Here is a 144,179-nt window from a genome sequence, read left to right as displayed (position 1 = left end):
GCTGAGACAGTTCTGTGGAGCACAGCGGCAGGGATCCCACCGCCAGCCGGAGACACAAGGCCCAGCTCCCCTCCCATGTTGTCATCTCGTCGGGGAGTGAGGGGTCTGGTGCCGTGTCCGCGGCCGCAGCTGCCCAGGGTAGGTCCAGGAGGCAGAGGTCGGAGGTGGACTCCACGGCAGCAGAAGGGGCAGCTGAAACCCCACAGGGGCCTATGGAGGAAGATGCCGCCGAGTCATCCAGATTGGTGGAGGGTTAGGTTGAGGAGGAGGCCGTGGAAGGGCCACACACGTGCTCTGGAGGGGGGGGTTCCACTAGTGGTGCAGTCTAGGGACAGGGACAGGAGGCAGCACAGGCGGCCACGGAAGTGCCTGTGTGTAATCCTGTCCCCGATCCTGTGACTGCATCATCCCGCACCAGCAGGTATGACTTCGTCCAGACCCATTTTCAGCGAGGGGATCCACTAACAACAACAGGCCTTACTCTCCCTGCGGATGTGGCAATCCGGGACCGTGTTGAGCCTGTCCTGGCTGGGGTGGCGTTGCGTCAACTTGGCATCCGGGATATCGTGCAGGGTTCTCGTGAGAACGCAGCACGTTATTTCAGATGCCTCGTTGACCACGTCGACTGGATAGGAGGGATCACCGGTGCTGGGTTCCTCCGTGTGCTGGACCTTCTACTGACCCCCTCCTCAACTGAACCCCCTATGCGCAAGTCATCCTCCGTGCCATCTTCCTGCCCACGTATCACCTGGGCACCCTGTGGAGCTGCCCCTGATCCAGCGGCCAGGCTGGTGGAGGACACATCCCTGCCACCGTCGGGAGTTGGAGATCCAGCAGGGGTGGCCACCACAACAACTGGACCCCAGCAGGAGGAGGGTGTGCAGGCATTGACAGGCAGGGCACGTGCACAGCAGCAGCAGGTGGGAGTGATGATGGCTCGGGCCATCAACATCACAGGGGCAGGCATCGGCCAGAGGGCAGGAGGAACCTGGATTGGGAGTGTCTTCCGTGTGGCAATGGTTGGGCCGGCAAATAGATACGGAGCAGCGGCGGGCAGAAGAGGCACGGCTCACTATGGTCAGGGCGGAGAAATCCATGCGCAGGGCGTTGAGGCGGGCTGAGTGCCTCAAGGAAATTCGCAGGGAGTTGGAGTTGGACATGGCTTTATCCCTGCAAGACCTCGGGGCCAGGGAAGAGGTCCGCCTCCAGAACGTTGAAGAGGAGTTCGATGATGCCCTTGCCCAGGACATCAACATGTGAACTGTTGGACTTGCCTGCCGCCATTGTATATATTTCATTAGTGTAAGTTTCCTTTCTATTTTTTTTCATTTGGGGCACATGGACTATGCTTTTTTGTATATAGTTATTTATTAGCTAGGGTTTTTTGTAGGTTTCCTTTGGATTGTTGGGCTCATGGACCCTTGCATGTTCTTTTGTAAATAGTTTTTGATGTGGATTTCATTTTCTTGGACCCATGGTGGAATATTTTGCTTTTTTTAACTCTTATTTTTTTTTAATGGACAGACCCATAGGAGCCATTTTACTTTGGATTTTATTGGTTGCAGCATTTTTTTAAAATCAGTTTTGGAGTTCCGGACTTGGATTCTTTCTTTTGATTATTGTGTGATTTTGTTTTATTCATTTTGTTGATTCTTCAATACACTTTTTTTCTATACTTTACTTGTGTGGTCTTCTATCATTTGTTTTGTGCATGTCACAATGTTGTTTTTCACAGTCATGTGTCACCATTGTGTGGGTCTGAGGGACATGTATTCATGGGCATGCTGGTTATGTATTTTCTATCATGACTTTGAGAATTCAATGTGGGGTGTTTGGACTGGGTGGCCTGGGTGGGATTTGGGTGGCCATAAGACCCATGGGTCTGGAGTTTGATGACGTGTCGGTTGGGGGTACATGATTCGGGGCCTGCTGGCAGGTGCCCGTCACTGCTGGGTGGGTGCAGGTGCAGGGGGACATGAGTCGGGGCCTGCTGGCAGGTGCCCATCACTGCTGGGTGGGTGGGGGTGCAGGGGGACATGAATCGGGGCCTGCTTGCAGGTGCCCCTCAATGGTGGGTGGGGGGTGCGGTGGGGGGACATGAGTCAGAGCCTGCTGGCAGGTGCCCCTCAATGGTGGGTGGGAGGTGGGGAGACCTGAGTCGGGGCCTGCTGGCAGATGCCTGTCAATGGTGGGTGGGTGGGTGGGGGACATGAGTCGGGGCCTACTGGGAGGTGCCCCTCAATGGTGGGTGGGTGTGTGAGGGACATGAGTCAGGGCCTGCTGGCAGGTGCCCGTCTTAGATGGGGTCATGAGTCAGGGCTCACAAGTGTGCTCACAAGTGCAAGGTGCCATGTGGGCTGCCTGCAGGGCATAGTGAGGGTTGTAGGGTAGTCCCCTGTGGTGTGGGCTGCCTGCAGGGCATGGAGAGGGGGAAACCACATACCCGGGAGGGACCAAGATGCCAAATCGCATGTGTAACTCCCCGCGCACCCCCCAAATACACGTACCCCACTCTCACCTGGAGTATCGCGTGCATAACTTCCTGTGCACCCCCGAAATACATGTACCTCGCACGCCGATGGCCTGTCGCGTGTGAAACTCCCTGCGCACCCCCGAAATACACGTAACCCACTCGCCCAAGACCTATCGCATGTGAAACTCCCCGCGTACCCCCGAAATACACGTACTCCGCTCTCGCCTGGAGTATCGCATGTGAAACTTCCCACGCACTGCCGTAATACACGTACCCCGCTCTCGCCTGGAGTATCACGTGGGAAACTTCCCGCACAGCCCCATAATACACGTACCCCGCTCTCGCCTGGAGTATCGCGTGTGAAACTTCCCACACACCCCCGTAATACATGTACCCCGCTCGCCCAAGGCCTATCGCGTGTGAAACTTCCCGCACACCCCCAAAATACATGTACCCCGCTCGCCCAAGGCCTGTCACGTGTGAAACTTCCTGTGCACCCCCGTAATACACGTACCCCGCTCTTGCCTGGAGTATCGTGTGGGAAACTTCCTGCACACCCCCGTAAATACACGTACCCCGCTCGCCCAAGTCCTGTCGCGTGTGAAACTCTCTGCGCACCCCCAAAATACACGTACCCCACTCGCCCTATGCCTATCGTGTGTGAAACTCCCTGCATAACCCCGAAATACACGTACCCCGCTCTCGCCTGGAGTATCATGTGTGAAACTTCCCGTGCACCTCCGTAATACATGTACCCCGCTCGCCCAAGGTCTATCACGTGAGAAAATCCATGCGTACACCGAAATACACATACCCCGCTCTCGCCTGGAGTATCGCATGTGAAACTTCCCACGCACCCCCGTAATACACGTACCCCGCTCACCCAAGGCCTATCGCGTGAGAAACTCCCTGCGTACCCCTGAAATACACGTACCCCGCTCTCGCCTAGAGTATTGGGTGTGAAACTTCCAGCGCACCCCCGAAATACATGTATACTGCTGGCCCAAGGCCTATCGCGTGTGACACTTCCCGCACACCCCGAAAATACACGCAGGCACCCCATCCACCCTGGGCATGCCCCACAGGCAGCCCACGCCACAGGGGGATGCTTTTTCTATGCTATTTACCTGGCGCGAGCGGGGTACGTGTATTCCAAGGGGTGCATCAGTACATTTTCACACTTTTGGCTGCCGTGAGTGGGGTACGTCTATTATTTTCACGCGATTACAGTGTACCGGCCCTGTAAACTGGTGCAGGGTTGGCGCGGCCCTTTGCAATGCATTGGGGATTTCAATGCCTTTTCCTTGCACAAGGGGCGTTCTTGGGGGGCGTAACTGGCACTACGGGATGTTCTCTGCGCCAGCGCTTAAAATGGCTTGGAAATTCCATTAATATGCGGTGCGCCAGAATGCTGTTTAGCGCACACGGCTGGCGCACGCTGGTGCATGCTCCCTCTCTGCGCTGCTCGCGTGCGCTGCATCTGTGCTGAAATCTATGAATCACCCCCAAAATGTTGTCGACTCAGTTTTTCACATTTACCTCAACTCGCCGCTCTCAACCCAGGGCCTATTATCCTAATGCTCTGAATCCCATTCCTACTTATAAATGGCTTCTCAACAATCCTTTTAAGTGGTCCCATCTGCATTAGATGCTATGGCGATTTTAACAAACTTATATCATATTCGTTACCGCCCTCTACATTGGCTCAGTGACATTACTATACACGCAAGCGGCTTCCCAGTAATCTTTATTCACAAGTGCAGCCCGCATTGGATGATGTAACGGTCTTAGCACACCTTTCATCTTTTTTTTCTTTTGTATTCAGCCCTACATATCAGTGTAATGACGCCACTGCACGATTGGAGAGATCCTTCTTAACTGCTCGCCGTGAATGCTATTCACCCCATCATTTCGCAACCGGTACATCGAACAATGGCGGAACCACGCCTATTTAGCACATGACCTACTCGCCTTAATGGGCGACATAGAAACAGGAATGCCTCGGTGTATTACTGCACGGAAATCCGTACTTCTTCAACAAGCAAATTTGTGTGCATACATGCCTATTGTATTTCTTGCTATTCATTGTTTGAGTCTTGGCCAGCAGTTGGATCAAAGACCATTAATAAATGACACATAAACAGTCAAAATTCACTCGAGTCTCTTGACTCCAGAGAAATTCTTTTTAATAAGTTTTGCAAAATGCATGCTTATTTGATTTTACACTGACGTCATCTGTCACTCCGGAAACACCTTATTAGCCCTATTCATTCCCATGTGGGCTCAAGAGGTGCTAAAAAACAAAGATGTTTACATATTCCACAGGTTACATACTTATCCTGTTCGGCCCTACCTGGGCCAGAGATGTTATCAAGTGTGGAGATGTTCGGGTGTTCCTGCCAGTTGCAACAGCATACAGCACAGGAGGGAATACGTTTGTATTAGACCTCTAGTGTTCCAATAAAATACCTAGTCACGGCTGAAAGCACATCTTAATCGGTGTTAGGCCATATTGGCCCATGTCGAAGACATAGTGGGTAATGCACTATGCTGGCCATGTCTCCTCCCCTCCTTGATGGATTTATGGTTTGGAGAACAAACCACTGTAGATCAGTGTTTAAGGCGTGTGAAATGTTCCACTAATGGTTTATCCACTACTTTGTTGTCGATACAACTCCTGTGTTCCCCAATGTGCTTCCTTACTTCTTGTGTCGTTTTCCCTGCATAAAGGAGATTACACGGACAGATGATAATATAAATGGCATTTTTTTGTTCAACAATTTGTATGATATTTTAGTTGCCATTTAATTTTTCCGTGATTGAATTCTGTTGTGGTCTCCGTCAAAGGACAGGACACGCAGCTACCACATTTGTGATGGCCTACAATGGGTGTAGCCCCCACTGATTCAACACTGTTGGATCTTTCTTCTTTTCCTGATAATTATGTACCAATTGTTGGTTTAGGTTTTTGCTTTTCTTAAAAGCAAACATAGGTTTTTTACTCAAAACACCTGGTCCTTTTACTCAATCCCAATTAAGGTTAATAATTCTTTGTATATCATTGCTGACCGATAACACACACTAACCTATCTAGTTTTTGCTTGTTCCGAGGGATCAGACAAATTTATCGATCGGTATTGGATGCCCTCTTTAGATTGTCTCTTACAAGTTTTCTGGGATATCCCCTCATGGTTAAATAATACTGCATGTTTGTCAAACTCTCACTTCTCTGAACAATTGCGGCGAACCCGCAAAAACTGATCATATGGGAGATTCTGCCGGAGCACCGCTGTGTGATAACTTGAATAATGGAGTAAAGTATTTCTATTGGTGGGCTTCCGGTAGAGAGTGGTGACCATGGTGATCATTAAGTCCAAAAAACTGACTTCGGTATTATTCCATTCCGATGTAAAGTTGATCTCTTGATTAAAAGCATTTAACCAATCTTTAAATACTAACTGAGAATCACTAGTTCCTCTCCATATGAATAAAATATCATCAATGTACCTTTACCATGCAACCAGGCTGTGGCACAGGTCTCCTTGTTGTTTCAAGAGGCTATTGGATCCCGTTACAAAGTTTTCTTCATAGTCAGCCATAGACAGATTGGCGACATCTGGGGCAAAAGTCGCCCCCATGCTCACCTCACATTTTTGTTCGTATAGATTTTGTTTATATAGAAAGACATTTTTGGTCATGGCGAGCCGTGCGCACTCCAGAATGAACCCTGTAGGTGGAGAATGAGGTTCAGCCTGCCTATCTAAGAATTTCGCCAAGACAGCCGCCAGACTTTGCATTTGTGGGATTGAGGTACATAGGGATTCAACATCCATGGTTGTCAAAATGTCACGGGTCTGATGTCTATCTGTTCAATAATCCGTATCATATCATCCGAGTCTTTCACATATGATGGCATTTGTTCTACATATGGTTTTAAGAAAAATTTAACGTAGACAGAAAGGGGTTCTAGCAAAGAATCAATAGCCGCCACAATTGGGCACCCCCAGCGGGTGTTCTTTACTTTTATGGATCTTTGGTAAGATATAGAACACTGGCCTCTTGGATTTCATCTTTCTGAGGAAAAAGCCTTCTTCTTCACTAATCCATTCTTGGGGCCTCATTACGACCCAGACGTTAAGGGGTTAACGGTACCGTAAAAGGTGTCGGCGCCGTTAAACCCTTAACGCCTGATTACGAGGTCCCTTTGCGGGTTGCACTTTAATGTCTGCTTTTAGCAGGCGTTAAAAAACCAACCAGCAAAGGGACCTAGGAGCTAATTATGTCACCGTAATTTACCGTGCCGTAATTAGCGCCTTCCCCATTCCCATTGAGCCCTATGGGGCAAAAATGGGAATGGGGAAGGGCCATGGCGGCATGGGGAATTACCGCCCCGCCAACCTCGGAATGGGGTGGTAATTCCCCATTCCGCCATGGCGGACACCGGCATGGACCATGAGGCTGATAGCACCATGGTCCTCCGCCTGGGTCGTAATGAGGCCCTTGATCTTCAGCATGTGCTGTGAGGCTTTGGATCTCCTCTTCTAGCCTCTTTGTGGGGTCAATATCTAATTTGATATATGATTTTTCGTCACCAAGAAGACAAAGGCATTCCTTGTCATAATCTGTTGTTTGCCAGATAATGATACCCCCTCCCTTGTCTGCCGGCTTAATGATAATGCCTTCCATATCGCACAATTTTTTGAGATTTTCTCTTTCTGCTCTAGTGAAATTATCATGGGCAAAGTTTTTCTTGTCAATCACTTTCAAGACTTCTTGTGTTACCCTGTTTTCGAAAGTTACTATTTCAGGTGAACAGGAGTGCGGCCTGAATTAGGCAATCTGATCCACCCTACTAGATCTAAAGGGATGTTATTGTTGTTCCCGTTTATGTCCTAAAGATGGTTGGCGTACATAGTGGACTGATTAAAGTCTACAACCTGAAACACGTGTCGACCTACTGCTTGATTAGGGATAGGCAGTCAATCAGACTTAAGACTGTATTAAGAGGATCTAAATTATGTATTGATGTATAAAATTGTTAGAGTGTGACCTAAAAGTTTAGGTTGTAGAATATTTGTGTGACTGATGCTATGATAATGTGAAATGAATGGAATGTAGGGATGAATGGTTTTGTGGATCTTAAATAAGCACAAATTGTGTTTTATTTTTCAAATAATGTTGCACCGTGATGGTGATACTTTATAAAAAATATTAAACATTTTTGAACTTAACGTATTGAATCATTTGTCAATATTTATAAAAGAAGATAAATGGGCATGTTGTCGTTCTTGACCAACCCCACAAAGCCTTGTGGACTATGCAGAGGGTCTTGACTTTGATCCTTGCAGCCACGGGGAGCCAGTGGAGGGATTTCAGCACCACAGTGATATGGTCCCTGGGATTGAGGCTAAGGACAATTCTTGCGGTTCTGTTCTGAATGAGTTGTAGAGGTCAAAGAGTAGAAGTAGACAGCTTGAGAAAGAAACTGTTGTAGTAATCCAGTCTAGAGAGGACCAGGGCTCTGGAGACGGTAAGCCTCATGGAGAAGGTGAGAAAAGGTAGTATACATCTGGGAAGGTGCATCTGGTAGTGGGACTTTTTAGAGATGTCCGAGATGTGAGAGGTGAAGGAGAGAGTGGAGTCAAAGATGACTGAAAGAGAGCTGTGTGTCATCTGCATAACACTGAAAAATGGAGGTGAAGGCAGAGATCCTGCAGGCCAGAGGTGCCATGTAGACATTGAAGAACTAGGGGGATAGGTTGGATCCCTGGGGACACCACAAGTAGAGAGAGTGGTAGAAGAGGAAAGACAGCGCTGAAGTAAAAGTGACGGTCCTGTACTAAAAGGACCCAGTATCCCTTTGTCATTAAGTGAAAAGGATGTGAGGAGGGTTGAATTCGCTCATCTTGGGTGCAGGAGATAGAAGAAGGGTCTACACAATTGTTTAAATAGATGTGTTTTTATTATTGGCCTTGTTTTTAATAGCTGTCGATATAGAAGTGATTGGTGTGGGACATTAGTAGCCCATTGTGTGCATAGGGATATTGTGTGGTTGTTGTATTAGTAGTGGGTTAAGTGGGGGTGAGGGTTTTTGGAGTGGGTGGTATACTGGTTTTGCAGGGGTGTTGCGGGTGTGGAGGTGAGGCGCTGCTGGATCGGCACATTTTTTGTTTTAGATAAGGTTGGATTTGAGGAGTTTGTATACTTTTTTGGAACATATGTGTGAGGCGCTCCGCAGTATAGAGAGAAAAACCTGAATTGCCACCATGAGTGGGTTCAGGGGACTGAAGGCAGAATGTTTCAATCTTGGCCCGTGGAAGGCACACATGATAAGGCTGTATGGGAACATATGTATACCTATTTGTCATCCACTTATAAAGTGAAAAAATGAAAGACAAGGACGAGTGTACTTGAATTGTGGAACATCTTTGAGGATGAAGAGAATGCCCCTGATGACAGCACAGAGGGAACCAATCAGACATACACACACACTGCCACCCCCACCACCCTGTTTCCTGATGGGTGCTTTCCTTTACATCCTGCCGCAGGATACACCAATCGCCAATATTTGGCCCCACCAAGCCCAAGCAGGGTGATGCAGTGGAACCTAACACTACAACACAAGACCCATTGGTTATGGAAAAAGAGAATAGAGCACATAGAGAGCTAGAAGTAGTGTTAAAGAGAGTTGAGAAGGAGCTAGCACAAGGGATGCAGGGACAAGGGGAGGGGAAGAATGTGGCAATAGGCACCAATCACGAAAAGGCAGGAAAGATTATTTTTACAATTGATAGTAGGAATATCAGGGACATCCAAGTAGACTCAAGCTTGCATGATCCGAATGTCAAAAGGCAAAGAAGGACCGTTATTGTTTTCTCTACTGGCCATCCCCCCTTTTTTGTCTCGTGGCACCTGGAAACACTTCCTGCTGTATGGGAGACATACAAACGTGCCATAAATAAAATGAAAAAAAATAAATAAAGCGAGGAATAACCCAATTCAGGGGGAGCCCCAGAGGTTGTGCTGCATTGGGTCCAATGTCACAATCACATAGATTATGACTCGGTAGGCACCAAAAGGGAAGCAGAGGGTGCATAAGAAGAGTGGGAGATGGATTAGGAACAAAGGAAAATGTCACCATGGGGCCTGAGCCTTAGAGTGCTCCCCAGCCAAATGGCCCCAGCCAAAGGCAAGAAGGGAGGGAGGGAGGATGTACAAGAGTAAGAAGAGAGGAATGCATTTCCCATTGTTGCAAAAGGAACAAGAGAGAACACACTATCTGCCCTGAACCCATACGGATAAGGACAACTTAATGATGGCACTACCCTCACTTACAGCAGAAGCAGACACATGGATCTATGCCATAGAAAAACAGACAACAGGAATCATGTTAGCTGTAGGGGATATGAAGAGTTTGTTCACTGCACTGCTGGGGGAGCAGGCAGATGAAATATGGAAAAAGCAAGAGTATCCAGGGGTACAGCTGAACAGTGATGATCATAATGGATTGCCATTTAACAACTGTCGAGCACACACATGGAAAGCTTTTAGGAACCCATACCTAGACACACCTGATATGAATTCAATTATGGCCTGCACAATGAAGGCGGATGAAAACCCTGCATTGTACCTTCATCAGATTCAGGAGATGTGGCGAGCAGAGACAGGGGAAATGTGGGACAAGAACATAGCTAGATTTAATCACATGTTACGCAAGGATCTCTCCAAGGAAATACACAATGATTTGGACAAAAAAGGTTAGTATTGAGGCAAAGGGATGGGCCGAAATACTGGCACACATAGTGCATCATTGTAGAATGAGGCAAGAGAAGGAGAATGAGATAGCGGATCAAACGCAAAAGGCCAACGCAAAGCTGGTACAGAACATTTTAGTAAAATTGAGCATAGAAGGAGGAGTAATTACAAGCACTACAGAAGGTCAACTTGCAAAGACCATCCCACAAAGATGGTCAGAGGAGCAAGGATATGGCAGGAGGGAGATGGGAAGTATCCAGAAGGGAAGAGGAGGTGGATTTGGCGGGTGAGTCTTAGGCTTGTAGGGCAGTGTTGGTCTGTGGCAAGATAGGACATTTTGGCAGAGAATACAGAAGAAGGCCACCTTTTCACATAACAACCCTAGCGGTCCAGCGTTTGTGCTCACCTACCATCCACCGTCTCAAAATGCAACCCCCAGTTATCCCATATGCCCCAGGTCCCATGCACGCCCAAAGCCTAACATAAACAGAGCAAATAGCACCAAATGTCACACATATTTGTGCATAGCCCCCACACACCCAGACACCTACACAGCCATGGGATAAAAATCCCCTGCCTCAAGGAGTCACAGTGACACATTACACTGGAGCAATCACTTCCCACTTCCAGGTACACATGCTTATCCCCAATAAAACAGCCCACAGGGAGCTCTGATGTGCCCAGTCCTGTCAGTTACTTCTGATCCGGAAGAGGAACACAAGGTAGGAGTGAAGATAGGTGATCGAACATTCATTTTTATGGTGGACATATGAGCTGCAAAGTCCGGTATTAGGGAAGGAAGGTTTCACTTGTCAGACAAAATAATGGACATACAGGGATTCTTTGGGGTAATTGTATCGGTTCCATTCACTGAAGACGTACTCATCACTGTAGGTGCACAGGAGTTGTCAGCACCCTTATTGTATTCAAAAGACACCCAGGTTAACCTTCTGGGCAGGGATCTCCTGAGCAAACTGAATATGACCATTACGTAAACTGAGGAAGGTGTAGTGTGTCCAACACCAGGCATATACCATGCTAGGGTTGCAGCAATAACACAGGCACTTTGCAGCAACAGTACTGCACAAGGAGTGCCCCTACATCCAGATTTGATTCTTATGGGTTAACAGTTTTGCTAAAATGGGTACCGTGGGTAAAGGATAAGATCTGTGTTGAGTTTCTGTTAAGAGCACGTGTTGCCCAGGCAAAGGCACCAGGAACTATCATTACATTAGATTTGGAAACAGTGATAACTAAAAGGGACACGTTTGTCTGCTACAGACAAGGAAGGGCAGGAATGGCACACAAATGTGTGCAGAGACCCAACACAGACACTGAGAGGGCTGTCTGATAAACAGCTGTTCAAAGACACAGAAGACACAAGAGACATTGGGCCTCATTACGAGGCTGCCGCTGGTATCCATTTTTTTCCAGCACCCACGAATGGGCAATTACCGGCGAGTTTGGCGGACCTGGTAATTGCCCATTTGCTGGTGACGGTAATAAGGGACTCCCAATCCCCATTCTGCCGCATAGGGCTGAATGGGAATGGGGAGGGTGGTAGCACCAGTACCGGTGCTACCATCCTGTTCTGCTCGCGGGTGACGGTATGGCTGCCAGGTCAGACCTGGCGGCTGCAAGGGCACACGCAAGCAGAACTCCTAGTATGGCGGTACGGTAGCAACGGTGCCAGTAGCAATACCGTTGCAGTTGTTGCCTTACCGCCATACTTGTAATGAGGCCAATTGTGTTTGAAATGTACATACTATGTCAGACAATGATACAACACAGAGAAGTACCTCACATTATTCTCATTTCTAAGGCATTACCATCACATGTGCAGGAAGATATAATGAAAGTACCCAATCACCTACGGACTAGCAATCATAGGTGCATATGAAGAGCATAAGTGCAGTTTGCATCAAGCTGAAACAAGGAGCAGTGTTACCCTGAGTGAGACAGTACCCCATGTCAATGGACGCAGATGAAGGGATATATCCTACCATTGTAGCATTATGGCAACAAGGCATAATACAGCCATCACAATCCCCATGTTACATGGCTGTATAACCTTTGAAAAAAGCAAAGGGTCAAGTTGGAGGATGGTGCAGGGTTTACGCATATTAAACAATGTTGTAGAAGCAGAGTTACCATTAGTGCCCAATTCTGCCACCATCCTGTGAAATGTTCCCACAGAAGCACCACACTTTATGCTGATTGACCTTAAGAATGCATCTTTCTACATTCCATTGCATCTTGACTGCCAATATCTCACAGCGTCTACATACTGTGGCCAGAGATTTCAACACACAAGATTACCTCAGGGTTACTGTGAGACCCTCAGTGTTTTTAACAGAGTACTACAAATGGATTTAGGAAACATACAAGTACAGAGCACAGTCATTCAATATGTAGACAACATTTTGGTTTGGAGCCCAACAGAAGACCAATGTTGGAAAGACTCAGTAACACTTTTAACATTATTCACAGAGAAGGGTTACAAGGTAGACAAAGACAAACTGCATTATTGCCTGAAAGACATAGTATACCTTGGGCAAATAATATCTTCAGCAGGAAGGAGAGTAGTGCCAAACAGAGCAGCAGCAGTGCAATGCACATCACAGCCAACCACAGTAAAGCAAATGCAACTGTTTTTAGGTCTAGGTAACTACTGTAGGTCTTGGATATTTGACTATTCGATCCACGCCAAACCCCAGTTGCAGCGGCTAAAGGAAGCACAGATAGTAAAGGGACCCATTGACTGGACAGATGAGAGGACCGCATGATTTCAGGAACTCAAGAATGCAATCAGTAAAGCACCAGTGTTATATAATTATATAATTGTTCATTAATAACATTCTTAATACCCAGAGGTTTCTAAGCGTGGACCTGGGGATCGAACCTGTGTTGCTCTGCGTTGTCTTGCCCCTCAAATATCCTCCTGGTAGCAACATCAGATTACAAAAACAACTTTTTATGTTCTCACACTCTAATGGACAAGTGGAAATGGCTGTCCTCAGCAGCAGACATCTATGGGACACAAACCCCAGGCTAACTACGGTGGACTTATAGATCCAGTCATGATGGGTCAATTTCCCTGCAATCAAGCTCTAGCAGCAGCAGCAGCTTTCCCTCTACAGAAGTCCTCCACAATAACAGTGGGACACAGAGTTGTTGCCATTCCAGAGAAATCCAAATCCACCCTCACTACATAGAGAGCATCAGGCTATGAGGTCCTACTGTCTAACTCCTTCATTGACACACTTAGATGTCACACAGTCAATCCAGCAACATTCATTGCGGAACAAATACAGCCAGATGATTCAGTACACAACTGTGCAACATACAAAGGCACCACAGATGAGGGTTCAAATGTTAGGGAGGTTGCCCTTAAGGATGGGGACGTGCTTTTTATTAATGGTTCATCAATAATTGATCAGAACACGGGACCTAGGCACACTGGCTCAGCATAGTGAGTTTTGTAGATGGTTATTACAAGGTTATGGTAGTAAGAGATTGCCTCTACATTATTCTGCACAAACAGCAGAACGCATAGCCCGCATAGAGGCATTGGAAAAGTCTAAAGAAGTCTAGTTGCCATTTACTCAAATTCAGCACATGTCACATCCACAGTGCATTCAGTTTTGTTGAGTTGGCATAGGAGAGGGTTTGAAACAAAATCAGATGGTACACTAGTTCAACATGCAGCACTGCTCTCCAGGTTGATCAATAGCCAAGTGTGAAGCTCATATGAACAATACATAGACAATTGCTTATGGCAATGATGCAGCAGACAGAGCAGTCAAAGAAGCAGCATATCTGGAAGTACCAGAGGCCACAAGGGCCCCTGACATAGCACTGCAGCGGGCGTAGTTGGCAGCCCCATACAATACAGTACCCCTGACACAGATTATTGAATGGCAGGGACGAGCACCACAACAAGAGAATTATTGATGAATCAAAAGAGGATGCTCTCTATCCCCCACCAATTTAATTTTGAACCAATATATTACATGGACAGCAGTAATGACCCAGCAATTGGTTACAGTTGCCCTCGTCCAATTGCACTACCATATACATGCATTTAAGCCATACATTGCAGCGGACATACAAGAAGACTGGTTTGTTCTGAATTTCCAATTACACATAGATCATTTTGTGGCTAATAGTACCACGTATTACTTGTATAGTACAGGCCACACCCTGAAGACATTAAAAAGAACACTGCCTTCAAAGCCAATTTGCTGTAGAGGCACATTATTAATATCCTATAAATAACTAAAATATATAAACATTGCCCCACCCCTCTGGGCTCTTTCATGAGCTCCATATCTATTTTGTCGACAGTTGCAGTAATATTTGCTATTTAATTGTTGTAGTGTGACCATTCTCTCATTGGCTTGAAGTAGAACCCGGTGCCCACCCTGACACCAAATCATCAGCTACATTTTTGGTGTGCAAGGCATTTCCTCGTTGGGGAATATGTGATATCCTGAAATCTGACAATGGGACACACTTTTTTAATGAACTGTTCAAAATAATTACCTCCCTATAAGGCATAAAGCACAAGCTGTGCTCAGTTTAGTAGATACAAGCCAACAGGATTGTAGAGTGCCTGAACAGACTGTTGAAGCAACTTTTAGCTGAAATGTGCAACTCGTTGCAGAAAAATTGGTTATACTGTCTCTCCATAGCTTTGTTTAGCGTCATGAATCATCCACCACTTGACCCCATATGAAAAAGTGATGGGCAGGAGGCTGCACACACCACTCACATCTGCATGCACAGTCTTCAACGCCCACAAAACAGCTGAAGTATTAGGGGATGAGTTTCAGGGATATCTTAGAGACGTAACTAAAATGTGTTAAAGTTAAATCTCAACAGCTTGGATAACACCCACGACAGCCAGCTGCATTGCACATCAATGATCCAGCATCTCTACAGCAACAACAGCTCTTCCAAGGTGAACACATTTTTGTTCAAATGTTTGTCCGAAAGTGGAATGAAAGAAGATTACAATGGCCTTATAAGGACAGCCACACCATCTACTGTAAAAGTTGAATGCCATAAGGCTTGAATCCACCTCACAGATGTTTGAAAGGACACCAGCAAAATCCCCCTTCTCAGGAGTAAGACACAGGAAGAGGGGTGCCCTAAATATGATTTTCCTTATTTTTTTTTTATTTTTTTAATTTGTATATTAATCCTTAGGATTTATAAGAAATAAAATCTGAAGAAAAAAATTCTTGTAGATCTTGATCTAAAGCTGGCAATGCGAGATATTAAATGGCGGGTGTTGACGAGACGCAGGACGCCGACTCTGATGGAGTTGGAAAGGCCTCTTGTATACGGCGTAAGATGTTGTAAGTTGCTAACAGCCACAAGGTCTTGTCACCTGCCATTACAGCAAAGGACTTCGTCCTGCTGCACGTAGTCCGAAAAGATGTGCTTCAAGTACAGTGATCTTAACAAATGGCGAATTGATTCCACCACTTCCAGTTGCCCATGGAATCTGCAGCCCTTTGTTGTCGCCAGCCCCTGTATTGACAAGATTTCATTAGTGTGTAACAAATTCAGTCTTGCTCTCAGTAACAGGGACCTTGCTTGCTTGGATGGAAATTGTTTTATGTATGGCTGAAGCTCGTTCAGTTTTCACTGGCACACAGGTAAGTGTCTCATTAGTTTGCTAGAGGCGGCCTTCTCCCCAGTTTTGATCCAGTCGAGCTCCTTCACTCTGTTCAGTGCTTTCACTGGATTGTTGTTGAGGGTTTCCATATCGGATGAGACCTCTTGTAAGGTTTCCTTGATCTGGGTTGACCAACTGTTTAGCATTTTACAACTTGAGTCATTTATTTCTTGTAGAATCAAGGCGTATACTGACGGTTTTTCTGCAAGCTGGCATTTGCGATGAAGCATCATAGAGTTGCATCTTACTGTTCCGTCAAGGGAAAGCAAGCTAAGTTTTTTCCTTATGCAGGCTATTGGGACACACTTCGGGAGTCCTAGGATTTCTCGCCAGAAAATTCCCTCAAGGTTGGCCAGAGAGATGCTGGGATATTGGGCATGGCGTCTGCACCGTAGACTAGGGTTGGTACCACCTTCATTTTATAAAAGTTGATCACAGGCGTCAAAGGAAATCGACCGAATTTCCTGTTGATAGCTTTGCCTTGTGCTGTAAGTTTTCTACTTTTTTCTTTTAGGATGTTTTGCAAGCCTGTCTCGTTCTTTGAGTTGTCCAGAATGACGCCCAGGTATCTGAATTCTTCTACGTTTTCGATCGGGTTTTTATTCAGCACTAGTAACGTTTTTGCGTTGTTTCTTGTATTTTTAGACAGGGACATAAGTTTAGTTTTCTTTTCGTTAATCTCCAAGTTGTTTCTTTCCATGTATGACTGCAGGTTACTCATCTGCCTTTGCAGTCCTATGGGCGTGTAATCAAGGAGTACTACATCGTCTGCGTTCAAGAGTCTTCCTACTTTTGTTTTCCCTATTTTTGGTGGGAAACTACGAACACTCATTTTGCTGTTTTTAATGTCGCCCAGGAATGCTAGAAACAGGGCCGGAGCCAAAGGACATCCCTGTTTGATGCCCCTTTGTGTTGAAATTGGGGCGGAGAGGAGTCCTTGTTGGTCTAGCCGCACCCTCATGTTGGTTTGCGAGTACATGGCTTTGATGGGTTCAAGGAGGGAAGACGGGCAGTCCCATGCCACTAGTTTGTCCCAAAGCAACGACCTATCTACATGGTCAAATGCTTGGGTAAGGTCCACAAAGACGATGAATATTCTCGGGCCCCCTTCTAGGACTTTATGTTTCAGAGTGTTCATTATCAAGATGTTTGCACTTGTTACCGAGTTCTTCTTAAACCCTGTTTGTAGATAGTCCTCACAAGGTGCCGATTTTGCCCATGTTTTGAATTTGTTTAGAAGGAGGGACCTGAACACTTTGCCTATGCAGTCTAACAGGGCGATTGGACGATAATTCGCCGGGTCACTCTTGTTTCCTTTTTTAAAAAGTAGGCCCCACAGTTGCTGACTTCCAGGATGGCGGGATTGATTTCAAAGTGGCACATCTGCGGAAGATGTCACGCAAGAGCGCTGCCCACACTTCAGGGTGTGCTTTGAGCTCCACATTCGTAATCCCATGAGGGCCCGGTGCTCTAGAATTTTTGAGGCACTTAATCTGCCGGATTATGTCTTTGCGGTTGTCCAAGGTGATCCATTTTGCTGTTTCTGGGTTCTTCTTTGTGGTCCCAGTTTTCTCAGGCGGGGCAAAAAGAGTTCTGAAAAAGTTTACCCATGTGGATTCCCCTACGTTGTTGGTTATAGCTGATTTTTCTTGTGGTGTGGTTGAGTTTAGGAGCGACCAGAACTCCCGGCTTTTGTTTCCTTGTATGGCTGATTGAATTTCTTCAGCATCCTGCTGGTATAAAGTCAACCGGTGATGTTTGAGCCATGTTTTGTATAGCCTGGTGGCCTTTTGTGGGGCCAAGGACCTGTGCTGACCTCTTCACTTTCCTTAACGCTTTTCTTTTTTTAACCAAGAGTTTGTCAAACACGTGTTTCCTTAATACTATGTTGTTTTTTCGGCCCTCTCTTCTTTTTGTAGGCCTCTAGAAGAGGTAGGTAATCAATCTGATTCACCGTTGGGCTAGGTTTTTGGGCATGACACTTGAGTTTGAGGTCATTGATTGCTTTCGCTGACAGTTTTATTTTTGATCCTCTAGTGTTTGTTTCCAGCGACGCGGTTGACTTTAAAGCTGCGCACTGTTTTGCTGGCCGGGTAATGTACGACAGGTTATGGTCACTCCTGATGGTCCGCACCACCTCATAGTGGTGATTAAACGTGCCAAACTGCCAGAGACAAATATGTAATCAATCGTTGCGCTGGCTAGGCCCTTTTCCCATGCGGGCAGGAAAGTTTCTTTAGGCAAAACCTCACTCGTGTTGTGTAGCTCGCGCGATGACATCAAGCTTGCCCAAGCTTTCCCTCTTGAGACGCCGGCTGAGGTGTTACAGCCTAAGTGTGCTTTTTGGTTTTCCTGGTGACAAGAAGCGTTGATGTCTCCACACAGCAATAAGTGTGAAGCTCCGTGAAGAGCGGAGGCTTTGTCGATCGCTTGCTTGATCAGATTTAGAAAGTTTCTGGCGTCTGCAGAGGATGAGTTCCAGTAAATGTTCAGAATTACTATTACCGACTTTACGTTCTTAGTTTTGTAGGTGTTTATCTCAGTCAACTCTGCGCTAATCATAAGTAGGGCTTGGTTTCTTCTCAGTACTTTTGCATGTGTCAAGCCACAGTTGTGCCGAATAGCTGTCAGGATTTCCGACGAGGGGCGTCCCAGTGGGCCCTTTTTTGCAGGGGCTAAAAAGACTTCATAGCCATCCAGAGAGGGCAATTCTGTTAGCCATGTCTCCTGGAAACAGAGGACGTCGAATTCTGTCAATTTTATATCACTAGGTGCCGTAAGGTGACTGTGGCCTCTTGTGTTCCAGGAGCAAAGCTTTATTTCTCCTGTGGGTGGCTTTAGATCTAGTTGCAGTTGGTCGTCGTACTCCGGAATCGAGGGTTGCTAGCTTTTATGTTGTTTTTGTAGTGCTTTTGGCAGACAAGCCCACAAGTTTTTTACAGACGGGTTCTCCGAAGGGACTCCTGTCTTTGCTGATTTTTCATCTTGTCCGCTGGAATTTGGCCTGGGTGTTTCCTGGTGTGACTGGGTGGACGATCTCTTTAAGGATGAAGTCTCCGGACCTCTGTTTTTGTAAACCCCCTGTATTTTCCTCAAGTCACGCTCGCTCGATCCTTGCTTTGAAGACTTCTCCATTCTGTGATTATAAAGTCGACTATTGTCCCTTGTTTCCCTGGAATGGTCCTTAGATTTTCCCCTTTTGTCTTGAGGGTGGTTTATGGCCTCCATGTCACACTCTTGATGCTGGACAAGTTTGTGCGAAAAGTCTGTAACCGGTCCTGCAGTGATTTCTCTCGATGACTCTGTTAGGTCATAACCCATTTTTAGCAATTTTTTGGAGTCTTTTCTCAGTTGGCTTTTGACGTTCGAGGACGCGATGTATAGATGAGCCAAGGCCTTTCCTCGTTTATGACTCGGATCAACAATTAGTAAGTCCTCGGATCTGATGCAATGTAATGACGGAATACAACTGAACAGGGCGAGGACTGAGCCATGATTTAACGTGATCTCGTCGTCGTTTCCCAAGATGTGTTTTAGTTTCAAAATCTATCTTGTGGCTGCTTTTTTTGTGTGCACTTTGTTGTACTTTTCTGTTCTCGAGATGTAATGGAGTTTAGAATGATCAGTCGAGGTTTTACGAGACACTGATGATGTTTTATCCGAGTTTCTAAATCTTTTATTAGCTCGTTGGGGAGAGGGTGATCTTTCGTTTTGTCTTGTGATGTTTCCGACGAGGGCCGTCGCAGTTTCCGGATTTCATGATGTTGGTAGGGTATTTTGAATATTCATGCCTGCTGTTAGTGTTGCCACTCTCCCCTCTATAAGGTTTTCTTTCTTCTTTGGAGCAATGGTCTAGGTTTTCTGATTGTTGCAGAGTCACGGTTCTAGGCTCCTTCCTTGGTTTCTCCAACCTTAGTTCTGGGAGGGCTTCTTCACTAGAGTAGGTGCTCAGGTTCACCAAGTCATCCCACTATAAAAATTCTTCTATGGTCTTTGGTGAATCATTTGTGTCCGAAGCTTCCGTTGTCCTTGTGATTTCCACTGGTGTTACCAAGGGTACTTTTCTTCCCGACTGCTTTGTCAGTTTAACTTTTTCTTTAGGTGTCGCCTTGGTAAACTTGTTTAACACAAACACTGGCTCTAGTGTTTTTGTAATTTTACTCCTTTCGGACTTTGGTGCGTCGTTTTCTTTGTCCTTTACTACTAGCAGCGACTCTTTTGAACTCCTAGTTAAATCGATGATAGGGGTTGGTTGTGTGCCTGCTTCTTTATTAGGTGGTCTTTTTAGCTGCAGGTCGTAGCTGTTCATCAAGGCACTAGAGTCTCTCTCTTTGGCTTGGTTTGTTTTGCTGCTTTCCTGTGACATGATGTAAGCTTCCAGGAAAGTCAATTTTGTCAATAGTGACCCTTGTACTGATGTGTAGTCCTTCAGCGTATCGCTTACCCCTTCATACAGCTTCATGAAGGGTGAAAGTGCGATCGTCACTTTCGACATGATTGAGAGCATGTCGGGTTTTGTTGGTGTCGAGGTTCCTGAGTTATGCTCTATAGGTAACGATGTTCTTCCTTTCGCTGAAGATTCGAGCCAGTGAAGTGTAGAACTCGCGCCAGACGAGGGGTGTGATTTGCCAAAATCTAGTGAGTTTCTACGTGCATTTGCCATGTTTAGTGGGTCCCATAGATCTTGGTTGCTATTTGGTTTTTGTAGGTTAATTTTGATGCGTGGTGGTGTGCTGGTTTTCTGTTGTTTGTTTTTTTGAGCCAGGTCGCTTTGAGATGATTCGAGAGGTTCTTTACCAATATTTTGGGTTTGGTTTTCCTTTTCATCGCTTTGAGAGAGCACCGGCTCCTGCCCGGCCACTGGTGCCAACAGCTTTTCCTATATGGATGCTGATTTTCCGTAGACTTCGAGGATGTAAACGCTAGAGCTAAATTTACACCTCCATCTGCACCAGCCTTTGTAGTTGAGTCTGGGCTCACCTCCGGCGTCTGGGATTTAAGTTCCAAATGCGTTGTAGTGGTGTTCAAAGCAGCCATATTTTCTGCCAGATTGGAGTCACTGATCTCAGGTACGAGAGAAGGAAGCAAGGTGTTTTCTTCTGAGGGTGGAGTTAGGATTGGAGTCGCTTGAGTTGTGTTAAGACTCCCAGTGGACTTAACAGGCTCTGAATCCAGAAGTAGGCCCGCAGGAGGCGGTGTTTGGTGTACCAACTGTTTCTCGGGGCTGGGGCCACCGACATTAGGGGACGGTTGCTTGATACTGCCCCCTACTTGACCCCGTCCTCCTTAGGTGCATGGAGTAAGCCCTGCAGTGAGGTATGATCAATCCGCCTCTGCTTAGATGCTGGCATACAGTCATTTAGGGCTAAGATTTCAAGGTCTGACAGTTCGCCCCTTCTAACATTGTTCGTGGCAAACATAGGCAAACATAGTGGATCTTGAACGTTTTCTGCCATTCCAGTGCTGGTCCTCGCTTGCTTCTGTTCCGACCATCACCGGGGGCGGTAGAGTTGAATCTATCGGCTCCACGTGGATCTGTGCCTGAACGTCCCTGCTGCTTCCTGGGGGAGGAGCTGAGACCACCTTCCGAGTTGAGTCCGGACTCTGGACTTCATCCAACATGGGAACTGACCACGGGGAAGATTCTACTCCCCCCCTGGCCCACGCGGTACTGTTCGTCGAGGCCCTCACTCTCCCACTGCTCTGGAGCCAGGCCCCCGACTACCTGCTCGGCCCCCACCTCTGTGACCCTCGACGGTATCCCCGAAGGGGCCAATTTGAGTGATTTGGAAGGTGGCGGGCCGGGACCAGGGGCGCCAAGGCTGTCCGGGGTACCTCCATCGGTGCACGCCTCTCGCATTTCTTCCTCGCCGTGCTTGTCCAGGGATGTCTTCCTCCCCGGTCCGGCCCCTCCTGCCATGTTCCGCGACAACACCCCTCCGGGGGCCGGTGCTGGAGGACGAGGAGGTGGCAGACCAAGGGTGGGTGCATCCGCGCCCTCTGTTGACACCCGTGTTTCAGGCACGGTCTCCGCTGTTACTGCTGCAGCCTCGAGCCCGACGCTGGATCTCCCCGTCACGCTACTCGATGCCTCCAGGTTAGTTGCATCGGCGTGATTGATGTGATTGATGTTTATCAGGGGTGTGTGGACTGATTTAGTGTTCTTCAATTTTCCTTTTGATTTTGGGCACAATGATAAGTCCAATCTGATCCTCCTTGGGGTTGGTTAAGTCTTTCAGACTTGTTATTTTCTTTGTTGGTGTGGAGACTGATGTAGGGGCTCTGAGTCGCGAGCTACGGAAACACCGGCCTTCATCCTCATCGGAGAGAGGAGAGCTCATGGCGGCCCTGGCTGCTCGGCCGGCCAGGACTGCAGGACTGTATCTCCCCATCACTCTGAGGCCGCTCTGCGGTTCAAGGCAGGTTATGTACTGTGGGTCCTCCCACCAGTACCGCAGTGGAAAAAAGACTCTGGAAATTGGAGGGAAGGAGTGCAGTCCTCTCAAGCTTTTCCTTAATATGTTATTGACATTTCTGAATTCAGTGCATCCTTTTGGATGAGCAAACACTTTCTCTTCCTACCAGACTCTGGGAGGAACAAATAGGATTAGAAGAAATATATTGTCTATCGGTTTTCTGTTTCTCTCTCTTTTTCTTTCCTTTTTTATGACAAGGATCATAGGCTTGGGGGACTGGAAAGGGGGGATATAATGTTACTGAAATATCATCTGTATTAGCAAGTGGTGGTGTATCAGTGCCTTGAAGCAGAAAGGACACTGTGGATCAGGAGGTTCTTTTAGGAAAGTTTATAGATGTCCATCACCCTGAAACAGAAAATGTATGGTATGACCATATGAGGGAGGTGCGAAGAGGGAAGTCAAATGATTCCTCTTATATATGCTCCCTAATTCCCCATTCAACTGGCACACCCAGACTGTTCTTTACCCAAGAAATGTCACCTCTGATAGAACAATGGTTGGTGAACTTGGCCCTATGTAGGGGGCCTGATTTGTTTCAGGGGCACAAAGTTCAAGAAACCACAGTATAAAAAGGCAACAGTGATTGTTCAGATAATAACGAGTTGGAGTGGTTACGGTGCAGAATAAGACCTCAATTACAGCTGGAAGGCACCACTCTTCACAACAATTAGTGGGTCAAGGAATATTGGGGTGCAGAGCAGGAGGACTAGTGGGGTTTTTGGAGGAAGTAGGGCCACATATCAATGAGACATGTTATGATGTGTGGGTTATGATATGTGGAAGAACTGACCTGGATAAAGCAATGGGGTGACCCAATAAAGTAACAGTACTTACATAATTCTCCTTGTGTTTGAGGGGCAATGGCAGTGTGCCTGTTGGCATGAATGGACGATGTAGCAGAACACTTGAAATTGAAGACCTCAATGGAGGAACTGCTGCACTTATGGACATTCTCTGGACTTGTGGGAGCTCTGCATACATCTGCTCCCTAACAACTTTACATTCCCCTGTCTTCTTTGTGCCAGATGCCCATATCACTGTTATAAATGTGCCCTCCAGTTGCGCCTGTGCCTCCTACCCACCAGCAAGCCTGCCGATCAATGGGCCTCTGTCACTATAAGCGCGCAAAACTATTTTTCACAGGATTCAACTGAAAAGCTTGAGGCCGTACCCAAGCAATACCATCTGTTTAGCAATATGAAGACCGTTTATACATCCCTGCTCATTCCAGGAATACAGACAGCTGTCAATTTGAAATGGCTACAGGTTACATGCGGGGAGCTAATGCAGATAACAAATGACACAGAACATGGCTTCAACACGATCCAAGAGGAATAGTGGGCCATTCATTGAATTACACTGCAGAACCACTACATACTCGATCTCCTCACCGCCATGGAAGGTGTATTTTTGCTCCAAGATAGGGAGTTCATGTTGTTCATATATTCCGCCCCATGATTTCGATAATGGTCCACTGAGGCTCACCATTGGGGCCATAAACAATGTATGTGTTGTGATGGAGAATGAAGGTGGATGGTGGAGTGGTGGAGCAAGACTGGTTGGACGCATTGTTTTCATGGTTTCCTTCCGGGATGAGCATTGCCGTGAAAGTGCTAGTTCCCAACTTTGCCCTGTTGCATTTTGTCTTTTGCTGCTGTCAGCTGGTTGTATGGTGCTGCGCAAAGTCACTGTCTAAGGGAACAACTAGGATGGCCCTAACCCTTTAAGTATGTGTGGACACGCCCCTCTTGAAACATGCACACACACAGACAGGCAAATGGAATGGTGAAAAACAGCATTGTATGGTAAGGATAGGGAATCCAATTGGTCGCCCAGGTACACTTTCATATCCCTCGCCTGATCACGAAAATTACACTGAACATTGGGTTGCTTGCGCTGGAGATGGGGGTTGTTGCTTTTTAACGTGCACCCCATGGAATATGCTCAGAGAGTAGAGAGCCTGCATTATGGTTGTATGGAGCAGTTACGGATGGCACCCACTATCACGCAGTCATGAGCACCAACATTCCGGATCATTTGTGGATGGCAACTGCTATCACGCAACAATTTGTGTCAAAATGTCCAGTCACCAGTACAACATCCTGGCCTCCTGCTCAAACTGTGAACATAGATATGACATAATTCTATCGGCAAGCAAACGGCAGTTACCTTGACAACGTACTAAACAACAGACGTGATCATGCGTCATCCCGTCAGCAGCCTCAATGTGACTTATCCCTGCATTTATTGAGGATGCCATAAAGACAGTTTAGACTCCAACCACGTTCCTTCTAGAAAGAAATTACTGAGAGACAGTAGAAATTAGATGAAGCTCTGACGTTAGAACTAAGGTACACTTCTAGGCCTTGTTTCACTCTACGCCCTAGTCAGTCCTTCACCCTACACGCTATTACAAAAAGTAATTCTGCTTTCAGGATGCATACCCACCTGCATAGCTGAGGCTGCGCGTTATCCAACCAGGACACTCCCATAGACTGCACAACTTATTAACGAAAGCACAACAACTGAAGTATTCCCACTACCTCCGTTTTTTAAAGATTTAGTAATTTACGTGCGCACACACACACACACACACACACAACTTTAACTGGGAGCCCTGTGAGCAAAGACAGGTCTACCCACTACTTGTGTTACATTTCACTTGAGTCCTTTGTAATCAAGCACTAATGGACCCATACTTATACTTCATGTCCCTATTTTACAGGATCCAAATCTAATCTATCAAGAAGCTGAGCCTCGCACTGTGATGCCGCCACAAATTGGAGGTGTGAAATTTGGATCTCCCCCACAAACACACCACAGGGTAAGTTTGCTCCTGGGAATCTATTAAAGAATAGGCAGATGTAACCAAATAGGGAACACCAGACAGGTTCTAGCTACACTAACACACTCCCCTCTGCTGTCTGCTTCCCCCAAGGGTGTTCCGTTCTGCCCTGAGGAAAGGCTTTGCTGACTGCCAACTGGCTTTCACCTGCCGAAACGTGAGGTTGGACCCCAGTACTATTACTGCGGTTCAATAAACTTAGCTACGATAAGCACATCCACACAGGCAGACTTTTAAATGGACATTCAGACTTGATGAAAATGAACCGAATAGTCATAGGCTCCAATCATGTTAGGCCATTCATTAAGAACTTTGAAACACATTGTGTATAGGTGCTATACAAATAAAATATCAATCGATCAATCAATCAACCAAATAGACTATGAATCGGGCAACCAATGAATTATTGAGACTTAGCTCTGTAATTGGTGTCTGCGATAATGACCTAATTAATTGTAAATACATTTTTCCTATTACCCATCTATGAAAAGTAAATACTGTTTTTCTCAGTACCCATCTATAATATGTGTATGTTCATCTATGCTGATATGAATGTCTTATTATAAGTTATATTTCCTCCTGTCACTTTTGAGGTTGAATTACATTAATTTTATGTCACAACACTGGTTTGTGTTCTAACTTTTCATTAGTGAATGAATAAACTACCTAACAACAGATTTTAACAGGTAAAGGTTTTTTCCATCCCCCGACCCCTTTTTCTTTTGAACACTTGTTTGTCAGCATCTTTACAACACTATTGGCTCAACTTGAAACAACCCAAAGCATTAGACTTTCCTGTTTTTCGTATTACCCAGCGTGATATCCTTGATGACACATGCAATCACCATGAGTTAATTGTATTTTATAATTTAGAAGAATTGCAACACACCGGGACTAATTACTTGATGATCAATGGGCCTCATCACAATAAATGCTGAAACTTTTTTTCACAGGACTTGACCGAAAAGCTTAATGCCATACCCAAGCAATAGCATCTGTTTAGCAAGATGGAGACCTTTTTTACATTGCTGCTCATTCCAGGAATACACACAGCTGTCAATTCGAAATGGCTACAGGTTACATGCTAAGAGCTATTGCAGATCCTCAATGACAGAGAACATTGCCTCAGCGCAATCAGAGAGGAGTTGTGGGCCATTCATTTAATGACATTGCAGAACCACTAAATACTCAATCTCCTCACCACCATGGGAGGCTTATTTTTGCACCAGATAGGGAGTTCATGTTGTACCTATTCCCGCCCCATGATTCTGATAATGGTCCACAGACGCACACCATTGGGGCCCTAAACAATGTATGTGTTGCGATGGAGAATGAAGGTGGATGGTGGAGCAACACGGGTTGGACACACTGTTTTCATGGCTTCCTTCCTGGATGAGCATTGCCGTAAAAGTGCTAGTTCCCATCTTTGCCCTGTTCCATTTTGTTGTTTGCTCCTGTCAGCTGTTTATAAGGCGCTGCATGAAGTTGCTTTCTAAAGGAACAACTAGGATAGTCCTAACCATTATAACAGGTGTGGACACGCCCCTCTTGAAACATGCGCATACACAGACAGACAAATGGAATGGTGAAATAGAGCATCGTATGGTAAGAGTAGGAAATTCAATTAGTCACCCAGGTACACTTTCATATCCCTCACCTGATATCGAAAATTACAATGAACATTGGGTTGATTGTGCTGGAGATGGGGGTTGTTGCTTTTTAACGTGCACAAGCTAGGAATATGCTCATAGAGCAGAGAGCCTTGTAAGGATATATATATGGGGTTTTATTGCAAGCATGCAACATGCAGCATGGAAATGCAGCCAGGCCCAGTTTTTCAAATTGCAGACATTCTTTCAGTAACAGCCAGCAGGCAAAGTTGTCAGAACACATAAAACAAAAACAAAAAACGTTTTAGCACAGTGTACTGCCATTTCAAAATAAAGAGGTGCACGTTTTTATAAATTGGATGTTTTCATGTGTGCAAACTGCATTACAAATACATAAATGATTAACCTTGTATGAACTCCATTAACTAATATACTAATTTCAACCCATAACATTATAATGCAGTTTTTGGCACAATTAAATGCACTCTATGTTTTACGTGCACAGTTTGAAATTAATTTAAAGAGATGCATACTCAGTTTATGTGAACATTTTTTTTTGTCTTGTGGAGAGCAGAAATATGCACCAGCAGGAAAAGGAAAACAGAAACAGTTGCTTTGCAAATGAATTCTTCATTGTCTTGAAAAACGAAGGCTGGTACAGGGCACATTCTTGGTGTTCTGATTGGTAGGGGTTGTAGGTGGATAAGCCACATCAACAGAGGGCTGACTTAAAGTTTTCCTAATGAATGAACAGGAGGGAGGATTCAGTTTGTGATGGGCAGAGAGACAGATAGTGCTACATCTGATGAACCATCTCGGTGGGTGCGAGCGCTAGCTACAAATCTAGACAGCTGGCAGCTCCCCACACATGCGAAGGAGTTTGGCACTGGGTCTGCAAAAACAGCGAGGTCATACTGGGACTTCAGATTTCACTGACCTTGGTGAGTTAGTGTCAAGTGAGAAAAGAGGAACGAATGTGAGTTGATACAATTTATTGGTAGCGCAGGGAGTTTAGGAAAAAGAAAAATAATGTATGTTTATTTCTCTCTATGTTCAAAGTGCTTAAAACTAAATTAGTTTTTGCCTGTTTGTTTCTGTTCTCTTTTATATTTTGCAGGTGATGCTGTAATAATCATGTGGTAAAATGTATTGCTAATTATAATGGTCATTTAATACAGAGTGTACCAAAAACATAGACTGAGACTTTGGTGTCATTCATGCATCTGTGAATCATTTCTTATATGGGAATCATATAGGTGATGTTTATACCAGAGTGGTAGCGCATTTCCCAATTTACCACTGTATGTAAAATAGCAAGTAAGGGAAAGTGAATACATATCTGCAAGGTAGGAAGGTGTGTAAGTGTTGTGAGTGATTCCTTCTTTGCATGCTGAAAAGAAGGAGTGTCGGATTAGACACATAGGGCCTCATTACACGGTAGGCGGTAGGGATTTACCGGTACCGGTAAAATACCGGTACCGGTAAATCCCTGCCGCCTTACTACGAGGTCCCTTAGCGGGTTGGAGTTTTAACGCCTGCTTTTTGCAGGCGTTAAATACCAACCCGCTAAGGGACCTCGGAGCTAATTACGGCACCGCTAAATTGCGGTGCCGTAATTAGCGCCTTCCCCATTCCCATTGAGCCCTATGGGGCAGAAATGGGAATGGGGAAGGGCAATGGCGGAAGGGGGATTTACCGCCCCTCCAACCTTGGGATGGGGCGGTAAATCCCCTTTCCGCCAAGGCGGTGCCGGTATTTTACCGGCATGAGCCATGGCGCTAATAGCGCCCGGCTCACCGCCTACCGTGTAATGAGGCCCATAGATTACCAAATGTACATAAGCCAGTAATACCAGCCACAAACCATAGGTGGCGTTCTGAATAAACTCATTGGGTTCTCTGAAGTGTCACAAGTCTGGGGGCTCTCTACAGGTGAGTAAAATACATTCTAATAGAAAGGAAAGGTTTGTTTTATGATGGAGTTGCAGTATAAAAAACACGCTCACCACTATACCACAGAAATAAGGTAATTCTGAAAATACTGCAAAGTAAGATACCACTAAAATGACCACCAACACAAGCTAACAATATATAATCACCAATATGGAGTAATACCAAACCCACTCTAAATGTAAGGCCAGTTTACTGCCAATTTACCACCAAAATAGTACAGTAAAGAAAATACCGCCAAATCCTGAATTTACCCCAATAAGACAAAATCTCCCACAGTCTGCACTATGCTTGTAAAGTATGGGTGCCCAAACTATTTGACAGGGAAAGGGAAAAAAGGAGATTAGTTAATGGTTGAACTAAAGGGGGAAAGTTGGGATGCAAGTACAATGGGCCTCATTATAAGTTTGGCGGTAGCCATGCCCTTATTAGGGGCATGACTACCGCCAAACTCGCTACCGGCCCGGGCACCCATGAATGGGCCATTACTGGCCCATTATGAGATGACTAACCGTGCCGGTGCAATCACGAGTTCTACTCGTGGGTGCCGGTCTGCAGACCTGGTCACTACTGGCATCGTTGTTTCCTTTCTGCCACATTCGTAATGAGGCCCATCTTATATATGAAAGGAAGTATAGATTGAGGAAATTCTATTAGCATAGAGAGCTGGGCATTTATTGTCAGCATTTTTGTCATCTGGTTTAGCATTTCTGTGTACATGCTATTTTGTAGTTAACTTTAGCACACTTTAGATAGCACTACACTGTGAAGGGAGGAGTAGCAACAATATTGCTCATTCTGTTTAGAGTTATGCCACAATATATATTGTGCTTTGTTTGTATTTAGGAGGACTCAGTATATGTTGCTTTGTTAGTTGGTGAAGGTGTGGCTGAAATGCCTCGTAGTGCTAACATTTAGTAGGGTACATTTTTATGTTTAGTAACATAAGGGCTGTCCACCACGGAAGACAGAGTCCTTCAATTTTGAATTAGGGCCCATTAGAGGATATGCCTTTTTGCGACTTAGAACATTAGGACACATCTTTGAGCTTTTTTTTTTCATTTAATTAGAATTTGTTCTTGCTTCCCCACCACTAGTGTTCAGACAGCCAAGGTCTGTGGAGGAAGGGGGAAGCGCCATGCAGATAGTAGATAGTAGTTAATGGTGCAAGGCTAAGTAGTCCGAAGGAGCTATGAACAGAATGCAGTATAATCGTTTTGTTCCTGATGATTAGATTAGTGCAGATGCGTAATGAAGATCTAGTGAGAACAAGACATGCAGGCTCATTACAAGTTTGCTGGTATCCCGCCGGTAAGACCAGCGGGATACCAGTAAACTGTAGTACCTTTTCTGCCACTTCGTCTACCAGAGTTTTTGCCGTGGTGTGACGGATATACCTCAAGCTCTGAGATTACCAGCACTTCCTTCTCGAGCCCTTCGCTCATCTGCCTCCAACTCCCTCGGAGTCAGTCACTTCTCCAAGCAACAAGTTGGTGGTAGATCTCTTTCTGTGGCCGGGGCCTCCCTCTGGAACAGCTTCCCACCCTCCCTTGAACTTGAGGAGAACCATCACCATCAACCACAGTTCCAGAATCACCTCAAGACCTTACTCTTTGCTTCTGCTTTATCTCCTCTCCCTCGATGAACTCCTGCACTGGTCATCTGGTTACCCTCTGATCTCAGGCCCATGTCCCCTCCCCCACAAGGTGCACACCTGCACTGCATCCCGGGCAACACCTGCAATTGGGGGTTGTCTCTGTATCCCTACAGTCCCCTAGCAGCTCTTAACTCGTGATGTTTGCACTTCCCCCTGCACTTACCACTTGCTGGCTGAACTTTTGGTCAATTGTTCTTATTTATTTTATTTATTTTAATTTTATTTTATTTATTTTACTGTTGATCCTATGTATTGCACTGCCCCTTTGCCCCTTTGCCCCACACTTTTCCCTTTCCCCCCTCCACACCCCTTGCGTGATCTCAATGTCACCTGGCCTAGTAAGATTGTTGTCTTTGGGGGTCATTACGACTTTGGAGGTAGCCATGGTGCTATTAGCACAATGGCTACCTCCAAAGTCGTGTCCGGGTCCGGGTTCTCAGAATGGGGATTTACCGGGTCATTCCAACCTGGGAGGACCCGGTAAATCCCCATTGTGAAAACCATTCTCCATTCCCATTCCCATTTGAGCCCCCATAGGCCTCAATGGGAATGGGGAAGGAGCTTATAACGGGCCTGCAAACAGCGGGCCCGTTATTAGCTCCCTGGTCCATTAGCGGCTCCCGCTAAGGGCGGCTGGTAAAACCAGCTGACCTTAGTGGGACCTGCTAAGGGACCTCAGAATGCGGCGCTAAGGGGTTAACGGCACCGGCATCCATACCTGTGACGTTAACCCCTTACCGCCTGCCTCGTAATGAGGCCCTTTGGCTTCCCTCTGTTCCCCCCCCTTTTGCCTCATCGTGCCTTGAAACACCTGTGTATAGGCATGTTATAAATGCCATATCAAATCATATTACTTTATTTCAGGTCTGGCCAACTAATAATGAGGCCCATGGTGTTGAGATATTGCCAGAATATTGATCTACTGTGCTTACACCATTCCCATTGAGAAAAGGTAAGTTCATTAGAACTACATGTGTCAAGCTAAACAGAGCAATTCAATCCGAGAAATTATGCCCCAAGAGCAGTGTTTCAACTGTGTTTTTTATAAAGCTCGCTGTTTCCCAGGAGAGATAGAGAAGGATTTTGCACTAGGAACGCAATATATTTCAAGATGGGATTCAGAAGAAGCGTTGCCAAAGAATACAGTGATAAGGTTTAGGAGCTGTTTGGGATTGCCAAGTTTTCTGGTCTCTTGAGAAAGTAGTACTGTGTCCATTTTTGTTATCACAGGGTATTGACTGCACTGTTCACATCAGTTCCTTGATTGGTCCATTTCGGGGGATATGCACATCGCAAGTTATCAGAATACAATTGGCCAATAAGAACAAAGAATATTCCACTGACTGCATAATTAGATCATTTTCAGGGGGTTGCATTCATGGCATCACGGATAGTTTATTAACCAATGGGATAGTAACATATAGGTGATGTTTAGATTTCTGTATAGAGGCTAGCCAATAGGAAATGCGGGTTTCACCCGTATTTGATCAATGTGGCATATGTAGATTTTGCGGTTTTCAGCTATAGAATTTGTAACTGAAATGGGCATGTCAAGTGTTTCAGTTCTCCATTTCTACAGAGCTGGCTGACTCTCCTGGCCTCTTTGCATGTAGTAAAACATGTTTTTCTTGCAAAACGTGCACTCCTTATTGACCCCTTGGATCTTGGATTATTTTTATCGATCGGTTTTTGGGCCTGCCTTACACTTTCCACAGAGGAAAGTAGCGATGTGTCAAGGGCAGGATGGTGCAACAGTACATCTACAAGGCGTTGTGAAAGGTGGGGTGACTGTTGTGCAATTAGCGGTGAGTTGACAGTAATATCAGTAATTAGGACAGACAGAGCCTGCAAGCTCTGACATTATATACGTTTGGACGAGTGCAGTCAGACAAGCCAGATTTGATATGAAAAATGCCTAGTCATTTGGACAAAACATGCCAGGGTGCTTGCTTATCACGTGAGAAACTCTTCATTTTCCAGTAAAAAGCTATGGTTTGTTATCAGTCGACTGGTACTGGAACCCAAGTAATTTGACTACTATCTCAAAAAATACACTCAATTGACTCTTCTATCTAAACTGTAACAGCCAGATGGAAGGTTTTGGGGGTCATTACAAGGTTGGAGGTAAGGTATTACCGGCACCGGTAAGGGTGCCGATGCCGGTAATCCCTTACCTCTGTATTCCAAGTTCCCTTTGAGGGTCCTTCCTTACCTCCTGCTTTTAGCAGGAGTTAAGTACGGGACCCGCAAAGGTACCTCGGAGGTAATTACGGTACCGTAATTTAAGGTGCCGTAATTACCTCCTTACCCATTCCCATTGAGCACTATGGGGCAGAAATGGGAATGGGGAAGGGCAAAAGGTGAATGGGGAATTACCGGTCCCTCCAACCCTGGAATGGACCGATAATTACTCCATTCACCATGCCGGATTTGGGACGGTTTTGGAGGCAACCATGGAGCTAATTACTCCATGGTTAGCTCCAAACCCGGAATGAGGCCCTTTGAGTTTGCGAAGGTAAGGATGAGAATCCATGCATCTCAGCTCTTAAGTAGACTGGGTTCTGTGAGCCTTATCTATCTTCAGGCACGCTCGTTCTGTCATAGTTAAACTCACATTAAATATTTAACATTGAAGCGCGTAACCAGTACATGCAGTGGGGTTAAGAGCAGTCCCGGTGCAAGTGTGATCGAAGGGTAGCTGAAGATGGTGAACATGTAATGCTCTTTTGCTCAAACCTCAAGGATCCTTTTTAATGATCTGTAACAATCCAAATGAGATGTATCTAATGGATTAACTTTTATGGGATGTTTTCTCACTTTGAAATAAAGAAATAACAAAAGGAAAGAAAAAGTGGTGGGTTACCACCTTCAAGAGAAACTCTTCATCTTCCATCAAAAGGTAATGGGTTGTTGTTAACATCATTCCCAGTGACAGAATTTACCAGCTAGGAACCTCCATTTCATCATGAAGTTGCCAGCATGAGGACATGGAGGTGCCTGACTTGTAATTTTTTTTAATTGAGGAAGGAGCACATTTAAATTTTGATGATCAGGGATTAGGTCTATGATTGAAATTTTGTGTGCTATCAACAGGCGTTCAATATCATGTAAGCAATACTGTAGTACACTTAGACATTCATCGCTTTTTAACTTTTGAGCATAAAGGCTCAAGCTAGTTTATAGTGCAGAACACCATTGACCAACCTTTTTTATTAGAACACTAGCTGATATACCTGGCATTGCCCGGACTTTCATTCCCTCATAGGTACAGGTGACTGTGCAGCATTTGGTGAAAATTAGTGAAACGGTGTGGAATTGTATAATGAACATTGCTTTGCCAAGCCACAAACACACACACAGATTTTGACATTTGCTGAAATCTGGAGAAAGAGGTGAGGTGTCCAAATGTCATGTAGCCAGTAAAGTCTGGAGGCTTCTAACAGATGACTGTGCAAAATTTGGTGCATATTGGTTACACAGTGTGGAATTGTATAGGGAACATACGTGAAACCCCAAACCCACACCCATATATGCACTTTTGCTGAAATCCGGGGAGAGGGGTGGGGTTTCCAGATGTCATGTAGCCAGTAATGTCCAGAGGGTCCTAACAAGTGACTGTGCAAAATGCGGTGCATATTGGTTAAACAGTGTGGAATAGGCAACATATGCATAGCCACAAACCCACACATCCACAAATGTTCCATTTTATAGATACATAGATAGATAGATAGATAGATAGATAGACAGACAGACAGACAGACAGACAGACAGATAGATAGATAGATAGATAGATAGATAGATAGATAGATAGATAGATAGATAGATAGATAGATAGATAGATAGATAGATAGATAGATAGACTGGGGAGATCAGATGCACTAAGTACAGCATAACAATCATTCAAAAGCATAGCAAGCTGTGTATATATCCATTTGTATGACATCAGGATGAGAAACACAGAGTGAGAAACCATGCGCCCACACTTTGAAAGCAGTGGGAGAGTACAGAATGTCTTGCATTCCTTCCTGCCTGTACCACAGAACGTTCTGTGCTCCCCTTCCCAAACCTTCATCTCTGAACTTGCTGTCAAAGGCAGCTTGACTGGAAACGTGGAACAGCACAGAGATAGCTGGAAGATAACATTACAACACACACTCTCAGGGGTAACTAATCCTGCACTCACAGCCATATGATTAAGTATGTGTCCCCACACCTATGAGACAGGAGAAATGTACAAGTGCAAATTAATTGTGTGCCCCACACCTGCAAGAGAGAAGAGACATACACATTCAGTGTGTGCCCTGCCCCTGCGAGAGCAGAGATAAATAAACATTTAGTATTTACAACCACGCCTGTGAAAGAGAGACATACAAATTCAGTGTGTGCCACCACCACTCTAGGGTAGGTGGGATGTAAATATTCAGTGTGTGTCCCCGCCGCTAGAAACAGGAGAGCTGTAAAAATCTGTGTGCCCCCACTTCTGTGAGACACTAGAGATATACAAAGTCACTGGGCCTCCTTACGACCTAGGCGCTAAGTGGTTAACGGCGCCGAAAAAGGCTGCGACGCCGTTACCACTTAGCGCCTTACTACGAGGTCCCTTTGCGGGACCCGACCTGAACGGCTGGTGTGGACCAGCTGTTAAAGTAGGGACCCGCAAAGGGACCTCACAGGCAATTACGGTACCGCAATTTGCGGTACCGTAATTGCCGCCTTCCCCATTCCCATTGAGCCCTATGGGGAAAAAATGGGAATGGGGAAGGGCCCTGTGTATATGGGGAAATACCGCCCGCCAACCTTGGAATGTGGCGGTATTTCCCCATTTCACCATGGCGGACACGTTACAACACCAGCACCAACCATGGTGCTAATAGCGCCATGGTTTAGCGCCAGTGTTGTAATGAGGGCCACTGTGTGCCCCTGCCCTGCAAGCGGCCAGATATGTCAAAATTGAGTGCATGTCCCCATCCATGAAAAACAGAGATGTGTACAAATTAAGTGTGTGCCCAAATCCTAGTGTGAGAGTAAAGACATACACATTTAGTTTGTGTCGCTACCCCTGTGAGAAAGGAGTGATGTACACATTTAATGTGTGAACCCATTGCTGCGAGACAAAAGAGACAGAACAATGAATTGTGTGATCCCACCCATGCTAGAGAGGAGAGAGAAAAACAATGCATTGTGTGGCCCCCTTCCTCTGAGAGAGAAAAGATGTAAAGGTTTTCTATGGGAGACAGGAGAATGTAACGTGTGCACACTTTCCTGCGAGAGAGTAAAGATGTCACAATTTTGTGTATGCACCCATGCCTGCAAGAGTAGATGTAAAATTCAGTGTGTTCCTCAACTGTATGACAGGAGAGATATACAAATTCAGTGTGTGCCCCCATCCTTTGAGACAGGAGAGATGTATACATGAAATGTGTGCCACTTGCCTTGCAACACAGGAGAGATGCAAAAGTGTGCGCCCCATCCCCTCCATGCGAGACAGGAATATTGTGTGCCCACAATAATGTGAGATAGGAAAGACATAAACATGAGTGTGTGTGTGCCGATACCTTTGAGAGAGAGGAGACATTTTATTTGTATTTATTTTATTTATTTATTTATTTATTTATTTATTTATTTACATTTGTAAAGCACCCAAGCCGAAAGGCCCAAAGGCATCAGGGCGCTGTTGCAAAACCAGTTACACTGAAACAATTCACATACATAGGCAGGGGTGTCACACACAGACAGCAGGAGGCTAAGAAGCCTGCAGTCATATTAAAGTTCATAGTCTCAGTGAGAACTGTAGAGCTGTAGGCACCTTATTGCTCTGAATCAGTGAAGCAGCCTGTTAGGGCGAATTCTCCAGAATGGCTCATTTTCCTTACCTACTGAGTTGAGGGGCTTTGCTGGATTTCTAGGATTTATTTTTTTCACCACTCTTACATGTGTTTTGCTGTGTGTTTTACATTTTTGTGTTCATAGACTGTGGAGCCTCACCTACTCCACAGGCATCATCTTTTTACTGTGTGTCACAAAGCACCTTTAGTGCAGTGACACAGGGTTGTCTTTTTCAGACTTCCCACTTTAAACTCCATTTTCTGGGACTGACTACTGTCTCCCTGAACATGTAAAGTTGCCATTGACTTTATTAGTCTTTTTAAATCCACAGACCTAGTACAAACTATCTTTAATAGGGTACTGGAACGGGTTAATAGTTATCCCGTTTTTTCCGTTCCTCATGGAACAATATTTCGTTCCCCTTTCTTAAAGATTTGGCTGGTGGCAGTGGTATCTACCTTTTTTTCCAAACCGCGGACTATGAAAATAGCCTTGGTATTGTTTTAGGCTTAGTTAGTAGCCTCAAACTTTAATCCACTGGAACCCTTTTAATTTTATTTGGTTCCAGCTGGATTTATTCGCCATTTTTTTTGTAAAGGTCTTTCTCAGGTTTTACTCTGCGCGCCAAACCAGGTTTGGTTCCTTTGTTCACCGTCCTTTGGCGGGCTTTTGCACAGAAGCCCTCCTTAGGCACCTGAGACTCTACGTAGACAAGATGTGATGGACGGGTTTTAGGCCCCCTGCACAGGGTCTCCTTGGAGACCCAAATCGCACTCTTGTTTGATTGACCAGGTGGCTGTCCCACCAGGACAGCCACCCTGCTGTGTGATTGACAGCCAGGCTGTGTGAATGGGGGAAACCTGCATAAAAAGCAGGTCCCTGAGACTTGGAAGGCAGAGTCGCCACTGGATCGAGAGAACCGAAGAGAAGCTGAAGGAAGAGGACGACTGCAACTACTGAACCTCCCGGTAAAGGTCTGCTGCGGGTCCGAATATCCTAAACTTCAACGACATAGAAGATCTGCAAGGAATCTTCTTCCCTTGAACTGGTGGGACCAACCAGTTTGTCAAACACCAAGCAAGGCTTCCCTCGCCTGGTTGAATTTTCTGCGCATCGCTTCAGTGAACCGGATAGCCAGGAGGACCGGACCCTGTTTGGGTTTTAAGAAGCGCACCTTTAATTTGTTGCTTTGCTCTGCTGCTGGTTTCTTCCCTGGGCAGTGCAGGACCCTCCAGTCTTCCTCCTTTGTGTCAGTCCGACAGTCGCTTCAGGAATTTTGAGCCTGCAGGATCTGCCAGGAACATCTGCCTCAGCTACAGCATTCTTCTTCTACTAAGGTACTGTTCAAATCCGGTCATTCGTTCAGTCCAACCGCGGTGAAAGTGTTTGAAATCTTTAGCTAATCCGAGGGCTTGTCCTTCTGTACTCTTTTGAATAACTTTTCTTCCGACCAACTTTGTTTTGAACTCTTGGCAAAGACTTAACCATGAACTTCCCTGAACTGTGTGATCCTCCGCAAAGACTCTGAACCATTAACATTGGCCCAGGTCTATTGATTTGAATCCTAGTTGTAGTAAGCTTTTTCTAGATTGCCCTGCCTACTTACTTGTTGGTGCTGCTTGATTTTAAATAACCTTCTCTTTTCCTCCCTCCCTTTTTAAATTGCTGGAGTGCCATTTTGCTTACACTTCATTTTAAGCTTAACTTGTCCAGAACTCATTGGGTGGTGTGTATTATATTAAGATTGTGATTGTCTGCTTCTTTTCTTTAGTGAACTGTTTTACAAATTATTGTGTAAATAAATGTATATTCTTTTACTCAAAAACCTTTAGTCAGTGTTTGTTTGAACCATAGTAATTTCTGTCCTTTGTGTAACTTCTGATACTGCTCATTTACTCTTGGGATAAGTCTGGCTGCTCAGCCATCGCTACCACTTTACTGTGTAGTACAGGCTTTTACCAAAGGTGAATTTATACTGTCACTTGTAGTCTTAATTGTGTGTGGTGTTCCCAAAGGGTACTGCATATGATTCTGCCTAACACAGCCTATGGGAACACCTAGACAAAAAGCCATGTTTTTAGAGTTTTCCAGAAAGGCCAGTAAAAGGTTTCAGTTCTTAGCTTCGGAGGGAGGGCGTTCCAATGGATTGCAGCAACTGAGGGGAGGCTGGTCCCTCCTCCTTTTATTTGTTTCACCTTTGGTAAGGATAGGCAGTGTGCATGGGCAGATCTCACTGGTCTGGTGGATTTGGATCTCTCAGTTCTCTGGGTTATGTATTGGGGGGCTGAGTTGGAGAGACACTTGTGCATGATGTATAAGGTTTTGAAGATGATCCTTTCTTGAATGGGGAGCAAGTGGACTTTTTTTCTGCCGGCTGAAATGTGGTCTCTTTTAGAGATGTTCAAAGCTGCTCGCAGGGCATTGTTTTGAATTACCTGTAGATTAGCAAGGTTCTGTTTCGACGTTCCTGCAAAGAGAACATTACAGTAGTCCAGTCTTGCTCCAATGATTTGCTTTTGCGATGTTTAGGCATCTGGTAATTGAGAGGAAATGTCTTGCCGCATTGATAAGTTTTGTTTTGTTGCCGAGGAGGAGGTGATTGAATGTATTTTTTTGGTGAGTGAAAGGGTGGCATCCAGATGGACACGTGTTTTTACTGTAGAGGAGACGGGTATCTGGATTGCGTCTATGGTAAACGACGGAAGATTTCAGCACTGAGTTTCTAGAGCATAGCAGTAGATCCCACTAGTAAAATCTCAGTTTTATCATCGTTCAGGCGTAAGTGGTTAGAAGCCATACAGGTCTGGATGGTGGAATATATTTTGGTGATGGTGAGGGAGTCTTCCAGGAAGGAGCTGTTTAGTGGGAGGAGAATTTGGTTGTCGTCAGCGTAATTGGTGTAGGAGATGCCAATTGTATCCAGGTGGTCGAATAAGGTATTGGTGAAGATATTGTAGAGTGAGGAAGAGACACAGGAACCTTGGAGGACACAGCAGGGTATGGGGATGGGTGGGGCACTGGGAGAGTCTGAGAACACTCTCATGGACCTGTTTTCCAAGAAGGAAGGAAGCAATCTACAAGGTGGCTTTGTGGGAGAAGTTGGTTGAGGTTGTGAGGTGGTGACATAATTTATTGTGGTCTAGCAGGTAAAATGCAGCAGACAGGTCCAAGAGGAGGATGAGTGCTGGTTCGCCCCCATCTTTAAATGCATCAAGTTGGATTTTCAGATATAAACATGCTGATTCTGTCCCATCGCTAGGGAGAAAACCAGATTGATGCTTCCCTAGTATGTGATTAGTTTCTAGATAGGACTGTATTTGGATGTATGCTGCTCTGTCCAGAATCTTTAAGAGGAACTGTACTATGGTAATAGGCCTATAGTTGTTGGGCACAAGTATGTCCAAAGAATGTTTTTTTTAACAGTGGGAGAACCCATGATTCTTTTAGACTGGCTGGGACCTGGTTGGATGAAAAGGATGCGTTGGTGTAACTTGTTATAAAAGGGACTACTGTTTCAGTGCATTCTTTGATTATCATAGATGGGCATATGTCCCCTTTGCATCTGGAGGGTTTTAGGTTTTTGAGAATATTAGCTGTTTCTAATTTCTGATACTGCTCTGAAGTTGAAGGCTGGAGTGGAATGAGTTATCATTTAGTTGTCAGGCAAATTGGAGGGGCTGACTTCTGCACGTTTCTTAGTAATTTTCTGCGGCAGGGAGATTATTTTTGTTCTCATTGCATTCTGAATGCTAATACACAAAGACTCGTCCTTAGTGAAGGTGCTCAGTGTCGGGGATGGGGTCTCTAGTTCTCTGAGAATTTTGAATAACTCTTGCAAGTTGGATTTGGTCTTGGCTATCCTTGAGTTGTAGACAACTGCTTTAGCATCAATGATGGACTGTTTGTATTTTTTAGCTATGATGGTGAAGGTAGATTTGGTGAGGCGTGTGAGGTCTTACTTCCATATGGTTTCAGTCTGCCTTTTTTTTGGATTGCAGGGTTGAGCGGTCTGGGGTAAACCATGAGATGATATGACTCATAGGTATGGTCTTTCTAGCGAGGAGGCGTGCTACCAGGTTTACTGCATTGGTGAGCATACTTGAGTAGAGGTCTGCTAGAATCTTTGTGTCGGATGAACCAAGGTGCTCTCTGCCAGCGGTAAGAGTAGAGGGGAGATGGATTCTTTAGAAATGTTCCTGGAGCTGAGGACAAGTGTGGGAGGTAGGCTTGGGGTGGCCGATGGTAGTTGCTTCTTGAGGGGGAAATTGAAGCATAGGATGTAGTGGGCCGACCAAGGGCAGGGGTCATTGGACTTGATGGTTATCTGACTGTTCAGGTCTGCTACCCAGTCCAAGGATCTTCCGTTGAGGTGGGTGGGATCTGTGACACGGTGTATGAAGCCTAGGTCTGTAAGGGTATTTGCTGCTGCCGTTACTGTTGTGTCCAGCGGGTCATGGAGGCCTAGATTGAGATCTTCTAGTAGTATGACTCTGGAGGAGGTTTGATATTGTCAGTGATCAAGTGAGTGATCTCTTCCACAAAGGTCGTAGGTGGGTCTGGCTGCCTGTAGATAATATATACAGTGATGGAGTCAGTGGGGGAGGATGTGAGCTTCGGCGACAGGAGTTTGCAGTTAGCTGGTATGGGTCCTGGCCCCGAGATGGTGGTGGTGGTCCCTCATTGTGGAGGGGGCAGGAAGGTGATACTCATACCTGATTCTGCGTGGTTTTATACCTAGTCTGTTGTTCCTGGACGTATTTGTTTCTGGTGCCGGTGCATGTGGCTTCCCCATTCCCATTGTGACCTATGGGGCTCAAATGGGAATCGGGACTGACAGGAACCGGCACCCGGCAATGCAGGAATTACCGGGTCCGGCAATGTCGGAATTACCCAGTAATTCCTCATTGATGGGTGCCGGAAAAAATGCAACTCCAGCGGCAGCCATGCCTGTAGCACAGGCACTGCTCCCGCCAGGGTTATAATGAGGCCCATACACTTGGCTCGTAGAAGAAATCCCATCTATTAGCAAGGTGGCAATTAAGACAGAAGCACAATTAAAGACATCCTAAAAACATTAAACATATAAAAAACGCATATGATGCAGGACACATAAGATGCAGAAATGATGCCGTTTTTTAGCACTCTATTCCTTAATTAACTCTATAAGTTCTAAGTGAATCTAAGTTTGTCCTGAATTCCCAGAAGGAATCATTGCAGGCTCCACCCACTCCTGCACTTTTAATGACCAAGCAGTCCCCATGTAACACGTTTCATGACATCCATTGCTCAATGTTTCACACGGAGATTTGTAATATTTATGGTGGTATTCCTTCTGCATAGTTATTAGAGACTTTTCCATATGAATCAACAATATACATCAGTTGTATTATTATTATGATGATGATTATTATTATCATTAAGCTATAAGAAGTTTCATGCCATCTATTGGTCAATGTGTCACAGGTGGACTTGTAATTCTGGTGGTGGTGTTTTGCTAAGATCTTGTACTCCAAATGTTCTGTGCATCTTCTGAATAGTTATAAGAGACTAGGCTAAATGAATCAATACTATTAATCTAATGTACCATATACATGTGAATGTGCAATGGTGATAAGGCAGACCCATGCAGGTCACCAGAGTGGAGTGGGTGTGATAATGAGGAAAAGGAGGATCTAAAACTGATATGGATCTATGTGACAGAAGGGAATGATACTAGGTCAAGATGTTGTACCCATTTCCACCCTTTTGCCTTTTATAGAATGGCATGCATGCCCCACAGTGTAAAACACTGATGATAGAATCAGGACAGACATTCTTCTTTTGTGTAATTCCAGTCTAGTGCCATTTGGGGCACCCCGCACCACCATTTCATTGACATCGCCTGGAGGTGATCCAGAATGATTTTCGAAGCTCGCGCTGAACGACCTGTTTTATTCATTTTGCTGTGATTCAAACTAGTACTGCGCTACTCTGTATATTTGTCTACCACACTCATCCACTAACAGGTAGCCTTGATTGCTCAGGAACAGCAACCACTAGAATAGACAAGAACAACTTAACTATAGCCTGTTTACCTAGGGTAAGGATCTTAATGCCCCACCCTAAACATAGCACTCTGTGACTCCTCCTAACAGCATATTATGTAAACGTATGGCCAATGCATGTTCGAAAGCCAACAATATCCGCTTTTTCCAGTGCATGTTGTTCCTTTCAAGGGCGCAAGATAGCGAAAGACGTTTGTGGGGAACAACTTCCCCCCAATGATGATTTTTTCTTATCACACTGATAGCTCTGCATTTCCACATATAAGCTCATAATTTCACTTGCACCTACTTAAAGGCTTAGACTAAGATGTACCTCTTCTATTTACAGTCCACTGACAGTTCCAGGAAGTAGCTTATATAGTTGCTTTACTGCCGTGTCATCTTGAACAACTAACTAATGTAATACAGCCTACACCTAGTTAAGATTTTTTATATGTGAAAAGTGTGTCCATTTTTAGTCCACACAAAAAACAACTTTCGGCTAGTGTCATCGACATATATCGCATTGCCTGATGCGATGCCCTTTTGAGAACATTGAATACATTCTGAAACGTATGCGTTACTTGCCTGTTGTTTGCAAATCTTATTCCACATGTGTATTTCCAGGAATTCTATGAATAATAAAAATGCATGATCATTTGCCAGTTGTTACGCTTTGGCCAATGAAACCATGCACCATTAGGGACATGGGGTTTAGAAAGGTATTATTCCACTCTCTGTCAATCAACACACTTTAAATGGGCCCTGCTGGAGGAGACAGGCTGACTGAAGCCACACAACAGCATTCTTCTACGGCGCCTATGGAGACATCAACCGGTCTTCTGTCTGACAGGCGCAGTGAATGGCAGTGTTTTAAACAAAGTTGAGACCTTTGAGAAAATCAAATTAATGAGGGGCAGCAGCAGAAACAGTGTCAGTCAGCGCACAAAATAACTTTAGTGAACCCTTATTTGAGGAGACTAGTCAAATCACTGGAAAAGAGTTCACACTCCAGGGGGCAGCATTGTTTACTTTAATAGCACCAAATTAGCCTGACCCGATGTGCTGGCCTCGTTCACTAACGATGGATGACCTTGCTCGCATCTCTCCTGGTTGGCAGGGGCATCACGACGCTGGCAATTAGTATGGGAAAATATTTTGTGGACGCCCCACGGTGGGTCAATGTGAGTTCCCTGAATCAAAAAAGGGCAGGAAGGAGAATGGTGCTGCTGGGCCAGTGCAGACATCTGGCACTGTGTGAAATATGGCATCAGTTTGGGAAAGAGTGATGCATGGGATCAAGTACCCGCTACTATAGGTTGTAAAGATATTAAAGTGCCCGCTACTATAGGATGTGAAGATATTAAAGTACCCGCTACAAGAGGCTGTGAAGATATTGCAAGTCAACAAGGAGTTGCATGACCAAAGTGAGAAACATGACCAAGTTTCTTTCCATGCACTTTACATGCACTTTCCCTTTTGCGGACAGTAGTACTGATGGGTATTGGTAGGTATTTTATTCCCTATGATATATGGCCTCACCACCATCCCCTTGCCCTCTTGATTACTTTAAAGAAAGAGATCGTTCAGCTGTTGTTGCATTTAATCAATAGCGTATCTTCTTGGATGAAACAAAATATATTTGAAGTCATATTAGGCAATAGATTAAAAAGGATTGTTTGCATTCACATAGATTCTTGAAGTTGTGTGTTAATTGTGTACAATATGTTTGGAAAAAGCACACATATATCCAATTTATACATTGTAGCAAAGAAACATTTTAAGCCGTTTAATAAAAATGCATTTGATAACCAACATTGGGGGGCATTTTAAAGTGGGCAGAGCAGTGGCACAGGGCAAATGTGTATGCCTTGCTTTACTGCTCCAACCCATTTTCATCCTCTTACAAGGTGGAGAAGGTGCAAAAGGCGGGGTTTGCTTGCTAGTCTCCTTGGTCTTCGAAGGCAACAGAATGTTATGTCTGCATGAGATTTCCATGCAGGCATAAAATAAATAGATTTCAATGCAATCTGACTCACATTTAAAGCTGTAAATGTCAAGGCAGATTTTGTATTGAGAAATCAGGAGCAAAATTTAAGAGCAGAGACGATTTTGCCATGTCAATACACAAGTAGTATTATTCATCATTTCTTTGATGGAATCTATTTTTCTCACATTTTTGCACTGGAATTCCACCCCAAAAATGTAAATGGTAAGCTGGGGTTAGACAATATTGGTGGGGGTGTAGTTAGGAGGCATGTAGTGCAGTGGAGAGGGTGCAGGGTGTCTCCCCACTTTCCATAAAAAATAAAAAAAAATTAATGAAAATCAACTTGAAAACCCCCAATTATTAGACATACCATTAACATGCTTTACTTTTGAGCTAGGTTAATTGCATGCTGGGGACCCAACAGCAATTAAAGGCAACATCGATGGTCTCATACATGCAATGTACATTTCATTTAAAGGAGCTAATTATCGAGTCCCCAGGAGCAGAAATTAAGACATTAAAGACAAGTGTTACAATGGTACGGTAAACTTGTCTCAACGCCTCCATTCACGCTCCAGGGAATTTACATTGTTTGTGGAGGCGGAAAGGGGGAACGGAATTGGAGTTCCGTTTCCGCCTCCCTTTTACTCTCTTCCTTGAAAGGCGACTTGTTTTCACGCCAGCATGGTATTTTTATGCTAGTATAAAACCAATCATTTTCTATGGTGTACACCTGCTCTTTGCCCCACCAAAAAGCAAGCGGATTAGCATGGTAAACGCTGCATGCCATGTGTACATGGCAGGCGGCATTTACTCTGTACTACTGAGTGCAAAAGAGAGGTGTGAGGAAGCTTCCACATCTCTTTACTCTTCTCGTTTGCTCTCTGCCCTGCAAATGACAAAAATTGCTTGGAAGCGGCCGTTTGCACATAAATACGAATGTAAGCCGTTCCCACCAGGCAATTTACGTCAGGCAGCAAAATGATCTCCAAAATTACTTCAATTATAATAAAGGGTAACATGCAGCTATAGCCCTGCTCTCTGGTACACTAAATACACTTTTTACAATACATGGCTCCCAATTAATCAAATAATAACTGCCATTGGACCAAGAAAATGACTTCAGAAAATAATAATCTGAAAAACTAGACATATTGGGTTTCATTCTGGCCCTGCCGGTCTGCAAACAAGGGTGCCGATACGCTTACCGGCACTGTTGTTTCCCGACTGGCATATTACAGGTCTGCCTGCCGGAGCCGCCGTACCCGACAGGTCTGACCCTGCCGGGCACAGCGGCCACAGTAGGCAGACTGGTCACAGAAGCACATTCACTGTTAGCAATGGTGCCAGTGCTTCCATGGTCCCGCTCCATATCGGAACGGGGACTTACAATTTGCCAGCGCCTGACTTTCCCGTCTGCAAGGGTTGTTATCTCCTGTTGGCACCGGGAAGTCAGGCGCTGGTAAATATTTACGGGTCCGGCGGCAACCCGCCAGTAGCACCGGCACGGTTACTGCTGGACCCGTAATGAGGCCCATTGTTTGCTAAGTGTTTTAGTGGCAGATGAAACTTGCTGAGAGAGATGATTTTCACACATCATGCTGACAGGTATTGTGAAATCATGAATCAACTGTGACATAATCAGAATAGGGATGCAAAGATGTATGCATAATAGTTCTACCAAGCCCCTCATAAACTGATCCAGCAGTGTGTCTCTTTCTCACTCTATTTGGCCGTCTAGCTATCTGTTTATTTATTTAATTGTATCGCGCCGGTCGCCCGCAGCCATCAGGGCACCACATGAAGACACATCAGACAACAAGTAGACTAACATGAAGACGGGACAATATAAAGACGGAAGTGCAAGAGTCTGTCTCTAAGAGTGTTGCTGTCAAGTGCAAGTTTGCCAGAGTCAACTCAGCCGTTTCTGACAGCAGCAAAACTTGAGGAATGCACAGGTGCTGTGTTTGTTTTCATTAAAGGTAGAATGATAGCAGCCTTGATAGAGGCATCCCCTAATGTCGGGCTAAATGCAGTATTTTGAGGCATACGTTGACATTCCATGTGTCCTTCGGTAATGTCAACATCACACTGAGGGAATGTTAACCGTTTGGGGGGAGGTACTTTGATGTGGGTAGGCTCTGAAGGGGTGTTAGAGTGCTGACAGATATTGTAATGAACCATACCACCACATATAAATGAATGTTTCTTATTGTTTGTTATTTTCTATTATTTGTAAATTATGAGTCTTTACTCGTACTGAAAGAAAGGTTCGGATACCAAAGCACTTCGGATCAATCTGTAGCCAGCATGTAAAATGTTATTTCAGGCCTCATCACGAGTTTGGCGATAGCCCTTAAAGATTTAAGGGTCCACCAAATTACGGCTTCGGCTGATTTCTGCCCAGCTCTAAATTGGAGGGAAATCTGCTGAGATTTTGCCGATTTCAGACGCGTTAACCTCCGGTGGGAAATCCGCCGGTGGTAAAAGCGCAACATTTCCCCATTGAGCCCAATGGGGAATGGGACATTCCCGAATGGGCTCAATGGGGAATGGGGATTTCCATTCCCTCCAAACCTGTGATCCGGCGCTAATAGAGCCGGTGGGTTTGGTGGTAGGACTAATAACACCTGCGCTATTAGCGCCGGCGTTACCGCCCAACTCGTGATGATGCCCTTTATCTTTAATCTCACAGACGAAACAGATAATTAATTTTTATTTGAGTGCTACGCTTCCCAAGAAGACAGTGGCCGCTCATCCATAGCGGACTATGGGCCGCCGACCGACTGTTGCATGGCACCCCTCCTGGGAGCATGGTAGCTCCCAGGATGTTGCAATGGGTCACGTGGCAGTAGCCAGGTGACCAACTTAATAAAAGAGACGAGCTGTTTCCGGCTCGTCAGTCAGACCAACAAAGGCTCTGGTGTGGTTATTGTCCGGCACCATGCTGGTGCGACACCGCGTGATGTGGGCCGAAGGACAGGGCCCAACACGAGGACGGTACCCCTGCTGGGCAACGCCGTCCCTGAAGGATATGCTGCCATGTGATCATGGCTGTTGGGGCGACCCCGGCCTGGGTGCCCCCACAGCCCGTGCCGCCGTGTGCTGGGTGCCCCAGCCATGTGGATCGCTCCAGTGATCTGGAGTGGGTGGGGTGATTCCCATACTTTTGGCCGCGGCGTGATCACCACACAGATGGACTGTGTCGGGTGCTCCCGACACGTGTAGGGGCCTGGCCGGTGGTCCAAGGACAGGCCCCCAACAATGGCAACAAAGGCATCCGGACCGCGAGGGGATGCGGGCTGCTGGAGGCCCATCTTCTGGTTGTTGGGTGAGGTGTCGGCCACTCTGCAGGTGTCCGAGGGCCCTGTGTCCTCTCGTGGCACGGTCCGCCTGGTGCCTGCAGGATACCATGCGGCGGTGGCCGCAAGAGGAGGCAGCGGTGGCCGCAAGAAGAATGGGAGGAGGGTGAGCTGCCCCCTAACCCCTGCCCGTGGGCCACGTAACATGAAGCGGCTGGGCCCGCGCGGCTTCAGCATCAGATGAGGCATCGGATCAGTGCTGGCCGCATGGCCTGCAGGCCCCCAAGAAAATATGGAGCCACTGTGCCACAATGAAGAGGCGCTGCACCTGCCCGTGGGGAGGATGAGATGCCGTGGCTGCAGCTGTGGGAGGAGGAGCGGCTACCCTCCCCTCTGGGGAGTGAGCTGGCCCTGCGGCATCGGCCGCATGAAAAAGGAGCAGCGCCTGCGGCGGTAGATGCTGCCCCCCCCCCCGTGGGGAGGAGAACTAACAAAGGCGGCGTTGGCCGTGGATGAGAGAGAGGCAAGGAGGATGCGGCTTCCGACGACACAGGCGGGGGGCGGGTCGTCCCCGCGATGGGAAAGAGCCCCCAGGAAGAAATGCTGGTGGCGGGAGCCGCAATAAGATACCCGGCGGCCCCCGGCCGCAACAAAGTGGAGCAGTCCCTCCCCCACAGGAGCAGCCATGCACGCGGCATCTGTGCGGGGTAGTGAGCTACCCCCCACTTTTCCCCTGAGGATAATCGCTACAGTTCAGAGCATTAAAAAAAAAATGACAAAATCGGTGGAAACGTGGCCTGCAGCAGCCCTAAAAAAGGGGCAATGAGGCGGGCCCATCACCGCCTGGGCCCGCGGCGACCAAAAAAAATGAAATTAATTATAAAAAAAAAAGCAGAAAGTAACGGAGGCCCGCAGCGGTGAGAAAGTAGAGCAGTTCACCCGCAGCAGGTGAAAGGCAAGGCTGCGGTGGGTCAACAAAGAAACTGAATGGAGGGAGGCAATGGCCTTGGGCCACTCAGCGGAGCTGCAGGCGCCCACCCCTTCCCCTCCAGACAAGAGGGCCTACAAGAACACTGACCCCCAAGCATGTCCTCGCCTGCCACCATTGGGGGGAGCTGCCATCATCAAGAGGGGGCGCAAGAAGGATAGCCCCGATCAGGCTGGACACGGAGCAGGGCGGTGGGCGCTCAGAAGAGCGGGCAAGTCCGGAGACGAAGAGGGGAGGGGGCCAGGTGACTGGCGCCGCCCATCAGCCCACTCCTCATGGAGTCCCTTGATGTCACCAGGGGCGACTAACATGACGGCTGCGGCTCTGGTGAGTGCTCGTGCACACTCTACCCTATCATCGGTATCTCCCTGTCAGCTGCCCCTGAGTGGAAGGAGTGGTTGTCAGCCCACCACCAGGAGCCTGTTGCGGTGAGCCTGCACTAGACTACGGACTAGGCCGATGTGGCCCCTGGCCCCCCCCCAGGTGCGGCTTTGCCGGGCCTTTTGGACTGTGATCTGGCTGTCCAAAATGAACAATGGTGAGGACATAAGCTGGCTTTCTGCAACTCCACAATGGCAGAAGATGAACATTGTCACCAACATACCCATGAAGACTCGGAGCCGGCAGACACGGACTTGCTTAAAATGGCCCGGTCGGTGGGAAGTGTGATGTCGTGCATATCCGTACATGCAAAAGGCTTCATGTGGTGGCAGTGGCTCTCATCAGTGTGTCGTGACAGTAGAACCACTCACCCAGGTTAATAAATGGTGTGAAAAACTAGTAGAGTGGTGACAGTAGTATTAGTGTGTGGTTGTGCTGGGGTGTTGGGGTTTTTGTTTTGAAAAAAGGAGAAGTGTTGCATGGCACCCCTCCTGGGAGCATGGTAGCTCCCAGGATGTTGTAATGGGTCACGTGACCAACTCAATAAAAGAGACGAGCCGTTTCCGGCTCGTCCGTCAGACCAACAAAGGCTCTGGTGTGGTTATTGTCCAGCACCATGCTGGTGCGACACTGCATGCTGTTGGCCCAAGGACGGGCCCAGCATGAGGATGGTGCCCCTGCTGGGCAACGCCGTCCCTGAAGGATACTGCCGCCATGTGATCATGGCTGTTGGGGCGATCCCGGCCTGGGTGCCCCCAGAGCCGGGGCCGCCATGTGCTGGGTGCCCCCAGCCACGTGGTTCGCTCCAGTGATCTGAAGCGGGTGGGGTGACCCCCAAATCTTTTGGCCGCGGCGTGATCACCACACAGATGGACAGTGTCGGGTGCTCCCGACATGTGTAGGGGCCTGCCCGGTGGTCCAAGGGCAGGCCCCCAACACCGACCACCCATTATGGAGGAGCTACTCTCGGTTGCTCCTTCATATTCATGGAATATGTTTATGCCCCTTCAATAAAAAACACAAATCACCAGCCATCGCTGAAAGAAGGAAAAATATCTTATGAGACAAAATGGTGTGAATCAGCATCAAACCAACCTAAGAGAAAAGGATATTATTTAATGGTACTAACATTGACAACTGTTGCTTATTAAAATGTGGCAAATTTCATTTATATTAATCACTTCCAGTGTGCATTGCTATAAGAGCGTGACAAGCATCTTACTTAGCAAAACACATTATCAAGACCTAGAATAAGTGTACAAACTTATTTCTGACAACAGGATTTCATAGTGAGAAGGATAGTGTGGAACACTTCTAGTATACATTGGAAATAAGTCCTTGAGAAAAGGGAAAGAGACAAATAGCAACAATGTGGCTTCCACAATACTTTCCATAAAATCAAAGAGTATTTGTATCGCTTTTCCCCACCAACCTCCACCAACAGCTTGCCTTTTCTGCTGTTCCTCCCCACTTACTCCCTGCTCTTAAAACTCACTATTTAGGGGGGCAGGGGCCTGCAACCTTTGTTTCTCCATATGTTTTGGACTACAGCTCCCATCAACCATAACCACAATGGTTAATGGTGAGGGATCATGGGAGTCGTAGTCCAAAACATCTGGTTACAGAACCCTGCCTTAGGGCCAAGGCCTAGAACCACTCTACAACATACTCCAGATAACCATATCACCATGCATTTCACTTCTCGTACACCTATGCCCAACCCTCACCTTCCCATGCAAACAGTCAGCATGCACCAAGCACCACCACAGCTCAAGCACGTACAGTCTCTTTTCTTTTGCAGTTGGTCATCTGGTGGAAGTGGATCTGGGACACATGGGATAAGCACCACACACCTGTCATTCATGCGCCTCGAAACACTTGTGCATAGGCGTGTTACAAATGCCATATCATATCATATCATATCACTGCTAATCTTGTGGTGCCTTGTTTTGCCATCTTTCTTCCCTACTTAAGCAGCACTCAGCCTATTTTCTTTTGCACTTCATGAGCTGATGCAAGTATATTTAGGTCACATGAAATACACCCCACCCACCTGCTTACCTCTGCATGTTCTTTTACTTTCTTAACTGTCACATACCTCACATGGGGGTCTGCAATGAAGGGCAGATGAGATGAAGAAAAGGGCAATTTATGTTTTACCTGTTCAGACTAGAACTACCCAGGACAAGAACCCCTGCTCCTCTAACATCAGGTAAGCTCCCTCCCTCCCAACAGTCCACCTGCACCATCACCACTGATCATCAACCACACTGATCATCAGCAGCATTATGGACACTGCATTGCAGCAATCTCACATGTGTCACCAGAAACTCCATCATCATCCATGAAGTACAGATCACTAAACTCGTCACCACACGTGACTTGGATGCCATCTTCATGACATCTAACTCCACCCACATACTAGACATCCTCATCCCCATTAGCTACAAAATTCTACAACAAGACCGTCCAAACAAGATGGGTGGAGGCCTTGCAGTCATTCACAATTCATCATGGCCATGTATCCGATTGGACCTCAGCACCATTGGAAATATCAACGACTTTCCTCCTCTCCTAAATGGGCACAGTCACTTTGCACCTCATCTACAGACCAGCCAAGCTCAACTCTTGCTTCATCAGAGATTTCAGGGAATTCGTAAACACCATATCTCTCACACACTCGAAGATCTTGATCTGCAGATACAGCATCCCAGGCAACACAGCAAACAAAGTTAGTGAAGGAAGGAATCTCCACTGTATTCTCAACACCAAATCTCACAAAGCACAGGAAAAACCCTACTCATAGAAAAGATAATATTCCCAGCTTCAGAATAATTTCTCTGCCACCCTTGATAACAGCTCACCAATCCTTCTCAACCAGTTGTACCATCTGGCAATCTACTTTGACATTTGTCGCAACTGCCCTTCCATCACACCCATTTGAAAAATAGCAAACAAACCTTCAGAGTAGAGAACCTCACAGTGGAGTCTCTCATGGAAGACCTCGCCAACCTCCAATTAACATGGGCAAGTTTACATCAGCTGATTCAAGACCATGGGGTCATTACGAGTTTGGAGGTAGCCATGGAGCTATTAGCACCATGTCTGCCTCCAAAGTCGTGTCCGGGTTCTCTGAATGGGGACTTACTGGGTCATTCCAACCTTGGAGGACCCGGTAAATCCCCATTCACAAAACCCTTCCCCATTCCCATTCGAGCCCCCATAGGGCTCAATGGGAATGGGGAGCGAGCTATTAACAGGCCTGCAAATAGCGGGCCTGTTATTAGCTCCCTGGTCCCTTGGCGCTCCCACTAAGGATGGCTGGTTTTACCAGCCGGCCTTAGTGGGACCCGCTAAGGGACCTCGGAATTTGGCAGTAAGGGGTTAACGGCACCGGCATCTTTACCGATGCCGTTAACTCCTTACCGCCATACTCGTAATGACCCCCATGACTTGCTTTTAAAATAATTCAAAACGACCCTCACAATCAACATCAACTACCATGCCCCAGTGAAACAACATACCCTCAAGCCTAAAACTCCAGAACACTACTAAATTCAAGAACTCAACTGTAATGAAAGAACCAGAAGACAACAAGAAAAGACTTGGCAAAAATCATGCAGTGCATCTAATGTTGCCCTACTGAAAGAACTTTGTGCTACACGCAGGTGACTCATCCTCACTGCCAACTCCTATCAAAACACAATAGCAAAGGCCAACAATGAAGGCAGAGAGCTCTTCAAATCCATAAACATTATGGGCCTCATTACACGGAAGGCGGTGAGCCATGGCGCTATTAGCGCCATGGCTCATGCCGGTAAAATACCGGCACCGCCTTGGCGGAAAGGGGATTTACCGCCCCATTCCAAGGTTGGTGGGGCGGTAAATCCCCCTTCCGCCATTGCCCTTCCCCATTCCCATTTCTGCCCCATAGGGCTCTATGGGAATGGGGAAGGCGCTAATTACGGCACCGCAATTTTGCGGTGCCGTAATTAGCTCCGAGGTCCCTTAGCGGGTTGGTTTTTAACGCCTGCAAAAAGCAGGCGTTAAAGCACCAACCCGCTAAGGGACCTCGTAGTAAGGCGGTAATGGTTAACGGTCACCGTTACCATTAACGGTGGCCGTTAACCATTACCGCCTTCCGTGTGATGAGGCCCTATGGGCCTCATTTCAACTTTGGAGGCAGCCATGGCGCTATTAGCGCCATGGCTGCCTCCAAAATCGTGCCCAGGTCCGGTCTGGTGGAGAGGGGACTTACTGGGACATTCCGCCCTGGGCAGACCTTGTAAGCCCCCATTCCAAATGCCATTCCCCATTCCCATTTGAGCCCCCATAGGGCTCAATGGGAAGGCGCTAATAACGGGCCTGCTAACTGCGGGCCCATTATTAGCTCCAAGGTCCCTTAACGGGTCCCGTAAAGAACGTGTTGTCAGACCACACGTCCATTACGGTTCCCGCTAAGGGACCTCGGAATTGGATGGTAAGGGATTACCAGGAGCGGTCTCCTTAAAGGTGGCCGTTATCCCTTACCGCCCACCTCGTAATGAGGCCTATATCAACCCTCTGCCACTCCCACCCCTACCTCACTCTATCAAATAATCCAGCACAACCAATTCTTTCTTCATCATCAAGATCAACATGATCAACCAGCACATAGACACCAACGCCACAATTGACATCACACTACACATCCCATCTCGCAAAACCACCACTACACAACTTTCAAGACAAAAAGTATGGAATGCTACAACCCGAACATTCATCGAGTCCACATTGTATATAGGTGACATCCTGTATGACTCTCTACTCAACATCCTTATGACTGAAGCTCTCTTCCCTTTCCAGAAAATCATCATCAGCTCCAACACTCAAGGCACTTTCTCCTCGACTCTCAAGACTGGACAAATCCTCTTAGTTTCCAAGAAACCAACTACGGAATCCCAAACCCTCATCAATGACCTCACCATCGCCATCTTCTCTTCTTAGGTAAGGTCATTTAGGAAGTAGCAGCCATGCTACTCTTCCATCACATTGAAGCTAACAACTTCCATAAGTTCTAAGTCCCTGGTTTCATACCCGGATGCAGCATTGAAACGACTACCATTAAGGTAATCAACTGTGGCCTTAGCATCCTCAATGATGGCCTTTCTTGCTTCCTGGTTCTCCTTGACCTCTCAGCAACATTCACCAAGTAGACCACCAGACACTCACTGACATTCTACATCACTGCATAGAGAACAGCAAGATAATTCTCAGCTGGTTCAAATCCTACCTTAATACCTGACACCAATTTGTCCAAATGGATTTCTTCAGTTCACCAACTCTTTCCATCAGATGTGGAGTCTCCCAACAATCCATCTTCTCCCCCACCATTGTTAACCTTTACATGCAACTGCAGACAGCGCACCACCAGAAAGCGGGACAATTGCAGACTTGAAATCCACCACTGCAAAAAGACAAAGACAAGAAAACAAGCCTTCTCTGCGTAGGCAGCAAGACTATGCAATCTCCTACCCATTAGCATCAGACTCGCCCTTATGCTCATACAAATCAGAAAAGAACTCACAGCTCACCTCTTCAAGGAGTCTCTCGTCCCCAACATATATGCCATTGTGACACTACCCAAAAAATCTGACTCGCTAAACGCCCTCTGCCACCCTTCTCTACACCACCCTGTACAGCTGTAGCCCTCTGTATCTTACCCCCGCTGTATATCTGTTATGTTGTTACCTCTGTAATCTCACAGTTAAGCATCTGTACTGTTGCTTCTGTAAAGCGTTCTGTTGTGTATCTGTATTGTTGTATACCTCTGTAAAGTGCTCAGTTGCTTCTCAAAGTTAGGTCCGCGGTCAATAGATACCATAATAAAATTTTAAAAAATGTTTGAAACCTTCTTGTTTCCACACATTATTCACATCCAACAATATGAAGATGACATGCAGCTCTACCTCAAGATATCCCCAATGGAAGACATACACAGACTCAAGGCCTGCATCACATTTATCCAGTCATGGATGGTGAGTGCTTCGTACACCAGACAAAAAACAATGAATACCCTGACATCTCAGCTAGGAACAGTTTGGGCTTTACACTCCATCTGTCCACCCGCACCAAGCCTCTTGGGTTCCACATCGACATCGACAGACACCTCCACTTCAACTCGCACATAGAAAGGAATAACTTGGAGTCAACTTTCTATCCTACAGAAAATGAATCTCTTCATCCCAGAAAACAACTTCATATTTGCTGTCCAAGTCTCAACCACACATGTGTAGAGTCTGCTTTTGTTTTTTTGCAGAAATTGCAGGTCAGTTAATCTCTTAAATGTGCTTCTCACTTGTACCAGGTCCTGGTCTGGTCTTTATGTGTATTTATTATGAAAGATAAGCTGTTTTCTCAGAGCATGCCAAAGCTTGTTTAATAATTTGACAAGTATACTTGCTCAGTTCCTCATACCTCATGATGAGTCTTTTCATGCGTGTGGTTTTATTATTAATAAAGGGGTTAAGTAGAAAAGTCCTCTCTTTAGCATCAGCTAAGAAGTAAGATATCTTGAAGACATTTGACAAATAGGATCCTACTCAACACAATCATGAAGGTAAATCAGGCACAGTTAAGCGCTATACCTCCTTTGTCTTTTGCGGTAATATGTGCATAGGAAAGGCTATGCAACACAATAATAAAGTGCAAAATAAAATAAATGTCAAATGAAGGTTCTATACAAATATGTATACTTTATCACACAATCTGTAATAGAGCTATACAGAAAACTCCGTACAATCCCCCGACCCCTCCCGTAAAACAGAACAGAGAAGATGCAACAGGTAGAAGAATGCTGCATGCGGTTGTTGAAATAGTGATCCTGCTGCTCTGATACGCAGTTCATAGAAACAGCAGTTTGAGGGGGAATCGGTTTGCGTCATGGTGTAATCCCTGGCTAGAGTTGGCAAGTGACTCTTCAGGGGTTCAAGTCGTGTCCCGACGTCGAGTAGTTGTTTTGAGTCAAACATATGACGGGTTCAGCAAGGGTACAATGCAGCATCAAGTGGGCTCAAAATCCAAGCACTTAGTCTAAGGTTCAGCAGAGTGCCAGGAAGTGTCACTGGTGGGATCCCTTGGTGTGGATGCTGTCGAGCTCGGCTTCTATGGTGTTGAAATCGGCTTCAACAGCAGTCTACTGGTTTTGAGGTGGTGGAACAAGGAGTCTTAGCAGATCTGGTCCTCCAGATGCTGTGAGACCCATTTCAGGGGCTCAGGCATACATTTTGGTCATTGTTCTCATTGTTCCAAGTACCAGGGAGGCTGGTCCGCAATGGCAGGTGTCCTACAATATAATGAGGTCCTGGGTATTATTGTGACTGGCAGAAAGGCAGGTCTTGTCTCAGTAGCAGGTCATCGCCAATGGTCCCTGGGGATGGTTAGGGTTCAGAGCTCACCTCTGCCTTGGACGTGGGAGGGGTCAACTCCTCCAACAGCGGTCCAATGAATCTTCTTGAAAGGTTCAACTACAAAAGATGATTCAAAATAAGTGGTGGTAGAGTCCATAGGTGATTGGACTAAAAGAAGCCTGCTTTAGCAGTCCAATCCCTATTCTGGAAAGAAGTGAACTTTTCCCTTGTGACATCACACCCAGAGTGCTTTGCTTTGAAGGAATTTGAGCGGACCGGAAAGAGAGATAGAGGTAGAGAGAAACAAGATAGTGGATGTCTTCTTTCACTGTACAAAGATCTTCTGTCTACACTAACCCTGTCACTTCCATTCTGACTAGGAACAAAGCCCTTTAGAAATGCAGTACCCTGGTGTGAGGCTACTCCCTTTGAATGGGTGTTCTCCGTTGATGTCTGGGCCCAGAACAGCTGCCTTTTGTGCGGATTTCTCTGGAGCAAGTTGTTACTTACCCTCACAAAGAGGTAAAAGAAAAGGCAGGCCGTTCATGTTCCTGTACAGTCATTTGGCACACTCAGCCTGTCTGGCCAGAATACACATCAGTTTCTGCAGCAAAACTGGCCCATGGGAGTTGCCACATATGTGATATCAGATTAAATGTGGCTGTAATGATAATGCATAGTGCCATGCATGATGTCTTAACCTAGGCATAGCTATCTTTACTGTTTACCCTGCCACCAGCATGGGCTACTTGAGATCATCAGAGTTTTGGTACAAGGGTGCATTTCTTAAACGCAGAACCTGCACTGCAGAGAGGCGGCTGTCACTGCAGCTTTCCGCATCTGTGACCTCTAAACCTGCTCTGTGACACTAATAGCGCGGGTGCTGCAGATCAGGACATTGATGCAGCAAGGCACAGATACACGCTATGCTTTTGTCATGGTGCTTATGAAAGGGGAATCTGATCAGGTGACCTTTCAGAGATGGAATTATATGCATCATTCATTAACCCATACTTTTTTTTACACCAGTGCTTTCACATCCTTGTCAGATGGCAATCCGTCACAGACATGTCCCAGATATTTCATTTGACCGAATCCCCTTGTTATATCATTACCTTGGGACTCACACTTCTATGACAACATTCAACATTGGCCGTGTGGAGGACTTGAGGCAGGTTGCCAGGATTGAGAAGGTTATCCTTCGCAGAAACAAAAAAATGAAATTGTTTGATGAAATGTGGGGTGGGTTTTTGGAAGGCATTTGATAAGAAGTAGGACTGTTTTGCATTTTTAATTCTGTGAAGGTGGGGGATGGTTAGGGTGGTGTGGAATCTCTGTGATGAATTCTACAATTACAATGCTGATAAGTTTGATGTTTGTATGTTTTCTGTAAACTTAAATAAAACATTAATAATTAAAAAAAAAAAACATTGGCCGTGTGTGTAATGTTACTTGGGGTGATGCTCACATTGAATGTAATATGGAATTTAGCTGATCTATTTTTACTTTCATTTTGGTCTTCATGCCCTCATTGAACACCATGATTCTCACTTCAAGGACATGTTTTTGTCTGTCACTTAAAATAAAGAAAATGTACGTTTAGTGGTGTTAACAAATGTAACAAGGACAGTTGGGTCTTTAGTGCTGCCTATCCCATTTACAAAAAGTCCTAAATATATTTGACCCAGAGCACTAGCATTTGCTGCGAGATTAGTCAGTCAACTCGCCTTATTTTAGGAATGTGCATCAAGGCCTTACCCACTACAAATAAATGTCAATCGTGATGCAGTGACTATATGGGGAATCCCCCAAAAAATATAAGCAATTATAACGAATACATAACAACGAAAATAATGAATTTCGGAATAAAACTTAAAATGGGGTTGGGAGTCGGAGTAGTGCTTTTGGGTGTGTGTGAAAAGTATTAGGAACAAAAAAAGGGAGGGGGGAAGAGGGGAACCCCCAAAAACAACCAAAAAGGAATTCATTATTTTGGTATTCGTTGTTTTGTATTCATTGTAATTGCATTAGTTATTTCGGGATTCCATGAAATCACACAATACACATATACAATCAAACATAAATTAAATCCATCTTACAATTGCAGCCTTTCTCTCAGGTACTTACTTACATCCTTAAAAACAGAGTAATATCTTCCAAATGCAAGGAGTCCTAACAATACATTTCGGTAAACATATTCATGTATCCGCCTTTTGTGTACAGCTAAGAAGCCAGAGAATTATAGCATACCTGTGATTAAGTTAAGAACAGTTACTTGTCAGCGTTTTCCTCTTCCCCTTTTATAAGCCTAATTTTCCCATTTTGGGGGATGTACTTCCCAAGGACTCAAACTGCTCCCACATAATTTTCCATCATTGCATACGAATAGGCCTCACTTACACTTCTTGAACCCAGGGAAGGTTACAGTGGGCGCATGAAGTGTTTCCTGAGTTTGTGATAAAAAGGAGAAAAGACGGACGTGACTATGGAATTCTATGTCATGACGGTCACATGGGCATAATACTGTGGCCGTGTCCCCACCTTAGAACTTAACTATATTCCTTGTAGAAGAAAGATATTGGAAGCTACACCTAATGAACTGGTTATGGGCATTGATATCTTTCATAACCTATAAACAGAGAGCCAGATCTTGAAAGGATGTATAATACATGTACTCTTTCAAAATGTGTTTATCCTCTTTGGTAATGTATCTCATGTGGTCCTGTAGAGCTGATACGGTGGTAGGAATGTGGGATCGATTGTCAAAACATATTTTCAAAACTAGTTCAGTGACATTTTGATTCAAATATTTGAGTCATGGTGGGCTTGCTTGCATGTTTTGACGTGTCACATAACATGTACCTATTTCGATAAGATTTTATGTGACCTCTATTGATAGCCACAATGATAAAGAATCCGCCCTGATGCAGAGAGATATAACAATCAAGATGACTTCCATATAAGGGTGGTGTTTTGACACAGCCTTTGACAACCCTACAACTACTTGCATGGACATGTTTTCCTCGACTGTGATGTTTTCGTTCGGCACGTGTCCACACAGCCCACTACCATATATTGGTGTGGTACTTACTTTCATCCGATACGCGACAAACTGCGGTGTACTAATGAGCTGCTATATCTGTTAAAAGAGTGTCTAATGCCACCATTTAAACTGCTAGTTTGGTGCAGGCGTACTCTACTTGTGATGTCTAGTTGAAAAGCTCTTAGAAATCAGAGTGGGGTGCCCTTTTAAATCCCATCCTATTACTGTGAAATGTAGGAGCAGATGAGTTTGGCCCTTTTACTCCACCTATACACATGAATTTAGTTATGATAACATTAATTGTTAAACCTATGAGCAAATGGATAGTGAGCAATAAGAAGTGGATTGTCTGCATACGTTATGTCATGGATGGGTCTAGATACAACTCTTGAATGTCTGTAATGCTTCAATTAGAGCATTTCCCCATCTGGATGTATGGGCAATCGGTTAATAGAGCAATAGGGCTCCGTTGGGAAACTCGACTCAGATATCTATGGAATCCAATGTTACTTCCTCTAGGCCATAGCTGACAACAATTATTAGATTAGAATGTAACTGAGTTAATACATCGAAATAACTACAGTATACAACAAGCTCTCCAATACGGTATGTGCCATACGATTGGGTAATGAAGCTTGTTGCATGCTGTCTTTGTTATTATTTTATTTTTTATTGAAATGGTTTTATACATGCAACAACAACCTTCAAATTCATAAAACAGTGAACACACGTATAAACATTTAAGATTTTTGCGAAATGATCATGGGTCAACACTAAAAAGATAGAAGGAAGAGAAAAAATAAAAAATACATAGTACAATCAATAAATTGGAGAAAAAGACCATTTCCAATTATTTGTTAGAACACATCATACATCTTCCCATGCTGTCTTTATGTCCTTTCCCCCAGGAACCATGTCTGTATAGCAAGCTATACACTGAGACACTATTGTTGTCCGACCCCATATTGTATCATAGACATAATTTTTCCCTGCTGAGTAACTTTTGTATCTGAACTAATGACATGTGCCTTTGATTTTTTCAGTTAGGGAAATTGCATTGTAAGCACCAGGGTCCTGGTGACCCTCTTTTATAAATATTAGTGCAATGGTGGCTTGCAAACATTTCAGGCCAGTAAGGTGGCTCCGCATACCATGGCTAAAAGAGAGTCCCTTACATCGATCAGATCGATAAGGGAACCAGTAGGCATGTCATCAACCATGGCATGTCATCAACCATACGGGCAACCATGGCGCCGGCCTATGCCAACTGCTATATGTATCAGTTCGAAAGCAAAAAGATATTGGGAATCACAAGATGGAAGCAATATTTGAAAACTTGGGTTCGTTATATTGACAACATTTTTGGAGTATGGTCAGGAGATAAGAAAGACTTTTTGTTTATTTGAACAGCATAGATACGCGGCTGCAATTCACCCTAGAAATTGGAAATCCCAATATACACTATCTCGATTTACAGACAGTAATCAATGGAAACAGAATAAACTCAACACTCTACACAAAGCAAACATATCGGAACAATCTCCTGCATCGCATGAGCTTTCATCCACCAAATATTCTGCATAATCTACCATTTGGACAAATGTTGGGGATCAAACGAATTGTTAGAGACCCAGAAGATTGTGAAAGACAACTACAATTACTTCAAGAGCGATTGAAAGAGAGGGGTTACCCACAAACTGATCTACAAGCAGCATGTGACAAAACAGAAGCACGGACACGTGACCAGCTTCTTACTAAAAGAACAGATCGTCAAAACCCAGAATTAGTATTCATAACACCATATGCTATACAAAGCAGGAAAATCAAAAAAATCAAAAAAGACAGGTGGAGCATACTGACAAGCGATGCACGAATAAAAGATCTCTTTCCACAACCTCCGGTCTTCACTTATAAAAGAAGCAATAACCTGTGCAACATGCTAGTCAACACAAGAGGCAAAAGTATCACCAGAGAACCAGACAAACAGCCAGGCACTTACCCCTGCATGAGCTGCAGCAATTGTAATAACGTTATGAAGGGCAACACTATAACTCACCCAAAAACAGGAGCTAAAATCAAGATCAGGTACCATGCCACATGCATGTCTGAAAACGTGATTTATGCCACCAAGTGTCCTTGTGGTATCTATTACGTAGGAGAAATGGCACGTAAAGTACCAGTGAGGATCAATGAACATAAATCATGCATTCGCAATGTCAATCCTGCCTCAGCAGTAGCAAGACATTTTAAGGCTAATGGACACTCCATTACTCAACTGAGGTTTGCAGTACTGGAAGAACAATCGACTAAAGGATCAAACAAAGACATGAAAAAATGGAGGGCGCAGCAAGAATCTTTCTGGATTGACAAAATGGACTGATTATCCCCTGAAGGAATTAACGAGGAGTTTGATTTAAGTTGTTTTCTGTAATTGAATATCTGACACCCAGCCAAGTAACTATTAACCTAAGTGATGTGAATAATGTCCACACATATTCCATCTTACATGTGCTTTATATTAACATATATAAGTCATGAACAAGAGGCATAACTGCTAATCCCATAATTGCAATTGAAATTGGTTCAGAATGTGGTGCTAATTAGTCTGTCAATTATTTGAATCTATAATTATTGACAAATAGGACTTGTTAACTCCTTCTCAACAAAGATTCATGAAGTTGGAGGTCACGAACATGCTCATTAGAGATGATTATACGCCAATCGAATCGTAATAGCATTACACTCTGTTCTTGCTATTTAGTGCCCCATACAACATGGTACCTCATACATGTTATGTTGACTACATGTTAATTGAATCGTAATAGTAAATTATACTTTACTCACAGTTACGGGCTTACTTTGTAGAGACCTTGCTTTGTGCTTTTTTGTTACTATTTTTTCCAATTGGCGCTTCACCGTTTGGGATATAAACTCACCTGAAGTTGTACTCATTACAGTTATACACGAATCACACTCAGCACGGCATCTCGTAGTGATAAGTTATATGGCCACCACGGTCACCTACTGCTTTTACGTCTCCATGGCATTACCATAGCAACTTTATAACAACATTGCCACTGCAAGTGAAGCACGCGTTAACGCTGCTTCCCGGTGTTTTTACTAAGATACGAGGTAAGATCAAGACTGCAAGATTACAGAATTCTGCAGACTCTTCATATTGATCGCGAATAGTGACTATTTATTCACTTAAAACACTTTTTAGATTCGGTCCGAGTGATCGTTTAAACACCTACGGACCACACACAGCAGCCCCTGATGCTTACATTTCTATGTGTTATACGCACAGAAGTTACTCGATTGTAACAGTAAAGGTTGGTTTCAGCTTTATCTGACATATACTTTACCTGACCCGCTACGGATCCAAGTGCTAACCGAGATGTATTATTCTTCTTTCTTTTTTATTTTTCTGCTACAATGATAACAACTATTCAATTGACCACCACAACCTGTATGTACATTTAAAATACTTTATATAAATAACTGTGATGTATGTTGTTGATACAATTTATGGCGGATTACCTGATGATATGGGATGACAACATTGAATTAATGGGGACAATCTGGCTTAAAAAATATCGATTTATGGTATGTGACTCCAATGGTTGTCACAAATGTTATATTTACGTAACAGAATGATGACATTGAATTAACATGGTTAATATTTGACTTGTGCAATCTTAATCTATGGGCTAAGATCAAAATGGTTGCTGAAATGATTGGTTTTACTTTGGTGACTACTGATTTGTGTTATGATTATGAAGACCAGATAAATAAGGCCGTGATGAAGGAAGTTTTTTCCGAAATGCATTGGCCCATTTAATGGCACATGCACTAATAGAGAATAATAATCTCAGAATTCTATGATTAAAAATTCAGAAAAATTGCATAAAACAGACTGGTCATACTCATTTTCTGAATTCCGGACATATACTTAGTATAAGTGAAGGGATACCACATAGTAGTGGTTACGGGAGTGCAGCCCACACCGCTGGCTTCGCAGCCAAGGTCTTGGAACGATTGTCAAGTACTATGGTTCCCAGAGTAAATGGTGTCATAAAGCTCTGAAAGCAACCTTCCTGTCCCAGTATAAGTAAGGAAAACAACACTAATTACAATCAACACTTTTTAGGAGTCATGGTTAAATGTCTATAAAGAAGTCAGATCAAGATGAACCCAGGCCAAGTGTCTCCCATGACCACCGGAAAAAGGCTTTACATGTCCACATACATGTTGGAATTGTAGGGCACAAAGGCATACAAACCAGCATTTATGCTTAAATGAATTGCTGCACCAGAGAGGTGGGTTATGGTGGTGTGTCTGTGTATTTGACAGCCAGCTGACATAATAGTGTTTGAGGCTGGCAAGGTCAGTTGGACTAAAAGGTCATTTGGTATGGCTTCCAGGGAGAGGGGAGACATCCCCCCTTCCTTATGTTACCAACCCAAGTCTCCACTTGACATCAGTAATTAAACTACTGCTTGTTCACATAGACTGTAAGGCTTAAAGGCAAGGATAAACAGTTCATCTTCCAGAGCAAACAAGTCCTAATCTAATCAATCAGAGCTTACTACACATTCGTGTTTCCTTGCCTATGGTTCTCATCCTCACTAAATTAATTGGCTGTCTTCCCCATCATAGTCCGATAGTCCACCCATCATGTTCCTTGCTTGTTCCTCATGCAGCACTGTATAGTGTTGTTGCCTCATTCCCCTAAACTCAAATCCATTATCCCACAAATGCCATCCCACAAAACCTGAATCTTGCTGGTTTCCTCATTCTCGGGCAGACATATATAGGCTGTGCATCTGCCTTGCTTTGAAGATGTATAGTGCTTTGATATAGGTTAGAATCATACAACATTTTAAGTCACATTTACAGTGGTTAAGTGTTTCTCCACCAGATTTGAGGTCGAATTTGCTCAAGCAGTAGCAGAGTACAACTACTTGAGTAACATTTTATAACAAGACAATGCTGGTACCTTTAAAGCACATTGGGTAAGGAACATTGGTCAGGATTTGAAACCCACTTAATTGAGAGAGTATGGTTTCTCTGGCCAAAAACGTTTGTGAAACATAGTGAAATGCGCAATGTCCTCATAGTACATCCTCTCACAACTGCAACATGTTTTCATCTGTAAACACAGTTTGCTATGTGCATTGGTTAGAACTGGTAGGACATGGGGGGGCGTGGCTTGGTGCCATAGAGGATGGCAGCCTAGCTTTCAGGCTCCACTCCGGTGGACAATTAATTATTAACCAACCTGTCTTCAATACTCCTGGATCCCGCATGCCCTCCGCTTTGATTCCAGACGTCAAAGGAGCTTCCAGGAGTCCTGGCGGCCGTTTTCTGTTGGAGTATTCTTCCGGGAGGCTGGGCCTTTTTTGAGCTGTGTCGTCCCATGTGCTGCGTAGCTGATTCTTCCTGTCAACTGTGCGGCAGCGTTGAGAGACGCGGCTTGCTTCTTGCTGCAAAGTCCTTCGGCTCACACAACACAGTGAGGGGAGAGAAGGAGAAAAAGAGAACGTTTTTTTCTTTTCTTTTGTTTTTTTAATCTCATACTTTACCCTAACAACTAACTTTGCTTACCACTCTGAAATTTGCACTCATTTCCTGCTGACATTTAATTTAATAATTTGAAAAGGAAAAAGATAGGAAAATAAAAGAAAAAGAAAAAAAGAGGAACAAGGAAACAAGGGGACAAGAGAAAGAAGGAAAGAAGAGGAGAAGGAGGAAAACGAGGAGGGAGGAGAAAAGGGAAGAGGAGGAAGAGGAAAAGAGAGGAGGAAATAGAGAAAGAGGAAGGAATAAAGAGAAAAGGAGGAAGAGAGAGGGGCAAGAAGAGAAAGCAACAGAGAAGAGAAGGAACATATAAGGGAAGAGATGAGAGGAAGGACAAAGGAAGGAAAAGAAGGGAGAAACAAACTTATCTAATCAAACAGCAAATTAAAAGGTTAAAATAATAAAAACCAAGTAGGAGAAAAAGGAAACCTGCATAAAGAATTAACAGATAAGATGTTGAGGAGAGAAGTGAGGAAGAGAGGAAGGGAGGAGAAGAATACTCTATTAAACTACACTATGACAACAAAGAAAGGGCAATCTAAAGACAGGCCACATTCAAACTCTGCCACGCTCAAAAGGCAAAAAAAATGAATTTCCTCCACCTATGGAGAACTCAACTGACCTGGTTATGCACATGATATTGCTAGAAATCAAAGCTCTCAAACCATTTATGGAGGACACCAATGCTAGGTTACAGCAACTTGATAGTAAATGGTCTGTTTTTGAGGCCAGGATAAATGAGGTTGAGAGGCGGGTCGCGAATACAGAGGATATCTCCAACAAAGTCACCTCACTGGAAGCCACAGTATTAACTCTACAACAACAGACCAAAAATCTTGAAAATCGCAAAAAGAAATAATCTTTCCGTTATCGGTCTTCCTGAAGGAATTGAAAAAGACAATCCCGCAGCCTCTCTATATATGTTCTTACTTCGAGTTCTGAACCTCTCGGCCTCAGTACAACTTAAAATTCAAAGAGCACACCGAATTGGCCCTCTTAGATCCTCACAGAATTCCAAGAACCTACCCAGGACAATGATACTAGCTGTTCGTCCTGATTTTACACATGTCACTCTTATTATGGAAAAAGTTAGGCAAATCAAAAATTTTACATGGGAAGGCAAAACATTTTTTATAACACAAGATGTAGCCAAAGTAATGGCAGCAAGAAGAAAAAAGCTCTTCACCTTTAGGCCAGTACTTAGGCAAATAAATGCAAGATATGGCATTGTTCATCCTGCAACCTTTAAAGTTAAACGGACAGAACTCAACTTTTCAAAATTCAGCGGATCTACGTAGATATATCCAATCTCAGAAAAGGAATGATATGGATATGTCACCCTCTACCACCTGAAGACGTTAATACCCACCTTTCTGTTCTTTCCAATGGAGCAGTGTTTTGGCGGGCCTAGTTCTTTTCTGCCCCCCCATCATATTTTTCTTTTACATTAACATGGAATGTTGTGTTTTTTTTTCTTTAGCCTCCTTTCCATCCATAATCTTTTATGAGGACTTACTGTTACTTATGTCCATGTTGTACCTTTTTGTTGTGTTCCCCTCCTTGTGTCTCTCGCTTTTTATATTCTCATATGTTTCACTAGATACATTACTATTACACGTATTAAAATGCCATATCATTCCAATCTATTGGTACCGAAATGTTTGCAACTTTTCTTGTATCACTTTTGTTTTTCTACATCATGTGGTTTATAGATTCAATATCGCATTTTCATGTCTGGCAACATAGTCTCTTGGAACATTAAAGGATTACATAATCCAATCAAAAGACAAAATGTATTATCTCATCTAAACAGATTGAAACCCTCAATTGCCTGCATTCAAGAATCTCATTTCTCCAATGAAGAAGTGGCCAAACCTAAGAAACAATGGGTTGGTCAGGTGTTTTCTAATGCTGCTAATGGAAAAAGAAATGGAGTCATCACTTTAGTTAGTAAATCTCTTAAATGCACCATACTGTCTATGATGATATGGGTATATGGATTTTACTCAAACTATCGGAGGAATATCTAAGGAATATTCCGTACTTAATAACTATGGTCCAACATCCCCTGATCCTAATTTCTGGAGGCAGCTTAGAGATCACATGATACAAGTTTACCCTCAAAATGTAATTGTTTGTGGTGATTGCAATCAGATTATAGACCCCTTTTTTAATAGGAAATCTAGCATCCGTTTGAGCAATTCTACCTCTCATAAACAATTCAATAATTTTGCATTGGATTTAGGCCTTAATGATACATGGCGCCTACTTCATCCTACTGATTATAACTTTAACTTTTATTCCACATCCCATAAATCCTTTTCAAGACTGGATTACATCTTCATACCCAACTCCATGGCAAACCTTCTAAAAGCCCAAATAGAATCCATTACGTTCTCGAATCATGCTCCCGTTCACATCCAACTACAATCCCCTAGTAATTATAAACCCTCAAATAGATCGAGATTTAATACTAGCCTAGTCAACAATGTCTTACTCACACCCTTTATCACCCAACAACATAAGAATTATTTAATTAAAAACAAAGATCAAGATACATCGATTACTAACAACTGGGATTGTTACAAGGCCATTCTCAGAGGTAATATTATCTCATTTGCAACCAATAAAAAGAAAAAAACTAAAGCAAGAGTCGTAATCTAATCTTAAACTACTAAAACAATTAGAAATTAAATTCGCTAGTACTAGCTCACCCATGGTTCTTAGAGAAGCATTAAAGTTGAGACTTCAATATAATAAAATAATTCTGCAATATTCTTGTGCAAACATGCTTAAATACAAATCAAAAATCTACCAACTTTCCAATAAGGCTAGCAAATCTTTAGCCTCCTATCTTAAATTCAAAAAATAAAGGTCTAGAATTGTCACCCTGCAAAACCACAAAATTCTACTCTAAATTGTACGCCTCAGACGCTTCTTCCAATAATACCTCTATTGACGATTTTCTACTTAACATACCTAGGAACACTTACCCCCTCCCTTAATGCTCCTATTAACCCTGCTGAAATTTACTAAGCCATTAACAATCTTAAAAAGGCAAAGCCCCTGGTCCTGATGGCTTTCCTATAGATTTCTATTCATTTTTTTCTAACCTATTAGTTCCTAAACTTAGTAATCTTTACTCTCATTTTATTTCAGATGGGGAGGTCCATGGGCCTTTCATTGAAGCCGTGATTATTGTTTTCCCTAAACCCAATAAAAACCCGGAACTGCGTCAAAGTTATCACCCAATTTCCATCATCAATACCGACTGTAAGATGTCTACAAACATTTTAGGCAATAGACTCCTCCCCTATCTTCCCAAACTTCTTAAACAAGATCAAGCTGGATATGTTAAAGGTAGAATAACTTCCTCTAAAATTAGATTTTTCTTGAATATTATTGACTAAATAAATCAATCCAAGGATCCTCATGCTGCAGTAGCCTTAGATGTTGAAAAGACTTTTGATAAAGTTGAATGGGACTTTTTACTTAAAACCCTCAAATGTCTTTGTTTTGGCCCTCCCTTTTTATCCCTGATTAACGTACTTTCATCAATGCCCATATCTACAATTTTTGTGAATGGCCAACTCTCTCCGTTTTTCCCTCTGTCCAGAGGAACGCGTCAAGGCTGCCCCCTTTCTCCAATCCTTTTCATTTTAGCTCTCAAAACTTTTTTAGAAACTATCAGACAAAATGACAAGATATCAGGAATCCAACTTCAAAACCTTCATATTAAAACAGCAGCATATGCGGATTGTTTTCTTATATTCCTGAAAAATTCAGAACAAATGGGACCACACCTTTTAAAGACTATCTCTAACTTCTCTAAAGTATCTGGATATAAGCTTAACATTGATAAATCGGAAATCCTTCCCCTAAACAAATACTGCATATATGCCACACCATACACTATCCTTAGGAATTAAATGGTGTCCCCAAGGTATCAAATATCTCGGAGTCTATATGACCAATTCTATCTTTGATATGAGAGAAAGAAATATAGAAATCATACTAGCCAGAGTCAATGAACTTATAACATCATGGTCTCCTCTATATCTATCCTGGTGGGTACAGTTAGAGACCATAAAGATGATGAGCTCTCCCGTAATCCTTCACCTTCTATATATGCTGTCTATTCCCTTTCCCCTTTCCTTTTTCTTTAGACTCTTGCCTACTTACATTTTTATGGAGCGAGGGAAGATGTTGACTATCACTCAGTAAATTAAAAAAACCTCACTCTATGGATGGTGTTAATTTTCCAGACTTTAGAAAATACCACATAGCCTCTGTTATTAAGCAGGTTCAAACGTGGTTTGTTCAAGAAGAATTGGAAAACGCTCCAAACTGGGTGCTGCTAGAAAAGGCTGTGGCTTCCCCAATTCCCCTATTATATTTACCTTATGAAAAATAAGAATAAACTTATGAAATGTTCCTGTATTCGACAATCTGCACTATATCTTAAACTATATTTGTTCCCCTCTCCATCCAAAATGTCTACCTTCACCTCTCCCCTTGTTTGGCTCAATCGCCTAATTAAGGTGAAAGGTAGATCGATATTGTGGCAGCCAGGGCTATCTAGAAACATTAAATACTGTCATCAATTATTTTCACATAATGTTCCTATTATTTATGAAGACTTTGCTATCAAATATCATCTGCCTGCATCTGCCATGAAACAATACCTGATTAGTATTGCTGCTATTTTTGAAAATGATGATCAACTTATTCATAACTCCAACACACCCGCTGTACTAAGATTGTTTTACATACTAAAATGCAATTGTATTGCATCTTTCTTCTATAAATCTCTTATGGCAACTCCAGTGGCTGGTCCACTACATAATGATTGAAGAGACAACTGCACACTGCATGACCTTCAACATGACTGGCCTCCACGGTGGGAATGCATCTAAAAAATGACTTTGTCAGCCAGTCTAACCCAAACCCCATTTTCCTTCCTTCATAGGGCCTTTGCTATCCCTGCTTCCCTTTTCAAATGTGGCCGATACCAAATGACCTCTGTTGGAGTTGCTCTATACATTCAGGCTCATTCAAACATATGTTTGTTGAATGTCAACATGTTAAACCCTTTTGGATTTCTGAATGGAAAACGATCAAACTGATTTTCAAAACACAGCAAAACTTTTGTTTTGACTTTCTTTTCTTTGGAAGCTCCCTCCTACAAACTATAATAGCCAACAAACATACAGACAACTTTTTGATCCATGCCTCATAGTTGCACTGCAAACTATCACTATTAATTTCTTGATTTTTTGTGTAATACAGAATACCACTAATTCTATCATTATATCATTACATTTATCTTTATTCCCTCACCTTTTTTCCCTTTTTATGTGTTCGGTCCTGTCTGTCATGTTTGTTATATGTAGGGTATGATACTATATTATTGTTTTGTTACCCCCCTCTTCTTTTATATAAAAAATATGGCTTTGTTAATACTAACTAAACCCTTCTATTTACACATACTGGACATTGTGGTTAATCATCTGCACTTCTTTAAATAATTCTGTTAATATCTCATATTTATGTACTGGCACTTATTTCTTGCATATTACTAATAGTTATTGAATATCTTGTATGTTGATCTCTCATAATAGAAATCTTTTAAAACAAAGAAAAAAGAATTGGAAGGTCCTGACTGCCAGTTTTCTTCATGTTACCATATAATTGTCCATGTTTTGTTATGAATAATTAGCCACAACCATTACTGTTTCCATAAGGCAGACATAGTGCCTTGATGTGAGTTAAGACTATTTTAATAAGCAGGTCATGGCCTTATTAGTTTAAGCTCAAATAACTCATTGCCATAACCCAATCCTGGACAGCAGTATGCCTACTGTGGTGCTTTGTGGCCCGAATTTACTCTGCACACTTGGCACAGCATGCCATATTTCTGGTATGAAAAAAAGTACAGAATAGCATTGAATGGCTCATTTGCATTAGGAGCAGTCATCACAGTACGTCATGATTTTATCAGGCCCAGTTAAAGCTAAATATCAAGATTCCCTTATGTCCAATTAAGACAGACTGGTCTTTTTTTTACTAGGCCTGTTTATCACACTAACGCCTGATCGATTGAAGCCATTTTGTACGATGCTGTTTTCAATGACACCCAATTACACATAATTGCATGTTCTTTCAATATCCAGTGAACTCTTCATGGCCAGAGTCCATTATGTCCAATGTGCGCCTCATGGTCATTTTCCGTTTGCCCATTTAGCACAGCATGGTCTAACCCTTTTAGCACAGTATGGTCTAACTACACAAGGTCGAGTGGACCCTGCATGACCACTTCACTTTGTGCCTGCTGTGCTTGATGTGTAGTAGCTCCATTTGTCACAGATTCATTGTTTTTCATCACACATAGTTGGACTAACCTGGCCTAATTCTAATAGGCCCATGTTGCAAATTAAGGTGGAATTGCATTACATGCAGTTAGCACAGCAGACCTAGATTACATTAAGTCAATTAACACAGTGTAATTAACACAGTGTGTCTTGTTATACTTAGGTCCAATTAACACATCAGCTCCGTATTCCCTTATGCCCAATTAAAACAGCAGTGCCAAATTCCATTATGGCTTATTAGCACAGTAGTGCTGGATTCCACTATGCCCATTAGCTCCGCTTGTAATGCTACATTTGTTGTCAGTCAGATTTGATTATTATACTGAGGACAGATGTAACTATGCAGAGTTATTACACCATGACATTCTAACAGTAGGTCCAATCAGCACAGCAGCATTGTATTCCATTCTGTCAAATTGGTACGGCAAGGCTAGATTCAAATGGGCATATTTAGCACATCATGACCACATTCACCCTGTTCCGTGCTTTACAAATCAGAACCAGACCACATTCACCACGTTCCGCATTTTACAAATCAGAACCAAATCTCACTAAGTTGGGATATCCCAGAAAGAACTCCTAATTAGGCCCAGCTAATACAGCTGTGCCATATTCCAAAATATCCAGGTAACAGGGCAGGGCCAAGTTTAGTCAGATTGCATAAACATCATTTTTCACAGTAGTGCCTTTTTGTGTCCGATCCTGTACCTCATCCCTTTAGAATGGGACGGTGTGAGGGATTTCCATTTGTCAAAGGGTGTGAAAGCCCTTGCTTTTTTGATTTTTATTGAAAAGTACAATTATGCCAGTAATTCCATCTCTCAAAGGGTAATCGGATGATCAAATCTCCCTTTTATAAGCTTTGTGCCTAAAAGCATAGTATGTATCTGCGCTCTAGCTCTACCATGCTCTACCCATGGCACCGAGCATGTCCACAGGTCACAGATACCCATGCACAGAGAAAGTGAAGAAAAGTCTCTGCCGCGCTAAGGTGGCATTTAAGATATGCACCCTGTACCAAAACTACGATGAGCTTGAGTACACCATGCGGGTGGCAGGGTAACTTCTAAAAATAAGCTTTGCCTAAATGTAGGCATAGTGCATGGGAATACTTATGATTATGGGTGTCACACCCCAATTGACATTGCATATGTCTCAGCTCCTGTGAGCCAGCTCTGCTGTGGACGGAAATGTGCATTCGTGTCAGAGGGGTCAATCCTGCCGCACAGCAGGAGAGAAACACAGAGGACTCAGCCTTCTCTTTTGATCACCCTTGTGAGGGATGGTAACATTCTCCCATCGAGACAGCCACACAGCAAGCAGATGCCCAGGTATCAAGGGAGCACACCTATTCAGAAGGAGAAACTTCACACCAGGGTCCTGCATGTCTACAGGCCTTTGATGTCAGTAAGGATAGAAGGGAGGCAGGAGGGCTTGAGTCACTGGAAGAAGCATTACACCATCTTGTTGCTCTGTGTTTCTTTCCCTTTCCTGTCCCATCCATTTCCTCTGGAGCATAGCACTTTGGGTGTGACATTAACAGGGCAAAGTTTACTCTGACCAGGAGCAGGGATTGGTCTGCTAAAGAAGGCTAGCTTTACACCAATCACCTGGAGACTTGTGCCTGTAAAAGAAGGGGTCTCACACACCATCAGCAGAATTCACCCAGATCCTCAAGTATCTTTAAGAACAAAGATAAGTTCTGAACATTGTCACCTGGACTTCCTTTGGGACAGTAGCACAGTCCAAAGCCCTCAGCCTGAGTTGAAGAAGGAGACGTCCACGACAGAAGGAATATCTGTCCCCTAACCACTCACATGGAACAACAGGAGTGAACTGTGCTGTGGACCAGGACCAATTACTCTGCAACAGATCTTCTGTATCAGAAAAGCAGACCCTGAAATTGAGCATTCTGTCTTTGAGTCCTTTGCGAAGGCTTCACAGCAAACAGTGGGCCAGACCAGGTGAAGCTCCCTGTCCTACCACACCAAACCGGTCACTCTGTGTTCTCTGCATATTGAACCATAGGGAAGGTGCTGGAGTCTGCATTCCTCCACCCAGCCAAACTCTTGGACTGCATCTAAACCAGCTCAACACTGCATCATGCCCTAGCGAAGCACTGCCCAGGGTAGGCCCAAAGTGACTGCTCAATGCCAGTACACAAAATTAATCATTGATGGGTCACTCGCCAACTCTAACAAGAGGTTACAACCGCAGGCCTTCCCAGCTAGCCCAATAACCGCTGCCCATTAATCTTAAATTGGTAACCATTGCCCATCTCCCTTGAACTGCTGGAGCGTCACTTGCCGAACTCTACCAGCGGCTAAAGCCCATCTTGGCTTGGCAACTGCAAAGTGTTCTTTGGACTGTGCAACCTGCATTACTAGAACCGCTGTTGTTCAACCACACAGTGCATCCGCATTTACACCTACTCGATGCCCACTTGATGAAAGGGCCTACATGATCCTACATGCCCAAGCTAAGCCTGATCAGATAGCATCATCATTCAACACAGGGTCTGATGCGATGCAGCAGCACCCTAATAAATGAATCCAGGTATGGTTGACAGTGAACTGCCCCCACAGTTCTCTTGGACCCCATAGAGTGGTTAGGTCATGATCACTCATGGTTTCAACCCAATATCCTTTTGTTGTTGTACCTTACCTACCACCCCTGAACTACACTCAGAGTGCTACTTTTTCCAGTCTGCTACACCTTCTCTGTTCTTTCCTTTGGGGTGGGTTGTTGCATAGTAATATCTTTTTGTTCTACAAGCAGATGGTGTGTTTAATTAAAGTGTTTGCATTTTTACAGAACCTTGATTGGGCATTTCTCTTATTTTGCACTGTGATACTGTGTTGTTTGGGTCACTACTGGTTAACCTTTAGACCCCTCTTAGGACTATAGTCTTCCCTCGGCCTGTGTTAGCACAAAAGGCAAAGGAGGTATATCTCTTAACTGTCCCTGTTTTACCTTTATGGTTGCATTGTGTGTTGGTATGTGGAAATGTGAGGGTTGAGTGGGCCATTATCCCTCTACTCATTCTTGTACTCCTGCAAAGCAGAATCAAATTTGTCACAGACAGACTGGCCTCATACTGTGATGTCCCCCTCTGAAGCTATACACTAGGAGCAAGGCAGCACACCTTAGTTTGAGGTTATGACACACAAACAAAGGGCCCTCTGAGAAAGCATGTGCCAGGTGGGGTGGGTGGGCATAGAGTGCATTTTGTGCACACCTTAAAATTAGCTGTCACCCAATCACAGTCTCTTGCCCATGTTTCATATATGATATTAAATATGCAGAATTAGGGTAGCGGGGAGTGTCAAGAGTGGGGGGAGCAGTGTCCCAATCCTACCCACTCCTTCTGTCAAATACACTCCCTCCCCTTCTGTCACACATGGAGTACAGCGCTGACTTGTCTGTCAGAAACGGACGGATATCCATGCATGACAGTGAGCCACATTATTAGACAGAACATGACAGAAGGATAAACACTTCAGCCCCCTCTCTTTCTGTTCAAAACTGTTCATAGAAGGAAAAGGTCTGACCTTCTAAGTGAGACCCAATATTAGGGATGGCAAAAGAGGAGTTTGTTCACAAAGCATGCATAGGCTAGCTAGATGGGGTTAGAGCATAACGAGCATAACGAGTCGTGAAGAACATTACATAGAGTTTAGGGGCTTAAAATGATAAAGAACATGACGGGGACTAGGAATAATTAGTCTGTGAACAGTTTATTGAAAGAGAAAAGTTGACAAACATTTGCAAGTGAAGTACTTGGACCGAGACACAAGAATATAGATGTGACAGTGCAAGACAGTGGGGACATTTAAACATGTGCAAAGCCATTGATACTAAATTGAGGGAGAGGAAGAAGGCCAGTACAGAACAATAATAGGAGGAGAGATATGAAAACGGGAGAGAGCAGGAAAAACACATGAATAGCAGATATGAAAATAGAGTGGCGCAGAGCGAGTGTGCAAAGGGGGACCAAAAAGAAGAAAGCAGCAGTAGTGAAGGAGGGAAACAATACTTGCTAGAATGAGAATCCTACTGGCAGAACATTGGTGGAAAGGGCACATTTTATGAATGCTGAAAAGGTGAAAGCCATAGGTGCAAGGTAAAGAGAAAATGTGGTTAGCGAATGAAAGTGAATGGTCAAAAATGGCACCAAGGTTATAGGCAAAAGAAGAGAGGGGAAAAGAATTGGGAGCAAATGCAATGCTAAGCAGTTGCGGAAAGTTGTTATTGGAGGGTGTAGAAAAAAAACAATGATTTCTGTTTTTTAAGGAGTTGAGATGTAGGATATTGACTAGCACCCAGTGTTGGACAGTGGAGACACGTTCAGAGATATTAGCGTGAAGTTGACCTTTGGAAGGCAGAAATAAGAGACAGATTTGGGAATCATCATTGTAGAAGTGATAGTTAAGATAAAAAGATAGGATGGTAGAAGAAAGGGGAAAAACCTTATTTGCATATGTTCTTTCCGCTTCTGTAATGGCTTGGCAGGTGAAGAACGATTGCCCAGAGCAATGCCAGAGGTTAAGATTGATTTGAAACCTTCCGGATGGAACAGGTATGCAAAGACGTGGGTCACGTGCCTGCTAAGCATAGAGACCGGAATTAATCTTCAATGCTGAAACCCAACACGGTGGAAACATGTCTTGGATGTTTGTGGTAAAAGTGATTTGACCTAGCAGTTTGGTTGAACAGCCCCTTTTGGCTTGGGACCAACTCTGATTTGCATTTGCTCTTTCCCCTACTGTAATTGCTTTGTAGGTGATACACACTCCTCTGGAGGGTGGCCAGAGCAATGACAGAGGTTATGATTAATTCTAAACCTTCCAGCCTTTGCCTCTTATTTTTGCTATAGTCACCACTGTGGGGCAGGTATGCCCAGACATGGCTCCCATGCTTAATGGTCCTAGCGACTCAAGATACTCCTCACTGATGAGGCCCAAGAAGGCTGGGGATGCTTGTGGTCTTGTGCAGAAGGGATATGACGTAGCAGTTTGGGCTGGTGTGCCCCTTTTGGGGTAGGACCAAGCCTGATTTGCATATGGTCTGTCCCCTTCTTTAATGGCTTGGCAGGTAATGAGACTGAATCATATCTGGGGATGCTTGCAGTCTCGTGCAGAAGGGATATAACCTACTATTTTGGGCTGGACTGCATCTTTATTTATTTATTTATTGTTTGATTACTAGGCGCGTATACAGCAAGTGCAATACTGTTTCAAATCGACAGCAGGGCGAGGGGAGGGAATGAGGGAGTGAAATACATTACAAAACACAACAATTAATAAGAGCCGTGGAAGGAAAAAGGAGAACGCAATGAACCTACTATGGCTTGTGAGTATTCAGAATGTGCAAGTGCAGCAAGGAAAAGGGCAGAAGGCATACGTGCTAGGGAGACTGGGCTCATGGGTGAGCAGAGGTGAAGTGCTTGGGTTTCTGAGTGCTACATGTCCAGGGGACACATTAGGATTAAGTGCGTACCTCCAAGGCAGATGGTGTGCCAAGGCAGGTGTTGAGGGTAGACAGGAGCTGGGCAGATTGGGTTTGGGAGGTCAGGGACCCCAAAGATGCATAAGAGTCCCGGACACCAATCACAGCAACTGTGGGAGTGCTTTTCACACAGTCCCTGGGCCCTCACAGCCTTGTGGATGATGCAGAGGGATATTAATTGAATCTGTGCAACAATTGGGAGCCAATGAAGACTTTTTAAGGCAGGAGAGATGCAGTCCCTGGGCTTAAGGCCAAGGATAAGTCTTGCAGCCCTATTCTGGATTAGCTGGAGCTATCGCAGAGTGGAGGAAGGTAGATTCAGGAGGAGGCTATTGCAACAGTCAAGCCTAGAGAGAACCAGGGCTTGGGTGACATTGAGTTCTGGGGGAAAGAGAGAAAAGGGAGAGTTCCTTTGAGAAGGAAGAGCTGAAAGCGGGACTTCTTTGCAATGTCCTGAGTATGAGGGGTGAATGAGTGAGAGGAGTCCAAGATGACTCCAAGGTTTCTGGCTTTAGAAGAAGGAGTATGGGGAGAGCCCAAGGAGGAAGACCAGGGTGAAGTGAAAAAGGAGGGAGCAGGGGTCCTAATGGGAAGGATCTACATTTTACAGGCATTGAGGCAGAGATTGTTGGAGGTGCACAAGGACCGGATTGCAGATAGGCAGTCAGGGATGATGGAGGGTGCAAGAGGGTCAGCAGGATGTTTGAAAAAGAGCTGTGCGTCATCTGCGTAACACTGGAAGTTGGAGGAGAAGAAGGAGATGAGGCATGCAGGCAGAGCAAGGTAGATGTTGAAGAGCCAAGGGGAGAGAATAGAACCCTGGAGGACACCACAGGTGGAGAAGTAAGTAGGAGACGTGATTCCCAGCTCTAGGAATTTTCAACTGGGTGGGCCAGGGTTGTGATCAGGGGGGCCGACATTCCATTGGGTGTGGGTCTACGAGTACCCTCAACAAAGTGCTGCCATTGATCCAAATTTCCCAGATCCATGATCCAGCAAAAAATGCCTTCCCAGATAAACTGTACATAGCAAAAGATAAGAAAATAGTGTTGCAACATCAATCTACCTATGTTCCCTTCCCATCCGCTCTCCCCTTTCTGTTATATCTGATCCTCCTTCACCTTTCACCATCCAGTCACCTTCCCTCAGCTGCCAAAACCACGTTCCCATTTACCTCCCCTCCCACCCATTCACACCAGCACCCAGCATGCCATGCTGCCTCCTCCTCCTCCTCCTCTGAGAGGGTTGAGCAGTGAGGTCCCCAGTCGATGTACCATCTCAGATGGTGTCCGCCCAACAATATCTCCCTGAGCACTGTGGCTACTCCCAGCAGGCCCCAGAAGAGATGTTTGTGGTCCCTCCATCTTGTGGTGAAAGATAGACCCGCCCACACATAATACTGAAGCAAGCAATAGGAGATTTTGTTTCCTACAAAATTACATTTTTCAAACTTCTTTAAATTTCAAGAACAGAACATACCATGTCCAATCAATACAGGTAGTCTTGTTGATCTTAACAATATTTCAAGCACAACACCATATCCTCCAATAACATACACATGTATACAATCCTCCCTTCACCCACACATTCCACAACCCCCCCTCCTTCTCAGCTGAACCCCTAGAGTAGACCCACTCTGAATGTCTCCCATTAATGGTTCATGTCCAAAATTAAATTTTAAACACAAAATGTTATTTTATGTTACATTTTTGCAGCACATCTTAATTGAGTTCAGATTGCAAGGGAGTGCTAAGTCTGTAAGGGCTTCATCAGGAGGCAGACAGTGCTGGTTGAGGGGTTTGTGGACGCCTGGTATCGCTCCTGGTGGGGAGTGCCCCTGTACATCATAGTTTGGTACATACTGTTTACATACTGGTTATATAATATGCAATTGTCCATGATGACTCTTTGTTTGATGTGTTTACTTTGATTTCCTATTGAATGACACAATTTAACCATGAGTGAGGCTTTTTGGAATAGCTTATAATGCAAACTGAATCACTTATAGGGGCACCTCATTTTAACAGATAAGGCATAGTGAAATTAAAATATATGCACAGGATCACACACTTTGGTCAAGTGTTAAAGCCATAATTTGAGCCTATCTGGAAATGTAGCTACTTGACCACACATCTTCTGAACTCAAATTGGTACAAATAGTTGTTGAAGTTTGGCTTTGAATATCTAAATAATACTACATTTTACACAGATTACTTTAAATGCACAAGTCACATGATACACCAACCTGACAATGTGTTCATATTTGTAGAAACATGTTGATGAAAAGATTAGGGGGTGGGGGGCATTTTGTTTTCAATCCTTAATTGCACAAATCAGAAATTCTCATGTTTGCACTTTTTTGCAAAAGGGGCCATTCATTAATTGTAATTGTTTCCACCAATTGCTGGATGAGTAAAGAGTAAAACACGGGCGAAAATAAACCTTTTGCTCTTTACTTTACCACTACGTGTCTAGAAAAGTATAAATCACTTCCACAATTAACGATTGTGGGAGCCATCCACAATGGATTCCTTTGGACTCTGCTTGCTTTTATTCAAGGTGTATAAGTCACGCAGGTCCTGTAGAAATCTATTGGTTTTCTGCCAACGTATAAATACATGCTGGTGGAATACTAGTCTGATTTGGCAGGGGAACCTTGTTAAGTCTGATCTGCTCTCCAACTTCACCTGTCAAATCCTTCAAAATACTGCAGCTCATAAAAAGTGGAGCTACATGCATTTATCACCACTGCTTCTGCTCCGCTTGACCTGGAAAAAGATCCCCTATGACTGTAACTTTATTTTACCCATCCTGAATGGAAGCCTACAAGCTGCAGCATAGCAATTAATGAGAACTTACAAAATATCTTATACAGACACAAAGTGAAATGAAATGCATGACAAGGTTATTGTTTCACATAGCTTGTTCTGTAGCCCCTTACTTACTAATCACCCAACAATCACACTTAAATAGCTTCTTAAAAACCTATATATTTTTTTTAATGTGCCACAGAAATGGTCACTGCCTTTTTTACCTTTTCCCATCTCTAATCACTTCCTGTTGTAAATAAACTGTCTCTGAGACAGGTTAAAAAGATAAGATCTCACTGGGTGGGCCTGATCAGCCCTGGCTGTTTGTATTTGAGGGGAGAGAGTAGAGCAGGGGGCGGGGGCATTGGCATTTGTCAGTTGTCCAAATAGTTAAATCCACCTCTTATTGCACTCTTTAGAAAATAGTTAAATACTGCTTTTATTTATAAATGATGTACACCTTTTATACTTTGCCCGCAACATTATAGAAAACGCTCTTCTTTTTGTTATTTTACAGGTGTTCATGTTTCATTTCCGGCACTGCCTAAACACCCGGCACCCAGGATTAGCATCATACTTTCCCAACAAACCCCACAACACACATTCTGTCATTACTTATCAGTTTGAATCATTAAATGTTCAATTAGAGTAGACTAGGCTTCCAAACAAAGGTACATTCTATTTAGGTCAGAGCCCCACTGGTAAGTATGCATGAGATGATCTGAAACTGGTCAATACTTGCCAACCTATCCTTATTTTCAGGTAGGACCTTGTTGCACCAGCTCAGTGAGGTGCAGCTTGATTCCATAGGCGTAGCAAGCAAGACACCCACATCTTGGCATATACACATTCACTTAGGGAGTCAAACAAAAGCCAACATGCATTGGCAAAGCCCACCGCTTTGGCTTTTGATTAGGCATGGATAGGCATTTGTCAAGCTCTGCTATAAGGGTACCACCTGACCATAAATTGGGAACAGCTGGAAAATGGTGCCAGTAACTGGGTATATGATTGTATTGCCTGGCAAATGACTGCTAATACCTATACGCAAGCCAAAACTGCTGGGTTTGTGATTGCTTGTTTAAGACAGAACTTCAGTGCAAGTCACAGAGGCATTGACAAATATATTGCTTATAAAATCAACTGGCTGAAAACATAAAGAGAATTGTACTACACCAGTAGCTCATTTACAGAGGCATTAAGTAATTAAACACTCCAAAGAATGCTTAGATATAACACTGGCAGGCCCTATACAACAACACGTTTGGTGCTACTTTGTGATAGAGCTTGCTCAAAGAGTTCTAGAAAGGTTAGGTTTTGGTGGTGAGGCATTGAAATAGCCATGGCTAGTCGTTAGGTAGGTAAATGACCAGACACACCCATAGGATGTGTGATTCTCCTCACATTTTATTGCCATCCTATCTGTGTTCCACAGCATGCGTTCCGGTTGTATCTAATAGGTAAAAAGTCTCTGAATCAATTAGAACCCCCATCATTGCTCTGGCCAGCCTTCCATACCGTTGTTTTCATATCAGCCTTAGCCCTGTCACTAATGTCAGAAGCCATTCCCAAACTGCTAGACCACAGGACCTAAAAATGCGTCTAGTTTCTTGTGTTTCAGTGGAGAGGGAACATGGCCTGGCAATTCAGATTGAACTGCACCTTTTGGTAGCAGCACCAAAGTCATTTGCTAATGGCTTGTCCCCTTCTCTAATCACACAGACATACTACAGAATTATGGCATGGAATGTTGCGAAGAGCAACGGTAGTGGAAATGTTTCATCCAAAGCCTTGCATCTATCACTTTTTGATTTTACTACACTCTCCCCCACAGAATTACATTGTTGTTACTAACAACCTTATCTTTTCACGTATACTCAAGTAGTTTATATTTTGAATGGAATTTGTAAGGGTCCCCAGTCAGCTGACGCACCTTCTGCAGAAATCTGTGTTCAAGCAACTTTACCTGTCATTTATTGTTTGATATAGTTATCCATTTTATTAAGCGTGATGTGAAAAACCACTATATTCCCACAAAGAATAAACATACTTTAAATTACAGAAACCAACATTGTGATTTTAGGTTTGAGAAAATAGTTGTAGGCAGTCTGCTTGAATAAGTGTGCTACCTCACTTAGAGGTTTGACTGGCCCTCCATCTCCCTGGTCAGTTGTACTTGCATGGCTGTGGGTCATAAATCTTTATCTAAGGCAAGAAAACAAATCCTGGCTGGGCCTCCTGAAATTCAGCCTCTCAGAAAGATGTCTCTGAGGTTACTGCTGAATGTTTAGTGTGACATCCGCCCCCCACTCCCTCGGTTACCAATGGTGTATAACAAACCCTGACATGGCCTTCTTTCTAGGGGGGGCCAGAGGCTGTCTCTGGGGGCCCTGCCCCCCCTTGCCTCACTGCTGGAGCCGGGCTTAGAGGAGAAAGTGCCCAAGCTGACTTCGGAAGAGCAGTCAGTAAGGAAGGATGTGATCCAGTCCAGTGCCCATTCCGAGATACCAAGGGCATTATGGAGCCTTTGTATGAGGATGGAATGGTTGACTGCATCAAAGGCAGAGGAGAGATTGAGAAGGATGAGGACAGCAGGGGAGCTGGAGTGCAGAGATGTGAGCAGTTCTTCACAGGTGTTCAGAGAGCAGTTTCCTTGTCTCTGGAGCTCAGAAACCACACTGATGGTCGTGGAGACCACCAAGTTCGGTGTGTGAGTTGAGCGGGGCAATGCCAACTTCTCCAACAGCTTCCCCAGGAAGGGGGTGACAGAAAAATGGCAGTAGTTGGCAAGTCAGCTAGGGTCTGCTGAAGGTTTTTTCAGGAGTAGGCACATGAGGGAGTGCTTGAGGGATGAAGGGAAATATCCAGTGTCAAAAGAGTGATTGCAGAAATCAGCGAGTGAGGGAGCAAGGGAGCCAATGTTATCCTTGATGGTTCTGGATGAGCAAGGGGAAACCTATTTAGAAGAGAACTTCTTGGATTCTTGGAGTGGACAACTCTGGTAACTTCTTCAGGTGTGACAGAGGAAAAGGAGGAGAAGGAGGGAGGAGGAGGGTGAGGGGCTGGGGAAGGCAAGGGGACCCAGACCCATTCCTGATTTGCATATGGTCTTTCCCCATTCTGTAATGGCTTGGCAAGCGAAGAATGATGCTCTCAAGGGTTGTCCCGGCAATTGCCAGAGATTTAAGATTAATTCTAAACCCTCCAGCCGTCACCTCTTTCTTTTTACTTTGTCACCCTGTGTGGGGCGGGGATGCCCAGATGTGGGCCCTGAGCATGCTGAGCCTAGAGACCCAAGCTACTCCTCACTGATGATGCCGGAACATGCCTGGGAATGCTTATGGTCTTGTGTAGAAGGGATATGATTTAGCAGTTTGCGCTGGACTGCCACTTTGGGGTTGGGTCCATGCCTGATTTGCATATGTCTTTTTCTTTTCTGTAATAGCTTGGCAGGTAAAGAACGATGGTCTGGAGGTTTACCCAGAGCAATTGCCAGAGGTTTAAGATTCATTCTAAAGCTTCCAGTCATCACCTCTCTGTTATCACCTCTCTGTTTATGCTTTGACACCCTGAGTGGGACAGGTATGTCCAGAGGTTGGTCCCATGCCTGATGGGCCTAGGATTGCCCAGAGCAATTGCCAGAGGTTTAAGATAAATTCTAAAAATGGTGCTGGTGGCTTTGTACTCACCAACGAACTGTCAGCTGACACATCTGACCTTATTAATCCAGTAGTTTAGGGTGGAGGAAAGTCTGGTGTGGAATTACAAGTAGTCTGCTATAGTTAAGTTCATCTTTCGAAGCACTGGGGGGAGAGTTTAGAAAGTGACCCTGTTCAATAGTTCACTAGAAAGTGTAAACAAGCTTTTGGATTGGCAATCTAGCTACATATTTGCTAGAATCCTACCTAGTACAGCAAACATTCAGGACTACTAATGGAAGGTGCCTCCCAAATGAATTCCTGTTGGATTGTCTAGAACCAATGTAATTCTAAAATGTGCATTGTTTTTTTTGGAAGGAAAATGATAATCCCTTCGTCTAAATAAACAGATTTCAGTTGATAACGGTTTATCCATAATGCCTGGAAGCACTTTGGTAAAATATCTTAAAATATAACCTCAGATGATGCAACCCCACACTGGTGAAGCAAAGATCATTTGTGAATAAGTGCTATGGAGACAAATGAATGCTATGCTAGACAAATGCTTTCTCCTCAGGAATGTCTTGCTCCAAACCCCATCTCATTATTCTGTCTATGCTCTACAAAGGGTAAAGTTCAAATAATGTTTAATATCTCAAACATCTTGTGATAACATCATTAGACACATACATTAAACTAGGCAAAGCATGCCTGCATAATTCCATGCACAGTGTAGAGGAGGAGCCAAATGCCTATATGTTTCAAGCTGGAAATTGTGACATGCACATCGCCAGTAATGGTACCTATCCCACGAAGAATTTGCGAAACAAGGTATCCATTGAGAAAGCCCTACATAATGTAACTGCAGAGAGATGACAGTCTCCTAGGGGAGGTTCCTGAAGAAGTGTGAAGCGATCAATACAAGAGGATGGCAACGTCGCAAGAAATGAGAGTGACGCACTACGAAGGATGATCATGGAATAGAATGCATAAACCTTATGAAAACTGATGACAAGATAAAGAATCGAGTAAAATATTATGTGCGAAATGAAGATTGCTTGTGCAATACTGAAGAAAATAGAAGTTATTTCATATCTGTACAGATGCTGTAATGCAACTAGACTAAGTAATCTTGAAGGTTGGCTATACGTAGGGAATAGACTGCAGGCGGTGCTGCCAATATATATATACGTATAGAGTCTGGATGTTTGATCTCACAACTTTAGTAAGCCAGGACCCATGAAAGAGAAGGGCTGAAAGTGTGGTACAGCAGAAAAGCAGCTGGAAATCAAGGAAGGATCGAGGAAGGCTGTCTGGCCCAGTGTCAAGGGTTGGGGCAGCCAAGAACTGATTATATATTCAAGGAGATACAGTGAACATGAGAAGCAAGGCGGTCTCCTGTCACGTGGGATGGATGGAAATAGAAAATGAGCAAGCTACATCGAGACGGAAGATAATAACATGCTCACACTCCCTTCTATTCTCAGGTGCAGTGATACTACAATACGAATGGCGGACGGCATGCGTGATGATGGATGGTGGGCAAATTGGGTGGGGAGGCCACAAACACCTGGGGTACCAGCTTGTATCCTGCTAGCAAGCCAAATGTTCCAGAAGGGTACAGGCATGCCCTATACTTTAAGAGCCAATGATGTGTCGTGTATCTAACAAATATTGAGGATGACTTGCACAAAGGGTGTGCATAAATTGTCCACCTTCCAATCCAAACCCAATCACAATCCTATGCTACATATATACTTAGATGTTCTCCTTTGACCTATTATAATCCCAAGCACTCTTTCTTAGTTTGCCATGTAGTGTGACGTCACTTATGATGAGGTTATGCAATCAAAAGATGTTTTTTCATATGATGCTTCGAGATTATGCTGTGAGACGTCGGTTGATGTCTGTTTTACTCCCTGTTTTAGACAATTTAAAATAAAACAGTTATTGTTTGCCAACTTCCTGAGTTGGTCTGCTTATTGGTGTGAGAGCTATTCTGCAACCCCATCCATGTAATGGTGCGGTTCCTTATTTAAAAAGGACCTAACGGTTCAACAGTAATGTGCAACTTGGAAAATGCAGCACCTGGCACAAGGACAAAACAGAGTATCCAAACTCATATATCTGCCCCTTCCACTTCCCATTCAGCTGAATAAGCAAGTCAATGTGGGTAAACCTGCAGGTAATCTCCCCTTTCAGGAACTCTGCAACAAATGCCAAACAACCTTAAATGCACGTTTACATGGTTATTGTGAGAAACCAATAAAGAAATTAAGATCCCATCTGTACAGGATACACATGCAGCGGATGAGAACGTGCAATGGTATCAAAACCAAGGACAGAACCAGGGATACCAGTCTTCGTCCTATCCTCCCGTGTGATGACCACACCAGAGTTAAGGCTCCTCGGAAAGGGTTTATCTTTCGTTCCGGCCCAAAGGGCACGACCCTTTGAGTTCGAGTTAGAACTACGGAAATTCTTCAGGAATATAAGATTGAAACATTTTTTTGAAATTTACTTACCTACGTGCAAAGAGGCTGAACAACAACAACCACGGAGAAAGTCAGACAACACTACAGGTCTAAAGGAACAATCTAAGTTCTATCCTCCACTGGGCTCGACCCCAGGGGAGATTATAACTTTTGAGAAGGTGGTCACCAAGACCATAATGGCCGGTTTCAAAAAAGAACATTTTTACAGAGATAACCTTGACAGAGAAGAGAGGACTGCCATGAGAAGTCTGGAAACCGACAGATCGATAACAATCAAGCCCGCAGATAAAGGTGGCAGCATTGTTGTTTGGGACACCGCGGATTATAACATAGAGTGCCTATGATTATTGAGTGATTGAGAAGCTTATTTACCTTTAGAACACAACCCCACAAAGGACCTCCAAGAGGAAATTGCTAGCCTCACTCAACACGCTCTTACGGAAGGTTGGATATGTGAAGACGAAAAGATGTTCTTAAACAAGACTAATCCACGTATCCCAGCTTTCTATATCCTCCCTAAAATGCATAAAAACTCAGAAAAACCACCCGGAAGGCCGATAGTATCTGCTTGTGGCTCCCTCTTAGAACCGTTGTCTTTTTATACAGACTATTTTCTGAAACCTTTTGTAATCAGAATGCCCTCCTATCTAAAGGATTCAACGAACACAATTAATCTACTTGACGAGGTCCTCATTACCACTGATAGCCTCCTCGTCACAATGGATGTCTAGGCCCTATATACATCTATACCTCAACAAGAAGGCCTAGAAGCCATTCGTGACATTCTGAACACCAGAGAAGACCCTGACTCGACCCCCACAAACTTCATCCTTGAGTGCACAAGACTGGCGATGGCTGAAAATTTCTTCATTTTCAAGAATCAAATTTACAAGCAAACTAAAGGTGTGAGTATGGGTGCTACTTTCGCCCCGGACATCGCAAATTTATACATGTCCAGATATGACGAGAATCATGTCCTCACTTCTGAGAACCCTTTCCTTGGAAACATCTCACTTTGGAAGAGGTATATTGACGATGTGATCATCATATGGCAGCGAACACCTCTTGAACTACAACAGTTTCACAGTTGGATTAACTCAAGGAATACTCACATTAAGTTTACAATGCACTGGGACCACCACCAAATAGATTTCCTGGATCTACATATCTGCAAGACCGTAGACCGACTAAAGATGAAGTTATTTCGAAAACCCACAGACCGAAACAGTTTGTTGCATTTCCAAAGTTATCACCCGATGGGTTTAAAATACAATTTACCTTATGGGCAATTCTTGCGTATCCGTAGGAATTGTTCAGATCTGGAAAAATTCCACCAACATGCAGAGGGATTATCCGAACGACTTGCAGAGAGAGGTTAGCCAAAAAAGGCAATCAATCAAGCCAAAAAAAGAGCCAGACATACGCCCAGAGAAATCTGTTTGGAGAACAAACCGAAAAAAGATTTGGGCAGACTTGTATGTGTCACCACCTTTGGACCCTTGAGCCTTTTGATTCAGAAAACGATCAAGAAAAACTGGCATCTGGTAAAAAATCCTGGCACTTTACATCATGTGCTGTGTTTCACCTTTAAGAGAAATAGAAATTTAAGGGACGCCCTTGTACACACTTTTATAGAGCCACCTCCACAAGTACAGAATACACTTTGGGGCCTACCCCCTATAGTGGGTCACCATAAATGTGGTCACTGTGTGGCTTGCCCCCTGACCATACAAAAGAAATCTTTTGAACATGAACGAGTGAAGTGGACAATGATAGATTTTACAAACTGTAACACGAAGGGTGTCATATACATAATACAATGCCCTTGCAAGCTCATCTATGTGGGTAAAACCATACGTGCCATCAAAATGCGCATTTCTGAGCATCGTTCCTTTATCAGGAACAAGATAGCTGATAAGCCCCTAGTTGAACACTTTGTCAACAAGAACCACAGTGACACTGATCTAAGATGGTTTGTCTTGCAAAAAGTAAAACCAGCCACACGTGGGGGGGATTTGAACAAAACTCTCACCGAATTAGAACAGCGATGGGTTCATAGACTCAACACCGTACAGGCTGGGTTAAATGTTTCAGTTGAGTGGAAGTCTTTCCTGTAATCATGTATATTACACGTTCTAACATGAGCATTGGGTTCATAAATCCGGGTACTATTCACTATGAAAACCTTCACAGACTGATTTCTTGAAATTGTGCTGATTACTGTGATCATTTTCTTCTTTTTTTGAAAGTGATGCATGTATAGCAACTGTTTAGCTAGTGAGTCAATGTATATTCATCCACTTGTGAGACTGTACATCCTTTGTTAACATTAATGCGTTTTGGTCAATGAAAAACCATTGTTTCATCTCTTGTCAATGTACCCTGCACTAACATTTCATTTGTCGCCTAATTGTGCCTTGATATGCATTTATGCGCAGTCTGCATTCTGAATTATGGAGGTGTGGGGTGCTGTAGTGGTCTGATCGGTGTTTCATCCATACTTGGTCTGCAGCTCAACATACTTACAAGTGAGGCCCTCCCCTCCCCTTTGTTTGCCTTTTAGCATACCTTTTTGAGGGCCGCCTAGCATTGCTGTTGAGTGCCATGACAACCGTATGTAAACAATAGTATCTAAATTCACTTTTCAGAAGCACACTGACACGTAGTACACCTACAATAGATTGCATTGATATAGTCCGCCCCGGAATGTGTGGATTCCTTTTGTTTGTCCACCGTTCGTTCCATCGCTTTTCCAAAATGGCTGCCGTATAAATACCCGCGGGGTCCTAGCAACAGCGTTACTAACGCTTTGCAGCCAGGCCCCCGAGCTTTTGTCTGACTCAGCAGCAGAGGAGGGCCAGCACTTACATCGCTGCATACTCCGCCACTTGCAGAGGTAACCCCTGCTACCACGGTCATATTTACTCTGTACATTCTGCGAGACAGGTTGTTTCCAACACTCACACTGAGTTTATATATTTTTTTCTCTAGCTATACAAACCGTGGTTTTTCGCTGCGACACCACACTGGATGTGGTTTTTCGACTTAGATACCTCCATTGAGAGGTAAGACACTCCGCTTTTATGTATTTTTACATGTTTTGCGGATATGATAGCGAGGGAACTTGATTAATCTCCATTCCCCATTTTTTCTCCTTTGTTTTTTCTTTTTTTTCTTCTTTGTCTTTGTTCTGTCTTGTGCGACAGGATTATACAGAGACGAGCCCTTGCGGCACACGCATCTCTAGCACTTTGCCTGTGAAATTCATTTACTCATAGGTAAACTGTGTGTTTTTTGATTTTACATTGATCACACAGTATGATTTAGTCAGTTCAAATAATTCTTTGCTCATACTCCTCCCTGACCATAGTCTCCCTTCCCTGCAGCATAGACATCACTCTACACAGAACTCCGTCCTGATGAAGGCCGTGTTAAAGATGAGGCACACCTAGCCCACCGAAAAACGGCTGAAACACCTACTGTAGACGCACCACTCCCTTAACCCACAGCAGATTTATGCTGTTTACACAAGCAGGATGATCTTTGTGTTCTTTACAATGGTTCTACATGTTTTTATAATGTCTTTTTGAATTTGCACACGATATTATGTGAATCTCTTGATAATTCCTAATTATCTTTGGGTTTTTGTTACACACATACTATTTTGGAGTTTATTCCAAAATGTTTTGGTATAGTGTGTGTTGAATGTATTTTGTTTTCTGTTATTCTGTGTCAGCAAACCATTTTGATGTCTTTTTCTGAATTGTTGATTTTTACTCTGATTCACACAGCGTTAATATATAAAAAAGTGAGATTTATCTCTACAATACTATACTGAAGAGTGATCCCCTCTTTGTATATGCAGAGTTCGACTACATTTTTTGGGGAGTATTTGCTATGAGCTTAGCTTCATTGGACCTATTCATTTGTATATTTTGTCTTTTACACATTTAAACCGACAACAAATTGGACGGACTGTGCCAAACACCGCCCAGCACAATGACGGTGATGCTGGAAATGCATCGGAGAGACAGGGCCTCTGTATCCTTGTCCTTTACTGCCTTTCTATCGTGTGTTCTGTCATATTTTCCGCGCTGGAGTTCATGTGGGACTCTCTCTCTTTTGGTTTGGTGAACAGACGCATGGGATACCCTTACGGCACCCATGGGTGGTGGTACAACCCTGTGCCCCTAGTGTATGTTTTTGGGCACCTGTGGGTGGCCCGCAGTGCAGGGTATGGGCTGGTGGCAGCTCCATGCTGACTTTGACAGGTGCGCTGAGTATCCTCCATTTTGGGATCCCCAGGCCCTGCCATTGGAATCAGTTGATTCCTGATGGAAAACAATATAGCCCCCGTGGCCTCTTGCTTTCTATTACCTGTTACCTTGTTATTCCAAAGTCATGGGAAGCCCTGACTCTGTCCCTTCCCCCTGACTGGCTGTTGGGTGGAAGTTCCATATATGGTGTTGTTTGTGCCTTCCCAGTGACTGTATGTTGTGGGTACGCCCTGTGGGTGGGAGCTGGGTGAATGGAGTGTGTGACCAATATGCACTTCTTGTTGTGGCTGTCTGGTTTCTGGTATGAGAGACAAAGACTGAGACAGCATTGCCCGAAACTGGCCTGAATGCAGTGTGTAGTGTTGAATGGCTGAGTACTTGTCCCAATTCACATTCCTTGTTGTGAGTGTCTGAGAGGGAAGAGGATGGCCTGAATGCACTGTGTGCCTAATTGGCTGACTGACTGCATGAATGCCCATCTGTATGATTGGCTGCTGAGAGTGACCCAGCAGTGTGGATGAGAGACAAGGGGACCTGGGGACCTCTCACCACTGGAAATTGTTCAGAAGCTGTGTCTACACTTTAAGAGTAACTGGAACTGCTGATCCTCGATGCCCAGCTGGAAGACGAAGACTTGCTGTTGCATTTGCTTCGACCTGATCTGAAAGCTGCCGAACTCGTCAAGGACTGATCCGAGAGATGACCTGGTAAGGCACCCTCTTGCAGTGCTCCGAGGGACCATCGAGTTCCGCTAACCTTCTCCGAAGCTCCCTGGAAGTCAGACCCTCGAAAGGCTGCCAACCAGAGACGGGACCACTGAGGAGAACAAAGCAAAGGACCTGGACTTCGCCGCTGTCGAAGTCCATTGCCGTCGAACAGGGTTCGCAGGTTTGTGTAAACGCTGGAGGCCTGTGGAAGTTATGTTGCCCAGCCGTGGGGACCGCTTGACGCCGTGCTGCCGACGACTGGAGCCGCCCGCTCCTTTGCCTAAGAACATTTGATTCCAAGGACTCTCTTGCCAGCAATGTCGACCGTTTTGTCCCGCCGGAGAAAGTCGAGGACGACCAACGCGCCGAGGAGAATCCGCCGGTGGGTTTCCCGCCACCTGAAGGCCACAAAGACTTTGACGACTCGATGCCCTCGTTTCGCAACAGCTCATCGGAAACTCTTTGCGGTCCTGAACACTCTATCACCGAGGTGCCCCGCACACCTCATCCTCACAGGATGTCGCTGACGAGCACCGCTTTAATTGACATCGGGGTCTCGGCACCCTTGAACTACTCATCGCCGCCTTCGACGACAAGTTCCCCCTCTTCGACACCTCTCGACGATCTATGGCTCCTGCTTTAAAGGGAGTCACTCAAGAAGGATCCTCTGAAGCATCTTCGAAGAACTCTACTCCACCAGGTACATTGGGGGGTAAAACATTATAGGAGGAAATAAGGCTATTGAACAATATATGGACTGGGCTTGTGCTATATTTTACAGGTTGCCCAGGTGGGGGGATCTCCACACAGAACACAGAACTGTGTCTATCGGTAGGGGCCAGCATTCTGCCTATTGTTTCCTTACGTTCCTTCCAATCTCTATTGCTGGTTGCCTCATTATTTATCTGTGTGACATTTTAACCATATAGTTGATGCACTTTAATGAGATTTGACAACATTGGTGGTACCACTTTAGAATTGTATATATTTATCATTGTTGATTTCCGAGTACAAAGTGTGTTATTGTGTACATACCTTTGAATATGAATTATATAAAGACTGTGTTTTCAGTAATACAGTAATACAGTGTGTGGTCATTCCTTTTTGGGGGTTCGGGGACTACACTGTACTTAAGAACCAGCCTGCATCACCTCCTGAGAAGCTAGGCCTTGATTGCTCGTCCATTGCTACCACTTGAGAATCTTGGCTGGGGTCCTCTGTGCCTCTCCTCTACCATATAGAGAGCGGAAGTACAGGCACTCCCCATCAGTATCTTCACAGGGTTGTTCTGCTCAGCGTCAAGCAGACTGAATAATCCGAATTTCCCATCCTCGTCAAAAATGTAATGGAGTAATTTAATAAAAAACAAAGATTTATAATACAACTGACAAATTTAACCACAGGAAAGCCTGGGCATGTCCTCAAAAGCCATCTAGCTAGCGATCCTAAAATTCCCCATTAAAGAACAACCCTAAAGTCCACCACAACAGAGCACATACTATGCAACATATAGAGTATGCGTGACAGATTTCCATCTGGCAAGGGTGTGAAAACCCTGGCTTTATGTGTTTGTATTAATTACACAAATTATGTTGCTTATTCCATCTCTTAGAATGTAATCTGCTATTCAGATTCCCCTTTCCTGAATTAAATGCCAAAATCATACTGTGTACCTGTGCACTGTTGCATCAGTAACCTGGTCTGCTGCACCTGCTTTACCAGTGGAAAAGCGCAGGTTCAGAGGTCACAGGTGCACCTTTGACAGCTGCAGAGAAAAACAAGTCTCTGCAGCGCAGGGGCTACATTTAAGATGTGCACCCATCTATCAAATATAGGATGATTATATGTACCCATGGTGGTGGCAGGGTAAACTCTAAATGTAACCCCTGACTGAGTTAAGGCGTGCTGCATGGCACTGCTCATAATCATTGCCGCCTCGTCGAATATGATATCACAAATGTCAGACATGAAGACATATTCTTTTTGTGGTTTTTAATTTGCCTCTCACTCTGTATTCTTTGCTAAATTATTCTACCTGTTTTGTCTACTCTGTTCTTTCCACAGGGGCGGGATTCACACAGTGTTTTTTATTTAGTATTCGTGCAGATGGTGTATTTGATTAAAGTATACATATGTTTATATAACATTGATTTGTATTCATTTATTTCGCATTTAGAAAGTGCCTAAACCCAAAGGCATCAAAGCTTAAAACTTAGAGGAAGCACATTCCAACATACTGACATTTCCTTTATTTTGGACAGTGTTATTGTGTTGTTTGGGTCACTACAATACCTCCTCCTATGAGCATAGCCATTCCTCGGCCATCATAACCACATAAAGCACATTAAGTATATTTCTTAACTGTTCCTGTTTTATATGTATGATTGTGTTGGCTCTTGATTTGAAGATTTGAAGAAGTGTGAGTGCTGGGTGGGCATTTCAGCCTCTACCCATGCTTGCAGTCCTGGGGGGCAGAAGTCCATTTGTTACAGTATTCTTTGGTGAGGGAAAAAAGACACATCAGTGCCATTCCAATTACTACAGACAAACATCTCCTGTGGTGATGCCTCCAACCCTGGAAGACTGCTTTAAAACCCCAGTGACTCAAGTAATTTAACCAGTTATCATTTAACCCCTGCACTACATGAATTCCCTGGTTTCCTATGCGACTCAGGGCACATGCACACGTCATAATAACATTGAAAGGATTAAAGAAAACACATGTTTAGCTTGTGCTGGTTTTAATATCTGCTTGCTTCAGCCCACTTTGCACTTTTGAGCCCCCCAGTTATTGTTTTAATATGAAAAAAAGCTCATCATCATGATCGTTTGTCGTGTGTTGTCACATGCTTTGATTTAATTGTGGTTCAAATGCCACTTCTCGTTACTGCCTGTTGTACAATTCATCCACTAAACACAGAACTATAATTTATTTTTACACATTACAAAAGATTAAAAAATGTATTGGAATTCTGAGTTTGCTTAACTATTATATTTTTAGTTGGAAGTTGGCGTTGAGAATCAACACTGATGTGCTTTTATTAAGCATGGTGTATAGCTGCAAATATATCCATCAGAAAAATGGTAATTGTTACAAAGTTATGTTAACTCTTCATTTTCAGTACTCCTTCTTTTTGAAGAGTTATTTTTAATGTGTACTGGTTATAGTGCTGCTGTCACTGCAATATATTTAAGGTGAGTAGCATGATCTATTGGAAACTTGAAAATTGAATTGCTAGTAACTTTCGACTTGCAGGACAGATTTGGCTGATATTTTACAACCAAAAATGTTGTCCTGCTCCGCCCCTCATGTCTCCTCTGCCCAGGACTGGAAGTTTTGGGTAAGGTTCATTGAAAAAGTTATTAACAAAGTAAATAAAACACTGTTTTGGCCTAGTCCTATTAATTTTCCCATAGAGAAAAAGTGTGGTTTTTGAGACATAGCACAAAAACTGCTTGGCAGATTTGGACCAAATAAGAAACAACTTGGTCACAAAGCGTTGATGTCATTTCTTTGACTGGTTTGGGGTAAAATATTCCACAGAGAAGGCCATGTCCCCTGCTCCTTAAAACCTTTATATAGGCCCAGGTTGCTGCAGAAAGGCTAAGCGAGTTTAATAACATTTGACTTGCTGGGCAGATTTGGATGTCATTTTCCAAAGAAAATGTTATCAAGGACCGCTTCCAAATTGTAATTTTTGGGGAACAATTCATAAAAAAATGAAAACGTTATTAAGAAAACATAAAAACAGTTTTCTGGGTACTCTATTTGTTTTCCCATAGCGAAAAAGTACTGTTTTTTAACAACCATAGCTCGAATACTGTTGAGCAGATTTGGACCAGACTTTGTAATTAACTCCCCCATAACCTTGCAGAGTCTAATAACACTCCCAACATCTGAAAAAGACTCAAAACACTTCCATTCATGTAGTCACTCGTAGGGGAAGACTGAACAACATCACTTAGATGGCCTGGCCGTAGGCTCTATATAAATAGAAAAAGCAATAGCAATGACATCAGGCTACAGGGCGGGATTGGGAAAGAAAACACCATGTGAAGTTGGACATTTGGGGTTTGGGTGCGAATTACTGGTAGAAATGTTTTGGTATATCAGAGGAAGACCGCATGAATCTCACGAGATTACAGCGGCAGTGCCACAATAAGTACTCAGAAAAAAATGTGCTTCACACAAAATGATGAGTGATAGGGGTAATGGGAGAGGGTAAGGGAGGGAAAACACAATTTAGTGGAGTGAGGAGACCAGGAAAAAATACGGGCAACACATTTTGAATGCCTGTGAGAATGAAGAAGACTTTTTAATTCTGAGCAATTTTTTACCTTCTGGCGGGAATCGGCAACCCGCCACTCTACAGCAGAAATATCTGTTATTGGAAATGATTACTGTAAAAGTATCAAGGGAATGAGTTAGAAAAAAAAGTTTTAACCTCCACAGGGGGCAATGGGTGTTTGGTAAAAAATGAATGGCGTGACATTGCCAGTGGACATGGCTGGTGGGCCTAAATGAAAGATACTGATGCAACACATACAGAGGCCACAGCCGAAAGGCCATAGCTAATGAGACCTCAAGAAACGATGCAACATGTTTGGCTGTAGCCACTGGCCTTTGATGAAGACCATGGCTAGTGGGCTCAAAAGAAAACTATTGGTACAACATGTACTGTGGCCAGAGCACAAGACCATGGCAAGTGGGCCCTGATGAAACAATTGTATAGAAAAACCCTTGAAATTCAGTGAAAAAAAACATTTGTTAAGAGAGAGTTAATGTGATCAGATTTAACGCAAAAAAAAACTGAAATTCGGCACTCACATTTCAATCAAGTCGACCTCAGCGAATAAAATGCGGCACACAAACCAAACAATCATAAGGGGTAATGTCCAGGAGAGGGCCAGGGAGAAAAATGGCAATTCAGTGGAGAAGGGAGAACATGGAAAGGTGACGGGGGCACTTAGTGATTTCCTGTGAGGACAGGGAACAGTTTGGGATTTTTTAGCTTTATCAGGGGAATACCAGGGGAATCTAACAGGCATGAGTAGTTCATTGCCTCTGTATATGTTGCACATTGCCATTATCAGGGGAATAACAGTGGAATCACATGGAATGGGAAGTGAAAAATAAAAGTAACTTTACACCTGCAATGATCACATCGCCTAGGCAGGGATTAGTGGGCCCCAAAGTAATCTTTTGGTGCAACATGGACAGAGGCCATGGCCAAAGGTCGTGGACAATGGCCGTGGCTGAAGGCCATGGCTAGTGCACCCCAAAGAAACCTATCGGTGCAAAATATACAGTGACCACAGTCGAAGGCCATTGCTAGTGGGCCCGAAGAAACCTATTGGTGCAACATGTACAGTGGCTGTTGCTGAAAACCGAGGACACTGTCCATCGCGGAAAGCCAAGGATATTGGGGCTCAAAGAAACTGTAGTATAACAAAAACTTTGAAATTCAGTGAAAATAAATGTTGGTTACGAGCGAGTTAGGGTGATCAGATTGAACACAAGAAAACCTCTGAATTTCAGTAATTGCATTCTGAGCAAGCGCACCTTAACTATGCACCAGCTTTTGTGCAGCGTATGACCACAATGATGACATCACAGATGACATCATGGTTGATATCACTAATTGCATCATGCATGACATCACTGATGTCACTGGTTTGATACATTTAATTTTGAAATATCATTACAGGGCCTGTGGTAGCGGCCCTGTAGTTATGGCTAATTCCTAGAAGTATCACTTTTTGGGTGGCTTATAACTTTGTTCCTCTCCTCCCCAGACAAATCCTCACCAATCATTGCAAAGAAAGTATACGGGCCCCTCAGAATTATTTTGTGAACTTTGGTGTGGTTTCATGCAGAGGGACTCAAAGTAATACTGGGGCACCAAAATGTGTGGAAATCCTCATAGACACAATGGAAAAAAAAGGTTGCTCGCACCTACAGCCTAAACCGCTGGACTGATTTTCACCAAATCTATGGCAGTAGTGGCAGCATAGTCCCGGAAGCCTGCTTTTGTAAATTTGGTTTAAATTTGTCCATAGTTATTTAAAAAATTGCCAAAATGTAGATAACAAATAATTGGGATATCTGGGTCCGGTCCACAGAGTCACTTCCGTGGATGCCTCTGCAACACTCAAGGAGTAGCGTGACATTCGTGGACATCGTACGTGCACACTAATTGGTCGGTTAAAAACATGAGGTGCGTCAAAACCTTTGAAACGGTCACCATGTTGGATTCACGAACAGCGCCAGTAGTCTGAAGGCATAGAAGGCATAGAGGAAAAAAACATATTAACAACACAACATTGCACTTGTCAAACAAATAAAACTATCTCTGGGGAGATGAGGGGTGATGAGGATGGGATATGGCCATAAAAACATGAACATCTGGTGTTTTTTCATCCCAAATGTCCGCAAACATCTGAGATGTTCGGATACCTTCCTATGCTGTTTGTAAACATCTCAGATGTTCGGGGACACCCATGCATATTTCTGCATTACATCCGTTTTTGGATGTATTTTCACTTTGGCACCACTCAATGAAACTGCATGACATTCTGTAAAATCATTTTAAAACTGACCTGAATAGTTATGCAAAGTTTGGTGTTCTTCTGCCATGAGGGGCAAAATTAGAGGGGGGTGTCCCAATATATTTGAAAGACATATACATTTGATGCTGTTTGACAAATCGGCACAGATGTTTTCTGAAAGATTATAGACCCAACTTTGAATATTTTTGGAAGGGCTGAATGGATTTTGTCAACTTGGGGTTAGGTTATATGAGTATTTTTTGACACTTTTCACAAAATAAAACAAGGATGGATTTACAGCAAACTTGTGCAAGGAGCATTCGCAATGACCTGAAAGGATGGTTTTGCAAATGTGTCCATGTTTAATTTTTTTAAAAGAATCATAATATAGGTACAATAAAATAGTGATATACCTTTGGTGACTGAATTATAGCATGTGGTCAAGGGCAGTGGCCAGATTATCCGGGTCATGGCCGTGACCGGGATAATCTGGCTACTGGCTATGACACAAGGGACCGGCAATGAGGTTAAAGTGGGCATGGCCAACAGGGACCAGCTATGTGTTAAAGTTTTTCAAAATCAGAATGGGTTTGAATGGGTTAAAAACATCTGCTTGTATCTACAGCCCAAAGTGATGGACTGGATTGCAGCAAACATTTGGGAGGAACATCAGAAAGGACTTCAAAGCCTGGTTTTACAAATCAGTACTGTGTGTTATTTTTTCTAAAGTGTCAAAATGTAAGTACAAACAATTGTGATATAACTTTGGTGTCTGAGCAATGGGCCTGGCCCTGAGCAAGGACAAATGTGTACTCTGATTTGCTTATTCGGTCATGCGCCATGGCTGAAGCCCTAGCTTTGAATGGGAAAAAATATTCTGCATTCGACTACTGCCTGAATTGCTGGACTGGATTACAAAAAACCTGCATGAGAAGCATCAGCAAGGACCTGAAAGCATGCTTTTGCAAATCTGTCTTGTGTTTTATTTTTCCAATGTTTCAAAATGTAAATTAAAAAATAAGTGATATTACTTTGGTGCATGGACAGTGGGCCTAGCCCTCGGCAAGGATGAATGCCTAATCAACTGCATTTATTGGGGCATGAGGCATGGACAAAGTCCTAGGTTTAAATGGGAAAATACATTTTGCGTGCAGCTGCAGCCCGAAGTGATGGACAGGATTGCAGCAAACTTGCACGAGGAGCATTAGCAAGGACCTGAAAGCACAATTTTGAAATTTGGGGTTATGTTTATAATGTTTGTTATAAGATGTCTGGGATGATACGGAGAGGTATCATGAAATGCTTAATGCATTAAAGAATGTAATCATCTAAACCAAACTTTATACTGCAGTGTTGTTGTTAATAAAGGGAGCAAATGATACATACAGATAGGCAACGGATGCAGCATGCACCATAGAAGTACAGTATTTTTAATCTGGTAATTTTGGATAGTAAAATAGTGAATGCTAATTTATCAGAGTTTTAAGTAAGGTTAAACAAGAAATAGCTAATAACTCAGGACCTGCTGCATACTTTTGAAGTACAAACAATACAGGCACATAAAGGGAAACTAAAGTAAGGAAGAAAGAAACATCACCAGAAAATGTCAGTGACATTAAAGTTCATCATCATGTATACAAATTTACTGTCTGTGTTTGAGGCCTGCGTTTTGGCTCATATAGGTGCACCATGAGCTAAAACCAAACCGTAAGGAAAGTACTTTGAGAACATACAAGAAAGTTAATGTCTAGATATATAGCGCCTTTTCAATGTTCATATTTTGACTGTCAGTGAAGAAAATCACCTGGCTTAGATATGTCAGTGAACAAAAACAAGTGTCCCAGATTTGTGATGTCATCGTTGATGTCATCGGTGGCATTTGTGATGTCATCAGTGATGTCCTGGGTGTTAGTCTTAGCAGTGCAGGGTGGTGGCATGAGTTATGGTTGCTTAGCTTACCATAACTGGCAAATTTCAGTTTTTTTATGGTTTTACTTATAACTATAACGTCCATTTAACAACGGTTTTTCACTGAATTTTATAGGTTTTTATTAGTGCAACTTAACCATAACGTCCCTTTTACAAAGTTTTTTCTGTGCATAACATATATGTACATATTCACAGTTACCCAATAAAATGTATTCTGCCCGTGTTTCTTTAAATGTAACAAACGGTATACAGTTATTTTGCATAAGTAACTGCATTTTGGGCATATTAACCAAACTTTGAATTCTTAGATCATATATTATCACAATGCACACAGGCACACGATTATTTTTATAAAACATATAATTTAGAAAATAATGTGTTCATGTATTATTATATTATATTAAATATATATGTGAACATTGACTATTTTCATAACACTTAGTATTAAACATGTTTCCACTTCTATATATTCAAAATAAAATGTCCACTACGTAGACTTTTTACATTATGTTTGAATTACCTCATATAGATGACCCAGAATCAGGTACTTTCCCTGCAATTAAGTATTGTAATTGTTTACTAAAATATGCAATTCAAACCATTTGTATAACATTACACATTTGTATTTTAAAGTTTATACGTTTATGAATACTACACATGAATGCTCCACAGGTAATCATATCATACTTCTGTATCAGTGTATTGTTTCATGTCATTTTGTTAAAACTGTTAAATGTAATAAAATAACAAATGCATCAGAATAGATCAACAAAAATATTCTAACTTATTTAATCAGTAATGTCCATTTGATAGAACTATTGATCTCATTGATCCTCATTGATCCTCTTATGTATGGTGTAGTTAGTGATGTCATGTTCGAGTTCATCATTGTGGTCTTTCCCTGCGCAACACGGGGCAGATAGTGTAGGTGGACTTGCTTGAAATGAGATTGCTGAATTTCAGGGGTTTTGTTGTTACATCTGATCACTTTAACTCTCTCTTAGCCAAGGTGTTTTCACTGACTATACATATATAAGCGTGCTTAGATTTAATGCTAACACCTTTTACCAACTTCTAAAATGGCTTAAATGCCTTGTTGAGGAAAGAAACAAGAGGTTGCATCTTTAAATATTGCTTGTATAATTACTGTGACTTACAAGATACAGGCCTGTGTATAACCTTAGAATCAGCAGAAAAACTGCAGTTTTCCATTTGCAGGCAGGCAGGCACAATGAATGATTGGAGCAGGTATAAAAATCACTTTCTGCTTTATGATGTGTGGATTAATGAAAGTATTAAACCATTCCAAATGATAGATAAGGACATTATTTCCACTGTTGCTGAAAGAAATAAAACTGCTCTGCCTGAAACAAAAGAGGTTTAAAACTTTGCAAGCACATCAAAAGGGCACCGACGACACAGAGATATATGTGCAGATTTCAGTAATATTTAGTATCATTAATTATCTCTCTGGCTCATTAGGGTTTGTGGCATCCACAAGCTTTAGGAAATATGGACAATTATGCAAATATAAGAATATTTTATAATTTAGCTTGTTGAAGCTTGCTAGTTGTAGGGTCATGTGCTATTCTTTTTCCCTGTCTGGTTGCTAATAGACTTTCTGGCCTCTGGTGTAAAACATGCCCTTTATTGTATCAAACAACTGACTAGCAATATAGATACAAGGAACTAGCAAGCATCTGGGACAAAGCCATTTAATTAACAATTTAGGGGACTGTATAGGAAGCAAATAATTGAGGTGAAATGCCAAACGTAATAGAAAAATGTTTCTTAATTCAAATTGCATTGATGTAACCAGAGGTTACTTAAGCAATAAACCCAGAACAGGGGGCGTTTTACCAGTCAGGTAATGCCCTGGTATGTCAGTTTTTGCTTGGGCCTTAACGATATCCCAAGGGCATTACCTGACTGGTAATGCACCACCCTACAAGGGGTCTATTTCTATTAGCATCCTGTGCCGACTACCGCTGGAACCCAGAAGTGGCGAGCCGGCAGACCCATCCGGTGATGAGTGACTGCAGCCCTCAGACACCGGGGGAGCACCCGACCCCTCTGGAGATGAGCGCGGGGCCTGCGCTGGGAGGGGTACGACGTCCTGAGCCACATCCTTCTTCTGATCAACGACCGCAGGGATTGCCACCACAGCCCCCGGGCACTGTGGGCCCATTGGCTTCCCTGACGAGACTCAAACTACTGGCAACAGCTCAGCAGTTGCTCTGGATGGGGGCGCTGTATGAGGCCGACCCCTGCTGCCACTCCAGTTGCTGGGTTCGCAAGCCATCCCCAGGGACGGACACCAAACACATCAGAGGAGCGTCTACATCTGCCTACCCCACTGAACAGGGGACTCATACAGCTGACACCACACTGCAGAGTTCCCACACTCCCCTGACAACAATGCTTCAAAACATCCTCCCTCCAGCTGGCGTCAAAACCATACCGGAGAGGATGCACCGCCTCTCCCCAGTCATGCTCACTACAGATCCCGGCCTGGGTGCCCACTCCATGGCCTACTGGCACAGTGTGAATGCCACCAATGCTATGACGGACACGGGTGAGACGGGCCTCGACTACTGTAATACCCCTGATCCTGTTTGCCAGATCCAGCGAGAGGGCCTGTGCTCCGGCCGCGGAGGTGACAGTGTCCTTCCTTCTGGGGGTGCGGGAGACTCCTTTCCCCTGTCCTACACTGGGGAGGAGCCGGCAGGCTCCGGTGCTGATCCGTGGGCGCCCGGCATTCGAGCGTTGGGGAGCGCACCTCTCAATGCTTCGGATGAGGATTATGAACTCTAATGGACTTGTCGAGATGTGGACACGGTCTGGCTGCGCACAGCCTTCTGGCGTGGGTGGTGTAATCTAGCTTTGCTGCATACTACCCTCAGCCCATCACAGGGGATGGAAAAACACTGCAGGACTATCCTCTTTCCATGGATACACCCTACACCTACTGCTGTGACTACAGCAATCACAACACTAATCCTGTTCCAGCACTCTGTAGTATCCAACTCAATTAAGCGCTGCAACATGTGGGGTCCCCAGCTGGAGGCATACTAGTGTCCACCTTGGATGACACTAATAACACTGTATCTTACAACCTAGTGCCTTCCTCACCCTACCAACCTGCTTGACTGTACCTCTACCCCACATAAGTGAAGACCCCACCTCACGTCACTTTTGCCCACACTGGGGGACAGATGCTTGTTACATAGAGAGCTTCTCAGTGGAGTATCACCCAGACCGGGGGCTGTAACCACAGCCTTGGGGACATCGACTGAGCTTCCATTACCCCGGCAGTCCTCCCACATTTTGCCATCCTCTGGGTCTAGATCGTGGATCCTCCTTGCTGCTCAGAGATGAACCATGGTGGAGGTCTTTAACCCCTGCCTTACCTACTATATGCTACAAAGTCTTGTATACCTCCATAGAACATGTCAAATATCCTAGGGGCTGGTCAACCAGTCTGTTGCTTTCCAACCATCAAAGTGCCCCAACTGATATACCTGTCTGCCCCCAGTAATGGACAATTACTATCTACACTGCTTGGGAACCCCACGCTGGGCCCTAAGTGGGAAGATAGGAAGAGGCCTACCCACCTACCATGACCAAAGGTGCCCGAGGGGGAAAGAACACCGGTGCCATGGTCAAATACACAAAATCCATGCCAAGACCCGAACTGGGGCAGCCTGCACTGAGCCTGGCCGACACCTCCATGCCTACCTCTGCGCCTTCCCCCGATCTCACCAGTATGATGGAGGCGATGGCCAAAAACTTTGCAGCCGTATATGAAAAGCTAGATGATATTAGTGCGAATGCAGCATCACTCAGAACACAACTGGCCCATGAGGCCGCCAGGATCTCGGAGGCCGAGACTAGGACCGGAGCTAACGAGGATGGACTACATGCACTCCAGGACACAGTGGCCAGTCTCATCCGGGATATGAAATTTGTCAAGAACAAGTGTTACGATCTCAAATCCCGCTCACGTAGGCATTACGTTTGAATAGTCAGGATGACTGAGGACGCACTCAACGGAAGGATGGAGCTGGCCACTGAAAACGTACTTAAAGATCTCCTGTGGAACAATAATCTCTACCCTTTCTTTGCAGTTCAGCGCGGTCATCGAGCACTGGCCCACGTCCCAAACCACTCCGTCTACTCCAGGAAAAAAAAGAACTGAGACTGTGCTTGCTCCCAAACTATCAGGATTTTCCCTGACATTTCCACCGGAGTTCATCAGGAACGACGTCAGCTCCTTGGGGTCAAAAAGATTCTCAGGGAAAGGAACATCCAATACGCCATGCTATTCCTGGCATGCCTCAAATTTTGTTTTAGAGGCAAACTTTACTTCTTCACTGTCCCGAATGAGGCAGTGAAATTCATCAAGTCTAAAATACCACTGGATAACCCTGCTGATGACCACATGGCGAACAATCACTCTGACTAAAGGTACCTAACTTACATTATTCTACTTAAGGTGCCATTCTCCTTTCTGACATGAGTAAATAGTGGCATATTAAAACACCATCCGCCTCTCACATGCGCCAGTGATGAGTGGACTACCCTGGATCCTGTGTTGGTGGTTATGCGGCAGCAGCGTACCCCCTTGCGGTTGCAATGGTTGTTTCAGGGGTTCAAGTGTTCTCAGGTCCCTGTTGGACCTTCCATGAAGGTGAGTCAAGTTGGGGTCTGCTGACCGGAAGCGGATCTAGGGGGTGGGTATATACACTGCTTTGTTTGGAGGCAGCAGTGAGGGAAGGGGGCATCCAAGTTGGGGTGGGTAAATGCACTATCCGACTAATGCAGGCCGGACAAAAATTACATAGACCCTGAAGGCTGATATGTTGTCCTGCTTTGCATGATCGCAGGCAGGGAGTACTTATTAGTAAACACGTACTGCCCAAATGTTGACACCCTGGAGTTCTTTAACAAAGTGGTCTCTATCGTAATGGGATACATAGGAGTCCAGATCATTTGAGTGGAGGGACCTGAATCTAATACTAGATGTCAATCGGGACAGAATGTGGCTGGCTCCTTGACCCCTAACACGGATGGCCCGAAGATTAACCTAACATATGACATCTCTGGGCCAACAGTATAACTGGATAATATTACATGCTATAGAAAAACAATTCTACTCTTTGATGCATGACAGCTCATCATGAATTGATATGTTTCTAACATCAGGTACCCTGATAGGCAAGATGGAAGGCACCAAAATACTCACCCGCACGTTATCTGATCACTCCCCGGTAACACTACCTATAGTTCTAGGGGCGTCACCACCCACTCATGCTTCCTGGTGCTTCAATTCGGAAGATCTGTTGGTTATAAGATTCAAGGCAAAGATCCGATCTGACATTGAAACATTTTTCGAGTGCAATACTCAACATGACACAACCATGGGGGTAAGATGGGAAGCCTTCAAGGTGTGCATACGGGGCATGTCTATATCCAGAGAAGCAGGCATACTGAAAGTGATTGGAACTGATCTCTGCCGTTCAGAAGCCAAACTCAAGCGTTTGGAACAAGAATGTGGAACTGCAGCACACTCCGCTAAACTGGCACAGATACGGGCCGAAATTGAGGTCTTTGAGTCACATGTCCTTAGGGAAATCTGCTACTTCTCATGCCCACAGGCAGCGAGGAAATATGGGGAAGGAGAGAGACCAGGCAGGACACTGGCCAAGTTGACTAGAATAGAGGGAGGACACACCCAAGTAGAGTGTATTGCTGATGAACACGGCACCCTGCAATGCACGGATCACATGATGTACAGGCTATTCGGGTCTTGCTTGACCAGATTCCCATGACCTCTATTAGATGTCAGGCTAGATCTAATCTGGAAAGGCCGATGACCTTAGATGAGATGAGGCTATAACCGAACTCCCAAAAGGTAAGACCCCGGAGCCAGATTGCCTCACCCCAGAATTTTATCAGGAGCACGTGCCACTTCTGCCCCCGTGATTGTTGGAGGTCTGGAACAAATTGCTCCTGGTGTCCACTCTCACCCCTCCCTATGCGAGGCAACCATCACTATGCTCTTGAAACTTGGCAAACCCGGGACTGAGTGTGGATCATATAGGCCCCTATCACTTATGAATATAGACACTAAAATCTTTGTAAAAGCGTTGGTGAACAGGTTTCTACCACTCATGCCCTACCTCATACATGAAGACCAAGGAGGATTTGTTTCAGGAAGGTCAACCTCTCTTAACATTAGAAGACTCTTTAATGTAATGTCCAGGATTGACCACCAGGATTGACCAAAAGGCGGTGGCGGTAACTGTCACACTTGATGCCCAAAAGGTTTTCAACATGGTTTCTTGGCAATACACGTGGAAGGTCCTGGAAAAGATGGGCGTTGGGCTGGAAGCAATTAGGTTTATCAAATGACTATACACGTGCCCTACAGCGAGTGTGCTAGTCAACTCCCAGAGGTCTGCCCCTTCATGATGAACAGAGGCACCCGACAAGATTGCCCGTTCTGCCCCATCCTTTTCGCATTGGTCATAGAACCACTGGCAGATTACGTTAGAACATGACACACACGTAAGGGAATACGACTGAAAGACAACCCTGAGATAATCTCGTTATATGCAGACGATGTACTCCTGTACAGCAGAGACCGGTCCACAAATTTGGATCCAATATTACGCGATGTGATCAGATTAGGCACCTTCTCTGGTTTCACGATTAATTACAGTAAATCTGAAATATTCCCACTCACCATGGCAACCCAACGTCCTACATGCGAGCACTCAGTCCACTGGTCACCGGATGGCATGCTGTACCTAGGGGTTCAAATATCTAGAACTAGACCAGCGCTACTAGCTGACAACTACACTGCTGCAGAAAAATATGTTGAAAATAGAATCACTAGATGGCACTCCCTCCCAATTGCTTTGGCCGGTAGACTGTCGCTAGTGAAAATTATTCTGGTCCCGAAACTCCTATATGTATTCGCAGACGTCCCTATCTGGCCTGGCAAACAATACTTTGATAGGCTACACAACATTCGCGCACAATTTCTTTGGCATGCAGGGGCGGTGTGTAAAAAGTGGACACGTATGACCCTACCCTGAGACAGGGGGTTTCACTGCCCCCAGCCTCAAACTATACTGGATGGCAGCACAGGCCTGATATGCCTCGTACTGGTACGCAGACAATGAGATCCCACACCATGTTAAACTGGAACGGGTGGCAGCGAGTGACACAAATCTTAAAACACTACTTCTGAATTGGGCTTTCAAAGACGATTCCCCACTCGATCCTACCACTGCTACGCTGATAGCATGTGGCCGACTGCTACAGCTGTTGACTGAAACATGCCCCTACTATAAGCAGCTCCTAATCTGGGGATTCCCTGGATTAGAACCCACACACAATACTGCATTGGCGCAGCACTGGCAAGATCTGGGATACAGAATGCTCACTGACCTGTTCCCAGAGTGGAAATTCATCGCACTCCAAACATGCTGGGCACACAGGGTCAGCACTGGAAATGCTGCAATACTTTAGACTCTGCGCCTCTGTCCATTCCATGTGGTCTTGCTACCCGGATGAGCCCCCTGACACGCCTGAAGTACACTACATCGCCAACTCCAGCGATGCCTGTAGAGTGGTCTCCTCCTCCTCCATGTGGTCTTGCTACCCGGATGAGCCCCCTGACACGCCTGAAATACACTACATCGCCAACTCCAGCGATGCCTGTAGAGTGGTCTCCTCCTTATACAAGCTACTATTGGAGAAAACCCCAGGCCAACCATCCAAAGTGCATGATGCATGGGCAAGGGAACTAGACATTGAAATCTCGGACACTGCATGGAAGAATATGTGCTCCCTAACATACAGGGTCTCTCTCAACTTCCGGCTCCGATGCATGCAGTACAAATTCTTGAACCGATTATATTACACCCCTCACAGGCTCAACAGGTTCACCCGATGCTCAACTAACACCTGTCCGAGTTGCCATGATGATGAGGCTGACCAAATACATACGTTTTGGTCATGTGCCAAACTCCACGACTTTTGGAAAAAGATCCTGCAGGAGCTCTCTGAGATTTCGGGTTCTACTATAGATCCAAATCCACCCGGGGTCCTTTTCGGGATGTGGGAGGATATCAGGAATAGGAAAATGTTGATCTTTTTAAATATAAGATGTATGGTGGCCAGAACATGTGTTCTCCAACACTGGAAGCACCCCGCCCCCTGACTTTTGTAATGTGGCTAAACGCACTTACTTGAACTCAAACGTGTGAATAGGAATATATCAACTCACAATCTTCAAACTCTTGCCCGAAGAACGTATCGACTGAATTCCACGCCTATCTATCCAATCAATCTTACAATGATCTGGACCCATCTGCACCCTACTTATCTGGAACCTCTCCTTCCCCCAGAAGGTCACTGTCTCTAGAGCCCTGGTTCTCTCTAGGCTGGACTATTGCAACAGCCTCTTTCTAAATCTCCCTGCCTACACTCTCCGCCCTCTGCAACTCATCCAAAACAGGACTGCGAGACCTGTCCTTGGCCACAAGCCCGGGGACCGTATCTCTCCAGGACTGGAATCCCTGCACTGGCACTGGCTCCCAGTGGCAGCGAGGATTAAGTTCAAAACCCTCTGCATTGTCCACAAGGCCTTCTGGGGCCTGAGACCTCAATACCTTCAACTCTCTCTTCCTAATATCTACCTTCACAAGCTCTTCGCTCATCTGCCTCCAACGCCCTCAGGGTCAGTTGCTTCTCCAAACAGCGAGGGGGTGGTAGATCTTTTTCTTCTGATGGGGCCTCCCTCTGGAACAGCCTCCATGCTTCCCTGAAACTTGAGGAGAACCATCTCCGGAAAGAACCTCAAGACCTTCCTCTTTGCTTCTGCTTTTTCTCCTCCTCTCCCTAGCTGATCTCCTGTCTGAATTTGAAACTGCATTGGTTACCTGGCTACCATCTGATCTGCATTGGTTACCAGGTCCCCCTACTGCCAGTTGCACACCTGCCCCCCCCCTGGCAACCTTTGTACTATGGGACTGGTTCTGCATCCCCACAGCCCCTACTAACACTTGACACCTGATGCCTGCACTTACCCTTGCACTTGCCACCAGCTGGCTGCACTTTATTTATTATTATTATTTATTGCCTTATTGTTTTACTGTTACCCTATGCACTGCACTACCCCTCCCCGTTGCCCCTGCACTTTTCCCCTTCCCCCTTCCCCTGCACTTGAGCGATCTTAATGTCACCTGGCCTAGTAGGATCGTTGTCTCTGTCTTCCCTCTGTTTCCCCTCCCTTGCCTCGTCACACCTTGATACACGTGTGTATAGGCGCGTTATAAATGCCATATCATATCATATAATAACACTAACTCAACCCATGTTGGGTATACAGGTAGTGACCTGCCAATTGACAATCCTATAGTCACCAGATGAACAAGTGTAATTTGTATCTATGTATGTAATGTGAGACATAACGGAATGTGTATGCTGTAAGCTTCTGCCGATAAATAAAAGTTTTAAAAATAAATATGTTCAAATAGGGTTTGGGGTTGGGGGTGTAAGGGGACGCAGGGTGCTCTTACCTCGGTCCCGGTGGGGGAAGATTGCCACTGGCCGTGTGGTAAAGACCCTTTTCTGAGCCTCCTGATTGTCTGGGAGGCCACCAAAACTACCTTTGCCAGGTGCCCCCGCTAATTGGCCACATATATTATTCATATATTTTTATTTGGACATGCTCACATCCATGCAGTTTGCCGGACCTGGAGCACTGCTCTAATATGATATGATATGATATGACATGGCATTTGTAACGCGCCTATACACAAGTGTTTCAAGGCGCGACGAGGCAGAGGGAGGAACAAGGGAAGACAGACAACGATCCTACTAGGCCAGGTGTCATTCAGATCGCGCAAGTGCAAGGGTAGAGGGGAAGGGAAAAGTGCATGGGGGAAAGGGAGAGGTGAAAGTGCAGTACAGGGTTATTAGCATACAGCATACAGGATAAATAACAAGGGCCAGCTGGTGGCAAGTGCGAGGTAAGTGCAGACAAGTGCTGGGAAGGGGAGCTGTAGGGATACAGACACAGTCCCGCAGTGCAGGGGTTGCTGGGGGGGGGGGTGCAGTGCAGGGGAGAGTGGCTGGCCCAAGGACCGAGAACGGTGAGTGTCCCAGTTGCAGTTTCAGGGAGGCAGGAAGGCTGTTTCAGAGGGAGGCCCCTGCAGCGAAGAGAGATCTGCTCCCAACTCGTTGTTTGGAGAAGCGGCTGACCCTGAGGGAGTTGGAGGCAGATGAGTGAAGAGCTCGAGAAGGAAGATATTTAGGAAGAGAGAGTTGAAGGTATTTTGGCCCAAGGCCCCAGACAGCCTTGTGGACAATGCAGAGGGTTTTGAACTTGATCCTCACAGTCACTGGGAGCCAGTGTAGTGATTTCAGTCCTAGACAGAGACTGTGAGGTGGAGGGGGGGAGCTCTGATTGTGCCTCAAGATGAATGGCCCGTTCGGAACATTAGGGAAAAATCTGGTACCAACAGGCAGCACAACATGGAGCTCAAATTGTCCTCACAGCTGACTGGTAGTTTACTGGTGTAGTGGCCCACTGCATCACTTGTTCCATGTGAAACCAGTGCACTGTGTATATTTATAGTTGTGGTGCCACGGGAGGAATAATGACTGTAGTGCATGCACGACGTTTGAGCCCAGGGGGAACTTGGCCGGTCTATTTTGAAGAAATAAGAGATGAGTGAGACACATGGATGGCATTATGCCATTCTGACCACATTGTATTGAGGAAAGTAGGCATTAAAAGAGAAGCTGCCATAGATGTTTTTTTTTCTCTTCTCTTATGCGCTGCCATATGAGGATGTGCCATGTTTAATTGGAGCAGCACGCCTTTGTGGTAAGCCCAAAGCTATGTTTAGACAGCTTGGTAAATTGGAAATATGAGATGCGACCTATGGCACTGTGTGTGATGTCACTCTGTCTATATAGTTTCAGACGCACTGACCTGCCTTTCACAAACTGATACTTGCGATGGGCAACCCCTGGTGACTTTGTGTTGATGGAAGAAGGATCATTGCCTTCTGGTGATGACTGGGATAGTGGGGGTCCACACAGTCGTCCTGACCATCCCTATTGACCTTGCACTCGTACGGGCAACGTGACGGGGCCTCGCTGAGAGGGCAACCAGGAGAGGGGTTTTCTATCTGATAAGGTCAGTGGTTCAAACAGAACTTGAAATGGGCAGTCGAAAGAGATAATGATAAGCATTATGTGAAGTATGAGAGATATTTAACTATTCGTACATATTTACTTTCAGGGTTCACAGCAATATCCTGTCCGGAAGCAGGCGTTTGCAAGTGATTGGCCCATCACAACGTCACTACAAGGAGCACCAATGTCCCTTTTTTGTCAGTGTTTTTAGGGCTGGTGGGAGGGCTTCACAAGATTCATTTTAACTCAATGTGGGCATAGCCAGTTTATATGTTGGATGTAGACCCTGGTGAGGATGTCTAGCTACTAAGGTTTAGACAAACAGTGGATGAGATAAGTGTCATTAAATATGCTTAATTATTGGGCAGTAAGTGCCAGGTTTATTTGACACATATTTTGAAGAAATGCTTCTAACGTGTATAGTGTTTAGATACCTGTGAGAATCTGGATATTGTCAATGTGAAATAAATAATTTTCAGCTTAACATTTACATTTATTCGTCTGTTCATTGAAGTACTAGCATGTCTTGCTAGTTATTAGTAGTTGTTATATAAACACTTTCTCGTAACAGTTCATCTGTACCAGACCAGAGGTCTTTTTATTTGTTTATTTATTTGTAACCCGCCGGTAGCCCGCAGGTATCGGGGTGCAAATCCACACAATGAACAACATTAAAGAACGAGGCAAACCAGAATCGGGTACAAGGGATCAGAGGTACACAATGTAATTTGAAAAGGAATGTTTTTAAGAACCGCAGAAAGGTGGAAAGGATCTGCTCCTGTCTGATACTCCAGGGAAGTGAGTTCCAGAAGTTCGGCGCACATGTTGGAAAGGAGCTGCCCACTCCATGTTTGCGTTTGAATCATTTACAATTTACAAGAACGAGGAGCGCTGAGATCTAGCAGCTATATAATCTTTTGAGTCTGGAATTGGGCATAGGAACTTTGTTTGTCCCAATTTTGTTATAGGCCCTGATATGCTTTGTAATCAGTGGGAACTAATACATTGTGTGTGTGACATTTGTTGTTGTGTTTTTATTCAAATGGAATAATAAAATATTGTGCTATCATCAGACCGTACTGCCCAGGTAGTTAAATGAGTTTACTTCTTGTATTATATTTCCTTTGAGGTACCAGCCATGCTTGTTTTTGGATCCTCTATTATTTTTAGTGCCTAGCCTTACAGTTTGTGATTTGTCTGGATTGATTAATAACTTGTTGATGTCTACGTAATGCTGAAAGGCATCCAGCTTCCGCTGTAGTCCTATGGGAGTCTGGTCCATCAGGATGATGTCATCTGCATACAGAAGTCTCCCAATCGGACTGCCTGCGAGTTTAGGTGGGAATGAAGATGTTTGTTGAAAAGCTTCTTCTACGTCTGAGACAAAAAATTTGAATAATTCCGGGGCCAGAGGGCACCCTTGTTTTAGACCTGTTATGATGGATATTTGGTCAGACAATAGGCCTGATTTGTCCAGTCTGACCCTTATGATGGTTTTGGCGTCTAGATCTATTAAGTTTTCTAGAATGACCAGCGGACACATCCAATTAGCCAATTTCCTCCACAGTCTAGCTCTACTCACTGTGTCAAGGGCATTCGACAAATCGATGAAGGCTACATATGTTTTCTGGGTTTCGTTTCTGAACGATCTTGCCTTTAATATGTTGATCAGGAAAATGTTAAGGGCAGTCCCCCCCCCCTAACAAAACCTGATTGCCAGAAATCTCTGTGATTAGTCGATGCACTCCATTCACTTAGAGCTTTCAGCAATATGGTTGCAAACATTTTTCCTGCCATATACAATAAGGCTATAGGACGATAATTTTCCGGCAATGTCCTTAAGCCTTTTTTGAAGATGGGCACTACAGCTGCCTTCCATGATTCTGGAACTTTCTGAACTGACAGAATATATATGAATAGATGCTGGAGAAAAGTTGCCCTGTCAAGAGGATTCCTCTTCAACATTTCTTTGGTCAGGCCGTCTGGTCCAGGTGCACCTGAATTTTTGAGCTTCAATTGGATGGTTTCTATTGTTTTTTTATTCAATGTTCAATTGCTCATCATCTGTTGTGTCATGCCATCTTCTTACCATTTGTTGTGTCGTAGAGTCTTGCATCTGGTCGTAGAAGTCCGTCACTCCTTCCTCGAAATTGGATTTGCTATGAAGACTTCTCGTGGGGCATCTATTTCATTAATGCAAGCCCAGATTTCTGTTGTTTTTTTAAATTTAATTTTCTTCAGCATACCCTCCGAATCTTGATTTATCATTGTTTTTTTTGTGTTGACGGAGCCAATTGTGGTATTGTTGTTTAAGTTTATAAACTTCCTTAGATATTCCTTGTACTGAAAGCCTTTTTAAACGGTTGATTCTTTTCTTCATGTATTCCTTTTTTTCCATTTTCCATGCGTCATATACATGGCGATGTCACATTGTTGGTTTGTTACTTACAGTTTTACACTCTGTTCTGTATTCCTTAAACAAAGGGAGATAATCTATAACACGTGTCTCGTCTTGATTTTGAAGTTGGTCTATGATTTCAATTAGCTTTGAGTTTAGCTCTTGAATTTTATCTGATTGAATTCTCAGCCTATTTCTGAAACGATTTATTTCCAGCTTATTCTCATATCGAAATCTGTTGTTGTTACTAATTCCCTTGCGTGTTAGTTTTAAAATGTTATGATCACTGGCATTAGTTGTTATCACATCTATATTCTCGATTACCCCTGACATGTTTTTCAAGGTACATATGTAGTCCAATATTTCCTTCGAGTATGGACCCTTCCAGGTTGGTTTGCCAGGAATATCTCATTTAATTATGCCATTTAGTATAATGCAATCTTTCATTTGCATCGTTTTTCTCCACATCAAGCATCTTTTTTGTTTTTTCGTAGCATGTGCCAAGTCATGTACAATGGTCAAGTTTCCCCAATCCAGACACGTGCAATTTAGATCTCCAACTAAAGTCAAAAATGGATCCACCCATTTCTCCCTTTGCTCATCTAACAGGGCAGCTATAACTTCTGGCAGATTGTCATTCATGGTTGATACAGGGTTCCAATATATGTTTACGATTATCACTACTTGTTGGTTTCCCATAGTGTCTTTTTCTGGTCTTATTGTTACCATCTGTATATATGGTGTAACGTTCATAGAGGATATTAGAGTCCAATTCAAATAATTTTTAATTGCTACAAATAGGCCTGACTTTGGTCTCCCTTTTGAGCCTTTGAGAGGTGGATTTACCAGCACCTTGTATCCTTCTAAAATGGGTGCTTCCGTCAAACAAGTTTCTTGTAGGCAGATTAACTTGTAACCTTCTTTTTGTAATTCTCCTTTATTCATCACGTGGCCAAAGCCTCTGGTGTTCCAACTTTGCAAGGTCCAAGTTTCACCAACCTCTTCCTTTACGCACTATTGGCTTTTCGTTTTTTCCGCTAGAAGATTTAGCAACCATTTCCATTTATCGTTGTCGTTCTCCTTCTCTTGCTTCTGATTTCTTGACTCAGATGTTTTTCTTTCTTTTCTTCTATGCTTCCTTGAATGTTATCTCTTGTTGTTATTTTTGGGGGTTTCTACCTTGTTGGAAATTGGTGGTCGTCTCCTTTTTTCTTGTTTTTTTTCCTGCGGCCCCTCATAAATTCTTTCACAAAAATCAAAGCCCATGGGGCTTAGATGATGAGCTACATCTAATAATAGTTGTTTGACTAGTCTGGAGACAGTATGTAAGAAGACATTATCCATGCAGGTTTCGTCAGTGAACTCCACAACAGCAAGATCGCTTGACATTATCAATCTTAAGGCTGGGAAAGGGTGTAATAATGTTACCACATTTGAACGATTTAGGATCAGTCCATCATCGAAGTGGAGCATTCTCTTCAAACTCAGGCCAGATAGGGGATCGCTCTCTTTTGTCGCAATCTTCCATCTGTACCCTGATTGGATGTAATTGAACTCTTCTTTCTTTGATCTTTCAGGCTCAGTGTAGGACGTTTGTTTCATTCCTCAGATTGTCCTGGTTGTGATCTTTCCCAACTTTGATTTATTTGGATCGATCTCTTGCTTGATATAACTCTGTTATATATTTTCCCTACTTGAGTTTCTCTATCTGGGACTTTTGATGTTCTTCCCATTTCTTCCTTCTGTTGTTGTTTGAATCCCCCATCCTTATTTTGAAATTCCAAGAATGGGGATCCATTCGGGGTTGCTCTGCTTATTAAGCTCTCCTCCAGATTTTGATCTTCTTCATACTCAGTGTCTATCTCACTCCCTGTGAGTATTCCTCGACTTCTGCCCTTTCTTCCTCTGATATAGAGTAAGTTGAAAGATCCGTTATATCAATTTCTGATGATTCCTCATCAAATGATGCTACTGTCCCTGATTTCTTTGTGTTTTCTTTGCACTGATTCCCAGCAAGAAATGTTTTGGCATCATTGACTTCAATCAGCAGAGTCAGATTTTTAATGAAATTCCGACTCTTGTTGGATTTTTATATCGGCGGGACGCTTTGGTTTTTCAATTTTTCTTCGGCCATAGTATGTACCAATCCAAATTTCTGGGTCTTTCCCACAGGCTTAGTACTCACTCCTGCTGTTTCTATTTGCCTTTTTCAACTGCATTTTACTTTTTAGTGAAAACTTCACAGGTTGTTTACGTCCAGTTTATCTTTAGTACTTACATTGTCGTCTTTTTCTGGAATTATTTCAATGACATCAAAGTCAAATCTTTCTGACACAGCAGAGTTTTTCATAGCTACTTTTCTTAAACCCTCTCCTTGTTTTTAGCATGGACCAGATGTATCTACCATAGTAGTACTGCTTCACTTCTTTAGTTAGGTTGATTGCTTTTGCTTTGTTCTCTTGACATCATCTTGCCTGCATTGGTGAGACTGGTTCTCCTCCGCCCCAATTTGTGGGGTTTGAAGTTCGGTCTCCTTCCATGTTTCACAATTATTGGGCTCTTCTGTGTTATCTTGGTTCTGATGCGGTACCTTGTCTGTCCTATGAGACCCCCTTCCATTTTCTTTATCGTTCAATGTTAAACTTCCTTGAATTATTATGTCATACGTCTCTGGTTTGTCACCTTCTACCTGCAGCAAGTCTGTGGGGCCCCTTACTTAGGATGGCCGTCATTGTAGATACCAGATAGAAGTTGTCCGTGCTGTGGTTCTCTGAATTAGGTAAGTCCCATGTGTTTGTTTGGCTGTCCTTAGATATTGTACTAGGGGTATCTTTACAAGTTCTTTGTTTTCTCGAGTCTTCAAACACTTCGCCCGCACTAGTTATAGTTTGAATTGATTGATGTCCCAAATCGGGCGGCCTTATTTTTTCCTTAGTTTGAGATTGCTAATTATGGTCCTTCAAGTGATCTTGGACCTGATCCACGTAAGATGTTTCCATTTGCCTTGAAGATTCTAGAAGTACCTCATCTGATACTTCTATCTCCATTCTACCTGTAGTAAGTGGCCCTGTTTGTCAGTCCCCCTCATTTGAACTAATTTCAGTGCCCGATTTGCTTGAGCCCTGAAAGTCAAATCGGTGCAGCATCATGGTGTTTGTCAGAGTTTGGGGTTTCCATATGTTTCCTGCACCGGGCATGTATAGGGCAAGCTTTCTGTCTTGTCGGGAAAGACTCTGTGTACTTTCTTGGAGGGGGGTCCCCCACATGTTAATTGATCTCCTTCGATTTGATCCTTGTTATATAAAGATTGTTTAGCCATATGTTTTAATAGAGGAGTCATTTAAATATGTGTCTGTTTCGCTAGCAATTTCCTGCTACTCATCCTTGCTTTCAGCCTGACGTCTTCTTCGTTCAGTTCGCTTGCCCCTTTCGACGTAGTACTAACTCTTAAAGTGGCAAAAATGTTCCCCCGCTCTGGTAAATCTCCAGGGTATGTGTCCTTATCCGGGGCATTATGCCCCTTAAGCGTCAAGGCCACCTACCCAGCCACGGCCTCCCCTTGTGACTGGTTAGCATTATTTGCCCCTGGCTCCTGATCTTTGATCAAGTCCTTTCCTTTTTCTTCTAACCCCTTACTATCAGGCGATAGATCTTGTGAGCTTTCTTTTTCCTGCCTGATAGGGCTTGCTGCCTGTGGCTTATTATTTGCTGTAGGGTTTTCTCGGCCACCTTAGGGTCCTCCGATGTAGTGGATTTTCCCCTGCCTTTAGGATCTTCAATTTTGGTCAGGGTAAAGTCATCAATTTATTGCGTCGTGCTCGAGCCGATGCTTACCTTGATTGTGAAAGGGCAGCCCGACGTAGTATATTTTGTTATTTGATTGTCACAGAAACTGCTTGGAGACGGTGCTTCCCGAGCTGTTGGCGTCGATCATTGGTCATCCGGGCCTCTTCCTCAATTTCCATATTTTCTGTTATAGTACTTGTCAGTTTTACCTGCAGCTGCAATTTTGCCATGCAGGTTGACGTGGACAGAGGGGATTGGGACAGAGGTGAAGGCTTGTTTTTAATCATTGTGGGCAGGGGAACACAGTGATATCCCACCACTTCCTGCTTACCTTTGGTATGCAAGAGTAAGGCTCCTTGGTCCGCTGCCTGCTGACCCCGGACACTCAGCTGCACTCTGCTAAGCTTCGCTACGCTTAGCTAGGGAGCCATTTTTTTTATTTCCTGCAGGCGTAGATGAAGATGGAGCGTCCCTGGTTAGTAATGGAATGTGAAGAGAGCCTCTGTTCCTCCACTCTCAATTCACTTGTGTTCTGAAGTTTCCATCGCTAATTCCACAGTTCCACAAAGAGTAATCCGCAAATTCACAGGTTCCTCGCAAAATACCCAGATGTCACGCACACCGGAAACTCAGGTGCACTCCCTTTCAGGTATAGAACATGATTTAAAGTTAGGGACCAAGTGTATTTACGTCAGGAGACATTTGTTATGTAATATAATTGAACTTCATACATGGAGACATTTTCACTGAGTCACCTCTTTTGGGAGTATTTTATTTTCGCACCTGAAAGGGTTTGCCGCTCACGAATTAGCTGACATTTCTGTGACAACTAACCAAAAAAACTACATTTGGGGCAAAGTCGGCAAAGAGTGTGGATTTTACCCAAAATTCGCCAACTTCTTCATGAAGGGAATGTGGCCGGTTTTGCCTACCCTGTGATGTGACAACATGGGAGAGCAGATTAGATCATGGGCGTAATTCACGAAACTTGTTTTACACAACTGGAGAAACTAGTTTAAGGGTGTAGTGCGTCCCGGTGCACCGAAATCATAGAGTACAGTTAGGATTTAATATTGTGATTTTATATAATGTGTTAGTACTTACTTAACCCCTAGATTTATCTGGGTCTACCTGTATTTAAATAAATCCTTTATTTTTACAACACATAGGCCCTCATTACGACCCTGGCGGAAATCGAAAAACGATGGCAGAAATGCAATACCGCCATCGAATAGCGCTCGGTGCGATTACGACCCGTCACCGTAAAGTACGATGCCATTAGCACCAAGTACGCACACGCGCGCCATGCCAAACCGTAATTACCACCATGGCGCAACGGTACGCGAATTCCGACCCTAGCGGACATGTACCTAACGCCATCAAGCATGGCGGAAAGTACCATTCCGCCATGGTGAGAAGTACGGCATCGCGAATCAACCGTAAACGGCCCTACTGAGTGCCTGTACACCACTCCCTGGCCACATTGCACAACTCCTCGTAGGTGCAATGAAGTCACACTATGCAACCAGTGAAATGAACAAGTCACCCATGCATGCCAACAAACAAATGAATCCAGGGGCTCCAAGTGCCTTGTGAGTGGGCATCCATATCTGCCATGGCACCATTGCCGCACTGATGCAGCACAGGCATTTGAAGGTCCAAGTACAGCAACATGAGCAGAAAAATGAGACAAACAAAAACAGAATAGACATTTAATGCACCACAAAACCACCAAGGGCCATACAGCCATTAGGTCATGAACTCCTAAATACATTCCAGTATTGTGGGCTGCATCCGCAAGAAATGACCAGCTTCTGCTTGTGTGACGCCCTGTTCCATCATGGTACACAGGGGCTACATTCACGTCCAAAAAGGCAACACGGAAGCGCCTAGAACCGCAGGGCCGTCCCATCAGGTAGGCACTAGTCCAGCAGAAAGGACGATATGTTGCTCCTAGCCACTAGCACTGCGTAAGGGCATGTGGCCCATTGGCGATCGTCCCATAAGATCGTAATGGTGCTCCACTGATTGACACGAAGCAGCAGGTGTCGGGAGTAAAAGCCATCTGCAGGAGTGGCGTACAGATGGCAGCGGCAAAAGGGGAGGAGATACCTGTCACCCAAATGAAATGAAAAAGAATAGTATGGGCATCAGAACTACAATTGTATAACTCACTTCAATGATCACACTAAATCTACAGCCATATGCATGCTAGCCCACTCAAAAGGAATATACCCACCCAAAAATCACTTGCGAATCACAACCATAAAAATCAAGGTGAAAACAGCATTACAAACGAGTGTTTGTGTGCATGCGTCTGTGAAGACAGAATCCATCAGATGGGATTAGTAACGTGCATAGACACAAGTGCCTGAAGGCGCGTCGAGACAGGGAGGGTTCAACAAGGGCAGAAAGACGATGGTCCCACTATGGCAGCTCTGCATGACATAGCGCAGGGGAGGTGGATAGATTCCAAAAAGCCCTGTACATGGCAAACTCTCCATCAAATCATCTGTCCATGCATCCATACATCATTCCCTCATCCCGGTATGAAAACGCCTGATTATTTACTCACATCACATTTGAAACTTCCATTGAGTCTGTGCGTAATGCAGTCTGCAAAATCCACTGTTCTCCAGCCCGGAATTCTAGTGTTGTGAAGTAACATGTATTTGGGAACATCCTGCCTTTTTGTCCACTACGCTATTGCGCATCCCATACTATCCATATCAATCATAGCATACTCGCCATGGCCCCTGTCCCAAGGACATTAAACAATAGAACGTTATATTTGCAGTCAGACCTGTGGGCGTCTCCTCGCCGCTAGCTGAAAACCGAAAGCGCTGTCCTTCGAATTCCTCATTTGCAACATTACGTCGAAAAGGCATCTGTGACCGCATGAAATCACAAATTCATCCATGTAGTGCGGCAGTGTGTGTAAATGGCAACTGACTTCACTCACAAATGGGACGCCCCGCCCGTCGGTGAACCTCGGTACTGTGCTCGCCCAAAGGGGATTGCAGCTGGCACAGGTGGAATGAATCACCACAGGTGGAGGCTATACAGCCTGAAAACACATAAATTGCACACCCAACCCCCTCCCACAACCACACCCACTCCAAAATGCTACCGGCAGGACTAGCGATGTTGGCCCTGGGGGACCTGATAGCACTGCAAGTACTCCAACTTCAAGAAGAAGACGAACACCAACTACTACAACTACCGGCCGCACAGAGGAGACGCAGGAGGAGGAGGAGGGCAAGGCAGGGCCAGCAAAGCCCACCAGCACAGCCACTACCACCACGCAGGCAGCCCGCAATCCCACGCCTCCGAGCTCATCCGTTCAACCTCACTGCTGAGCAGATCCACACCCTCTACCGTTTGGACCGGGACACCATAACCGCCATTGTGGACATGACACAGGCTGACCTTGTCAGCATGATAGATAGCCCAACCGCCATCCCACCCCTACTGAAGGTGGTGTCTGTACTCCACTTCCTGGCCACAGGCACCTACCAGCACACAGTCGGACAGTTGCATGGCATTTCACAGCCACTGTTCTCACGGACACTATTGCAAGTGCTCGATGTCCTCCTCAAGCACGCAGACGACTACATCTCTCTACCACGCTCGGAGCAGGAAATTACGAACACAAAAGTGGGATTCCATGCACTTGGCGGCATACCGGGTTGCATTGGTGCCATCGACTGCACCCATGTGGAATTGGTCGTCCCACATGCCATGGAGGCCCAGTACCGCAACCGAAAACAATATCATTCTCTTAATGTACAAATGGTGTGTGACTCCAACAGGATCATTACACATTGTTGTGCCCGATTTCCTGGATCAACCCATGATTCTATGGTCTTGAGGAACTCTACAATACCACGCTACATGGAGCGACACGCAGGGAACAGATCCTGGCTACTCGGTGAGTCTCATTTCATGCATGATAATGTGGAGTATGTGATGCGGCAATGACCTGGCAGGAAGGGGGGGGGTGCGTACGTAGCAATGTCATTCCACAAACGTCCTTTATTGTCCACATACAGGTGATGCCGGGTATCCACTGAAGAGATGGCTCCTTACACCACTCCGGAACCCACAGAACCAGCATGAGGAGGACTACAACCATGCCCACTCACGTACCCGTGTAGTCATAGAACAGGCATTCGGCCTACTGAAGACTCGTTTCCGCTGCCTCAGCATGTCTGGCGGGGCACTCCTGTACCGCCATGAGAAGGTTGCAAAGATGGTCATGGCATGTGTCATGCTACACAACATGTGCGTACGTAGAAATGTGCCCATGCCCCCTGACGCAGAACTGCAAGCACCTGAAGATGGTCATGATGAGGGTGGGGATGTGGCAGCACCTCAAGGAGTCCGCGAGGCACAGGAGGGCCGTGACATTCGTCAGAGTATCATAGATTCATGCTTCTAGCACTCACGCCTGGTGGCTGATACATGGACACGGGACTTGTGGCACTGTGTGTGTCTGGAACATGCACAATATGGACTGTACACCTATAAAGGCCTCGTACACAAAGATCAATGTCCACACATCTCATTGGATGATTGTGAAATGTTTATAGCATATGTGAAATTATGTTACACACCCCATCGACCCGCCACCCAAGTAAGCCCAACACCCTCCCTCCACCCTCCTACCTCCCCCCCGAACACCAGTGTCCGCAGATGCTCATTGTCAGTGGGCAGACGCTATTGCAAGCCCCCTCTCCGGGTATCAGGGGCACCCCTGCCTGTGGAGCGCAGGTTCCTCCCAGATCTACGTTGGGGGCTGCCCTGGACGGAACTTGCAACGGATGATGTCTCTGCCTGCTCACGTCCATGCATGTCCCTAAGGGTTTGTGAGAGCTCAGTGAGCACACGGCGCACAGCGGCAAGTTCAGCACATACGTCTTTGGACGTCGCATGCAGTTCCCCCCTCAGGCTCTCGGTGCTTCTCTCCATTTGTACTCTCAGGCTCTCGGTGCTTCTCTCCATTTCTGCCCTAAGCATCTCAGTTGATGTTTCTATGGCTGCCTTAGTACCCCCACATTCATCAGCATGGTCCTTGAGGAGCGTGGCCAGTTGCTGCTGTTGCACAATCACCTGGTCGAGGGACTGTTGCCTCTGCTGTGCCATGGCCATTTGCGGTGGTGTCACAGAGGGGCTGGTCACCTCATGTTGCCTTGCCACAGGGCTTGTGGGGGATGGCCAGTCGTCGTCTTGTGGGTGCCCCTGCGTGGTATCCTCATGGTGTACGGGATGAAACAAACAGGGGGATTGAGACAGGTCATGGATGGATCTTACTTCGACATCCCCGTCTTCTGTGTCGGAGCATGCTGCCATTAATGGGGTGTCACCTATGGTGCTGCTGCCACCAGAGGCAGTGCCTTCTGTGGCATCCATTGGGGGGACCTGTGGTGGTGCTGTTGTGGGCATGCTGGCTGCTGGGGTGCCTGTTGATGTTCCCTCCTGTGTGCTGCCACTTGATTTGTGCTGCTGCCGTGTCTTGATGCGTGCAGCTGAGGTGGAGGGTCTTTGGCCGTTGGTCTTGGCCCTCTTTGCAGGTGTGCTGGTAGGGGTGTCCTGAAGCTCGTCGTTTGAATCGGACCCTGTGGTGGAGTAAAGGAGGGCGAGCGTTATTGATGGGTCTGTGGAAATTGGAATGGCAATGTATCACATGCATTGGGGTGGTACCTGAGGGTGATTTGGGTCGGGGCCTTGGAGGTGGTTTCATTTTTGTGTGGATTGAGGATGCAGTTGTTTTGCAGCCTGCAGTTAGGGTGTGCCTGCTGCACGTGTAGAGGGTGTTTTTAGGGTTTTTAATTATTTATGTATTTAATGTGAGTTTTAAAGTGCGCTGTCAGGCCAATGTATATGGACGTTCTCCTGGACATGTGTTACTGTTGCACTATGTGGACACATGGTACTTCACATGATTGGACATTGTGGATTTGGCATTGTATTAGTTGGCCCACCTACCGGATTCTTCGGATGTCTGCACTCCTTTCTCCATCCCTCCGACTCCCTCTATGCTCTCCATTCCAATGGTGGAGGCACAGATTTCTTCCCAGGGGTTCAACTTGATGGGTGATTCCGATCCTCCCCCGGTAGCTGTGGCAATGTTGCGATTGGCGGATAGTATGCTCCGTACGCGTATCCGCAGGTCGTCCCATCGCTTTCTGCATTGCAGTGGGTTGCGGGGTGCGGTCCCCACCGCACTTACCCGCTGTGCCACCAGGGCCCATATGGCCTTCTTGTTCGCAAGTGCCGTCCTGGTCATTTGCGTGGAGAAGACGACGGCAGTATTCTCCTGGAGGGTCTCTGTAAGCACGGTGAGTTCCTCACGGGAGAAGTGGACCTGCCGCTTGCGGTCGCACGCTTTTTTCGCTACTTTTCCCATTTCTATTGCTTTCACTGGGGTGGATGACGGGTTGGGATGTGTCTCAGGGTAGTATTTTTAATGGTTGTGTGGGAATTCTGATTTTATAGGTGTACGGCGTGCTGTTTCCCGTTCCGGGCCCATGTTTTTACTTCCGTTTCCGTATGTTTACGGTCACCGTACTTTCCGGTTGCCGCTCATTACGGTGACCGCTAAGATGGGTGGCGGAATTGCACCTAGGGCGCCGTACGACGGCGGTGAGGCGCGTTTTGGGGACATTTCCGCCATCGCAGACTTTGCACTTCCGCCATGGCGTAGTGCTCGTGCCCGATGGGTCGGAATTGGCCGCACTTTGCTCCGTCGTGCGATGGCGGAAACGCTATTTACGCTATGGCGGTCAGGTCAGTCACTTTCCGCCAGGGTCGTAATGAGGGCCATAGTGTTTCAGTGTTTCTTTGGATCCTTTTTATTACAATTTCACTTGTACTGTATCTACTGCCTTCTCTCCCTCCTATGATAAGCCTGGCTGCTCTGCCTACGCTACCATGTACTCAGGTGGTACAGCCTTATATTAAGAGTGGAGTCTTGTACTGCCTCAGTTGAATGGTTTTACTAAACCCTTAGTTGGACTTCAGAAAAATTGTCCTAACAGCGACCACCTCATTGTACCTTTCATGATCCAAACTGCTTAAAAAATTCCTAACATTCTCCATAATAACCCGCCAACCTGAAAAGATATTGGGGAACCGTCAACAGAGCAGACCTAAATGAGAAACTGGAAACCACAAACCATCACTCACTGACCCAAAAGCAACCACCTTAGCAGTAAGGACAGATGAAATCCTAAAATGCATCACAAAACCAGTAGATGACATTGCACCAGAAAATCTTTTCTACCCATCACAGAAGAACACTTTGGCAAGATGGCTCATGTCCCATCTCAACACACTGAAAAAAACAAACAAGAAACTAAAAAAGAATGGAGAAATAACTATGACCAACATAAAAAATTACATACCAAATACAGATTAGATTATACAAAGCCGAAATGCTCAAAGCCAAAAAGAATTACCACAATGGACAGATCGCAAAAGCAGACAACACTCAGAAAGAAATGTCCGAGATCATAAATGGGATGAGAAACCCATTGGTTGCAACAACACACCAATCCATAGGAAAAAACGATGCCACGACAACTAACCAAAAAAACTACATTTGAGGCAAAGTTGGCAGAGTGTGGATTTTGCCCAAAATCCGTCAACTTCTTCACGAAGGGAATGTGGCCGGTTTTGCCTACCCTGAGCTGTGACAACATGGGAGAGCAGATTAGATCATGGGCGTAATTCACATAACTTGTTTTACACAACTGGAGAAACTAGTTTAAGGGTGTAGTGCGTCCCGGTGCACCTAAGTCATAGAGTACAGTTAGGATTTACCCTCAAACACAAGAGCATTCTCTGCTATTACACTATACTTCACAGGCTCATGGTTATGAAAAAACAGAGTGGACTGTCTGAGATTGAAATGGTCAGATTGAACAGCAAAAAAAATCAATAATTTCACAATTAAATATATGAAGCACCAACTGAAGAAAAATGTGTCAAAACAACCAAAGCATGAAATGGTGTATTCACAGATGGTAACATTTTTCTGAATAATGATGCCTTTCAAATGTAACACTAAAGTGTGCTTGTGTTCCAAGTCTATTGTGAAAATATTTTCCGAAGTCTAGGTCAGAAAGCCTCTATCCTTGCAGTCAGAAGAATGGGCAAGGGAGAATGACCTATGCAAAGACATAGATGTGTCTATTAGAATGCATATTCATATTTTTCAACAATTTTAATTGCTTCTTTTCTGCTATAAATGCTCCTCAGCGTGCGCGTCTTAATTACTGACACCACATTCTCGTCAAGAACGTTAGAGCAGGTGGTATGGCGTCCAAAGTATATAGAAATCTGAGCCAACAGTACACGCCAGCAGAGGGGTTGTTAACTAAGTGGTCTGAGGTCCTTGGCTCTGATATGACTGTTGAGAGGTGGAGGTTTATTTGTAAAAACGTAACTCTGACATCCATTAATCTTGGAGAACAATGCCGCCAAATCAAAATTCTTAATAGAGTGTTTTGGACTCCCCAGAGACTTTATGCGAGAGGGATGATTGACTCAGAGGCCTGTTGGAGGTGTAAGCATGATGTCGGCTCCTTTGAACACTTGATCTGGGACTGTTATGAACTGAGGACATTTTGGAGGAGTGTCACTGAGAAGATTAATGAGGTTCTATTACTGCAAGAGGATTTTGATTATAACACTATCATCTTGGGTGAGGATGATAAAGTGGAAGATCTCACTTATCCACAGAAATGCTGTTTTTTTAGGGCTACAAATTCTGCGAAAAAAATTGTTTTGAGAAAATGGAAATGTGATGAGAGGCCGACCTGTTCAGAATGGGTGGAGGACTTGAGGCAAGTGGCCAGAATTGAGAAGGTTATCCTTCGCAGGAACAAAAAGTTGAAATTGTTTGATGATATGTGGGGTGGGTTTTTGGATGACATGTGATAATAAGTTGGCCTGTTTTGCTTTTTAGATTCTGTGAAGGTTGGGGGTGGTTATGGGGTGTGGATTCTATGCAATGAGTTCTACGATTACAATGCTGATAAGTTTGTTGCTTGTATGTTTTCTATAAAATTCAATAAACTTAATAATAAAAAAAAAGAACATTAGAGCATCTCACAAAATGGAAGACAACCAAAGCAAGAAAAATGCTTCCAAATATGTTAAAAAAGGAAACATTCTTTTCTACTGGAGAAAAAGGCAGAAAATAAAACACTAACATCCAGGAAAAAACATACAATTTTTTTAATAAAAGCTGTATTTCCCCTGTAATGCTAAACCCCATATCTATTAAGACCATATTTTCTAGGGCTTATAAGGGGGCAATAAGGGGCGTGCATGTTTTTTTGTAAATCAACAATAGAGAAAAAAATACAAAGACAATGGGCCTCATTACGAGTCCGGTGGTGGCTGTGCCAGAAAAACTGGTAGGCTGCCAGTAGACCTGAAATACCATTCCGCCTCCGTGATTGCCGGAATCAACGGGGTATTACAACCCCAGTGACCAGGTAATTCAGGAGGCTGAATTCCGTAAATCCCCATTCCATGGGGATGGGAACTCTGACGGAGCCGGTGTTTCAATTTCCAAATGAAGGCGGGGAGCGTTACTCCCGCCAGGTCTGACCTGGCGGAAGTGACACCTCCCACATGCAGAACTCGGAATCAGCCGGTCCCGAAACAACAGTGGCAGCGGATTTACTGCCACCGGTGTTTCCGGAATGACAGGGTCGTAATGAGGCCCAATATAACGTAAATGTGAACATGGCTGCCATTCGAGGTGTTAAACAATTCTGTGGAGACGCACATTGATGCATTTCTTATATAATAAATACAAATTAAATCACCAGCGTGACATGAACAAATGTAGAAACAACTAATGAAAGCAATCACTTCATCAAAGAAATGTCTTTGTGGTAAATAAGCAACCAATGGCTACATGTGTTGCAGCAGCCCATAAATATATTCTCTTAATGATACAAAGTCAAATGATGTCTATATAAGAGTGGGTTTGGTGTATAGAACTAAGATAGATGGTTATAGATGAACACCACACGCTTCAGACTGTTATCGTGCACTGTGCTAATATGGGTATCAAAAAACAACTTTATTAAAAAATGTCACAACGCTCACATTGCCGACCCTGGGAACACATTTAGTACTGGAATTCCTAAAACTTTATGCTTATTAATTTCCACTTTTAGATTACTAGATTACGCACACAGCAATCTTCGGCAAAGAAAAACCTGATCACAACTTCATGACCAATGCAAATCCTCTGGAGCGACTGTTAGGTACGATTTCCACAGAGCTGGTAAATCTTCCTTTCCTGGTTCAACTCCAGAACTTTTTTGCTTTTCTAGTGGGATATTTTTCATTAATACCTGACTGAGTGGGAATCTTTTTCCACACTCACCTAATCTTTAACTCTTTTTATGGGTGTCATTTTTAAGACTCTCCATAGTGTCTTTTTAAAGTTATCATGTTTAACAACTTATTGGCAATAATGTGCCTGTTGTTGCTGGGTTTCCCTAGTGGCTCCACATTTAACTTTATTGTGCTAACCTTGAGTGAACTACAGTTCCCAAGAGTAGAAGGAATCTTTGGATCCCTTTTACATGTTGTTAGGTGAAACCAGCACACCCCACCTTATGTGGAGTGCTGGGGAGATACAATGTATCCCCTTTCACACTAAAACTGTAACAATTCTGTTACAGTGACAAGCTTACCTTTAATGGCTGGTGGCAGTGATACCTTTTACTAATTTGGTGCACCTTTACTGCGGGTTGTGACCACAGCTGCAGTAAAGACACCAATGGGTGCTCATTTTACCAAAATGGCCCCTGTCTTCTTTTTCTGCCATTTTAGTGTTTCTTGTCGTTTCTTGTTCCTTCCCCTGACATCTAGGGTGGGAAATTCCTTTGTGTGAGTTTTGTCTTCGGCGGAAGTCCACTGGACACCCCGCCTAGGCTCCAGTCAGTCTGTAAGCACAGGAAGTGGGGGAGGAGTCCAAAACTTCCCCTTCATTTGTCTTACGTCTTGCTTCATCTGGGACAAATCCCACTGGTGGGCTGGCTGTCCTGATTGGACAACCAGACGCCCCTTTCTTGTAAAATGCAGGGAGAGAATGCATAGGTTGTGCTGTAGTTCCTGATAAATACTGGACACCTGGAAGCTGAAGTCATGTCGACCACTGGAACTTAAACCGGAGAGGATGACGAAGGAAAAGTGGTGGAGACGATTTCCAGTGACCGGAGAGCCTGTTGTGTAACCTGAGCCTGCTGCAGCACCTCTTTCCAATCGACCTAAGGACTCCGAAAATGATGACCCAAACCCCGAAGCTGGTGAGACCCACTAGACTCAAGAAGACCTGCATTTTGAGCCATCCCATAGGTTGCTGCGACATTGTGTTCTTGTAATAACCCAATACCCTGGGACCTCCTGCCACTGTGCGGTGCACGGTCTTCCGAATTCCGAATCTCGCTGAAACTTCGTAGGCATCTTGGTGTCTCTCCAGAGACATTAATGGAGTCCAAAAATTCCCCTCACAACAGAGCTCGACATTTAAAACAATGAGAATTCAACCGTGATTGTCTGTCTTCTTCTGTGCTCCCTGAAAAGGCGCCAAATCTGCAGAACCGCATTCAGCCATGAGATAAATCTTGCCTAGAGCCTTCTTCTTTGATCCCTGCTGCAAAGTCCCTTCTGAGTTCTTGTGTACAGTCTTCAGGGCAAGGAATCCACTGACCGGGTATTTGGCTGCAGTCCCTGAAGTTCTCCTGCTGCAATCTCTTCTTCCTTGCTGAGGTACTGTGTTGGCTTGGGTATATACTTACCTTAAGCCTGTTGGGATCTCTGTGTAGTCATGGGGTGTTTTCTGTTATTGGGAGGTTCCTCATCCAGTGCACCCAGTCCCACTGCTAGACTCCTGCTGGGGTGTCTTCTGTAAAGCCTCTGGACCCTCTTCTAACTCTAAAGTAAAGTACTCACCTGTTTGCCAGTTTTCCTAAGGAAACTCTGGTACTAATTTGCTACTAAAGAACTTATTCTAATACTGCATGTTGGTGACTAGTCCTAGTGACCCTCCCTTCTGCCACTTAGAACACTCATGCTCCAAGAATAAGGGGAATACTTTGAAGGGATTGGGACTTCTGCATAGAAAAGAAATCAAGTGTTTGACTTACTTGTAAAGAGTTGGTTGGTAACTGTAATTCTAAGAGTGAACAGTTACAAAAGGTCTTACCGATCTTGAATGTGTGATGCACTATTCTTAAAAGTATGGTTAACATCTTTTCTTCCTTAGGCACTGTTTTGCCAGTCTGATAGAAAGTAGATGTGTAGGTATTTTACTCTCCTGTGATTAGGTCGTGCCTCTTTACAAATGTAATGTGTTGGTTTCACCAGATTATTCCTGTAGGGTAATTGTATGAGTGTCCTCCAACTGTTGGTATCACCAGGTTAGTCCTGTTAGGATAACTGTATGAGTGCCCCCCAACTGGGTCTTGCTTCCCCTGACTTGCTGCTAGTCTGTCCTTAATAAGTCTACATTAGGTTGTTGCCTACCTAGAATAACTATTCAGTAAAGTGTGACATTGGGTTTTACTTTCTCCTTCATTGCAAAGTTAAAGTATGTGGGTTTTGCTTACCTTGTGTTAGCTGTGTGCCATCCCAAATAAGTTACCAGAGTTATTGCTTACCTCAATCTGGGGTTCCCTGATTTCAAAAGCATCCTTATGACAGCACCTAGGATAAGTGTGCCACTATTCAACCAATGTATATTGTCCAGTTGATTGTTTATGTGATTTGTTCCAAGAGTCACTGTACAACTGGAAGGGCCTACTGCCCTTGTATTACTGAATGTAATCTGAAAGTAACCATTGGTCTTTTACTCCCAAAGAACAGGCTTGACCTATACTAAATTTGTATAACAAGGTTTTGACTTCCCTAGAACTACTGTTAGGTGTTCCAAATAAGGTCTTTACTTGGGTCTGTGGATTTAAAGTATAGTGTTGTATTTTTATATTGTGATTTTATATAATGTGTTAGTACTTACATATATAAACACCTAGATTTATCTGGGTCTACCTGTATTTAAATAAATAGTTTATTTTTGCAATACATAGGCCCTCATTACGACCTTGGCGGAGGACCATGGTGCTAATAGCACCATGGTCCATGCCGCTAAGGTCAGGATTCCGCCATGGTGGATGGCGGAATTACTGCCCCATTCCAAGGTGAGTGGGGCGGTAATTCCCCATTCACCAATGGCCCCTTCCCCATTCCCATTTTTGCCCCATAGGGCATAATAGGAATGGGGAAAGGCGCTAATTACGGCACCGTAAATTACGGTGCCGTAATTAGCACCAAGGTCCCTTTGCGGCATGGGTTTTAACGCCTGCAAAAAGCAGCCGTTAAAATCACCATCCTGCAAAGGGACCTTGGAATCAGGCGTTAAGGGTCGGCGCGGTTTACGGCGCCGTAAACCCCTTAACGCCTGGGTCCTAAAGAGGGCCATAGTGTTTCAGTGTTTCTTTGGATCCTTTGTATTACAATTTCACTTGTACTGTATCTACTGCCCTCTCTCCCTCCTAAGATAAGCCTGGCAGCTCTGTGTACTCTACCCTATGCTCAGGTGGTACAGCCTTATACTAAGAGTGGAATCTTGTACTGCCTCAGTTGAATGGTTTTACTAAGCCCTTAGTTGGACTTCAGAAAAAAACTGTCCTAACAGCGACCACCTCATTGTACCTTTCATGATCCAAACTCCATCAAGAATTCCTGACATTCTCCATAATAACCCACCAACCTGAAAAGATATTGGGGAACCGTCAACAGCACAGACCTAAACGCGAAACTGGAAACCACAAACCATCACTCACTGACCCAAAAGCAACCAGTTTAGCAGTAAGGACAGATGAAATACTAAAATGCATCACAAAATCAGTAGATGACATTGCACCAGAAAATCTTTTCTACCCATCACAGAAGAAAACTTTGGCAAGATGGGTCATGCCCCATCTCAACTCATTGAAAAAATCAAACAGGAAACTAAAAAAAGAATGGAGAAATAACTATGACCAACATAAAAAACTACATACCAAAGACAGATTAGATTATACAAAGCTGAAATGCTCAAAGCTAGAAAGAAATATGACAAAGGATAGATCGCAAAAGCAGACCACACTCAGAAAGAAATGTCCGAGATGATAAATGAGATGAGAAACCCATTGGTTACAACAACACACCAATGCGAAGAAAGAAACAATGACACGACATTGCCAACCACTTTAAGAATAAAATCACCAACATTCAGCTAATCGTAGAAAGCAAGCCAACAAATCCAACAGACCACCGTAGCTATGCATCACCAGATCCACAACCAGATTAGACTTCTTGCCACCATCTCAGCAGATACATTCAGCAACCATGTGAGCAAAAGCAACAGAGTGGGTTCCCCAGCAGTCCCCTGTCCAACAGACATCTCCAAAGCCATCCTTGCTCAATGAACACTGGCAGAATGCTACCTTAACCTCTTCAACCTCTCACTAGCAACAAAATCAGTACCACAAGCCTTCAAATTTTCCTACATAAAACCACTTCTTGCAGATAGCCTGGGAAATGTAGAAGAACTTACCAACAACCAACCAATTTCAAATATATCATATCCGGCAAATCTACTAGAAGTGCTGTGTCTACGATCAAATCTCGGAATATGTGGAAAACATCCAGCTGCTGAATCAGGTGCAAGTAGGCTTCAGACCCATGCGAGGAACGGAAACTGCACTATTATCTATCTGGGATAACCTAACACCCAATGCAGACTCCAACACTAAATCTGCACTAATACTACTCAATCTCTCAGCAGCCTTAGATACAATCAACCACAACACTCTAATCAAGAGACTAGAAAAATTTGGAATTGGACAAACCACTCTCCTCTGATTAAAGTCCTTCCTGACAGAAAGAACAGAAACCATCTGTCTGCAACTGTTCAAATCAGCACCTCAGAAACAACTTGTGGAGCCCCACAGGGCTCATTACTTTCTCTGTTACTCTTTAACATCTACATGACTCCACTGATCAGCTTAATCAAAAATCATGTCCTCGCCTGCTACAACTATGCAGACGACACGCAAATCATGCATAAAATCGAAGCCAGTGAAGAGTAAATCCAACTCTAACCAAGGGCCTCAATGAATTGAACCAATGGATGTGCACCAACGTCCTTAAAATCAAGTCAGACAAGACCGAAATCATGATCACACCCAACGGCCTGGCAAAAAACTAGCATATTCCATGGCCCACCGAACTAGGCACCTGACCAGAACCCTTCAAGGTAGTCAAACATCTTGGAATCCTAATGGACAGTGAGATAACAATAGATCCACAAGTAAATCCTGTAGTTAGGAAATGCTTCTTTCACCTACACAAAATAAAGAAACAATGTCCCTACTTCTCCTTCACACCAGAATACTCACCATCATCTCTCTCATCATTTCAAGAATACACTATTCCAGCAACATCTTTATTGGAATGCCTGAATACCTGCTGAGGAAGTTAAAACAAATACAGAACACAACTGCACAACTACTCCTTAAACTGCCAGGCACATCGAAGTATATTTAAGTACACTGTTCACTGGGGACAGTGTGTTCGAGCTGCTCTACTGCACTGTGCATTTTCGCCGCACGCGGACTTCTGTGTGTTTTCCCGTGAACTTGCAACAAGGATTGCTACACTGAAGGAGGACGTCATTAAGTGCTGCACTCGTATTTGCCTGACCTAGTGATTGGTGTGTGAGTAACTCCCGCCTCCGGCCCTCCTCCCATTGTGTACTTTTACCCAGTATGCAGCGCACATGCCCGCGCACATCGAAGTACATTTAAGTACACCGTTCACTGTTAACAGGGAGTGGGGTGTGCTCTGCAAAATAATCTTCTTCGCGTGCCCCTTGCTGTTGATATACACCGGTAAGACTAAATGTAAAAGTGCTATTTACTTCATCAATGCTATAGTGGTGGCATTCTAATCTGATTACTGATAACCTGACTCTTATTCTCTTCATTTTGACAAAGTAGTACTGCATATTATGTCTAAATCCAGTATGTCTTTAAAAGCTTTGGAATCTCGAAAGGCATTCTTAGCAAAGAGAGTTAAAGAGAATATTGAAAAGAAAAAACAAAGCTCTATTTCTTTAAATGTTGACATTCACAACTTTTGTAAAATAGACGGCTCCAACATGAAAAATGTTCCTATTAAGGATACATTCAGTGTGCCTGATTTAAAATCATTGGGCTCTCTGTCAGTTGCCACGCAGACACAAGACGCTCGGGTGAAGGGGAACCCACCAGAGCAGAATAAAACACCAGAAACTATTCTTAATAAAGAAATAGCTGATGCCTCTATTGCTTTAGCTTGTGGATCAGGCGATATATGCATAACTCAAATACCTGAAGCCACAATTGACTTACTGTCAGGCTTAAACGGCATAGAGCCTGGAAATCCGCCCTTATGTTCAGTTCAGGCTCAGCATTTGCTAAGAATAGCCCATGACAAATTGACATTGATGGGTGAAATTGATGATGAAGCAATTGAGTTCATGAACTCATCAAGTGATCAGGAACATATTGCCGCCGAGGTACAATATATTTGCTCCAACTCAGGCGATCTTATACACCTCAATGATGGAACTAGGGAGCAGAGTTTGCCACTTAGTGAAGGCCCCTCTGCTCAACAGCATAAGCACAAGGATCAAGATAAGCAAGAGCTGTATAAATCGCTGGTTCTGTTTGACAAATCCTTGCCCAATATGTCTAATAAGTCCCTCTCTTTTGTAGCACCTACACCTACGCGCTCACAATTTCAGGCACCCATGGACAATCATCCATATTTCATTCGGGACCCCCAGGCGACCTTTAATAACAATAGATGTTCCTTTCCCAAAGCGCCTGCTCTTAACAACACGCTTACAGCAATGAATACAGCGCTTCTTTCCTTGGCTAAGTTATATGAGATGTTGGACGTCAAAATAAAAAATCAGACTGAACTTACTCAGCAATCCCATGCGAACATCATGCTTGAGATCAGTACAACGTTTTATCAACAACCTAAACTCTCGACTAATACCTTTAGTCAAGGGACCAAGACTTGTTTATCTGATAACGTTATCTCCATTCAGCCTGCTACAGATGCGCCCCAAATCATTTACCTGCTCTAACCTTGTTGCTGATGACGGTGCTGTTGTAGTCCCACAAGTATGTTCGATGGAGGCTTCTTCTATGACCAAAGAACCACCTAAGAAAGATCCAATAACAACTTTAGCCCCGCTATTCACTAAGATCAAAATAGCCTCTTTTAGTGTTCCAGGCCAGTCTGACCCTATCACTGTAAATCAGCTTTCTAGTGAAGTGAACAAGAGGTCTAATGCCAAAAAGAAAGCAACCAGACTACTTACAGCAGCAAAGAAAAAAAGGTGTTTGTCTTTAAATCATGAATCTCAATCTCAAAATACGGCATCTTTAGTTTATCAACCTCTTGATGACCTAGTAGCGACAGCAGCCTCAACATCGCTAGCAAAATCTGTTCCTAGGTCAAAGTCGTCTGACGGTATTCTAATCTCAAACCTAATGAAATATCCGCAAGTACAAATGGCCCCAGTCGATCAAACAATACCCATGGTCATGACTGCAATTGAGCCATCGCAATATAACTTGCGTGCTGAGAGTCTTCATATAGTTGAAGGATCGGTGACATCTAAAGACTGCACGCTACAAGAGTTACGCGATGAGATTCGTGCCTCCTTCATAAATTACAACAAGGAGAAAGAAAAAATAAAACAGTTGATGCTGGTCTCTAAGAAAGAAACATCCAATGAAGTCAGTCAGATGTTCCAAACCACCTATCCGAAAGTCAATTCGCTTTTGAAAGGACCGGGGTTGCCTTGTGGTAATAATGACGCCTTGTCATCCATGAGTGCTACTAGACCTGCTCTTCAAAAATTTGAAGGTAGGTCCATCTTACCACAAAACAGTGAACCTAGTTCCTTTCCCTCCACCATCAAGAGCCATGCACAATATAAAAGGCATCATCGATTATTAATTAAATGTCGTGGTCACCCCTTTGCCAGATATGATATGAATCGTGCTAGTGTGCTTAACATCTGTGCCGAAATAACGGCTTTAGAAGATCTAACCTCCACGGACATTGACTTAGTGGGACTTATCTGAGGCGAGGTTGTATATTCAATCTAGGGTGATACTCAATACATTATGGCTAGCGCGTACTGCTTTTTATAATCTGGGCTTCATTTTAAATCAAGATGCGCATGAGCCAGAACAATTGGAAAAATTCAGTGTATCTCAATCCAGGGTTTTTGGGGACAAAAATGGCTTTCTTTCAAATGTTGGTTCCAACAGCAACGATGCTTGGATGCACCATAATTATGGTGGTAGTTCGTAACAATCCCGGGTAGCTACCTCTATCAGGCTCATCTCCTGGAATATTAGGGGTTTCAAACACCTTATTAACACCGAAAGTAGAGACCTTCTACAGTATGATATTATAGTCCTCCAGGAGACGTGGCTGCGTACTACCCCAGTATGGGATGCCTACGATATATACTTAGTTCCTGCCATCGTAGTTTGTACAGGGAGGCCGATGGTAGGCCTAATGATGGCATTCCGCAAGGATACAAATTTCGATGTGGTTTGGCATAAATCTCCATCCCCATGTTTTCAAATTATAAAAATACAAAGAGGTGTAACTTGTTGTGCCATTGTAAATGTTTATTGGGGTAAGAAACATCTAACCTCAGATGACTTTTTTGATCAATTCAATGGTATACTGTATCAGCTTTTACTGGACAAAACTATTGTGGACTCCTTGATTATGGGTGACATTTATTGTCTCAATCTGTGTCTTCTAGAACCATGGACGAACATTGCTGGATTAAACTAATGGCTAACAGAGATTATGTGATGTTGAATGGGGCGATTCAGGGAGATGTTCACCCTAGATGTACATGGCATAGCGAGGGCTGTCATTCTACGTTGAACTACATTTATGTCAATAGTCTCCTTTTCTCAAAGATTTTACCTTTTAATGTAAAATCCACAGTAATGAGTGAACACAGTCAAGTAACTTTGACTTGTCATTGGCCCTTGTCTCAACCGAGACCTGTAAATTATCCCTTAACAAACTTAATTGTAAATAATGTGGGTAATCGTATAAAATGGTCGAGGGCTAAACTACTCTGTTATAAGCAAGTTTTGAGTGATTGCCATGGGGGAGCCAATGTCTCTGACAGCCCTTGCTATATGCATGCAATGCAAATGTTTTTCTCTGGAGGTATGAAAGCTCTTGGTAGTCGCCCTAATCACCTTCACTGCTTTGACTTGGAGGTAAAAACCAAAAAGCGTGATTTAAGACGAAATATAAAGATGTTGTCTAGGCATCCCACGAATTTGAGTGATAATTATGATCAGATAAAACAGCTAAAGTATACGTACAAAAGATGGCTTTTGGGTCGACTTGCCTTATAATATCAGCGTGATGGTGAAGCCATGCTGAAACAGATCCTTGTCAAATCATCAGGGGGTATCTGGGCGCTTTTGAATTCTGCATATTGCAAATATCAATCATCTGTTCAGATTAATCCCGTTTTGGAGCGTGATTGGATAATTCACTTTGATAACATCTACCGCACCCCTTTTCCAGACCTGAGCCTTGATTTGAATGGTATTGTTGCCGATCATATCGTTAATTTTGATCTAGATGACATCATTCATTGTATAGCTAAATTGAGTACCTCTCGCGCCTCTGGCCCGGATGGGCTTCATAATGCATTAATCAAGCAGGATTCAGTTCTATGGGCTGAGATATTATATATCATCTTTTCTGAAATTATGAGATCTGGGAAATTGCCTCAATCTTGGAAAACATCTGTGATTGTTCCGATTTTCAAGAAAAGGGGACCGCGCCAACCCAACATCTTATAGACCTATCACCCTCCTGGATTGTCCGGGAAAGATCTTTGCGCGTTTGATTCTAAATGAATTTAATAATTGGCTCAACAAATCAAATCATTGTGACCCGTTTTAAACAGGTTTTATTCCGTGGCTGAGTTCGGCGATCAATTTAACTGCTCTGAATGTGATTATTGCTCAGAGCCGACAAACTAAGCAAATGTATACGATGTTTTAATCAATAGTATATCAATGCATACTCCATCCTTAGGTAACAATCACTTGGTCAAAGCCCATGCCGATTTAAGAATAAATTCCTTTAGGTTTTTCAATGATTTGCTCCCAACCTTATCCATCAACTGTAATTCTTCAAACCTTTTTACTCGTGTGGGTGTCTCATCTCTAAACTTCAATATTTGTGTCCAAAATAATTACTATGTACTGCTTAATATTCTTGAGTTAGTAAAATATAGGTTGGGTAATCCCATTTCTACCTATGAGTTTACCTTTTTTCTTGGTTAATTATTTAAAAAAAATGGGGCAGCATTCCGTATGATGGATCGCCACCGCCATTTTGAAAATGATGTTTATCATATCACCTCATCGCGTGATGATGTCAATTTTGTGTGACGTTGTCGGGTTTGTTCCAGATGCAATTTTCTTGACATTGCTATGATTATTTCAACTTTCATTCTCATTATTGGTAACGCAGTTCATTGAACCAGGAGAAAAAAAGGTTATATCTCTAGTGGAAGGAAATTCACCAATGGCCCCATTTTGGTGATCTTGTTATTTGCACATAGAGTGTGATTTATGTAGCCCTGTAAATTAAGCTGTCTTGTAACTCCAGAAGGTTTTGTTTGCTAGATGTTAGAAACTTGCCAGTGAGATGGGCTGCTTCGCGCCACTGGTCTGAAGTTCATGGATTGAACAAAGATGACCCGATCAGAGCCACTGAGGATTTTGAGCATGTTCTTCTCCCATCACCCTAGAATCAGAACCAATGTATCGGATGTTTCTAAATAAATGAAGCAGTTCTAGTTTTGAGCAGTAAATTCAAATTTGCCACTAATCAGGAAAAATTGTTATTTACCGGGACACCTTTAATTACCAAATAAGGTGTCTATCACCTTATGAGGAGTAGTGACTGGATTAAGCCCTCTGTGTAAATGTATTCCTAACTGATGATGGTCTGCTCAAAAAAATCTCAGAGGAAAGTTATCAGATGGCTGTATCCCTGCGAAGTGCCCAAACCCATCGTGTAGACCTATAACAACCAAAGCTGCCTGGTCTACATCCTATGGCTGAAAACCGAGAGTAGGGAGATTACATAACCTGGCAGCCCATTGCACTATAAATGTTGCTGATCTATTGACTGGTCACAATTCATCATTAAGCATTTTACGCTTGGCTGCAGATGAAATTAAGGGCTCACCCTCACACTTTGGCTGCAAAATAAGCAGTATTAAGATCTAGGAAATAGTAGTTGTCTGCAATGTATTGGCACTTTATACTAACACCATTTTTCACAATTTACACATTTTACAACGTGTGGCACTTTTGCTATTTTTACACATTTCTTGTGATGTGTAGTATGTGTATGCGTGGATTTTCTTCATTGATAAAATTTGTAATGAAGGTGTTTTTAGACAATCAAGCCTAGGTGGTGAAGCAGTTATAATTTGGTATACATCTTTCCATATATACCTGAATATATGGTGCAAAAAGGGAGGGATAGTTTGCTCCACATGTTTATTTTATTTTATTTAATATTTATATTGCGCCGGTAGCTCGCGAGCCTCGGGGCGCAGAAACAAGGACACGAGAACGGACGGAACAGATAGTGATTAGACAGAGCAGACGGGACAGTCACATAGAATTAAGCTAACTGAGGCATATGCCGTGATGGCCGTTTATTTGAAGATATGGGTTTTTACCTGTTTGCGAAAACGCGAGTAGTTGGTTTCCAGTCTAAGGTGGTCTGGTAGGTTGTTCCAAAGGTTGGCTGCAAGGGTTGGAAAGGTTCTACCTAAGCCACTTTTGAGTTTGTGAGGTGACGTAGCAATTTTAACAAGTTGGGATGATCTCAGTGTTCTATTAGGAACGTATGGTTTGATCCTAGTTTTTAAGTAGGTTGGTGCCTTTCCGTAGATGCATCTGTGAACGATGGTTAAGGTTTTGAAATGCACCCTATCTTCGATTTTCAGCCAATGAAGTTCTCTTCTGGAGTTGCTGATATGTTCTGTTTTAGTTTTGAGCTTGACAATTCTTACCGCGTTGTTCTGTACAATTTGGTAGCTTTGTAGGCGTTGCTTGGAGGCACCCAGGACTAGAGCGTTGCCATAGTCAAGGCGCGATAAGATGGTGGCTCTTGCTATGGTCGCACAATTTTCCTCGGATATGAAAGTTCTGATGGCTTTTATTAGACGGAGGTGGTAGGCACAGTTTTTTTTGATGAACTGTACTTGGGCGTCCGCACCCAATGATGCTTCTAGCAGCATACCTAGGGTTTTAACCTTGCTTAGGACCGGAATGGGGGTATCTTTAATGTGGAAGGATGAGTAGGATGCGGGTAGCTTAGCACGAGCAGAGGATGAGCCGAAAATCATGAGTTCCGTTTTTTTTCCGTTTAGGCACATCCAATTGGTGTCCATCCATTGCTCCACGTGGTTGTATGTCGTGGTAAGTTGCTCGCTATCTTTCTGATAATTGCCACTTAGTTCGAATACAAGCTGTGTGTCGTCAGCATAGTTGGTGAAATAGGTGTTTATGTGGTCTAGAACAAGGCATAGGTATTTTAAGTAAAGATTGAACAGTAGGGGTGACATACTGGCCCCTTGGGGAACTCCACATGTGTTTTCTTTTGTTAGTTACGCATCCAAGATGGAAATCAATGTAACAGAGCCAGCCATCAAAGGGCACACCACTAACTCAATGAGCCATTTTCACTGTCAATGTACAAGCCATGTGTACAAATATATGTAAAGCTCAATCATTGAGAAAAGCATATGCCACTGGCTGGATCTTCACAGTAGCAGAAAAGGGTGTGCCTTGCACCCACCTTGGTCTGATCTGCACAAGCTCGGGGACCTCACTGGAACAGAAGCAAAAGAGCATGCAAAGCCCCAACAATTTCGGGGTGGACAGGTCAACCACATGTACACCGACAGGCCATCCTGATCCAGGGGTGGTGTTGGAAGGGGAGAGAGTGGGCGCAGGCAAAATTGGAAGTGGGAGGGGTCATGCCATGCCGATCAAACAGTGTGGTGACAGGGGGTGTTGGAACCTCACAGAATGGTCATCATGAACTGCTGCACATACGTGCTCGGTGCAAAGGAGGAACAGCATGGCTGAGAGGGCCCACACTGGAGCAAACAAAACCCAACCCCGCCCATTCTGAACGGGCCACTACTGAGCATCCGGGAGGCTCAGCCTACGCTCTGCCTGTAGTGGGAAGAAACCCATGTAAGGGGGCCCACCCAAGAGGGAATACCCATGACAGAGTGCCAAGGCAGGTATAATCCATTGCCTAAAACTGTGGCCATGGATGTGGGAGGCATGCCAGAATGGGGAAGGCTGTGTGGGTGCCCCAGGCAGAGCCCAGTTCAGGACCAGATATTAACCTACACGATGAGGGTGCATGGCATGCGCATGCACAGGTGGACTGTCTACCTTCTCTGGCAACAACAGGAAGGTCCCATCAAAGAGTTGAGCATACACTGTAAAATGTGTACAGTGTAATAATGGATCCACAAAACCTGTTGCACTATTGTTGCTGTTGTAGTTGCTCCGCCGTTTTCCTCACCTAAGACTTAAGCTGTAGCTGTCGAACTACGAAGGACGCACTTGATTGTCGCCTGATTTTTGGCCCCTACTGATCTTCAGAGCTTTCCTTGAGTACAGTTAGGCTGCTTAGAAATACCCTTTAGATGGGTTTGTGGAGATTTCTTTTGCATGGCTCTCCCCATGGCATACACCCGCACCCTGCAACCGCAACCCACTACCTGCAGTCACACCTACAGAAGAGGCTGCCTGTTTGCCTGTGTGCCAGTGTGCATGTATGCCTATATGCCATACTGCAGTTGAAGCTATGAGCAGAGGCTTATCGAGACTCAAGGAGGGTTCAAAAGGCATGAGAGGCACAGAATGTGCAGAACCACGCAATACCATTCAAAACCACACAACCCACAAATTCAGGGCTGTGAAAAAATCTTGGCTGAGTAGCTAACCTTACTGCTTCCATGACACAGCAAAACGGGGCCAGGAACCATATAGATGTAGAGTCGGATAGGTGTGGGTCGAGTAGTGCCAAATTTAATGCGAAATGGAGCCTTGAAAGGAAATGAAATAATGCAAACTGGCTTGCACACTGGCTTGTCAGACCTCTTACCAGAGTGGAGCACTGAAGCACTGGGTCCCAGGGTGCAGGAACTGACAGAGACTGACAACGGCTCAGTGATCAATCCTCGGTTCATAGATGCTGTTGACCCCAAGGGCTCTGAAGCACCTTAAGCACCAGTACAGCTAGCCAAGGCAAGAGAGTGATCAATCGAAACTGGGGGCACCTTAGCTTAGCTCACAGCTTCTCTGGGCTGCTCCATCCTGCCCTGTGCCGCTTCGCTCCACTCCGCCACAGGATGATTGGAAAAAGGGACCTTCAAATGTTAAGCACCGTCAGGCACTGCCAAGCCACACTGCTAGAGCAGCCGCCTCTGACAGTTTGATGGTGAAGGTGGGGGCTATTCAGAATGCAGTGAAGCCCTCAAGTCTTCCATCTCACAGCAATGGGAGTTTTGAGACACCCGCATCTACAGCTGCAGGCCTTTTCTTTGTGCCACCACAACTCGATGCAGGGAATCCCACAGAGACACCAGATATGCCTGCTGGCTTTTGATGTTGGCCTCCATGTTCAGTTTGTGGGAGAGACCTGAGGACTGCATTTCATCATGCAGTGTCCTCATCAGGCTGTCTATCAACCACTGCTGATGGCCCTGAGAGGCCAGATGCAGTGCAGGGGCCTCTCCCACATGACCGATGGAAGTCCCTGGCCATCTCCCACATGACCTTGAAATTTCAGATTGATTCCACTCTGACTGTTCATCATGCACACATCGACCACGTGTTGCAGGGTAAATGGTGGTGGGATGCTTCAGTCCAGGCTAGTCGCAGTGGGAAAGCGACCTTTGTCTGCAGGTCTGCAACCCTCCATTGGACTGCAGCCCGTGCTGCTGATTCCAACACAGCCAAAGGTAATCTTTCAGCCCTAACCACTGCTGATGCAGGTGACTGACCAAACCTGTGACTCCTGGCTCACCTCGTCTGACTCAACGGCCCCATCTAGACTGCCCATTGGGGCACCATCTATGTCCCTCAGTGTTTCCACCATATCTGAATCAAAAGCTTCATGTGAAGAGTATGAAGAGCCAGAAGAGTCAGAAACCCTATCAAGCAGTGCCTGCAGCACCTGGGGATTCTCATGGGGCACAACACCCCACCCTCTACTGGTGGTCTGTCGTGTGTCCCCCCTCCTCTTCCTCTTCCTCCTCTGCATATGCTGCATCTTCAGCTGCATACAGACAGAGAGCAACATTCCGAGGCATGAGTTCTTGGCAGAACATACCAATGTGCACTACAATGCATACAGACACAAAATTGCCAGCCAACCATACATCACAAATTGTAACTGAGCACGCTGTGACCTGTATGGCAGAGATAAATGTCATTCTGAGACCTGTTCAAACTTGTCAGGGCAAATCAGGCCCTGCAACATGGCATGGTTTGTAGGATCATGAGTACATGCATACACACAGACATGATTAAGAGTGATTACCATATTTGCAATGATAGAGGTCTGCACATCATCAGTGATCCCCTACTCTGCTCTGCATTTTTATATTTGTAACATGTGGATTTGTGACCTGTACATATGTTGGCACACAATGTCATGCTGGCTATTTTCTCTCCAACCACCATTGAAACATTTCCCCCTGCCAGATACATCGTTGGTCACACTCATATGCATCCCAACCATGTGTGTGCAGAGTGCAACATGGAAATGACCAAAGCACGCCTGCAGGACCACAGATCCATTGACAATACAAAGGTGGAACGTACCACACTGAAACATCTATTGGCCATCCACCTCTTGTCCCTTTTGTAAGATAACTGCATGCATCTATGCACATACATTGTTGCACATACATGCCAACCGTCAGCCAGGGCCAGGGAATGGATAACTGTGACATCATGAACACATTGCTGTGACTGGATGTGAGTCCTGATTAGCAATCCCAATAGATGATATGTATGCATGACACTGTGAATGTGTATTTTAAGATGTGTGTTTCATGCCATTGCCACACATACGTGCATTGGCACAGCAGTGAAACCAATGTGGATTATGGGTGCTGCCAGCTGGGGAGTACAGGTCCACATGGTGTTCCTGTGCATAGTCTGTGAGGATTTCAAACTCCTCATTTGTGAATCGCTTCTTTCTTATTGGCCCCTTCTCTTTCACCTGTGCCTGATCATGGGGAGATTCTTCTTTCTGCTCTGCACGTTGTCACCTCTTGACCCTGTTGGCCCTTGTTGGTGCTGAGCCACCTCTAGGCCTTCAACCATGTCCTCGTCCTGGAGCAGGGTCACCCATGGGCTGAGACTCACCACTTCCTGGGGCTGGGGCACGTGCGTCCTCACAACATCCTCCTCCTGGGTCAGGGTCATGAGTATCCTCACCACACCCCATCCACTTCCTTTGGGAACCTTCCAACTCATAGTGCCAGCAAATGGAGAAGCACAACCCAAAAAATATACAGGCTATGTGGTGGGCTACGTAGAATGGTCCTGCAAGGCTTCAAGGCACCCCACAAAATATAATGCAGTATGCAATGCATGGAGTGCCCCTCAGCAAAGAAAATGTGTACCCGATGCTATAGAGGCACCCCAAAAATGTGTATGAGATACGTAGAGGCACCCTCAAACAAAAAGATGCAACACCCTCAAATAAAGCAATGCACAATGCAATGTGTAGAGGGTACCTCAGCAAAATAAATGCATATGCGATGCATAGAGGCAACCCCAAACCCTAAAAATGCTCTATGCGATGAAGAAATATGCACACATAACGTGAAGGGAATGGCTTGCGAAGCACCCCAACTGCGTGTCAGTGATAGTAAGTCCTCCATCTCTGTACCTTTGCGCACACAACTGGGAATGTGCGTTGCACCTCTTAGATCATCCCGTTACTGCATATGCATCTGTCTAGTGTATGTGAGTGTCTGCTTCCCACCAGCATTGCCTTGGAGTGCCTGCTGTTCCCCCATTGCCTGTTCTCTTTGGCCTGACCTGTGAGGCTGTGTGACCAACTTCCTTGCCGACAAGTGACTTCTAAGGAAATGTCCTGGAAATGTTCCTGTTGTAAGGAACATTGAAGCACAAATCAGGCGTGAATGCGCTGGTGTGAACTAGCTAGCCAGTCTGTGCCAGTATATAAGGCCTTCCTCCCCCCCTTTGCCAGATAGATCGTTTTGTACCTTATTGCATTGTTGCTCTCTTGTTG

This window comes from Ambystoma mexicanum, chromosome 8 (genome assembly GCF_040938575.1).
Source record: "Ambystoma mexicanum isolate Mex_15411 chromosome 8, UKY_AmexF1_1, whole genome shotgun sequence".
NCBI lineage: Eukaryota > Metazoa > Chordata > Amphibia > Caudata > Ambystomatidae > Ambystoma > Ambystoma mexicanum.
The sequence above is the reverse complement of the archived record's forward strand: the minus strand, read 5'-3'. Positions refer to the sequence as shown.